We start from the raw sequence: 114091 nt of genomic DNA on the forward strand, positions 1-114091 counted from the left end.
GCACTCACGCGTCGTCACGCAAGAAAATCTAGAATATTTTGTTCGAACACCGATTTGTTCGAACTGTGAAGCGTTCGAGAACCGAGGTACTACTGTAATAGAGTTTATTCAATACATTGTAAAAATGAAAATTGTAAAGAGCAATACATTGGGGAGACTAAACAAATTCTCACAAAAATACTATCAACATTGCAGGGATAATACTAGTGGGCCGCAATCGGCAGTACATATGCACCTAAAAGCTAGCAACCACTCATTTGCCGACAATGACGTTAAAATCTTGGCGAAAGAAAATACTGTAGATAGTTTGAAAGGAGAGTAAAAGAAGCTATTTTCATAAAACAGCAAAAACCTTCACTAAATCGCTATGGTGGGGTGAGGTTCAATTAGTATCGTTCGTACAACAGACTTCTTAGGCAACATAGGCTTAGTTATGCTGATGAGGTGATAGAAGAGCAAATGGGGCAATCAGGCCAGCCGTAGACCTCATACTCAGGCAGGACAATACACAATCAGTCAGGACAATAGAAGTAATCAGTGTAGCCGCAGGGAGTAGTCCTCTGCTCCCGCCAACCTGAGAGCAGGGACCAATCATAGCAGAGTCTGGCACCGCCAGTAGGGATATATATATATAGGGCCGAAACTACCAGCAAAAGACTTTAGTTCGCTGACGAACTAACTTATCCTCTTGGATAAGAAGCGAAACGTCCAATACCTTCCAAGAAGTACAGATGACGGGTGAAGCAACCTTTTCATCGATCATTTGAATTGATAATTTCATTCCGACAAGGAACAGTTAACAACCCGGACCATCACAACACCCGCACAAATCCCACGATACGCCCAAGCATACATTTTCCAGGAGTTTCACAACTTGAAGCTGAGTGTAAATAAGCGTGCGCGTTCATGCAGGATGTTGACTGTCATTTGTTTGCCGACATTCCACTTCCAGGCTGTGAGACTGAACCCCCTGAAAAGCCACCCCCATCCACCCCCACAGGATAAAATATGCTAAATAAATTGGGTTGCGCCGCCTTGTCTTGATTGCTTAGCCACACCTCACGAGGAATCAACCCGCGCTGGTAGTCGCTGCCCTCATTGCCAAACGCTTCTCACGTCTCCGAACAGCAAGCGAGAACAATCCTGCTTAGCAGGTCACTTTGAGGATGAGGTTTCCGTCTCATTAGGCAAAAGCGTGCAACGTCCTGGACGGACTATCACAACACCCGCGCAAATCCCACGATAGGCTCAAGCATACATTTTCCAGGAGAGCGCAGAGGAAGGATGAATTTTAAGTCCCCATTTCCACGCTCCACTTGTCTTATTTATACATTTTGTCTCCTCTCCACGCCGCGAGGTCGGAGCTCATCCCAGTAGACTGGGGCCGATCACCTGTCAATCACGGTCCTAATGGAGGACTATTGCGCAATCCGACTGTATTTCATTCCTCGGCTGAGTTAACGAAAGAGCAAAGACGTTAAATCAACATCTGAAAAAACAGACAGAAGATTTGTAGAACTGGAATACTTTTTACTTGAGTGGCACATACTTGAGAAGTGCCACCATTGTCGCCATTTCAAAATCTGTTCTGCTTCCATTTTATGGCAGAAAAATTCTTAATAAAGTCAGCAAAGGTGGGATTACACTTGATCAGCTGTCTCTCTTCCATCTCCCCAGGCCATACTTCATCTCCGTGACTAGCCCTGTGTTTTTGCGCCAGTGCCTTTCATTTCCCGTTGCCACAAACACATCGTAAGATCAGCTCCAAATCTCAAAATAATTGCTGCCCAGTTATGTTAAAACTGACAAGAGCAAAATTCCCGCGGGAGTAGAAAGGAAATGCACTTTTTGACTTGAGAAGAGAAATTCCCAAGGAAACAAGGAGGCGATCCAAATGTCATTAATCATCAGCCAGGAGAACAGCTCGACTAAATTGGAAAGGCGGGTGATTTCTTCTTCTACTTTTTTTGTCCATATTTCTTCCTCTGTCTTTATTGGATGTCCATTTTCCATACCTTTGATTCTTTTGTGCTCCATATTCATGTGCATTCTTTATTTTTTCTTTTTCTTTTGCTCGCAAGTGACAACATTTGGCTAGACATCACCAGCAATGGCCATTCCATCAGTACCAACGGAAGGTCAGCATCTGTCACTGTCTGTCAAGCAACAGGGGAGTACGTGCAAACTCCACAAAGGAAGTCCGGAGTCGGGATGACACACGGAATAGACTCTGATCTGAATCAGATGCCCGCAACATTATAAGCGGGCAGAATGGGTTCGCCATGTTTGTTGGATGACGCTCAAAGCTCTAATCAATGGCGGACGATAGCACACTCGCACCCCATCAATTACCCTCCAAAGGCAAACACATATTAGTTGCGCTCAGTGATGTGCAGTCAGGGGAGGCAGGTACAGCCTCACCTGTCATCATGGAAATGTCAAATGACGAAATAAATTAAACAGTTATATTCATTTAGTGACTTTATCGTTCTTTTCCATTTAACTTCACCATTTTTGGATTTTTTTTTAATCGCCGAATTTTCACATTTACCGTTCAAATACTAAGTGGAGACGAGCGGTGAGGCAGCAGCCGGCTGTGCCTCACCACGGATTGCGCAATCACGATGCTAACTGTGCTGGCTTGCTCTGCAGTGAGACCGCTTTGCTGTCCTTCTACATATCGCTATTAAAGTGTTCAAAAGCTTTTAGTAGATGAACTAAATTTCTACAGTTTAGCTGGTGTATATAATACAGTCACTGTACGTACATTATAAACACTGTACTACAGTGTTTATTTTATTTTTATCAAAACTGGGTGCATAGGTGAGGCACACAGTTCTCCTGCCTCATGACAGGGGGCGCTGGTGATTACAGATTCTTGTTGCGACTCCTCGGCTGCAGAATAACAGAATTAGGGACAGCAAGCTACAGTAAACAGTTAGCAAGTTAAGTGCAACCATCCAGTCATTTTTTTCGTGCTGCTTGGCCTTATTTTCAGACTGGTGAATTACATATCTAAATTGAAAGCATTTTCTAAACTGGACTTTCAATCGAAGCAGGAGATAATAATTAAAGGAAGACCAACACCAGACTGTACAGCTGACAAACGGTGAGAGATGAATGTAAATCTCCTGGACAGCTTCTCAGCTTTTTGACCAAGAAGGATCTCATTGAAACTATTCCTGAAGCGACAAAGTTGCTCCAGCTCATGCTCACTCTTCCAGCTACTACAGCATCAGTGGAGCGCTCATTCTCAGCACAAAAAAAAAAAACATACAGTCTGAAGAGGGCGGCCCGGTAGTCAAGTGGTTAACACACCGGCTTCACAGTGCAGAGGTCGCCGGTTCGCGTCCCGGTCCGGCCTCCCTGTGTGGAGTTTGCATGTTCTCCCCGGACCCGCGTGGGTTTTCTCCGGGTACTCCGGTTTCCTCCCACACTCCAAAAACATGCATGGCAGGCAGACTGACTACTCCAAATTGTCCCTAGGTGTGAATGTGAGAGTGACTGTTGTACGTCTTTGTGTGCCCTGCGATTGGCTGGCAACCAATTCAGGGTGTCCCCCGCCTCGTGCCCGAAGACAGCTGAGATAGGCTCCAGCAACCCCCGCGACCCTAATGAGGAATAAGCGCTACGGAAAATGAGATGAGATGAGATACAGTCGGAACAGGACTGATGAAGGACAACTTTCTTCACTGGCAGTGATCTCCATTGAGACAGAGACTTGGACTTCATTTATAAGTAAAGGTAACACGATAATAACGTTTTTGTTTTAATTCTTTTTTTCTATGCTACAGTTTGTATACAGTATATAAAGAATGCTGACATGACATTTGAAACAAAACACGTTAACTGTTGCCAATTAAATGGTGAATAAGCTACTTAGTGGAGTTCATATGTTTGTAAATCTGACTGTGATGACGTCAGTGCCTCACCAGCCATGAACCTCACCGCACGTCACTGGTGGCGCTGGAAGATCATATGATTGAGATGCACAATATTACGTGACCAGCTACGAGCTCTGAGCATATTTACTGCATCAAATTTATTGGAGAAAGTGTGTGATTGCAGTCCAGCTTTTACTTTCAATTTCTGTTTGAAAGTTGAACTGGGGGAAAAATTGAGGGGAATATATATGATAAATCCTCGTCTCACCATCCGTGGGTGGTGTCTGTCCCCCATTTTAGCTCTGGTCCTCTACCAGAGGCCAGGAAGCTTGAGGGTTCTGCGCAGTATCCGTGCTGTTCCCAGCACTGCACTTTTCTGGACCGAGCTATCCGATGTTGTTCCCGGGATCTGTTGCAACCACTCGTCGAGTTTGGGGGTCACTGCCCCGAGTGCTCCGACCATCACAGGCATGACTGTCACCTTTACCTTCAAGGCTTTCTCCAGCTCCTCTCTGAGACCTTGGCATTTCTCTATTTTCTCATGTTCCTTCTTTCTGATGTTTCCATCACTCGGGACCGCTACATCCACGACAACGGCTTTCCTTTGCCCTTGATCTATGACCACGATATCTGGTTGGTTGGCCATTACCATCTTGTCAGTCTGTATCTGGAAGTCCCACAGGATCTTTGCTCGGACATTCTCTACTACCTTGGGAGGCGCTTCCCATTTTGACCTTGGGGTATCCAGTCCATACTCCGCACAGATGTTTCGGTTGACTATGCCAGCCACCTGGTTATGGCGCTCCATGTAGGCTTTTTTTATTGTACCTGTCGCTTTCAAGTGATAAAATGCAAAGTATAAAAATGCAAGCAGAGTTTGCACAGAACCGCAAACATTAGACACACAGTTGTCTCGTGTTCTTGTTATTTCTTTCAGGGTGGTCATTTTTAATGCTGCCCTTGCATAAAATGAAAGAAGCCCTTGTTGTCATTGACCATATTTTCACAGGCGTCACTTTCCATTTTGCGGCACATTTCCCTTGAATGCTGTGCATGCTAATTCTCTAAATGCCACGGACGGGAAAAGTGCAACGCATAAAACGTGAGGTCAGATATTTGCAAGCGATCAAGGATTGTAGCCATCACTCGCTGGCGTGTTGTCGCTTTGTTGACACGGATTGACGAAAAGCACGTCATGTGCGACGTTATAATTGTTAATTATATGCTCCGTTTAGCCCCATGAGAGTCAAGTGCGCTTTCAAATAATTTTGATGAAAACACCATTTTTATTTGACTCCGAAAAGATCAAAGTGTCACAGAATTGGAAGTTAAAATGGAACGAGATTAGTCATTATAATTTGACGCGTGTCGCTGTTCATTAATTTTTCATTCCCTTTAATTTATTTACATGTTCATGTCTCTTTGCCTCTTGATACAATTATTGCTGGTTTTGATAATGTTTTGATTATTTTCATAAGCATCAATTTGAAGCTTAGCAATGGCAGTTTAAAAAAACTTATTTCCCTCACCATTTAATGTATCTTGTCACGATAGTTCCAGTCATAAAAGAATATACCTCATAAAGTAATATTGATTTGTAAAATACAGTCACAGCGTAAGATTGGGAGAATTTCATGTGCTCAGATGAAAAAGGAACTTTTTGGTTATGGACTCATCGTGTTGGATTTAGGGGAAAAAACAATGCTCGGTTGCATCACAAGAACACCATGTCCACTGAGCGCCGTACTGGTACAATTATTGTTACATTACAAGTATCCTTTAACCCCACCCTAATGAGAACAAAAGCACACAATGTTGAAAAGCATTGATCAAAGGCAGATTCATGTAGGACATCCTGGAATTGAAAAGTGCAAGAAAAGAGCACGACAACTGATGTTCTGGCCTAGAATGAATCAAGACATCACAGATCAAGTGTCCAGGTGTACAATTTGCCTCAAATATCAAGCAAATCAACCGGCAGAACCACAACACCCACACCAAGCACCAGAAAGACCATACCAGAAGTTGGGTGCTGATCTGTTTTCGTGTCAAGGTCAAGATTATCTTTTGGTCACAGACTACTACTCCCTGTATCCAGAAATTTGCAGACTGCAAGCTACAACAGCAGAAGCAGTGATAACATGCATGAAGCCATATTTGCTCAAAACGGGATTGCAAACAAAGTGTTTTCTGATAACGGTCCACAATTCGTCAATGAGAAGTTCAGAAAATTTGCGAAGGAGTGGGACTTTAAACACATAACCTCAAGTACACATTATCCACAATCCAATGGATTGGTGGAAAATCCGCAAATTCTCAAGGAAAGTGAAACCACCTGAGAGATTGATTGAAACCATATACAGTAAAGTCTCGTTATATCGATATCGGATATATCGATAGTCCCGGTTATATCGATACTATTTCTATGCACGCACGGAGAAAATTACATGCAAACAGGGTCGGATATATCGATAGTCCCGGTTATATCGATATTTTTTCGGACTCCCTTGAATATCGATATAACGAGACTTTACTGTAACATGTTTTTCTAAGTGGTCATGTGGTGATAAGATGATGTGAATGTTTCATGTGAATCTTTCATTTATTATTGCAAAATTTGGAAATACTTTATTCACATTTAAATTTGCTAATTACTGACATAATTAAATTCAGTACGTTTGTTAAAAGTAAAGAATTCAATTAAGAAAGGGAGATGCAATGATATTAGCAAATCGTATTTGCATGTTCAACTAGTGATGCCTGACTATAGACCAAAGGAGCATGCGCGCTGCTGCAAGTCGGTCTGATGAGAGCCTACGAGAGCCACACATGTCAATTGCCTTTTCCCTCCAACCAACACAGCGTCCTAATAAAGAACCTCAACTCTCTCCAGAAGTTGTATCATTTACCGAACCCGCTTACACAAAGCAACACAGATCTCTTGGTCGAATTTACACTTTGATGCACACACCGAGTTTGAGAAGGACAGCAGAAAGGGTCTGAACAGCATGATGCTATGCTAATGAGGTCTCTGTAGCGTACCTCTCTTCACCGGGTGACCTTCCCTGCTGAACTGGACAGGAAGAAAAATGGATCAAAAAGAGAAAATTAATGAATAGCCTTGGCCAGTCATGGGGACTATTTATGTTGCAGATGGAAAAACGCTTTGCTATATATACATTTATCTATATATATATATAATGTAATCTCATTAAATTAGATTCAGATTCAAAATAAAAATGGATATAAAAATATATATGCAGTATATTTAATCTATTCTAATTTTAATCAAATTATTTTTTTCAACCTTACCAAATCACTGCATTACACAAGCCCCCGAGCCAACTTAATTAAAAACAACAACAATATTGATAATCATGCATGCTACTGGAGAAATTAGAATATAGATTTCCAATTCAATTCGGTTAAACGAACCCGATCTTAGACGCGCACGATTAATCTCACCAGCTTCGCCTTCTTTTTAAATTGCGCTGATAAATTCGACCCGGGGATGGCCTGGAAGGATTTTAAATTGAGGGCATCACCCAAAGTCTTCCTATTTAGTTGCCGACTCAATGGATTGAACTGCCGATGTCAGGTCGCCGACCAGTGCAACCTGTGCGGCGATTAATGAACACAGAGGGTCCAATTAGTCAATCAATGACGGCGTATGTGCATGTGGGCATGGTGAAGTCACCCAACAGCATGATGGAGTACGAATGTCAACTTGCTCGGCTGCTCAATAGCCCGCCTGCCTGCCTGCCTCGCGCTGGAAAGACGCGACATTGCGACGCAGGGCTGCAAGAGGACACTGCATTCATGGCTCGGAATCAAGGAGGACCATGTGGCGCGAATGTCACAGGAAAACATTCCCCCTCTTTCTATGTTTGCGCCGTGAACGTGTGTGAATACCAGTGGCGGGCCGTGAATTTCATCTTGAGGCCTTCAGTAGTGCTAGGACTTCAGCAGCTGTGATTTATGACATGTCCACTGGAGGGTACCATTCGGCAGGAAATAAATAACTAACTTTCTTAATGATGTCCCTCTTTTAAAATGGTTTTAACAGTATAACTCCTGCTCCGTTAGCCATTTTGGGTTGACAAACTGCTATTAAATCAACACAATATATTTGCTGATGCAGCTCGCTACCGATATAGTGTGCGAGGTCTGGCCAGTATGCTCTTATCACTAACGGCTTGTGATACTATGATTGACTAGTGACAAGCCAATGATGCGACTAGCCAATCGCAGTTTGCAAAAACTATGACTTTTCCAGCGCCTTCTAGCAGGCCTTGAGTTGCCAACTCGAAATCTGATTGATTAAAGCAACACTTTCATCGACATTTATTTATACGCTACAGGGCCTGCAGAACTGTTTGTGAAGGCGTCCAGGTAGATTTCTGACCCTGGCAACAAATGATGCCTGAAATGTGATTGGTTAAATGCCTAATTACGAAAACACACATCTGGAAACAGCAGAATAGGGGAAAAGTAATAAAATGAAGCTGAAAGACAATTTAGAATTATTTAAAAAGAATTCATGGACAAAATATAATTAACATCAGTCTGTGATTCAGATATTTTTTGGCCAGCAGAGAAGGCTTTGCAGGCCTTGATGGTCCGCCACTGGTGAATACACACGTGTGCACGCACCGCAAAGAGCAGGCAATGGCAGAGGCGGCCCGTTGTGGTGAGGCGATAATAGCGATGAATGGCCCTGCTGAGTACTTAATGAAGCATTAGAGACAGACAGAGGAGGGCGGAGTGGGAGGGCGGGGGGGGTGACTGCTCTGACGCCGATAGCCACTTTTCCATTTTTCATCCCCGTGAAAAAAAGGGACTGGACTGAAGATAAAAGGAAAAATCGAAACAGAGAGAGAGCGGCACGGAGAAGATGCTTATGATGAGCGCTTACCTTAAGGCGCTAGAGCGTCAGCTCAGCAAAAGCATTGGAAGGAGGCGGCACAAAGAAAAAATGTGGGATGCCATTTCTTACACTAGTTTGCCGAATACACAGCATTGGCGGTGACTATCGTTCACCAGTCGTATGATGTTGACTGCGTTTAATATTGGAGGTGATTGAAACCTGGTGAGAAAAAAGATGATCATGGCCTCTAATTAACATGACCTTGCGGCTTCTGCTTATTATTGTCGTTTCTCTTTTTGTTTCAGCCCACCGTTACGGTCACGGACGGAGCATTCACTCAGCGAGACAATCCGCAGGCGGCCTACAAATCCAATGATCTTTTTCACCCAGTCATAAAAGATGTCGAAAGAAATATAATACAGTCAGAAGAAAGTTATTTCAACAATCACTCAATTCAGCAGATTGGGGGAAACTGGGTGGCATGAGAGCCCTGAGCATCTCTTTAATTGGTTCGTGGATTATTTTTCTGATGGAAAAATAATGCCTCAACATTGGATCATTACGGGAAGAAACGTTTTTAAAATAGGCTGCTGCTGATCATTTGCATACATGTTCTTGACGTGTGAATTATAAATTAAATGACGGAACAACGTGTATGGAAAAAATATGCAATCAACTCACTCTTTCAAGAGTTTGACCTGTGTTTTATTTATGTATGTGTCTTGTGTCTATGTATTTATTCATTTGTCATTTATTTATTTAGTTGGTTATTGATTTTTTTTTTTGTTGTGTTTTTTTTTCCTTTGTATTTTTGCCGATTTGTTTATTTAATGTGTTTTTTTATGTGTTTTTATTTGTGTTATTGTGTTTTTTTAGTTATGTGTTTTTATTGATGTTTTTATTTGTGTTTTTATTGATGTATGTGTTTATTTATTTATGTTTATTTATTTAATCCATCTATCTATCCATCTTTCCATCTATCCATCCATCCATCTATTTATTTATTGAGCCGTTTTGAAGATCAAAACCGTGACACATTTTCAGAAAACATCTGAGTCGTGATTGGTCACGATCTGAGGCCCAATTTCTCCACTGCATACCTGTCAACCTGTACGTTTTTGCTGTACAAAGTACGTTTATTATGCATTTTAAGACGTGTACGACGTACAAGAAAATCTGAACGGAAAAATGCTAATTTGTCAATTATGGGTAGCATCCGGTATACACCGACTATCACGAAACGGCAAAATAAGCAAGTCAAACGAGTTCGCCAAGGTAGTCTCTATCTCTGTGTCGTTCTTTTCGTTGCAAACTAAGCAAGCCGTTTGATGCTACTATGCGCATGCGTCTTCCGCCTGGGGATTTCCCATTCCGATCACACGTGAACAAAGCGAAAGCAGAGCAGTAGGCCTACATTACAACATGGTTTTGAATTTTCTTTGGATACAATCATCAAGTCGCAATGGCCAAACCTGAATGAAAACGCCATAAGTTAAATTGAAGAGGCAAGAGCATCACAAAGAGTGGAAGCAAATGTCAGGACGATACAAAGGATTGATACACGCTTCGAAGAAAGGTGTGGAACATTGGTATTGTGTTGCTTGAAAAAAAGACGTGAAGGTTGCTGCCTCCGGTTTCGATGATTTAAAGACGCATTTTGATACAAAGAGCCACGCCAAAAACACACAAGTCTGGAAAACATATCGATCAATGGAGGTTCATTTTGCTCCTAAAAACTGTAGTAATTAAGCAACACTTGTATTTTCATCATTTATTTAGAATACGTACAGAATGATATAATGAAACACATGTACAATATAACATGTTAAACTACATAAATAAACACGTTTGGAAAGAAAAATATGGTGTAAGATTATTCTGTATTTTGAAAAGGAAAATACGACAGTTTGTAAGGGCATGGAGACGAGGAGGTTGACAGGTATGCCACTGCGAGACGTATAAAGTTATGTACAGTGGGGCCTTGGCTTACGAACTTAATTGGTTCCCTGACAGAGAGTGTAAGGCGAAGTGTATCCCAAAAATGAATTTCCCATAGGAAACCATTAAAATGAGAATAATCCGTTCCCAGGTCTACATAAAATATAATTTTCAACTAAATAAGCCTTGAAGGACAACCAACATCACTTTTTTGTTTCCTAACTGACATCAGAAAAACGTTTTATAGCATCTAAAATGGCCAAAACACACAGTATGATATTTTTAGTCAAATGCAAAACACCAATAAAAATGACTTAAAGTGTCCAAAATCTGCATAAAATTGAGCTGCCAATTTGGCATTTTCAGAAACTCCCGCCCCCAGCTCATGACGTCGCGCCATGAAGTCTTGCCTTGCTCGAGAATCAAAACAATGGCTTCAGATTCGTAAAAGATGCTTTCTTGTTACTCATCCAGTTATGAATATGATTCAAATAGTTCTGAAGGGGAAAGCATACATGTTTGCAATCGATTAAAGAATTTATCCCGGTCAAATACGCTCAGTATAAGTGATTTGAAGCGATTTTAAAAATTATGGACGGAGACGTCGGTTGTCCTTTAAAAACTACACACAACATACCTTATTCTATGTTTAATAAATGTGCTATTGTATTGTAATGAAAGAAATACAATGCACTGTATAATAAAGTCACTTTATTTACATTTGTGATGGTCGTTGATGGCTCTTAATTGACACCTGTTGCTTTCTGACTTGTAAGGTCTTACGAAACTGAGGGATCACATTATCATTCATCATGTTGATGATTCTCATAACCACAGTCTTTTCTGGGTAGACTCTGTTCAATAAAAGCCTGCACATGATTCCACTTAGCCACATTGCCTTGATGTTCTCACTTGATGCTGCAGCCATCTCCTCCTCCTTGCCCTCAGATGACAACTCCTGAATGGTTTGCTTCTGCTTGTCCTCTTGAAGGCAAATCAAAGGAACTCATTATGGTCAGCAACAAGCTCCTCGATGTCATCTGCATACACTTTGAGTCCCATGTTCTGTCCAATGGAAACAATGTCGTCCAAAACAACAGAGTCATGAGGATCAAATCCTTCAAAGTCCCTCTCAAGGATGCATACGGTCCAGCAATTCTTCCATGCTGCTTTCAAGAATTGAAGGGTAATATCATGCCAAGCCTTTTCTATCAGCTGAACACAATGCTACACATTAAAATGGTCCTTCCAATAATCCCTAAGGGATAGTTCGGTGTCAGTCACTTAGCATATCGGTACAGGGGCCGCTAAATCAGACAAACGCACACCTCGTTCGTGTTTCTCAATGATCTTCTTCTCCTCGACTGTAATTTCGTTTTGTGTCTTCTTCGGCTCAACACGAGCCTGTGGTGGGGTCTTTTTCGGTCCCATAACAGCAAAAGTATCGTTGAAGACGATCGACGTGTGCATTCAGATAAAGGGGGAGTGGAAAGGTAGGCCGGCTAGGGCCTGTTCGTGTGCTTTGGTGTTCTTCCGCCGTAGATTACTCCGCCAGCCGTGGTGGGGCTACGCTCCATGTGTATCCCGAAAAGTAGTACCTATGCCAAGGTTTAATTTTCATAAATATAACGTTCGTGAAACGAACATTTCATAAGGCAAGGTGTTCGTAAACCGAGGCCCCACTGTATATCCATCCCATCCAATCGCGATGTCATTCAGTTGACAGAAAGTGACATAATGGCCGTCCGTTGGGACCTAAAAGCACACACTTTGCACTTAACTTTGCCTTGAACAACCCCCTCCTGACCTCCTCATACCCCTTTTTCATCCTCCTCTTCCTCCTTCACGGTGATGCCGCAATGGCGTGACATGAGTAACGGCGGACCATTTCGGCCAGATCGACATGTGCTACCCAGCCATTCATCAAGCTGCCGACAGCTTTCCGATGCTTTTTTTTTTTTTTACCTCTAAACTTTGGATGCGCGCACGAATAGGGGCATAACCCTGAACCAGCCATTTTAAAGTCCTCTGCGCTAAAGCGGGGGCGCCTGTTAAGTGGATTGGGAGCTACCAGTAAGAGCGTCAGTAGCTCTCATGGGATCAAATCCTCCACATGGGGTTGTGCATTTTTTTTGTGGATAAGCCCATGAGGGCCCCCAGGGCGAAAAAGGAACCGGAGAACCTCAATGTTGACCCACAGCCTCCCTCAATTCCCAGTGCTTTGTGAATGTGCACGCTCACGATGCCACACAAGGAGATTTCACACAGCAGGTTCATTATGTTTTGTCATCGGGTGCTGAGAGACAACCGAGAGTCGCAGGTGGAAAGCTTCCTGCTGCAAACGCTTGGTTCCTAAAATATATGAAATCTACAACTCTGTTTTGTTTCTGAACAGCTTTTGTTTGCAGTGTGTTGACTCGCAATTTTATCACAACATTGTGATGTGCTTTCCAAATTCGCAATTCAAATGTGCGCTGCAGAAAATGAAAGACTGTTTGAGAAACAGTACAAAAGAAAACATTGGATTGGATTAGCCTCGGGGTGGAGACATTTACATTTTGCGTCAGCAAAGTGATGAAAGTAAGGGAAAAGGAAAGGAAGAAGTACAAAAAAAAATACAGGACGTGCTGTAAAGGCTGCCACTCTCGCGGAGCATTCTTGAAGTCAAAACAACAACAACAAAATAAGACTAAATAACAAATAATATGACACAACACAAAAGACAGAGACAGTCATTCAATCTTAAGCACTTTCTGCACCCTCTTTGTCATATGAAGCAGTTATAGATGAAAGAGGATAGGATCAAAGCATCTTTTCACCAATGGATCAGGGACATAATGGTGAAATGTGCACGTCTGCTACAAGCTAAAATGTTGAAAGCAAACACGAAGGTGTAGCATCCATTGACAAAGAGAGATTGTCTCACATCTGCTGTGTCACGTAAATCTGCTTCAATTCCAAGCCGCGACAGTTCTACAGACAGGCGCCAAAAAAGCACAATCGCCTCAGAGCTGTGCTGCGATGACTGTCAAATGGGACTAACATGCCTCCCAAATCCAAAACATTCAAGTATTGCATCACACCTCATATAGTCGACAACGGCCGGATAATTTGAGCTTCAAATTAATTTATTTGATTGCACAATATTATTTTGATTGCCATGAGAATTTTATTCATAGTAGTGCTTGCAGCAATGTCACTAGACATTAAAATACATATTTCATTATATATTTTTTAGAAATAAATACGCTGGTAAAGCACCCGCTTCATCAACCATGCAAGGTCCTTGTAGTGTGCGAGTTATTTTCCTCCATTCAGCCGAGCCAGATCCGACACTAACTATTTCTGGATCTGGTCAAATAAAAATATCTAAATATCCCTTATTTAAATTAAAAAAAAAAGAAAACACATGTAATGTGTTTAGTCGTAAAAAGGGGATCGCTCGTATGAGCAATTTTTGGCTCCGTGATGTGACGTGTAATCCGAAATTGCGCTTCCCTCCAGTGTCAAGATCTGGTTGGCGACCAACGCGGGGCGCTGTCGGCCCCGCCTGCACCTGCACAGGTGCTGGTCGTTTCCAACCAGTGACACTCAAAGCGAACCCCGGCACGACCATTCGGTGTCGGGTAATTGTTAAATGTCATTGTATGCTGTTGTATGCATTGTGTGCAGTGCATGTGTTTGTTTAATCTTGGCGGACTTTTGATCTTGGTTTTCTTTTGATACTTTGTATTTTTTCCGTTCAGAAGATTTTGACGTCATAGATTTTGTTCTTGTTGACTTTATTTTAATACAATTTTTCAAACACAACCTCCTGCCTGCTTTTTGGGATCCGCACGCGCCATCACCGCCTTGCAAAACGTGACATCCACAACACAAACGAGGGTGTTTTTCATATTGTGAGTGCAACTTAGGACCAAGCATCTTCTGAAGAACGGCGTGGCTATAATCAGGACAGCTTGTGCGCTGGTGTGGCGAGCAAGTGGGAGCTGTGACAACGTGCGTTCGTCCTTGGAGAGTGGGTGAGTGTGTTATTGTCACGTCGGGTGAATCACAAACGCCCCTCAACGAGTGTGTCAGGTAAGTTGTGATGAATGGTGCCTTTTATCTCTCATACAAAGTATGTGGGGATGGTGAGGTCTTGGCAGAATAAAAAAAAATAAAATCAAGGTGACTTTTTTTCTTGTGCATGTCAAAGGTGAGATGAGGACAAAAATCAATAGTTTGTTTGCCTGCGATACTGTAAATGGTCAACATTTCTCATTAAAAATGCTCAAGGTCAGCACGGTGTGATTCCACATCACAGAAAAGAGGCAAAAATTGGTCATTTGCAAGTGAACAAGAAAATGACACGCAGACATTTAAAGGACAACCTCCCGACAAGTTGCGTCGATAATTTGTAAAATCACTTCAAATGACTTCTACTGACTGCATTTTACAAAGATTCCACCGCATATAGCTATATTTTACGTTTTAAGACTTGCGCTGAATATTCTTGTTGTTCAGGAGATATATATATATATATATATATATATATATATATATATACACACACACGTATACACATATATATATACACACACATATACAAACACACACACACATATACACACACACACACACACACACACACACACACACACACACACACACACACACTGTTTTGGATACATATATATATATATATATATATATATACATATATATAATGAACATATTTTCAGTTTTTATTATTTTTTAATAAGGGGCAGTGAAGAGATTTTAACAACTCAAATGTCTGTGTGTCGCTTCCTTGTCATGATTTTGTTGAATACTGAATAACAAGGCGGCAACAATGCCTCTTTGGTTTTTACATGACCTACTAATGCTTCTTTTCATTTTTCCACTACACATCATCTTTCAATCCTCTCGCCCCGGATCAGATCGATGAAGGTCCACCACTTCTGTCATACAACGCAACAATTGGAATTGGAGTTGCTTATTTTTAGAGAACAAATTGGGTTGATGACAACCCCATCGCGTGTTTCGATCATCCACTAACATGCCCAGTTCTGTCCCAGATAATGAAAGTCCATCAACAAAACCTCAAAATCAACATCAAAGTAGTCGTGTCTTGACAAGAAAATAAGAATCATCAATCAAAGGCCTGGGGATACTTATAAAAACACGTCAGAAAGAACCTCAAGGTTCTGAGCACCCAAGTCGGACCGTGTTTATTTCTGGACACTCGAGTCAATCATGGCACCGGCTAGCTGGACCTGGACCTCAATCAAGAAAAAGAAAAGTCTTAAATAGCCCGACCAGTTTGTCTTCCCGGTGCAGGAGACAACAGAGGAGAAAGTATTCATCATCCGTATCGCAGCATCGGCATCGTTCCTCTTGTTCCACTTGCGCACTGACAGGGCGTCGCGTTTACATGGCCATCAAACCTTCGGGTGCGCGTGAATGGAAATTGCAGGCATCGTCATCACCTTGTTATCAGCAGGCGATAAGGAAACGGTTTCACGTCGCTTTGCATCCCCGATGACAAATTCATTCCACGTTCGTCCTGGTGAATAAATGACCTTTGGGCCGTCGGTTTATACAGTCAAACCGCAACCATAACCCGTTCCAGAAACCTGTTTGAAAACCGATTTGGTTGAAAAATTAAGTATTTCCTATTATAATCAATGTCATCAATGTTTGCTTCTTTTTTTTTTAATCGTGGATACAAACACGCCTGCTCACAATGGAAGGTGACACACAGCCTCAGCTGTCATCATGGAAATATCAAATGACAAAATAAATTGAACAGTTATATTTATTTAGTGATTTGATTTGTTCACATTTACCGTTCAAATACTAAGTGGAGACGACAACATTCCTCTTGCAGTGTTGGCTGAAAGGCTAAAAGTCGCCGACATTGCATCGTATGTCGCAGTCGACAAAGACATTGCGACATTCCCAGGCTCATCAGATGCGGATATCGCAGCGGAGGTCAAAGCCAAATATGCCACAGGAGATTCCCGTGATGATGATGATGCTGATGACGATGAAGAAGAAGCGACTGAATGCACACCTTTTGCAACTTCGACAAAAGCGTTGCAAGGGGTTGCGGACACGCGATCTTTCTTTGAATCCGTAGAAAATGCATCCGGTTTTTTAGAAACGTTAAACAAGATGGAAGTGTTCATATTAAAATATAAAAATGGGAAGCAGAAGAAGATCATATACACACATACATATATATAGCAGAAAAGAAAATAGGAGAAAATAAAGAAATATAATGAACATATTTTCAGTTTTTATTATTTTTTAATAAGGGGCAGTGAAGAGATTTTAACAACTCAAATGTCTGTGTGTCGCTTCCTTGTCATGATTTTGTTGAATACTGAATAACAAGGCGACAACAATGCCTCTTTGGTTTTTACATGACCTACTAATGTTTCTTTTCATTTTTCCACTACACATCATCTTTCAATCCTCTCGCCCCGGATCAGATCGATGAAGGTCCACCACTTCTGTCATACAACGCAACAATCGGAATTGGAGTTGCTTATTTTTAGAGAACAAATTGGGTTGATGACAACCCCATCGCGTGTTTCGATCATCCACTAACATTCTTTTTGCTTCTTTATTCGATACCTTTCACCCGCCGCATGCCCAGTTCTGTCCCAGATAATGAAAGTCCATCAACAAAACCTCAAAATCAACATCAAAGTAGTCGTGTCTTGACAAGAAAATAAGAATCATCAATCAAAGGCCTGGGGATACTTATAAAAACACGTCAGAAAGAACGTCAAGGTCCTGAGCACCCAAGTCGGACCGTGTTTATTTCTGGACACTCGAGTCAATCATGGCACCGGCTAGCTGGACCTGGACCTCAATCAAGAAAAAGAAAAGTCTTAAATAGCCCGACCAGTTTGTCTTCCCGGTGCAGGAGACAACAGAGGAGAAAGTATTCATCATCCGTATCGCAGCATCGGCATCGTTCCTCTTGTTCCACTTGCGCACTGACAGGGCGTCGCGTTTACATGGCCATCAAACCTTCGGGTGCGCGTGAATGGAAATTGCAGGCATCGTCATCACCTTGTTATCAACAGGCGATAAGGAAACGGTTTCACGTCGCTTTGCATCCCCGATGACAAATTCATTCCACGTTCGTCCTGGTGAATAAATGACCTTTGGGCCGTCGGTTTATACAGTCAAACCGCAACCATAACCCGTTCCAGAAACCTGTTTGAAAACCGATTTGGTTGAAAAATTAAGTATTTCCTATTATAATCAATGTCATCAATGTTTGCTAATCGTGGATACAAACACGCCTGCTCACAATGGAAGGTGACACACAGCCTCACCTGTCATCATGGAAATATCAAATGACAAAATAAATTGAACAGTTATATTTATTTAGTGATTTGATTTGTTCACATTTACCGTTCAAATACTAAGTGGAGACGAGTGGTGAGGCAGCAGCCGGCAGTGCCTCACCATGGATTGCGCAATGACTATGCTAACTGTGCTGGCTTGCTCTGCAGTGAGACCGCATTGCTGTCCCTCTGCATATCTTATTAAAGTGTTCAAAAGCTTTGAGTATATGAACTAAATTTCTACAGTTTAGCTGGTGTATCCAATGTACTGTCACTGTACATTATAAACACTGTACTACAGTGTTTATTTTATTTTATTTTACTTTTATCTAAACTGTGTGCATCTGTGAGGCACACAGTTCTCCTATTAAATGAAACAAACGTTTGATTTGAAAAAAAAAATCTATTCTTTTTTCTTGAAGAAGTTGTCAGTCATCTGGGCTGAGACGTTTTGAAAGTTGTACGCCCAACGTAAAAGTTGTACGACCCGGGCCACCGGACAGACGCTATTTCAAACACTGGTGTATCCTTTCATCACTTTGCTGCTGTGAAATGTAAATTTCTCCACTGTGAGACTAATAAAGGCATATCCAATCCAATCCAATCCAAAAATTATTTTCCCATAGAAAACCATTAAAATGAGAATAATCCGTTGCCATAAAACATAATTTTCTACTTTCTAATTTTCTAAGCCTTAAAACTACACAAAATATACCTTATTTTATGTATAATAAATGTGCAATGGTATTAAAATTAAAGAAATAAACTACCGTATAATAAAGTCGTTTTATTTACCTTTGTGAGGGTCGTTGATGGCTTGATGGAATGGAGTGGCCGGTTTCATCAGCATTAACCTTGAGGAATGATTGCTTGGAGGTGCTTACTCTGCGATAATTTTACCTAGTTCCTCATCATTTGTGTTCTGTTTCGTTGGGTTGATAGCTTTTTGCATCACATGTGCAGATGGCTTGTGTGGGTTATTTGTGGAGTCTAATTGATGGGATATTTTAATCTTGCAGTCTACACTCTGCCTTTGAACCATCAAAGTTGAAACGAGTCCAAATGTCACTCTTTTCTATCCATTTTCTCACTCTCTCTCTCTGTCGCCTCTCACTGCTGCGTTCTTGACCAATCACGTGGCTTTAACCGAAGAAACAAGTCGGCTGCCATTTTCTTTTATGGACAACGGCCCCAATCTCTCTGTCTGTAACCCCCCCACTCTCACTGATGTGTTCTTGACCAATCACATGCGGCTTTAAGACTGGGGGCGGGGAATAGAGGACAAAAAAGTCAGCTCCCATTTCCTTGTGAGGAGAACGGGCTCGTTCGCAAATGATACATCACTCATTGTGGCGCTTCGTGTGTATCCCGAAAAATAGTTCGTCTGCCAAGGTTAAATTTTCATAAAGTTCCTAAGCCAAAGGGTTCGTAAACCGAGGTTTGGACCCATTTTTAGTTGTAAATCGAGGCACCCAAACGTTTTGGTCAATAAACTAATTGTTCGAGAACCGAGGTTGTCAAGTTTCAGTTTGCGATCAACGGGTGGCACTGTAGGTCCCCGCTTGCAGCTGCACCTTCTTCCTCTTGAATTAATCAGTGGCAGTTAAAAGGACTCCCAGCACGACCATTCGGTGTCTTGGCCATTGCTTGTTCACCCTGTCAGGTTTGTATCGGCTTGTCATGTTTTACTGATGGTTTTGTTTGCTACTTTGGACCTTTTTGTTCTGATGACTTTGTTGTTTAAGATTTTGTTCCTGCTGACTTATTTGTTAATACAATTTGTCAAACACACCCTGCTCCTCCCTCCTGCCTCCATTTTTGTGGTCCTCCACCACCACCACCACCACCTTGAAAATCATGACAGCGTTTTGACTGTACGCTAGCATTAATTCAATCCAATAATAGACATGATTCTCTAACTGCCAATATAATGTGTGGATGGTGATACGCCTCCAACTGGCAGGGATTTTTTTTTGCCAAAAATAAAAATTATAATTTGTGATATTACCCAAAACCCTTTTTTGTCATTTGTCACCCCCACCCCATTATTTAAAAATAACGGTGAAGCCAAAAATATATCCCGGAGTATAAATAATTGGATACGAGCTCCAATTTGGAGCAATTCCCAATCAATGCAAGCATCGCGGCATTTCTCTCCATTCTTGCCGATCCATCATCAAGAGTCTTATGGGGTTGTTTGGGAGGTGATGGGGGGGGAAAGCCACAGATATTTAGCTCAGCCCTACGGTCGAGTAAATCTCAGCAGAGTTTAGGCTGCGATGACATTGTGATGGTCCCAAAATCACCCTGTGCACGCACAGTGCCATTCGTCACTGCCAAACGGAAGGCCACAAGCCATTATTTAGGGACCGCTCGCCCCTTCCGCGCCGAGCGTTCACCACCGAGCCGTGTGGACTATTCTAGTGTGTGAGGGCGAGTGTCACCGTACAGTGATTGGAGCTAATATGTCAAAATAAGGATGACGCTTTGAATTTAAAGGTGATTTTATACGACGGCGAACGTGAAGTGAGATGTAAGAGGCCCTCTTTTGTCTTGAGCTGTGAAAAAAGCGAGTGGGGCAGAAATCTGCACTTGCCGCACGTCTATTCATGATCCACTCGGCTCTGGAGTTCATCCCCACTCGATTAATTATCTTCAATAAACACGCGACACGCGAGGCAAGTGCGAGGACCTGCTGTGTGTCACCTAAAAGGTGCGGGAAGTATGTTCCCTGTAATTGACGATTGCCACAGCTTTTTGGAACCCGTTACAGGCATGGAATTAAAAATGTGCGATGGGAGCAGATGGGAGTCAAAAGTCCTCTCAAAACTAGCCGATCGTAAGACAACAACTTGCATCTTTAAATAGCGTGTCTGAAAGGCAGTTGCAAATGAGCAGACAAAGCAGTCTCGAACAAACAAAATGATAGGTCGCACAGAGATTGTGCGCCGGTAAATATTTTTGTAATGTTAGCAAAAATTATCGGCACGTGTAATTTATACAGTAATGCAATTTTGGAACTTCTGGATGAGTCTGATATGGAAATTTTCCATGGTGAAATTCTTTAAAAGTGCAGAAGCCGCTTTTAACTCAGTCGACCACCACACATGACCGCAACACTCGTTGAAAATGTGTAAAAAGACAATTTTATATGAATCAGATAACTCCTACCCTAAATGTGATTCAATCTTCATGAAGAAATTCAATTCACACTATACAGCGTATATCAATGAACCACTCACCCAAGTGTGCTACGAGTCGTCAATTATTCAAAAACGCAGGTAGTTAAAAGTACAAGAGGAAAACTTTCCCAGCATAAAGGACCACCTTTTCGCACAAAAGGAAAACTATATACCGGGTATACATGTATATATTTTTTTACGTTTATATGTATATAATTTTTTTTTACGTTAAAAGGACAACCAACACCATTTTTTTTGTTTCCTAACTGACATCAGAAAAACGTTTTATAGCATCTAAAATACCCAAAACACACAGGCTGATATTTTTAGTCAAATGCAATACACCAATAAAAATGACTTAACATGTCCAAAAACTGCCACAAAATCATATCGGAACTGGCGATTTTCAGAAAGTCCCGCCCCCAGTTCATGGCGTCACGCCAAGACGTCTTGCCTTTCTCAAGAATCAAAACAATGGGCTCACGGAGTTCAGATTCGGAGAAGGTGCTTTCTTCTTACTCATCCAGTTATGAATATGATTCAAATAGTTCTGACGAGGAAAGCATAAATGTTTGCAATCGATTAAAGAAGTCCTTCCGTATCAATTCAAGCCGTCTGGACTCCAATGTAGCGCCCAGAAAATGCACAAGATGGCGCCCAAGCTCCGTTGGAAATGGGCTGATTTGTTTTCTGGGAATTTGTGTCAACTTCTGTATGGTGTTACCGCAATTGGTAGCCTTGGTGCAACACACAACGATTCACCATCGCGTTATTTATGTGTTTTCCTTCCAATTTCACCATCAACACGGATCAACACGATGTTTTCTGACCAAACAAAGTACCTGTATCTACCCCGGTCAAGGATGACGCTTCGTACTGATGTCATAACGTTTATTGTGAAACACTTGGAACACTGTGAAAACTAAAGGCCATTAAAACGACAACATTACAATAAGTTCGACAAGACATACAGTAAATAAGCAAATTAATAAAATACCGTGTGTACCTTATTAACCAAAAGTAGATAAATTTTACATAGACTTTACACTGTCGTACTCTCTCTAGCAGTTTCTCTCGTTCTGTCTCTCAAGCAGTTACTCTCGTACATCGAAACACATGACACGGAAGCGGAAGTGATAATGACAAAAGATTATAAAGTATTGAAGTAGATTTTAAGAAAATGCACGTATAAAGGTTCGCATAGAAACATTAAACACTTTTACAGAACAAGAAGACCAAATAAATTATATTTTTGTTGTCATGGCAACCAATGACAAGATACCCGCCAGTTACAGTACCCATAATGCATTGTGTGTCGCTTTCCCGGTCACGGGCGTTCCTGACGTGACGTCACATCAGGCATCGTCATCAACTCGAAAACAAGACTTCCTGAATATTCCGCGCGAGTCTTAAAACATAAAACATATATTCACGGTAAGATCAGAGCATTGTCATCAAATGGTGAGTATAGTTTTTGCTTTTTTGAATGTTGCGGTGCCGTGTGTAATGTTGCTTGTTCTGTAGCCACAAAGGGACATATGTCTTCTTGTGCCGGTCTCAAGCCCGGATAAATACAGAGAGTTGTGTCAGGAAGGGCATCCGACGTAAAAGCATGGCCAAAACAAACATGCAGATCAAACCTCTAAAGATGGAGGACACTGATTTGCTGTGGCGACCCTTGAAGGGAAAGCCGAAAGGAAAAGAAGAAGCTATATGCGGTGGAATCTTTGTAAAATGCACTCAGTAGAAGTAATTTGAAGTCATTTTACAAAGTATGGACACAACCTGTCCGGAACTGTCAGTTGTTTTTTATGAATTGCGCGTTTGGTTTTGCACCGGACATGGGCCAAACAGAATATTCGTCGATGCGTCATCATATCGCGTCCATGAGTCATTGCCTATGTCATCATTTATCCAACAGTGTCTGCAATAAGACGAAGAAAATAATAGTACTAATAATACATGACAATAATAAGGATAATAAAAATAATGTACTGTTTGCTAGACAACTTAGTATCATATAAATTATACGTGTTTGTAGTATATAACAGAATCAGCAGGGGCTTCTATTTTACTTAAATGTACAATAGCAAAACTCTCCCAGCATAAAAAAAAAAGTGTTAACGTTTTTATGAATAGCGTGTTTGGTTTTTCACCGGACATTGGCCAAACAGATTTTTTGTCCATGCGTCTTCATAACGCGTCCACGAGTTATTCCCCACGTCTTCATTTATCCAACATTGTCGGCACCATAATAATGAGACGAAGAAAATAATAGTAATAATAATAAGACATAATAATGATACAAAAAATTACTGTTCGCTAGAGTCTAGCGAACGAGCGGCTAGACAACTTAGCATCAGATCGATTACACTTGTTTGTAGTACTATATATAACCTTCAGAATCAGCAAGGTTTTCTATCTTACTTCATTATTGTAGAATCTGTAGATGATCACCAGGCCGGCTACGAAGCTGGAGGTGTCATGCAAAAATGGACACATCCGTCATGGATCTTCTGGTGGGACGGAATTGTGCCGAAGTTCTGCGTTCAACATTGTTCAAAACTTCCGCGTGTCCATCACGTCAATCCTCAACACCTGCGAATGTTATGATCACCCCGCCCACCGTGCCGTGACGGACGTGTCGGTGGCATAATAATAATAACAATAATAATAATAATAATAATAATAATAATCATCATCATCATCATCATCATACATTTCATTTGTAATAAGAGCCTTCAGAACTCACTTTACAGTCACCGGATATTATTTTCTGCGGGTCAGCAGCGGTAGCCACACGCGCTAGCTAGCGTTAACTCAACCTGGAAGTAACAAAGTGACAATCCGGCTCAACAACTAATTGGCCCAACAACTAATCGAGACCATTTTAATTAAGCACCAGTTTCAAGCACCAGAACTCGTGCTGGACCCAATTTCGGAGATGGAAAAAGAAAGAAGTGATGTTGCGAATATCTCCATTGTGAAACCAATACAGATGATCTTATCTTGTTTTATCTCACATGAGCACTGGCCTGGAAGTAGCATTAGCATAAACCCGTTGGAATCAGGCCAACTGTGTCCACTGCATGCTAAACATCTCCACAAATAAAGACAAAGTTAAAAAAATCAATTGAGATTGAATGTCTCCCACTTACACCGAGAATGCATGACTGATTGAATCAATCAATGCCATACCAGAAAACAAAACGTCTCTGGGGTAATAAAATGAAGTCAAGTGCAATTATAATCATAAATCCGATCAAGTCTTCTTTCGCTAAACTATTACATCGGTCACACCTGTGTGCATTTAATCCGACACAAAACAGAATAACATCAATTACTGAGATGGCAGATTAAAATGGAAACACTGAAGTTTTACGATGTGTCATGAGTGGTTTCTGAGTCGCAGACAGATCTTCCCTTCAATTATATGGAGCTCTTCGATCCTCTCCATATCCCAGTTTAATTCTAAAGTGCAGACATTTAATTTTGTTCAATTCAATGCACTTGCAATGATTCAATCTATTGGAAATAATAGTTTAGGACAGCACTTGGCAGCCTGATATTTATTTTTTAACACACTGCTCCCTGTTTGGATATTAATGTCAATTTCGGACCCCAGTATTTCTTTGTTATTAAGAGGACAGGTAAAAGGTGGGTAAGAGGGGTTGAATAAGGGGTTGCACTTGCACTACCAAGGTATTTGTCATGTGCTCAACTGCTGCTTCAATTACATCAAGTAGATTTCGTAAAACATCCCTTCAGGGCTTACCTGGAGCACTCTCAACAAATAGTTTGAAATATAAACTCTATGGAGCATTTTCGACATTCTGCCATGAAATGAATAGAGGATTAAAAGGAAGCCATTGGTTGACTGACGTAGCGCCACAAGAGACAGGGGACATTGATGTTTCATTCAGCACATCAAACAGATTAGAGTGGGGTAAATTACAGCGGAGGAGAATTTCCTATTTATTCAGCTCTTTTGCAAGACAGCTTGCCGGAGCGCAAAAACCAAGAGGATTCGGTCACCTGGTAAGAGTCATGTGCAAAACAGGAATAATCCCTCAATGGCTATAAAAAAAACAGATGAGAATGATAAGGTGGCTGGCTGGAGCACACGACCTCTGACCCTGCTTCCTCCAAAAACAGATACAATCATGACAAATGCGTGGCACGCTTGTGCGCAGTTGTTTTTGTCCATCTTCGTGAGTCCAGAAGTAATTACCCACCTTTATGAAAAGTGAGCTCATCTGTCACTCAAATATCAACCCGCTACTTCCTCCTTAAACCTCATATAAATCCTGCCGGTTTGAATGTGAAACAGGAGACACCAGGGAGTCCTTCGGATGCAGTAGCACATCACAAAGTGTTTTGTTGTTCTGCCTGTATAACCAAATCCGTCTTATCAAATCTTAAATGCAACAATCCTATAATTTCATTTACGTGCGCCAACGCAGAATCCGTCTCCGGCAGAATTCCATAGCGCTATCTTGGCACATGCAGCATTTGATGTGTGTTTAACTTTGTCATTAAGTGATCAGAAAATATCAGAGTATTTGTGTTTACACCTCATGCGATGAATGGAAGATTTCTAGGGAATAATTCAGGAAGCCACTTGGAAGAGTTGGAAAAAGTGCAGCTGATCTCAATCGTCTCGAACTGACTGGTTCAGTGTGAGTGCATTTTGTGTTAAACAGCACTATCTTGTGGTAGATTGCTAGTATTACAGCGTTGAATAAAATACGGCCAATTGAAATTGCTGAAGAGGGAAGAAAAAAAGTACATCTAGCTTTAAAATGGTTAATTAATAAGTAGGTTTATATCTCTGTAACTACATATTTATGCACATATTGTGTCGTATATTTCAAAACTGTGTTCGAGAAATATTTTGTCACTTCTGCAATATACCTTATGTTTAGGATCTGGATCATTTTTGTGGTTTGGATTTAAAAAAAAGGCACACAAATACGTCAATGAATGGCAAATGATCTTCTTTAGAACTATTTCATCAGTTAAATGTTTTAACGTGAACTATTTTGTCATCTTCTTTTCCCTTGGGGTTTTTCCTTCAAAGGAGTCGCCACAGTGAATCAGTGTCCTCCGTCTTCGAAGGTTTGATTGGCATGTTTGTTTTGGCCAAGCTTTGACGTCGGATGCCCTTCCTGACACAACACTCTGTATTTATCCAGGCTTGGGAGCGGCACAAGACACTGGCTGATGTCCCGTTGCGGCTACAGAACAAGCAACTCGATGAACATTTGATGTCATACCGATGTTTTTTCCATTCCTATAGAGTCCAAGTGTTAGCATTCATATGAAAAAATATATTTTTGAAGTAGACAATGTCAAATGTCTTCATGAAATGTATTTTTAACCACTACTCACGCTTCTGAACTGGAACTGTGACATGATGGGAAAGTTCAACCTTGATTTCAAAACACTACTTCCTGGTAAACTCTGACAACGTGGTTCCGTACAGCTGAAATTGGGTTGATGATAGGAAGATTCGACTGCGCTCATAGATGCGCTTTGCATCAGTGGTTAAAAAGGGTGTGTCTTATTGTATTTATAATAATAATACATTACATTTTAAGCGCCTTCCAAAGCTCCCAAGGACACTTTACAGTCACAGACAATAAGTATTGCTAATATGACACTTTATGAGCAGCGTTTTGAAAATTATTGAGCAAATTTAAATCAATCAATGGTGGTGGGCTATGCTGTTCAGGAAGTGCTTATTCTAACCTGCTCACTGTCACCACCTTGTGGACAAACCATAGGTTGTCATTTTACACAGAACAGAAAACTCCAAAAGATTTTCTGTAACCGACTGCATCACCAAAATTGCCATCCGAATACCGACAGCCGAGCATCCCAAACTCGCCGCTTTTGAAGTGTGGTATTATATTTTAATCTCATATTGTGCGGAATACAAAGCCCTTGCATCTCACACGCCCCATCGAGAAAAAAAATGTGCACAGCATAATCTGGTGATATCTACGCAACAAAAAAAGGGGGACATCGACTGAAAGACAAAATAGTTTTCTGGGTGTGTACAAACGCAGTTCAATGTGAGCTCAGAGTTCTTCAGTGACTGTATATATTTAAAGCAAAAACATTCTGTAAAAAAAAATTCACAAATAAACCCTTGCAAGTCAAATTGTTCAACCCAAACGGCCACTGCAGTATATAAACAAAATGAAAAATCAATCCAAAATGCAAAAATCTAGAAAAAAAACACCAACAAGATTCTGCAGTATGACAACAAGCACAAAAAAATAAATCGTCAATAATTTACACGACTGTTAATTCAGTCACTCGGCTATTTTGACACTCACTTGTTACACAGCACAAAAGGAATGAAACATTTCTCCGCAATTTGCGCGTTTGGGAAACAAGTTTTATGGTTAAATTTTTTTAAAGAAAATCTAAAGCATAACTGATCACGCAATCACATTAAATTGACCTCATTATACTAGCAGCTGTCCGAGGTCCAAATAATGTATGCACCCCCCCACTATTTCCCCAAATGGCTTTTAAACATCAGGAATCTGGTGATAACCTCCTCTAAGTTGATTTCTGCCATTGCGGTGGCTTTAACGGAACCTCAGGAAATGGAATGGTGACTAATCTGACAACCCCCCCCCCCCCAAAAAAAAAAAAAGAGTAACATTACCGCCAATGAAGCCATACATTTTCAGACGCATAACTCATTGGATGTATTGAACCAACAAATCAAATGCAAACGACGGACGGGACCGCGATTCCATGAGACACTTGTAAACACACCCCGAAAACAAATACGCTAGCTAGCCAAGAAGGTGCCGTTTGAAAAGAGTGTGAGGTCCTCGGGGTCCGGCTAAGTGTGCCATTGTATCGTTTTGCCTTTTCAATCAGAAAAAAAAAAAATGGGGGAAGTGGGAATGACAGACAGGTTCAGGATGAAGACTCTCACCCCAAAGGAAAGCCGTGGCCGGCGTCTAGAATCCTCGCCGACTCGCTCTTGCAAAGGCAAGAGCGCCCGCCCTTGTCTGGCGGGGGGCCCTTTTCTCGACATTGTGATACACCCGACCGACCCCGTTGGACTATTAGACCATGTAAGAGTTCTGGTTCTTAAGCTTGTCCAGTTCTTTGCTCTGCTGCCTCAGAAACAAGATTCTGCGGTAAAGGGGCACAAACGGGACGGTCAGTCGTAACAATAGAAAAGCGCGAGTGTTTATCGACTTCCTCGGCCTCACCTTTGTTCCCTCAGCGTGGCCTGAATTTCACTGACTCTGACCAGGGAGCGGAGGTTTTTCATCTCGGTGCACAGTTCCGACATGTACAAGCTGCCCATGTTGTGGATGTCCTCACGGAGTCGGGCCGCCTGCCGCACAGGCCGTGTTTGTTGAGAGGGGGGAGAAGAACATGACAATCACTAGAGGTCTCCAAAAAACGAAACGAATAGGCGGTGCAGTGTTCCATATACGTACGTGAACATTGAAATAATAAAAGCACTACTTTCATAATCACAGTCTATGATCTTAACTCGTTCACTGCCATACAATGTGCAAAAATGTGTCCATCCTTGTCATTTTCACTCGATTTGCAGGACCCGCAGAATATTGAGTTTTAGGACTACATAAACATTCAATGCAGCGTAAGAAACCTTGGACCCTCTTCTTTCATCCGAAAAAAATAGTTAATTTTTAAGTTATATGGATCCGGATTTATCTGAGGTTGAAGTCGGGGAAGCTGTACAAAAGGCAAATGCTGCCCCCTCAAAACATTGCCAGAGGTCTGACCAGAGCTTGATCCGCACCCCCCGCAAGAAAACCCAAACAAATTTGGGAATGGCGCTACACGTCATACTTTTCAAGTTACGAATAAATTAGGGAATGGCAGTGAATGAGTTAACATTGTGTAACAATATGACACGGGCGGAGGAAAACGAGACCGTCAAAATTTTGGCAACCGGACGAGCTTTCCAGTCTGACAACATCGTTCGTCTCTCTGTTACCTGTTTTTCAATGCTCTCGGAAGGCCATCCTTGAATATGTTTGATGAGATTCTCATCAAAATGAGCTGCCAGGGAAGGGGTGAAGGACATGGGAGCCTCCGGTTGACCGCTTGCGCCGGAAGTTGTCTGGGACAAAGTTGCACCAGCTGTGTTTGATCCAGAGGAGAGAATCTCCTGGCTGTGGGTGATGTAACAACGTGCAAAAAAGATCAACTTCCACAATGTTTGCCAATGGAAGCAGAAGTATGGGATCCATTCTCCAAATGGATTGCACTCCTACCTTCTTTGCTGGAGAGTCCTGGGGTCTTCGGGATGCTTTTCCGCAGTCTGACTTGGAGGCGCGCCTCCTTGTTTAGCTAAAGATGGGTTGGCCTACGGAGACAAAATATATGACACCCGTACAGGACATGTGGAAAATATGGGGGTGGTCACAAATACATGGATTCCATATTTTTTATATATACAGTGATACCTTGGCTTATGAACTTAATTGGTTCCCAGAAAGTGTGTGTCATGCGAAAAGTGTGTATTCCAAACAATAATTTCCCATAGGAAACCATTAAAATGAGAATAATCCGTTCCCAGGTCCCCATAAAACATAATTTTACTAAATAAGCCTTAAAACTACACACAATATACCTTATTTAATGTGCAATAATCAGAATCAGAAAACCTTTATTCGTCCCACAATGGGGAAATTTGCAGTCCACAGCAGCAAATTGAAAGGGGATGGGGTGGGGGCGGGGAAGGATAGAAAACAAGATATTCTAAGCAAATGTGCTATGGTACTGTAATTAAAGAAATAAACTGTACTGTATAAAGTCGTTTTATTTACTTTTGTGATGGTCGTTGATGGCTTGATGGAATGGATAGCTTTTTGCATAAAGTGTCTCAAGGAGCTCTGGGTTGGACATCTTAGAAGTTGTGATATTGCAACAGCAACACTGATTGATGGGATATTTTAACCTTGCAGTCTACACTCTGCCATTGAACGATCAATAAAGTTGAAACAAGTTAGATTTTCACTGTTTTCTATCCATTTTCTCACCATTTCACTTTTTTATCACTTGTTTTTTTGTTTCAAGCTGTCGTCTACATACATACATACATGCATGCATGCACACACACGCGCGCGCGCGCACACACACACACACACACACACACACACGCACGCACGCACACACACACATACATATATATATATATTTTCAGTTTTTTTAACAGTTTGAAAGCATCAGTGGGGTTTCTCACCCTCGTTTGTGAAGACGCAACGCCGCTCTGGTGACCACTCAGAAGGTTTTTCTGGTTGCTTTGCGGTGTGCCGTTACGTGGTGACACGTAAGGTCGTGGCGATGAGGCGTCTGACGTAAGAGACGCAGGTGACTGACTGGAGTGTTGAGCTGAAGATGTCAGAGAAGTGCACGTCAAAAGCCAGCTTGGAAAAAAAACATTTGCAAAAGGAACACGTTTGATATTGAAATGGGAGTTCACTTTAAGTCAATGCAAAATAGGCTCAAAAGTCAATGACGACACGGCGGGGAGGTTGAGAACATTAAAGGCATAAAAAGGACAGCGGAACATCTGAAATAAATTTTGGGCAGGCACGGGCAGACGGCGAGGAACTGCACGGAGGTTGTACCTGGGTTGGCGTGCTGAGCGGCTGACAGCAAAGCCGTGATGTTGAAAGCGGGTCCCGCTGTGAGGAGTTTATGAAGCACAGACCTCAAGGACGCTTGGGTGACGGCGGCTGCCAAGACTGGAGGGGGGTGGGGGGAAGATGTCGCAAAATAAAGTACGCACAGGTGAGAGATGGACGACTAAAAAGTTTGAAAATTTGGATTGAATAAGAACCCAAGAGCGGAAAGACGAGAGGTTAAAGCCCAATTCCATTTGACCTTCTCACCCTCATTGAGCTTGGCCACGTCCATCCCGCCGTTATTCATTTGCAGCGTCGCTTGAAGTGCGGGAAGAAGCTGGCGCAGGAGGGCCGGATCCTGAAGAAGCGCCGGCGATGACGACTGGCCGCTTTGACTTAACGGCCCGCTCGACGAGGAAGAGGACGACGTGGATGTGGTCGATGTGATGGAAGATGAGTTTAAGGTCTGAGAGGAAGAGGATGCGGGGCCGGAAATGGATGCATTTGATTGGTCGCCGGAAGTGTTCTCTGTGAAGACGACATTTTTCAGATGAATCTCAATCGATAAAAAGACGGCATCCATTGATATTGATATACAGTAAAGTCTCGTTATATCGATATTCAAGGGAGTCCGAAAAAATATCGATATAACCGGGACTATCGATATATCCGACCCTGTTTGCATGTAATTTTCTCCGTGCGTGCATAGAAATTGTATCGATATAACCGGGACTATCGATATATCCGATATCGATATAACGAGACTTTACTGTATTGATATTGTTCTACCGGAAACAAATTCCTTGTGTGTTCTACATACTTGGCAATAAAGATGATTCTGATTCTGATACATCTGATGCATTTTTATTCAAGTCAAATGAAAATTTGAAGCAGGCTTCTGTCTTACTCGAAGCTTTGTCCTGCAAGGCCTCTTGTCTGTAGTCCATGTCCCTGGGGAAACTGTTGGCCGCCAACTTGGCCGGGTCTTTTTGCCGTTGCTCTCTGCCGTAAATGCAAAACAGTAGTCGTTGTGACACTCGGCAGGTTCAAGGTGCACCACAGGAACCCGAAGCCTCTCTTGTAAGGCACTAAATGAATATTTCATGGTAATGACTTGCCTCTCCAAAAGGTCTTTGGGCTTCTCCCATTGGGAGACCTCAGTGCGACAGTTGTAGTAGTACTTTTTCCCAGAAGAGCTGATGTGTTCTGTCCAGTCATCAGCTGGATCCTGGTCGTGACACAAGGACATTTATATTTCATCGTTATTATTACAGCCGAATAGGATAAGACGAAATACACATACCTGGCAACTTCTGAAACCAGAAAAGCCTAGTAATATACCGCGGTCCAGGAGCCAAAGGCCCCGGTCGGTCCCTGACAAAGTCCTGGTCAGGCGGGCAGGGGGGCTAAGCACCCCCTGAAGCCAAACCATTTTTAAAGGACAACCGACAACATTTTTTGTGTCCTAACTGACATCAGAAGAACGTTTTAGAGCATTGAAAATACCCAAAACACACATGGTGATATTTTTAGTCAAATGCAAAACACCAATAAAAATGACTTAAAGTGTCCAAAAACGACGTCAAAATGAAACCGGAAATGGCGAGTTTCAGAAGGTCCCGTCTCCTTGTTTGTGACGTCACGCCAGGACATCTTGCCTTGCTCGAGAATCAAAACATTGGCTTCAGATTCAGAGAAGATGCTTTCTTGTTACACATCCAGTTATGAATATGTTTCAAATAGTTCTGAAGAGGAAAGCATAAATGTTTGCAATCGATTAAAGTCCTTCTGTCTCACTTTGAAGCGTCTGGACTCCAATGTCGCGTCCAGAAAATGCACAAGATGGCGTCCAAGCTCTGATGGAAATGGGCTGTTTGTCTGCTGGGAATTTGTCAACTAGTATCAAATAGTAGTCTTGGTGCAACACACGATGATTCACTGTCGCGTTATTTATGTTTTTCCCTCTAATTTTACCTTCAACACGGATCAACACAAAGTCTTCAGACCGAACAAAGTACCCAAAATGTATAGTATGTCGCTTTCTCGGTCAGTGGCGTTCCAGATGTGACGTCACGTCAGGCGTCGTCTTGAAAACAAGACTTCCTGAATATTCAGCGTGAGTCTTAAAACGTAAAATATTGCTTTATGCCGTGGGATCTTTGTAAAATAAAATAGAAATATTTTATAATCAAACATTAGCCATGTTATAAGTGCTTTGATTGTTTTGCACGCTGGGTCCGAGATGACATTAATTTAATATGTGCTGTATGTCATGCATATTAGCATATTTGACAATAAAGCTGACTTTGACTTTGAAACATTTAATAATCAATCTTAGTTGTTAGTAACTTCAAATATGCACACCTAAACTACATTCCTATGGGTTGACAAAAATAGCTATCAACAAATTCCAATTACAAACTCGCGTAATTTTTACCTTTTCTTGACCAAAGTATAACTCCTGGATATGCTTGAGAGTATTCCTCATGAAACGACTGTAGTTTTCTTTTTGATTTCAAACTTTTGGTTGTTTTATCTCCGGCAGATGCCATTACAAGACAATGATAAAAACAATGCTAACTCTGAACTCTCGATTCCAGGAATGACCCGTGGCACGCACATTCGCAATTTATCTATATGAGGCTAACAGCTAGCACTCTGCCAATCACCTGTTCCAAATTTAGATATGATCCTTAGCGATCTCGTGTTTTGAATGAATGTTGGGTATTTACTATTTTGTCAATTTTTGACTTATTGTTTTTATTGGAAACCGTAATTTTCATGAACAAACCGTAACCTTTTCCTTTCCTCTGCCTTTCACAACTTTGCTGATGTGAAATGTAAATTTCTCCACTGCAAGACAAATAAAGGTACAGACAATCCAATAAAGAAAACCATACTCATTATGGCGAAACCGGAGTAATTGGCAGATATGAATACAGATGTTATGTGTTCTGGAAGAGAGCGTTTGCCAAAATACAGCGGCACCTACCGCTTAATGTTGTGTTTATGAAATAGAAGAAAAAAATTGGACATGATCTTACCCGCTCTGCGGGCTTGCTCTGAGCTGAATGTGAGTCGGCACCATGGTGGGAACTGTTGTTTTGAGAGTTCTCGTGAGGAGATTCGTTGGTGCCTGCAACAAACCCATTCGGAACGTAACAGCAAATGCAAGAAACGGGCCACCCTCAATACAGAGACCTCAGCTTACGAACACCTTATCTTACGAACTATTCGTTCTACGAACATCAATTTTATGAAAATTAAACCTTGAAATACACACTAATTTCGCGATACACACCCACTACGGCTGGCGAAGTGATCTTCGGCGGAAGCACACGACCGAACAGCACTCCAGCCGGCGCTACTTTCCACGCCATCTCTCTGAATTCACACGTCAATCGCCTCCAATGAGCTTTTTGCAGATAATTTTAGTACTATGAAAAAAAACCACCACAGGCTCGTGTTCAGCCGCAGAAGACACAAAAAATAAAATCACCGTCGAGAAGATCATTGAGAAACACGAACAAGGTGTGCGTTTGTGGCGTCACATGTGCACACCGCGGTTGTCATGTGAATCTCAGCCTAACACATCTCCCACGCTGTGTGTCAGTTCCTTGAGAGTAACATTCTCCATTTCCACCATCGACTAAATAACGCCTTTGTGTAAAGTTTACACAACACTGTAAAGCTTTTAGACGAAGGATGGTGGCAATGGTGGAAATGAAAAATGTTACTCTCAGGGAAGTGACACACAGCGTGAGAGATGTGAAATGTTACTCTCAGGGAAGTGACACACAGCGTGAGAGATGTGTCAGGCTGAGATTCACATGACAGCCGCTGTGTGCACATGTGACGCCACAAACACACACCTCGTTCGTGTTTCTCACATAGACTAAACAACGCCTTTGTGTAAAGATTACACAAAGGCGTTATTTAGTCGATGCTTTCACGTGACTAATGACGTGTTTTAGTCCGCGTCCGTGGAATCACCGGACTCGCGCCTTTTGTTGTAATAAAATCTCTGGCAGCAACTACGGGACTCGAAGTGGATGCAGATGACATCGAGGAGCTTGTTGCTGACTATAATGAGGTCCTCAACACAGAGGATTTGATTTGTGCAGGCTCTTATTGAACAGTTCCATCCAGAAAATGCTATGAGAATCATCAACATGATGAATGATAATGTGATGCCTCAGTTTCGTAAGACCTTACAAGTCAGAAAGCAACAGGTATCAATTAAGAGCCATCAACGACCATCACAAATGTAAATAAAGTGACTTTATTATACACTGCAGTGTATTTCTTTCATTACAATACAATAGCACATTTATTATACATAGAATAAGGTATGTTGTGTGTGTAGTTTTAAGGCTTATTTAGTTGAAAAGTATATTTTATGGAAACCTCGTAACGGATTAATCTCATTTTAATGGTTTCCTATGGGAATTTTTTTTTTGTGATACACACTTTTTGGCTTACACACTCTGTCTGGGAACCAATTAAGTTCGTAAGCTGAGGTCTCATTGTATAGTGAAAATGCTTTAAAAATATTTTTTTTCTGAACAAATACCCTGAGTTTGTACCAACACCCGTACCAGTGCTGATACTGTACTTCTGTATGTGAAAAAAAAATCCCAATAAAAAACAACACAAGGGTTGTTTCAAGACATTTCTGTGTTGTTGCATCCCGTTGAAAACATTGCTAACAATGCAAAGTTTCGTGTTGAGCTCTCCCTCTCAAAAGGTGCTCAAATATACATTATTGTACTCTCAAAATATAAGTACAGTAAGTATTCTCTCATAAGGAATCACGTTTTTTTGGTACCAAAATTTTCCTTATAACAGAATTTCCTTGTGGGAATTTATGATAGTGTGTGTGCTGTCTGAACGTGAAAATAAATTATGCATGAGCTGTATAAACATATGAACAAATATGTTATCAACGTACGTAACAAAACAAGTTTTGATAGCAAAATATATTGTGCATAAAAGTAAAAATACAGTAAATCCCGAAAAAAATAGAAGACAATATGAAAGACGTTTATCTCTTCATTGTTTTGTTGTTGCTTGGGTTTTCCATAATCAAGATGTTTGCTTGGTTGTCGTAAAGCTTTATTGCCAGTTCCAAATTAACTGTCCCGCTGATCAGTAAAATCAGCTGACTCCAGTGCATACCGGAGTTGTTTGGAAAGCATCTCCATAGCTTCTTTGCTGGACAGTGACTTAAAGGACAACCAACGTCACTTTGTTTGTTTCCTAACTGACATCAGAAAAACGTTTTATAGCATCTAAAATAGCCAAAACACGCAGTATGATATTTTTAGTCAAATGCAAAACACCAATAAAAATGACTTAAAGTGTCCAAAATCTGCAAAAAAATTGAGCTGCGAATTGGGCATTTTCAGAAAGTCCCGGCCCAGTTCGTGACGTCACGCCAAGACGTCTTGCATTACTGGAGAATCAAAACAATGGCTTCAGATTCGGAGAATATGCTTTCTTGTTACTCATCCAGTTATGAATATAATTCAAATAGTTCTGAAGAGGAAAGCATACATGTTTGCAATCGATTAAAGAATTTATTCCGTGCCATTTTGAGGCAACATTGGGGGGAAATGTCTCACCCAAAAAGAGGCAAAAAATGGCGACCTCCTGTGAGGAATTAATCAGCTCATTTCCACAGGCTGATAAATTCCTTCCATGGAGCTTGGACGCCCTCTTCTGGCGCATTCTGGTGCAACACAAGGTTTTCAGACCAAACAGGCATTGACGTGATGGAAGGACTGCTACAATGTGTCCTTTTTTTCCCATCAGGGGCGTTCCTTCAGTGACGTCACGTACGGACTCGTCACCAACTCAAAAACAAGACTTCCGGAATATTCAGCACAAGTCTTAAAACGTAAAATATAGCTATATGCGGTGGAATCTTTGTAAAATACGCTCAGTAGAAGTCATTTGAAGCCATTTTACAAATACTTGTCCGGAGACATCGGTTGTCCTTTAATGTCAGCACGGGGGTCGTCGTCGCTGTCAGCATCATCTTCATCATGTCATTCACTTCCGGATATTTTGTCTTTTGAGGCACTAGTAACTTACGTCTGTTTTTGTACTGTTGCATATTTTTTGTTTTTATACTTGCCTTTTGCCCACTGACTATTTCTTGAATTCTATCACTTTATATCCTTCTTCGCTTATTTTAATACACTTCACTATTTCTTCTATGTTCATAACGACTCTCTTACGTTTGCCATGATTACCAATCTTGCAAGTGACTAGACCCACCCAATACAACTTCCACACAATGCCCGATTTTGAAAGCAAGCTCATAAGGATAACCTGGCGTTTCCCACTATACTGCGCATCATCCTCTGCCCATGTAGCCGCAACTATGTCACTGGCATGAAAAATGACTGAACAGACAACTTTTTTAAAGACAATTTTGCATGGATTGTAATTCCGTGTTCCGGATATCAGAAGGGAATCTGTCCTTGCTATCATTTAGTGGTAACAAAAAATGCATACGATTTTTCGACAGATTAAGGAACTGCCGTTTGACAGAATTCCTTATGAGAGAATACTTACTGTAAACATTTTTTTTCCCTAAAAGTTAAAGATGAGCCAGTGGATGACACCCTGATACCGTCTTACCGTTTTTAGCTCGAACAGTGTGGCCGATTTTGGCCTTGCCGTGTCCTGTGGCGTCTCCGTGTTTGCTGACAGGACTTTCATCTGACCGCCGCAGCATCTTATAAGGAGGTGTGGAGTCTGATGGGCCATCGCGCACCTTGTCGTAACGGTGAAGGCTGCCGGTCTGGCTCTTTGGCTGAGATTTATGGGTCTGGAAAGAGGCAGAGGGAAAACATGTTAGTTAGGTTTTGATGTTTATTGAGTACTTCAGTGAGAACGTACACTTAATGGACACTATGCAAAAACACTCTTGCAGCATCCAAAAGAGCAATACATGTCAAACGTGTATAAGTAAATTGTCTTCGGAAGACATCATTGATGGAGGCCCGTTTGATAGGTTTTCTCTTTCAATCATACCTGATAGGACTGGGAATCCCTTCTGTCGGCGCACCTGTGTAGACATAAAAAATGTTTAAATCATAGCTGTTTCCTTTGACAGTCAATACTGATCAAGAAACGAATCATGAAAATAATAGGCGATAGCCAAATTAGATCAACTCGGGACTGTATCGGTTGTTTCGTTGTCTTTCAATTACATTCGAACGCGTGGCATTATTTTATTATTTAATGTGTTACCGAAAGCTTTGGAGTTGTTTTATTATCTCGATGGTGAGCTCGCGGTAAAGCTTCAGGAAGCAACCGTAACTCTGAACCGAGTGCAAATTGTTAGCATGTATCACTAGAAGCTAGCTAACCGCTACTACAAACACAACATAGCCAACGATTAACCGCATATCTTAAAATGGGGTGGGTCCCAAGTTTGAAGATATTTCTTCATTTACCCATCACTGACTCTTGTTGGTTTCCTTGCATACATCACCATCAAGGCCGGAGTGATGTGTGCGTGTATGTGTGTGTTAGCGATATGTGGAAGGGGGACCGTGGCCTCCGGTCAGTCTGCTCGGCTCTTAGTTCTTTTCTGAAGCTTCCTGGTTCATTTCTTTAAGACGCAAAGATTTAAAGGTCGTGCACGGACAACCAGCGCGACATAGCGGGGTGGCGTTGAGCTAAAACCACCCCTTGAGCATCATTTGGTAAACGTTAAACGAGGCTCAGTCGATGTCGCTAAGCAGAACGCAGCGGTGACGGGGGGCGGAAACGAGAACGAATTCCTCAGGAACCCAAGTTCCGTTTATTTTCTTTCAAAATAAATAAAGTGCTACGTTGCAAAAAAAAACATAAGACATCGTGGGACGGGTTAGAATTATGTGCATATTGTTACACACACATTCTGTTATCAGCGTTCATTTGTGATTATATATTTCTTGGTGATATTTCATTCTCTTTCCCATATTGATAATTACAACGATATGCTTTATGTTGTTGAATTTTATTGTATTTCCGGTGTTTGTGTCGCTGTCAGAGGACGTCATGACGAAGCCGAAAGAGAGCTTGTGCAATGATGCCTCTGTGGCGATTGACCCACGTCAGCTGATCTCCGTTCAGCAATGGCTATCATATTCAAATTCGTCGTAACCATTTTTATGATAAGTTTAAAAAATACATTTTATATGTGCGGCAGAAAACTACACAACGTCGGTAAAGTTGGTGCAACGGCAACAGCAGTAACTAGTTTATTAAAAATGAACCACGTTTTAGTCAATATCAACACACGACATTCCATCTGACTTTACTACATTTGTAATGAGTGTGTTCTTAATGCAATTAACACAATTGATATGTGGTACAATTAAATCACAATGCTTGCAATTGTCTTTGTGGTCCAGCACCCTGAAAACCACAACCATAGAAACATGTTACGGCCTGTGGATGGATGTCAATGCATGATGCATGAACCACCAAAACATTTAAATACACGACAATTTATGAGGTTGAAAGGTTGGTACATCTGCCTCGCAGTTGATTTGCCTTCTGTGTTTCTACTCAACTGTGTCTCTTCCTTGTCAGCAAAGAGGAAAATAATGGCCCCGCGTTTTTGTACTGTGCCACAGCGTAATGGAGGATTGTGATTCTTGACTTGGTCAATGTGTAAATGGTTTTGAGATAACTTCTAGATTGACACCAGATAAATAAAATTTTCCATATGCAGCTGATTGTATGCTCCAATTCACCCGTGACCATCATGTTTTTTGTAAGAAAATTGATGAGCATTTGAACCAATTAGATCACAATAAGCTTGGCCAAAACAAACATGCAAATAAAACCTAAAAAAAACTAAAGATGGAGGACACTGATTCGCGGTGGTGACACCTTGAAGGGTAAAGCCAAAACGAAAAGAAGAAAATCACAATAAAACGTAATTAGTTGGTTTACAAAACATCCCAGTCTGATACAGTTCAGATCTTTTTCTAAAAGTGTTTCTCTTTAATGCGGAGAATGAACGAATGTCGGGTGTTATATTCACCACCATAGTGGTGTATTGATTGTCTGCTGGGTTGATTTAGGTCAGCACAGACATATATTGACTGAATAAAAGTATGTTCTACAATCTGGCTAAGAACACTCCACAACCCTGTTCAAGGTTGGAAAACAGTTGATCTGAACCCTCATCCTAACTGGTAAGTGTGATTCCGCATGGCTTTGCTTAAATTTACAATAGCGTGGAGAAGGACCAGTCCAATATGACCACATGTACTATATCTAACTAGATATTGGACAATTTAAAAGTCTGCCTTTTCGAAAATAAATTTCTAAAATAATAAAAAGCTCAATTTGCAGTTGTGTATAAATTCATTGAACTGTGCATCGAATAATGAAACAGTGACATTGGTGTGAAGAATCTCTAGATGTAAAACAGCAGTTTTGAATCACTACACTGAACATAGTAAAAGTACAGTGTCAAATAAAACTCAATATTCTGCTTTGGACATTTACAGTAAGAACGTTCCAATCATGTATTAAAGGGTGTACTACATAGTATAATCAGTAGGGGGCAGTAAGGCATCACAAATTGGTTTAGTTAACCATTTTTTTTCCTATTTCATCGTTGACCCTGGAGTACATACAGTATTTAATGGAAGGATATTTAATGACTTTATCAACAATCATCCTTTCATTGATTTATTTTTGTTTTACTTTTTGGTGTGATAAAATATACATAAATAAAAAAGACGTTGGAATTGGAGCTGTTTTGAAAGGGCGATATACAGTTAATCAAGATGTGTTGTATTCTATTTTACACTTATATCATTGAGTTACAATGAATGAAACTTGGGAGTTTTTTTGTTTTTGTCACGGCAATTCTTCCATATTAACATTTTAAATGTACCGTACTTCCTTTACTCTGACCTTTGTAGTCTATTTCCAACAGCGATGTCTGGCACTGTGTCTCAAAGTGACCAAGAGGAGGATTACCGCTTCCTCCACAGCACGTTGATGGAGAAGAAGCTCCACCTGCTTTTTAAGGTCATACGCATAACCCCTCCCCCCAACACACACACACACACACACACACACACACACACACACACACACACACACACACACACACACACACACACACACACACACACACACACACACACACACACACGCACACACTGTATGACCGGATGCATAGATATTAATCTTTACTTACGTACACACAGTACTCGGCAATGCATCAGGGGACAGATGTCCGACTGACAGGATAGGTGTTCTCGTGTAATCCGCAAAATCCGACAAAACGGAGCCAGTTTCCAATTTCCAGCGTCTGGAATAGTCAATATTTCCCAAAATAAAAAGGACATTGATGAATGAATCACCACGACATTAAAATTGAACGAAGACTCGGAAAATAATACAGTAATGGGCTCTTTCACGTCGCGTTAACTTGAGTCATGAACATGTTGTAGTTTATTGCCATCTGCGGCAGTTCCAAAAGTACGTTCAATTCCATGTACTTTTAGCACAGGGAGGATATTTATTGTTCATACTTTGAACGTCTCCACAGATCCACGAGCGGCTGAGGCACTTTGCGAACAGACGACCCACTCCCATCCAAGAATGTGCAACCGGGTTGGCCTTGCATGTAAGCGACTCTTCCCAAACATCTTTTGTAGACAATCATCCTGCTTAAAAACGGGATGACTGCAGAGGCATCGGGAAAACATTTGTCACGCTTTGAATAGTTTCCTCCTCCTAACAGATCACACTACCGTCACGCAGAAGCAATGAACGGAGCGCAGTTTTTTTACACTTATATCATTGAGTTACAATGAATGAAACTTGGGAGTTTTTGTACTTTTTCCATATTAACATTTTAAATGTTTATTAGTCTCGCAGTGGAGACATTTACATTTCACAACAGCAAAGTGAAGAGAGAAAGAGGAAAGGAAAGAAAGAAGTAGAAAAACAAAATACATGAGCTGCTGGAAAGGCAGCCACTCTTGCGAAAACAACAACACAACAAAAATAAATAAATAAATAATGTCACACAACACAAAAGACAGTCATTTAATCTTAAACACTTTCTGCACCCTCTTTATTGTATGAAGCAGTTCTAGATGAAAGAGGAGATGATCAAAGCGTCCTTTTCACCAGTGGATCAGGGACGTAATGGTGAAATGTGCACATCTGCTACAAGCTAAATGTTGAAAGCAAGCACGAGGCTGTAGTATCCATTGACGAAAATAGATTCTCCTGTCCCACGTAAATCTGCTTCAATATCAAGCCGCAACAGTTCTACATACGCATCGGCGCTCTTCGCTGACGCTCCTTTCTTCTCATCTCGGGCTGCTCAAGCCATGCATCCATCCAGCCGCAGACTGTCCAATAGCACCAACCTTTGCGCTGAAAAAAGCGGGGTAGTGAAAATGCTGCAGAAAAGCACAGTCGCCCCCGAGCTGTCCAGTGATGACAGTCAAATGGCACCGACATTCCTCCCAAATAAAAAACAGTGCTGGCATAGTCGTGTTGCCGAAAAGGCGCAACCACTTAGCAGCGCCTCCTCCTTGATGAATGTGGTGGCCAAAAATGCTGAAAAACAATCTGTATCCATTCCACACAACACACAACTCAAAGTGACAAAAGAAAGCACAAAAACAACAAAAAAGCAAGGTTCGTGAGAGCATTTGCTGACGTGTGCCTCCTCGGGCACCATATTGGACTTTTTGCATAAATAAGGCTGAACAACCGAGGGCAACCTCATCAAAACGGCATCACTGAATGTGGTAAATTCGCTCGGCGAGGACAATGTGCCGGCTGCTAAAACCCTTTTGGGGACCGCAATTAATTTCACATCGAAGACAAAGTGACAGGGCCCACACGCACGGTGTTTGCCCAAAGTGGCACCCCCTCACCACCATCTGTGATCCGCATCAATCTTCTTACTTAGTCACCTATTGACGTATACGCTATTTACACATTCAACCTAAATGCCATTTTTTCCAGCATGTGTTCTCGTCAGCCTGTTTACAAAAAGCAACTCCTGCCAGTTCTCCATCTTGACCATCAATCCTTATCCTCATCTCATTCTTATTGCTCCCGATTTCATCTGACTGTGACACTCTGCCTGGCTTCAATCATCAAGATCGACTGGAATGGCCAAACCGTGCGTCTGTTTCCCCTCAGAGACGCTCCCGTTTGCTCACGGTGGAAACTAATGACCTTCATATTTGTGTCTCGAGAGCGCGCCTCGACATCTTGAAGCAGTACAAGTCATTAAAGTAACATGCTTGACAAGCGGGCGACTGCGCGCAGACACTGGCCGCCCGTCGCTCAAGGTTATCTGTCGCCACAGCTGTCGTGTAGCCTTGAAGACGCCGGCGTTTCGTTTTTATAATTCCAAAAATGGCCGACATGAGTCACCGCCGTCGTCTGAATTTCACTCAACCTTTCGGTTCCCGCCTCACCCATATTAAACCTCGACTTCAAGTGCAAGGCTCAGTACAACAATACTGTCCACCTGACATCTTTAAAGCACACGGTCTGTTTTTCTCTATTTCCAGCTATATGAAGATCTGATTCCCCATAAATGGAGAGAAGAAGTGAAAGACCTTCTCGCCCTCTTATGTCAACCTCACGTCAAGGTGCGTGTGCTCCCATTCAAAACAGAGGACTCCGGTTCTTTGTACTGTTAATTCTTGAATGTGATTTCACACCACCGACATCACCGTAGAACTACAAACAAGTATAAAAATATAGCTATTATTTACACATAAACATTTGGACTTTACATCAATGAAATAAAGTGTATGCAATGAAATTGTACAAACGACTTTGCCCGCTTTACGTCCAAAATGGAAGTTTTGATCTATGTCCTTTTTATCTTTTCCGTGCTAAACAGTACAGCGATAAAGCATGTCCATTCTCACCATCTTCTCAGTGAAAAATCAAACTTGAAGAAGCGCGTAAAGTAAAACCTGTACCGGAAGTGACAACAACCCAATGTAATGTCAAGAAAAATAAAGCACAGCCATCTGCTGGTCAACTATGGGATAGCAGTTATAAACAAATGTATCAGCAGCATTTACAGTGCGCATTTCATAGTTACCCTCGGGTGTTCAACTTCATTTATTTACATAATTAGATCTATCTGTTCGTCCATCCACCCATTTATCGAGCTAGCTATCTAGCCATCTAGCTAGGTAGCTATCTAGCTATCCAGCCAGCTAGCTATCTAGCTATTTATTTAGCTATCCCTCCATTTTCCGTACCGCTTATTCCTAATTTAGCGATTTATTTTTAATTTACTAATTGATTAACTAACCAATTAACTAATTAATTGGTTAGTTAATAGTTCATAGTTCATATTTGCGTTAATCCCCTCATCACAAGAGGGATTCGTGTGTCCATGACATGACCCTAGGAGTTAAGTAGCCCGGGGCTTTATTCCCCTGGCCAGGTTAAACATGGTAGAGCATTGTTTAATTTGGAAGCTGACTCTCAAATCCACTTTATGCAGGTATTCCCTCTCCTAAATCACCCCCACGTTGAATGAACAAGTGCAGAAGTTGACCAAAACATCATCAAGTAACCAAAAAATACCTGTTTTCTGACCCCGCGAGCTACCGTGACAGCGTAACGTAACGAGCTTCGACTCAAGCCTTGAAATGCTTTTAACACTTGGTTTCCAACACTTCCCTCTTCCGTGGGTCATGTGGAATAACAAATACGTTCAAATGGATTGCATTTTCTTTCTCCAAATGAGGGGGTTGCTGCCTTCGATCAAGCCTAACCCTCTCGGTCGTGTTTATTAGTGTTAGCTGACGTGGAGGTGGAGGGTTGCTACTCAGACTCATGTCCAGACTCACGCAATCGTCCAACGAGTAAACTGAAAACTAGCTAGTTTGTTTGAACAGTGTTAATGACCGCGCTTGTTGTTGGCTTGAAGCTCAGGTACGCTAGCATACTAGGAGAGACGCCATTGTTCAACATAGTATGATTGATATTTGGGGGGGGCATTGATTGTAGCCACAGGCACATCTCAGGTAATAGAGGCGTCTCAGCAAAGAGGCAATCGATGGATAACAAGTCCACCTACTGACAAATGTGCTTAGTCATCATTCGCGCTTTGAGACAGATATCTAAATTCTCCGTAGGGTAATGTTGAGATTCACATCGGGAATACTTCTGGTGCAACGCAACATTTTCCTGCAATGAAATATCACGTTTCACATTGCGTTGAGGCTTTTGCGATTGTCGGACAGAGTCTTCTGTACGTCCACGACGCAGTCGCTCGGAGGGATTATGAGCCGACTCTACCTCAAGTACCCGATGGCGTTATTGACGAGGAGGAAGATTCGGTGAAGATTGTAAGCCTGGTCAAAACCAAGGAGCCGCTGGTGAGTAGCTATTTACTGTTCAGTCCCTCCGCCCCAACAAATACAAATAAATAAACAAAAATAAAGTAAATAAAAAACAAATAAATAAATAAATAGTGGGGTAAATACATACATAACAATGCAATAAAAATAAATAAATAAATAAATAAATAAATAAATAAATAAATAAAAATACAGTCAACAAATGCACAGATACAATAAATAAATAAATAAATAAATAAATAAATAAATAAATAAATAACGGAACCGAAAAATAAATAAATAAATAAATAGTGGGGTAAATAAACACATACATAACAATGCAATATAAATAAATAAATAAATAAATAAATAAATAAATAAATAAATAAAAATACGGTCAACAAATGTACAAATAGATAAATAATAATGGAACCGAAAGATAAATAAATAAATAAATAGATAAGTAAATAGATAAATAACAATACAGTAAATAAATAAACAAATTAACAAATAAAATAATATAAAGGCATTTCTATGATAATTTATGGAAGACATGTAATAAAATTTCAAAGCATGATGTCCAGCCTAAAACATTCATATGTTCTTAATTTGTGCTATTTGTGCATACTCACTGCACACAAACCAGATATATATATATATATATATATATATATATATATATATATATATATATATATATATATATATATATATATATATATATATATATATATATATATATATATATTCATATTCATAGAGCCATATACTCGGATAATTGCTCTTTAAAGAGCGCCACATGTTCTGCAACAAGGCATCCGAAGGCAATGTAAAGCTCAAGCGGTCAACGTTGGCAGCTGCGATAATGTTGTGCTGTCACAAATGCGGCACAAAGTAAAAGTTGCCCAATGTCACGACATAAAGCAGAAAAGGCTTTGGGCTGAAAGTGGGGGTGGAGTTAAGGGGCTAAATGGCGACAAGGCCGCACTGAGTGAGCATAAACAAATGTTTCCCAAGCAATGTTGTGGCGCAGTAAAAATTGTTGTTTCTGTGGATCTCATCTGGTAGTCCCTCCAGTTTGAGTATTTTTGTCTGGTGGGAGCTGTTGAAATCACTCAATCGGTTTCTTCGCATTGACGTTAACTGAGATCATTCCCGCTATGCGTCTGATATGAATTAACGTTCAAGGCTGGTCTTTAATCATGACTAATTATCTTGGTCCTACCAGAATGTCTGATTTCGGTATGGTCCAAACTATTGTCACTTGTATCTGGAAAATTCCTGGATCAGGACTGGACCGAACGGGGATGAAAGTTCAAAGAACACCATTCCACCAAGGCCACAAAGTCTTAAAAATTTGTTGTTCCCCTGAAAAATGAAAAGGACACGAATTTGGTGGACTTAAATGTCGATCGAGGTCTTCGTAAAGTTCTTCTAGTGATTGTCTGCTGTGATTAACATTTACCAGATTTTGTTCCACGAGCGGGTCCAGTCGTTCATTAGCGAATGGCCGCAACGTCATCATCAAAAGTAAAGCATTTGTTTCTTATCGTACAGTCTGACTTCCCATGAAATGTTTTTGACATCTGTTAAGAGGATTAAGTGGAAGATTTCGACAAAATGCTCCCTGCGCTCATTTGAAATGTATCTCTTTAAAGTGACTTTATTTGATAATATGAAAAATATGATTGCCGTTGAGGGCAAATTTGAGAATGCGCATATTCACCTAACGACTGGGTATTTTTCTTGATTCGTCGAGTGAAGATTCAACCCAATGATGGGGAACAGACGCTTGTATAGATCTCATAAAAAAAAAAATACAAAAAAACAACTTGGAAAGAGGGTGACCTTTGTCTGACATGCTCATTTTGATTGATGCAACATGTTTGGATTTTCCACACAATGGGACTACACCCCAGTCTGGGCTGATTGTTGTCCAGTACACAAGATGCATTTTCCACTCTTGACTTTCACTGTGTATCAGAAATAATGCAGATTGGTATCACATTCTGGCACTGTTGGTGTGCCGCCTCGATTGAAAGAATATTCATTGGAATGAAGCAGCCTCCAATAAAAATGTCATGACGTTATTTTCACTATTTATTTGGTACTTATCGTATTTTCTCCCCTGTATGCCACCACCCTTGAGGGTGCGACCATTAAAAGGGATCAATCCACCGGGGCGATTGTTGTGGCGAGGGTCATGCAAGGAGGCGCTGCCCACAAAAGCGGTAAGCTACGCTTCAAGTTTATGAAAGGTTTCAGTGGTACTTGTCCCCCCCAATTCAAATCGGTTCTGTCCTGCAAGTTTGTCCTAAGTTGTTGGTTTTGAGTGTACAAATAAGTCTGCCATTCACACTGCAAAAAAATATATAAAGAAAAGTTCGATATGAAGTGAGGCTAACTGCTAGCTTAACTGGTGACCGCGCTGTTAGCAATCTCTTCTCTGTGTCATTTCGTTTGCGTTGAATGACTTAGGGGACAATTGGTGTAATCGATCAGGACAATCTTTTGGAAACATCAGACCAAGCTTTAATTTTGAGTCGTAGCATCATGAGTGATAATTCACTGCCAGACATGTGCAAAATGTGTTCACTCCAGTGCCATGGTTTTGGCCATTGTCACTTGAATTCCAGGACCCACAAAATAGTGAGTTTTAGGACTACATAAACATTCACTACAGCGTTAAAAACCTTAGACTCTCTTCTTTTATCAGAAAAAAATGAGTTAATTCCTAAATTATATGGGCCTGGAGTTATATGAGCTTAAAATGAGGGTGGCTGTCCAAAATACAATGCAATACATAAATACAGGGTTAGTTTATTTAGCGCTGCCACAACAGACTCTCTTCTTTCATCAGAAAAAATGAGTTAATTCCTAAATTATATGGGCCTGGAGTTATATGAGCTTGAAATGAGGGTGGCTGGGCAAAATACAATGCAATACATAAATACAGGGTTAGTTTATTTAGCGCTCCCACAAAAGACTCTCTTCTGTCATTGGAAAAAAAAGAGTTAATTCCTAAATTATATGGGCCTAGAGTTAAATGAGCTTGAAATGAGGGCAACTGTCCAAAATACAATGCAATACATCAATATTATATTTTATATAGCACTCCAACAACAGCTGAAGCTGGAACAAAGTGCGAACTTTGGAAAAAAGGGAAATGCTGCCCCCTTGTGGAAGGGGAAAACATTGCCAGAGGCCAGGGCTTTATCAACACCCAAGCATGAAAAAACAAAACCCGAACAAATTCGGTAATGACGCTCTACGTCATATTTTCAATTCCTGAATAAATTTATGAATGGCAGTGAATGAGTCTATTTTTTTTTCTTTCTTGACTTTCTTGAGTCTTTAGTTTTTTTTTTTCTTGTACAAATATGGTTAATCAAACAGTTGGGAGGGTTTCCACTGGACTTGAGAGCGGTTCATGAAATGTACTGTACGTTCCATTCCGTAGGCCTGATTCACGAAGGAGATGAGCTCAAAGAAGTCAACGGCGTCGCAGTGGATTGCAGGAAGCTGAAAGAAATTCTTCCGCTGATGGTTCGTTTCATATTATCTTACTGTGTTATTATTATTTTTCGTATTAAATTCATTCATTTTTATTAGATGTATAAAGTGTGACATCTGACCAACGAATAACCCACATTTAACACACTGGATAGTGTTTCTGACAAAACTATCTTGTAGTCATGTCACAAAGCAAAATGTCTCATTGGGTTTTTACAAGTTTTGTACTACACAAGACAGAGCAACAAAGTATTTCCTGTTTTGGCTACACAAACAACACGTGTCAGTAAGATTAATTTCGTGTTCGATATGGTCTTTTTTTTATGGAGGCAAGAAAAATATGAAGCATTGGGAATTTGAAGCTATGCAGCCAAGAAATGGTAAACTCAGGGTTGACGAAGAAGTTTTCATGAATTCTGAAGGTGAAGAGGTTAAGCCAAAAAATGATCTTTTTTCAATGAATTTGTATGAAATAAGCTTGACATTTCATATTTATTTAATATGTTTGAAAAACGACATATGATAAAATTAAAGTCATATCATCCGATGCAAATGATTTATTGGAGCGCACAACGGGTGTTTGTGTATTTTGGTGTGCTATGCCCGGACAGAAAAAACTCGCAGACTCATATAAGCCTTAAAATCAAATACAATCACTTTTAGGAGTCGGAACGTACATACGGCAATGATTAAAAAACAATACTACTATTAATAATAAAATAAAATAAATCATTAAATAAATAAATATTGTATTTTCTGGAACATAAGGCACACCTTCAACGAATGACATACAGTGAGACCTCAACTTACGAACTTAATTGGTTCCCAGACAGTGTGTAAGGCGAAAAGTGTGTATCTAAAACAAAAAATCCCATAGGAAACCATTAAAATGGGCGTAATCCGTTCCCGGGTTTCCATAAAATATACTTTTCAACTAAATAAGCCTTAAAACTACACACAACCTACCTTATCCTATGTATAATAAATGTGCTATTGTATTGTAATGAAAGAAATACACTGCACTGTATAATAAAGTCACTTTATTTACATTTGTGATGGTCATTGATGGCTCTTAATTGACACCTGTTGCTTTCTGACTTATAAGGTCTTACGAAACTGAGGCATCACATTATCATTCATCATGTTGATGATTCTCATAGCATTTTCTGGATGGAACTGTTCAATAAAAGCCTGCACATCAACTGCCTAATGGCCTGCTTCTGCTTGTCCTCTTGAAGGCAAATCAAATTATCTGTGTTGATGACCTCATTATGGTCAGCAACAAGCTCCTCGATGTCATCTGCATTCACTTCGAGTCCCGCAGGTGCTGGCAGAGATTTTATTACAACAAAAGTCCGATGATTCCACGGACGCGGAATAAAACGCGCCAAAAGAAGGCGGGCGGGGCGAATAAAATGGCACGCTCGCGATCGGAAACCGGAAAGCAACAAACGTACGCGATCGCGTCTAACAATCACCTCGTGCAAAGCAAACTGTTGGATTTGCCAGCACAAGACACACGATTCACTTTCGTCGTAATCATGTCACTGGTGAGGTGACGGTGACTCGTTGAAATGAAATGAAATTGAAGTGTCGTGAGCGGCGGCCCCGCCCCAGCTGTCAACTCGCACGTGACAATTTAGCGTGACTATTGACACGCTGTTCCGGTGTGTGTGAAAACACTTGCTTTGATTGGCTTACCATGACACATGACTCTACCCTTTAGCCAATCACTTCTATCGCATCTTGACAGGGGGTGCATTCAAGTGTAGCAACACAAAACGTTGGCAAGTGTTTGTCCCTGCTCATTCAGTTAGACAATGCTTTCCAAACAGCCTAGAGTCATCAGAATCAGAATCAGAATCATCTTTATTGCCAAGTATGTAGAACACACAAGGAATTTGTTTCCGGTAGAACACGCTGCACTAGTATCGTCGTCAAAAAAAAAACTGCTAAGTGGCACTATACAGTTCCATTTTGGCGACTGTTGAAAGAGTTCAAAGAGTTCAAAGAGTTAATGGCTTGGGGGAAGAAGCTGTTTAAATGTCTGCTGGATTTGGTGCGCATGGATCGGTAGCGCCTGCCTGAGGGGAGTAGCTGGAAAAGGTGGTGGGCAGGGTGCGGAGGGTCCAGTAGGATTTTCCGCGCCCTAGTTTGGATTCTTGCAGTGTGCAAGTCCTCGAGAGTGGGTAGGGCGGTGCCAATGATTTTTTTCTGCCGTCCTAACTGTCCGTTGAAATCAGATTTTGTCCATTTTTGTGGCGGCCCCGAACTAAACGGTGATGGAAGAACACAGGATGGATTCGATGACAGCCGTGTAGAAATGTTGCAGCACCTCCTGTGGCAGGCCATGATTCTTTAGCAGCCTCAGGAAGTACATTCTCAGTTGGGCCTTTTTCAGGATAGAGTTGGTGTTGACCTCCCACTTCATGTCCTGGGAGACTGTGATTCCCAGGAACTTGAAGGTCTCAACGGTTGACACCAGGCAGTTGGATAGTGTGAGGGGTAGCTGTGGTGATGGATGTTTCCTGAAGTCCACAATCATCTCAACTGTCTTGAGCGTGTTCAGCTCCAGGTTGTGACGGCTGCACCAGAGCTCCAGCTGCTCCACTTGTTGTCGGTACGCAGACTCATCGCCGTCTTTGATGAGACCGATGACCGTGGTGTCGTCTGCGAACTTTATGAATTTGATAAGATTTGATTTCATAAGAAGTCGTGCGCTATTCTCGAAACTGAACGCACCCCAAGTCTTGGATGATAAATAAGCAGAGCAGAGTAGACGTGTACGGCTGGTAGTTTCTTCAATTTATTCATAGTAACGCACCACATTTGAACTGAGGCTGAACACGAGCCTGTGGTGTTTATTTTCCGGTCCCATAATAGTAAAATTATCTGCAAAAAGCTCCTCGGAGGCGATGGACGTGTGAATTCAGAGAGAGGGGGTGTGGAAAGTAGCGCCGGCTGGAGTGCTGTTTGGTCGCGTGCTTCCGCCGAAGATCACTCTGCCAGATCCGAAGGTCGTGTGCTTTGGAGTTCCAGCCGTGGTGGATGTGTAATATGAAAATAGTGCTTATTATAAGGTTTAATTTTCATAAATTTGACGTTCGTAAGACGAAAAATTCATAATATAAGGTGTTCGTATAAGTTGAGGTCTCACTATATTTAAAAACCTTTTCCATACATAAAGTGCACCGGATTATGTGGTGCATGGTCAGCTTGCGAAACAAAATTGTTTGTTTTAGGTGTGCCTTATAGTGCAGAAAATACAGTAATTGATTATTTTCTCTCTCTCTCTCTCTCTCTCTCTCTCTCTCTCTCTCTCTCTCTCTCTCTCTCTCTCTCTCTCTCTCTCTCTCTCTCTCTCTCTCTCTCTCTCTCTCTCCAAATACTTTATATCTTTATATCTATATCTATATCTATATCTAATCTATATCTGATCTATATCTCTATCTAAATCTAAATATTTATAAATACAGGTAACATCCGATTTACGACCGGCGCGACTTACAACCACCCGCACTTACGACCATGACCGCCGGACCCTATTTTTTAAATTTTAATTGTACGGCTGGCACCGCAATGCGCTCGCAGCCTGGCAGCGCAGCAATCAACAGTGTGATGGCACCGTAGGGGGGGAGGGTGGGGAGCGTCTGCGCTCGTGCATGCGGGACCTACGCGACAAGAACGGGGGGAGCCGCTGCCTCTTTGAGACAGTTCGTTCTGCTTTGGGGCGAGGTGGCGCAGACAACCGCGGGGTCGGGCCATGCGTCGGCGCGGATAGCGGAGTAAGGCCGGGGAGGGGGCAACCGGTAGAACACCGGTGACCCACATCCACGCCCGCCCGCCCCCGTGGCGTCCGAATCAGGTCGTTTGCAAGTCATTTACACAGAGTCTCGATTCATCATTTTGAATGGTTTTCAACTTACGACCATTTTGACTGACGATCGTTTGGATGGAACGGAACTTGGTCGTAACTCGGATGTTACTTGTGTATATAACAAAATAACAAAGCGAGTGGGTGTACTTTATTTCCAAACTTTCAAACTTTTAACACCTTTCTTTTAACATATCACTCATGGTGTGCAGGCACGCTCTCGGGGTGATGTGACATTCACAATTGTTCCTGCCTTCTCAGAGCAAGAAGTGTTGCCCACTAAGAAGGTACAAAAAATGACATCTTCCCTTTTGTGGTCTTCCTTTGACATGAGCCTCGTATTGTGGTTGTATTTCTTTTTTATGCGCATAACCGCCCATCTGGTTACAGTAAAAGGAGATTACGAAAAGTGTCATGTCATGTGTTTGCTGCCGCCGCATCATAACAGCTTCGACCAGAAGACCACCAGTGCATTTGTGCAAGCGATTTCGACAGTTTGTGGAAACTCTCAAATGATCGCAACGGAGCAAGACAAATAATTGTCGGTGCCGATGGTCATTTTTCAGTGCCATGCTAATTTATGCGTTAGATGATGACACCGTGATCATTATACAAGGCGGGAAAGAAATATGTTTTTTTTTATAAATTTACTTTTCCCAGCTGTTTGTGAGAACTCTCTTTGACTACAACCCGAGTGAGGATCCAGCCGTGCCATGCAAGGACGCAGCCATCGCTTTTAAAAGAGGCGATGTCCTCCAGATTGTCACCATGGAGGATGACACCTGGTGGCAAGCGTGCCATGTTACCGATAGTAACACGCGAGCGGGGCTTATTCCCTCCCAGCAGCTCCAGGAGAGGTGATGTTTTTCATCTTTTGCTCATTCCTGCGACCCTTTTGCGAGGCCGGCATTTAAACCCACACTGATTGCAATGAACAATCTTCAGGAGAGTAGCGCTACAGCGACCTCAAACCTTGTTCCGACGACAACAAGTCAAGACAGAAGGTGATCGCCCAACATTTTCTTTCCACATCACCAGTAAAACGAGCAAAACACATTGAAATTCCGGCCCAGAAGCTCAATGCAAACACTCAGAGTTTTGTGTTCAAATCAGGAAAAAAACCCACCTGTTTTCATTGTACTCACCATTGTGTTTTCCTCCACAGGTGCTGCAGAAGAGGGCAAAGGTACTTGCAGTTTTCATGTGTATTGACTCACACCAACAATTGGGAATCTAAAATACAACAGAACCTCAAAATAAATACATAAATAAAAAAATAAATAAATAATGGGTGAATGAATGCACAAAAATAATAAAGAAGAAAATAAATAACAAATAAGTAAATAGCTAAAAGAATGAATGAATACATGAATAAACAAACAAATGAATGACTGAATAAAATAAATACGTAAAGAAATAAATGAATAGCTCTTATGAATAGCTCTAATTAATTAATTAATTAATCAATTAATTAAAGCTGTTTTCATAGGTAGGTTGCGTTGCAGCATAGGAAGTAGACGATTCAGATGGACTTTCTACCACCAAATGGATTATTTTGCCAGGCACATCTCTAATAATACTAATAATTCATTTAGCTATCTACTTGTACTTTGTTAATTAATTAATTAATCAATTAATTAATTAATAAACAAAGTACAAGTAGATAGCTAAATGAACGAATTAATAAATAAATATTAGGTGAATAAATTGGTTAATAAATGAACAAAATAAATAATAAAAAAGTAAATAAACAATAAATACACAGCAAAATTAATTAATTAGTTAATTAATAAACAAATATTGGGTGAATAATAAATAGATGAATGAATAAAATGAATAATAAATGATTAAATGAATAATAAACAAAGTACAGGTATATAGCTAAATGAAAGAATGAATGACTCAACAATCAAACAAAAGAACGAACGCACGCACGCACATACACACGCACATACACACGCACATACATACACATAAATAAATAAATAAATAAATAAAGAGTGTGATGCCGCTCAACTTCTTTCAAAAACTCAGGAAAGATCTTTAAAAAAAATTATAGACAACAGTAAGGTGTTTGAAGACTACCTCTCTCACCTCTTGATGTTTTCTAGCAGGGGTGTCCGAAGTCGATCTTCAAGGGCCGCCGTCCTGCCTGTTTTCCAGGTCCCCCAGCTGCAACGCACCTGATTCAAATCATCAGGAATGTTCTGATGCTGCTTTAGAGCTGGCTGATGAGCTGATCATTTGAATCAGGTGTGTGGACAGTGACACCCCCCACCAGGTTAAGCCTGTTTTATAGGCATTGTTGGGGCTAAAAAAGTACATGTACATCTTATGCTCGACTGTTCGTTATGAAAAGAAGAAAATTGAGGGATTTGTATTCGTGACCGGCATCGATCCAGCCAGTGTAATTCTGTCAGGAGGTCAGTTCAACCAGGTGTTGGTAATTTTGCAGAGGCGTACAGGGGGAGCTGTTGTGGGAGTAGTCGCGGCGAACTTTCTAAATCTTGGCCAATCAAAGGAGGACTTCTCATTCCTTTTAAATGTGGCGCCATGTTTACAACTCGACATGGCGCATCTTTACTTTGATGTGGTTTAAGGAAGTAAACGATTCAGATGGACTACCACCAAATGGTTTATTTTTATTATTATACATCTATTATTATACATCTCTAATAATACTAATAATACTCCCTCCGCTATGCCAGATCGCCCAGTTTGGGGAAGAGCAATGTGCCCAGCTCAAGTGTGAAAAAGGATATGCCGTTTGGTTTCACGTTTAGTTCATAAAACATTTAGCTTTTGCTCCAAATTGTCCAGAAAAAATCGGCGTTTGGGGTTCCGCTGTACATGTCCAATTTGAGATCACAGTATTTGACTTTCTTTGGGATTTAATTTAGAAAACAAGTCATTTCGCAAATCTCCCTCAACATGTGGATGATTCTGTGGAAATGTTTCAACCACTTTGTAACAGTAATCTCATTCTTAATGTTCCGAAATTATGGCTATCGTTCCTCAATCCAGTCATCATTCAAATTTCCAAAGCAAAATAGTTGTAGACTTGACTAGACATGTGCTAATACTTTTCAGTATAACATTTCAGAGGTTGATGTTCGTGATTTCTCCCCCCACACCCCTTCTCTCACTCTAGTTTTTCCAATTGAGGACGATGTTGACTATGGAGCTATAACTGGAATACACATCGGTAAGATGTTTGACTTGTTCCACATAAATCCCGATAATATTGGAAAGAAGACTTGCGCAACAGAACACAATACAAGTTGGGGCAATTAGACATGACAAGTCACAAGTACGGGCACCAAGAAAAACAGATATATGAGGCTGCTTCATCTGATTAAGCATTTTATGGCTTTAACGGTTGCAGGGCAAGAACTAGAAAAGCAAAGAATGTGGTTGAAGCCCACCATTTTCCCCTCGTCTGTCTCCGGCTCATAAATTGCAGATGATGTTTGTGCTGATTGCCATGCGTGCACGTGAGCGGAGAAGTCGATATAGATGAGCGACTGGAACCATTCCTGACTGTAAAATATGTCATCAGGCCAATATCGTTGTCTGGGATTCCATGATAACAATTCATCCGCATCTGAATTGTATTGTATTCCCTTTAGCATAGCTCCATCTAATAATGCAACGCACCATACATACAAAAACAGCTTTAAAGTCGCTCATCTATCTGAATTGTATTGTATTCCCCGTAGCATAGAGCCATCGAATAATGCGACGTACCAACATACAAAAACAGCTTTAAAATAGGCCATCTATCAGAATTGTATTGTATTCCCCTTAGCAAAGCTCCATCTAATAAGGCAACGCACCCTACCTATGAAAACAGCTTTAAAGTAGGCCATCTTGAATTCGAGTTCCACGTAACCAAAGGCTCGTCACGGTGTAAAGAGAGGAAACAGACAGATATGCTTACAAAGTCAAATTACACCCCATGTCTGAGTGAGCTCGGCATCACCGCTGCGCAGTACTTAACGTCACGAAAGGGAGCGTGCGGACAAAAACAGGCCAGACCGCAGGCGCATGGCAGACGCTGGCTGTCATGCTGCATACAAATCACCACGGGCACACTTTTCTACTTTTATTCTGGGGGGCTTGAGTCCCCCCTCTTGTCAAATATTCACTCTTTTTTGCCGTTAAAGTTCCTTGACGGAAAATGCCAATTGGCAACAGATTTTGGGCGGGAATGGTTTAGAAGGCATTGTCCGTGACATCTTTTAAAGGGGTCTTTGGGTGACATTTGTTTAAAAGTTGGAGCCGCTTCAAACATTCATCACTTAGCTCGGCCCGTAATGATTGGCCAAATAAAAGCGTTGGCTATTGTGCAACGATGGATTTGAAATCAAACAAGCAGTGTGATTAATGACTCGATGTAATCTTTCATTTAAAGGGAATTACCGCCGTCATACAACAGACTACCTCCATTTCCAAGGCCTCCCCCGTTCACTTGGAATCGCCTCCAATTGTGAAAGAATGGAAATTAAATACAGACTGAGGGGTGCGCGAATGTGGAGCGTTTTCATTTTGCGCTCACGTGGTAGTCTACATTCGCTTAGGCCGGTCATGTCCAAAGTCCGGCCCGGGGGCCAAATGCGGCCCGTGATCAAAATGGCACAAATAAATTCTTTAATCGATTGCAAACATGTATGCTTTCCTCTTCAGAACTATTTGAATCATATTCATAACTGGATGTGTAACAAGAAAGCATATTCTCAGAATCTGAAGCCATTGTTTTCATTCTTCAGCAAGGCAAGACGTCTTGGTGACACACAAACAAGGGAGCGGGACCTTCTGAAAATGACCAATTCGCAGCTCAATTTTTTGCAGATTTTGGACACTAAGTCATTTTTATTGGTGTTTTGCATTTGACTAAAAATATCATACTGCGTTTTTTGGGTATTTTAGATGCTATAAAACGTTTTTCTGATGTCAGTTAAAAAACAAAAAAGTGACGTCGGTTGTCCTTTAAATTGCAGGACCCACAGAATAGGCAATAAGTGTAATTGTGAGCACAAAAGGTTGGTCGCTGTGTACCCTGCGATTGGTTCAAGGTGTCCCTGGTCTACTCCCCCAAGACGGCCGGGATAGGCTTTTGAACACGACCCTCTTGAGGATAATCGACCAGAAAATGGACGGATGCATCGATAGTACTGATGAGCTGAATTACAAAGCTTCAGGCCTCTCTCTGTCTTGCTCTCTCTTTCTCAGCTGGTTTAAGAAAGAGTTTCCGGCTAGGTAAGAAGAGCAACTGGGTCAAAGAAGCAGCACGTTCCAAAAGGTGGAGCTCAGGAGTTTACGAGTCTATTTCTCCGCTGACCTACATGGAGGTCATCCCTTACAATCCAGATCCAGAAGAAAAACACAATTTGGTTGTCTTGGTTGGTAAGTACGACTGGTCTATGCTGGTCTATGCATTCCCGTCAGGAATGTTTTGTTTTTCAATTTGTATCGAATTAGCCGTGCGTTCAACTGTGCTCCATTTGGGGTTCCTACCCTCCGCCTCCCTCGCAGTTATCGAAACTGAGATTGATTAAGATTTATGTTGCTACTTATGGATGCAAGAGTGATCCTTTCCCATCAGAACTGTATAAACACCGTCAGAAAAACGTCATGTCGGAATACTTTGTATTATTTTAAGTTCTCTGCCAATCCTTGCGAGGCCTGCTTTATGTACTTTTGTTCCCTTGAGGGTTTTCATGCAACGTTACGGCCCAACTGTAGGCCACCGCTCGGTAAACACGGCGCCCTACGCCGAGCACGAAGCGACTTCGGGGGGTAGCTGAAAGAATCGAGACAGGAAGCCAGAAATACAAGCAATGAACAGAAAGAGGCCAAAGAATTGATTAGGAAGAAAAAAAATCCCTCCAAAATGTCAGCCAAGTGCTCCAACTCACTGGAAAACCGAAAAGCAGCTTGGATTTGAATCTCTTTTAATTGGGTTGGAATTTATCCGCACTCTGGACTGGGTTTCGCTGTCTACAGCAAGGGCCACGGGTCATCGTTTAAAAAAAAAAAAAAAAAGCTTTTGGCATTGAAAGTTATAGACGGGAAAACCCTGAAGCAGGAAGCAGCCCGAGAATCTTATCCCAGGTTGAAAAGCTGTCACAACGGATAAAACAATCGTCCATTCTGCCCGCCATCGGATGAGGAAAACGACGACTGGTCTTAAATGTCACATCCGTTAAGCGAAAAGGTCAGTTGACAGTATCCACCTCTCCTGATTGGGGCTCGTTTCTGGTTCCGCAGAACCGCTGAGAAAGCCATTAAGCGACGTGAAGGCGGAGAGTCATGAAAACGTTAGCTTTTGTCATGCACTGAATCCGTTCGACGCTAGGATGGAAAAGGAAGCTATTTCAGGAATCTCGATTTTTCAGATTCACTCCGGAGAGTCTGATGCAATCTCGGACGGCCCAAAACAATGGAGAGGAAAATCCCAGATGTTACTGCGCGTGTGTGAGTGTGTGTATTTACGCCTGCCGCCCGTGTTTATCCTGTCCATCCTACACAGTAACAGACATCGATACGGTGTAACTTTGCAGATGTTACAAACGTGATGGATTTTCCAGAGGGTATACGGGGCATTAATCGTGGCACAGGATGGATCCAACCCCTCCCAAAAAATACGTTGGAGAATGGTTCTCCAACTAAAAACAGCATGAAATGAGAGCTGTGTCTGTCTTGAGTGTTCTGCTCACTTTCTCTTTTCTTCTGATGGCAAACGCAGATGCGCCACTATGAGCACCAAACTGAAGCGATGCCGGATTTATTGTTAAAGAAACCGTCAGTGCTTACTGGCACGGCGAGTAATTTTTGCTACTGCTGGCGAGGCAGAATGAAGTCTTTTTATTTCTCGATTTATTTATTTGAACTCATTCACCGACATTTCTGGATTTATTCGGGAATTAAAAATATGACGTAGAGCAGCATTCCTTGTTTTTTCTTGCAAGAGGTGCCGATAGAGTGTTGGTCAGACCTCTGGCAATGTTTTTCCCACCTCTCGAAGGGGCAGCATTTGCTATTTGTACAGCCCGCCCCCATTTCAAGCTCCATAACTCCAGACCCATATAATTTAAAGATTAACGATTAAAGATTTTTTTCTGATGAAAGAAGAGAGTGTCAGATTTCTTACGCTGCATTGAAAGTTTGTGTAGTCCTAAAACTCAATATTCTGTGGATCCTAGAATTTGAGTGAAAATGACAAAAAACCTGGCACTGGAGTAGACACATTCGCACATCGTCTGGCAGTGAATGAGTTAATGTAAATTCAAGTAAAACAATGCTACCGTTTTCGATAACATCACATTGTTGGCACCGCCCTACCCACTCTCAAGGACTTGCAGACTGCAAGAATAAAAACAAGGGCGCGGAAAATCCTACTGGACCCTCCACACCCTGTCCACCACGTTTTCCAGCGACTCACCTCAGGCAGGCTATTGATCCATGCCCACCGAATCCAGCAGACATTTTAACAGCTTCTTCCCCCAAGCCATTAACTTTCTAAACAGTAAACCAAATAGAACTGTATAGTGTCTCTTTGCAATCTTTTAATGATGATACTAGTGCAGCGTGTTCTACCGGAGACAAATTCCTTGTGTGTTCTACATACAGTGATACCTCAGCTTCCCAGAAAGTGTGTATAAGACAAAAAGTGTGTCTTCCAAACATTATTTTCTCATAGGAAACCATTAAAAATGAGAATAATCCGTTTCTAGGTCCCCATAAAACATAATTTTCGACTAAATGAGCCTTAAAACTACATAAAATATATATTTTATTTTATATATAATAAATATGCTATTGTATTGTAATTAAAGAAATAAACTGCACAGTATAATAAAGTCATGTTATTTACGTTTGTGATGGTCATTGATGTAGTTGCCTCTTGAGGATATCCGAGTTAAGTTGCCATGCTTTCTCGGGATGATATCCTCACACACTGTCCCCTACTAGCTGCTTTTCGTTAATCCAAATCAACAGTTTTTCAACCTCTTCCATTGCCTGAGACCATTGTTTAGACAACACAGAAACACCCTTGGGCACACGTAGCAATGGGCGACTTAGCGTACTGGTACTGGGACGCTAAATCACACCAGCGCACACCTCGTTTGTGTTTTTCGATGACCTCCTTCTTCCTCGACCGTAATTTTCTTTTGTTTCTTCTTTGGCTTAACACTAGCCTGTGGTGGCATCTTTTTCAGTCCTTAAAAAGCAAAAGTACTCCACTCGATAGCAAACCATGTATGCCAAGATTATATTCTCGCAAATTTAATGTTCGTAAGGGGAAAAGTTTGTTAGCTAAAGCGTTCGTAAACTGAGGTATCACTGTACTTGGCAATAAAGAGGATTCTCATTCTGATTCTGATCACAGCAGTTATATGCGAAATGCTTGTTCCGTCTTTATGAGATTGATTGGCAAAGCGATTCAGGGTGGCCTTGACCTGTCGCCGGTAGCTGGGATAGGCTACAGCTCACCTGCGACCATGATGCGGATGAGTGATGTCAAAAGAAAACGAAGATCAGAGGATATCGATATTCAAGGGAGTCCGAAAAAATATCGATATAACCGGGACTATCGATATATCCGACCCTGTTTGCATGTAATTTTCTCCTTACATTCATAGAAATAGTATCGTAATAAGCAGTACTATCGATATATCCAATATCGATATAACGAGACTTTACTGTATTTTAATTACAATACAGCACATATATGCTTTGTTTTTCTACTTCTTCCTTTCCTTTCCTCTTCCTTCCATGACTGCTGCTGTGAAATCTAAATTTCTCCACTGTAAGACTAATAAAGGCTAATCCAATCCAAAATCAAAAATCTGATCATCTACCAACCACCACAAAACAGCCTAGCACAGATTTCTGCTCTTTTGTGTTTAGGACCAAGCGGCGTTGGCGTTCATGAACTGAAGAGGAGGATCCTACTCTCCGATCCTGACCTCTACGGTACAAGCGTACCATGTAAGGCCAAAGAAAATCGACCCCCCCCTTTTTGAGCCCACTTTTTATATGATTCGGGCTGTTGTCCTCCGCTTGCCAACATCTTCCCATCCAGACACCACACGTGAGAAGAGAAGCCAAGAAACCGAAGGGATGGATTATCATTTTGTGTCCGTCCACAAATTCGAAGAGGACATTCTCAACCGCAGGTACATGAAATTGCAGACTGACATGTGTGTTGGTCATTCTACTATCCATCTGTGTTTTTGATTTTTGAGAGGAAAGCCCCTTCCCGCCCCCCACTCCCACCCCTCACTCTTCCGACGTTTATGTGTTTCTCTGCCCCCGGTTAACGTCTGTCTTTAGGTTTATAGACTACGGGACGTACAGAGGTCATTACTACGGAACAAGTCTGAACTCGGTTTCCCGGGTGATGGCTGAGGGCAAAGTGTGCCTATTGGATGTACATCCCTGTGTAAGTGTCGGATAACGGCTAGCGTAATGTGCATACCCCAACGAAAGAGCAAATCGTGGTGAAGAAAAAAATAAATAATGTTGGGATCCCAGATTCTCTCTGGAGAATCATTCCTTTTTATGATGTTTAACGTTGCGATAAAAAGTGTATTTTATTGTGATGGACGGGACATCCCGATAGGTTTCAGAATGTCTGGAAAATGTCGTCTTTTGACCCTGATGTATTACCCGAGAACTGAATTAAACTTTAGTGGCAAAGGCTGGAAAATGTTGCTTACGCATAGATTTTTTTTTCAATTGGTCCGTGGTAAATTTCGTCAATTGGGCCGTGGTAAATTTCGTAGTCACTTAAAGGACAGCCGACGTCTCCGGACAAGTTGTGTCCATAATTTGTAAAATGGCTTCAAATGACTTCTACTCAGCGTATTTTACAAAGATTCCACCACATATCGCTATATTTTACGTTTTAAGAATTGCGCTGAATATTCCGGAAGTCTTGTTTTTGACTTAGTGACGAGTCCGTGCGTGACATCACTGAAGGAACGCCCCTGACCGAAAAAAAGGGCACATTGTAGCAGTCCTTCCATCACGTCAATGCATTTTGCTGTGCTTGTTTGGTCTGAAAACATCATGTTGCACCAAAAAGAGCCAGAAGAGGGCGACCAAGCTCCATATAAGGAATTTATCAGCCTGTGGAAACGGGCTGATTAATTCCTCACTGGAGTCACCATTTTCTGCCTCTTTTTTGGTGATCCATTTCCCCCCAATGTTGCCTCAAAATGGTGCAGAATAAATTCTTTAATCGATTGCAAACATGCTTTCCTCTTCAGAGAACTATTTGAATCATATTCATAACTGGATGTGTAACAAGAAAGCATATTCTCCGAATCTGAAGCCATTGTTTTGATTCTCCAGCAATGCAAGACATCTTGGCGTGACATCACGAACTGGGGGCGGGACTTTCTGAAAATGCCCAATTCGCCGCTCAATTTTTATTGGTGTTTTGCATTTGACTAAAAATATCATACTGCGTGTTTTGGGTATTTTAGATGCTATAAAACGTTTTTCTGATGTCAGTTAGGAAACAAAAAAGTGACGTCGGTTGTCCTTTAAACGTTGTTCCTTGGTATCAACATTGGCAATAGTTATATTTTTTGCCACGAGCAGGAAAAAAATAGATAAAAAATAAATTCAGAATAAATACAATAAAAATAACAAACAATAATATAAAAAAAAAAAAATAAAAATGGCAAAGGCTGGAAAATGTCATTGTTGCTCACGCATAGATCCTTTTTTTTCATTTGGTATACGGTAAATTTCATAAAGTACATATTTATTATAAAATGACTATTTTGAGATGCTACAAGATGTTGAAATAAAGGTCCTCAACTCACTTCAACACTGAATAAAACCAATAAAAAATTTTAAATGGCAAACGCTGAAGACGTTATTCATGCATAGATTTTTTTTTCAATTGAGACGCGGTAAATTTCTTAAAGTAGTTCATAATAAAAAAAAAAATAATAATAATAATAATAATAATAATAATAATAACAATACATTTCATTTATAAGCGCCTTTCACAACTCTCAAGGACACTTTACAGTTATTATAAAAAGACTACCTGTATTTTGAGATGCTACAAGATGTTGAAATAAAATTCCTCAACTAACTTCAACAATTCCTTGGTATCAACATTGGCAATAGTTATATTGCTTTTGGCATGAGCACACAGATACATAAACAGAAAAATAAATAAAATAAAAAAATAAAATAAAATAAAAAGAAATAAAAAATACAATAACAAATAAAATTAAATGTGACAAAAAATCAAATCAAATAAAAAAAATAGTAAAATACAATAAGTAAAAATACAATTAAAAAAATTTAAATAACAAATAAAACAAAATTCAATAAAAAATAGAAATAAATATAAAAGAAATAAAATAAGACAAAATACAAAAAAGTAAAATAAAAAAAAAGGACTGACGAAAATGTGGTGATGTCCTCCATGACGTTTGTGTTTTGAAAAATTTCATGAAGTATACTATGGACGTACACTGTAAAGTCACATGATTTTCAGCACTGCAATTGATCACATAATTATTTTAGAGTTGTTTTCTCTGCCTCATTTCTTGTATTTTTTTTTTTCCGCCAACAAGGACAATAAGTTTTCCAATGTTTTCCCCCCCGACCCCACCCCACCAGAAACTGAAGCGGGTCTACACACTGGAATACAAACCCTACGTGGTTTTTGTGAAACCCCCGCGCATGGAGGAGTTGCGGCTCACCAGGAGGAGAGCGAAATTCATCTGTGACGAAGACGACTCGAATCAAGTCAGGATGTTCTCGGTAAGAAAAATAGTTAAGATGTCGCCTACGCAGTCAGGTATGCTTCTAGGGACATCTGAGGTCACAAAACCTGGACGGTCATAAGACTCTTTGGTATTAAGTCTGAGTTTTTTTGTCTTTTTTTAAAAAAAAACACTCACATCAAGTCAGTGACGTGCAGTGAGGTTCACGGCTGGTGAGGCACTGACGTCATCACAGTCAGATTTACAAACATTAACTCTACAGAGTAGTTGATTCACCATTTGATTGGCAACAGTTAACGTGATTTGTTTAAAATGTCATGTCAGCATTCTTTATATAAACTGTAGCATGGAAAAAAAGAATTAAAAAAATGTGATTATCTTGTTACCTTTACTCATAAATGAAGTCCATGTGCCGCTCCTTCTGAAAAAAAAGGCATCAATAACTTTCAGTTATTGATGCAACAGTTTTAAAAGTCTCTCTATTTCTTTCAATTTAGATATGTAAATTCTGAAAACAAGGCCAAGCAACACGAAAAAATGACTGGATGGTTGCACTTAACTTGCTGTTTACTGTAGCTTGTTCTCACTAATGCTATTATTCTTCAGCCAAGGAGGCGCAAGAAGAATCTGTAATCACCAGCGCCCCCTGTCATAAGGCAGAAGAAATGTGTGCCTCACCTATGCACACAGTTTTGATGAAAATAAAATAAAATAAACACTGTACTACAGTGTTTATAATGTAAAGTGACTCTACATTATATACACCAGCTCAACGGTAGAAATTTAGTTCTTATACTAAAAGCGCTTGAACACTTTAATAGCAATAAGCAGAGGGACGACAATGCGGTCTCACTGCAGAGCAAGCCAGCACAGTGAGCATAGTCATTGCGCAATCCATGGTGAGGCTCAGCCGGCTGCTGCCTCACCGCTCGTCTCTACTTAGTATTTGAACGGTAAATGTGAAAATTCAGTGATTTTGAAAAAAAAAAATCCCAAAACAGTGAAGTTAAATGAAAAAGAACTTTAAAATGCAAATCACTAAGTAAATATAACTGTTTAATTTATTTTTTCATTTGATATTTCCATGATGACAGGTGAGGCACGGCCTCACCTGCCTCCCCTGACTGCACGTCACTGCATCAAGTACACTTGCAGGTGCTCAGTAATTTTAGCAAAAGTGTTTTCATTTTATAAAAGTGTCAAGCACGTTGGGCGAGATCTGACCCGGTCAGGAGCCGACTGCGATATGTTCTTGACTTTCTTTCAAACATTGTCAGACATTGTGAAAAGAATACAGACGCTCCCCACCTTACGAACGAGATACATTCCGAGCGGTCGTTTGTAAGGTGAATTTGTTTGTAAGTTGATTCGGTGCTATATTTTGTATGTTTAAGTCCAACACTGAACAGGGAAGTATAAAACACAGACGCTCCAACAGTCGGAAAATAAATTGACTCTACTGTAGTACGACGATATATATCCTTGGGTTTCAGTAAGCCATTACTGAAGCTGCTAATTACGTGCCAGCAGCCATTATCTGTTGTTATGCACCGCGTCCTCCTGGAGCATCAACTGGGAGGAGGAATTTCCTCCCCGCCGACATACTCGACACAGCCAATCTTAAGCGAGCTCGGCCGGAAAAAGGCGCGCAATACAAAATCTAACTTACAGCAGTGTCTGAAACTCATGACAAAAAGTTAGCGGACACCAGGGCAGACAACTCTGAAAAGTTGTACGCCCTGGGCCTCCGGGCAGACGTTATTTCAAACACTGCTTACGGCATCTCTGCCCGAACATTTTTCAACATACTGTACCCGCAAAAATGTTCGTCTGTACCGTTATTCGTAAATTGAATGTTCGTAAGTTGGGGAGGGTCTGTAAATCTACACTGGAGTGCACTGTGGTTATGCGATTTCAAAAACAACTTGCTGGAGGATATTTGGTCAACCTTGAGGCCAAGCCACAACGTATGTTTTTTAAAATCATTATTCCATCGCTGTCACTCACTCTATGCATCTGTAAGTTGTCTTAGCGATAACCAAATCGATTATCCTGCCAGACAAAATAAACCGTTGAGTCTTTTCTTTCCACAGGAGGAAGATTTCGAAGATATGATTGACTCAGCCGAAACCACGGAAGCCCAGCACGGTCACATGTTTGACAAGGTGATCGTGAACGGAGACGTCGCTGTGGCCTTCAGAGAGTTGAAGGCAGACCTCCAGCGGCTTCGCGAAGCTACCGTCCGTTGGATTCCAGCAGAGTGGCTTTGCTTCTCGCCGACAAAGGCGAGGAGGAGTTGCGGACTTTTGGCTGGCTGGATTTGATCTGGGGAGGGAAAGGTCTTTCTAAAATGAAGACTTAAAGGAGGGGCGGAGATGGGGTGAAGAAAGTCAAGCCTGAATGAAAAAAGTTGGTTAAGACTAAAAAAGAAAAAGGGTGTCCATATAGCACAAAACCGTAATCCATCAGAACGAAGGTGAACTCGCAATCATCAGACGTTTGCCAAACGTCCTGTAATATCTCTCAAGATAGAACGACGCTGTCCAGAAAGTTGTTTTTTTGTCAATCTATACAAAGGCCGACCCCATGCTTTAATCTACACATCGACGTTAGCCAAAAAGCTGTTTTTTTCCAGCCCCCTCTAATGTTTCACATTCTCCTCAAATCGTCTCAGTACTATTTGCGTCATTTTGACAGTCAAAGAACGGCCGAGGAAAGCATGACGGTGTTTTTGTAGAGAGACAACCATTTGGTTGGGCTTCTTATTAGAGAACAGCCATTCAAAAGTTTGGAAAAGAGAAGATTAACCTTTTTTTAAAAAATACATAAATAAATGAGTAAGCACGTAAGTAAATAAATAAATAACCAGGCAAACAAAATAAATAAATAAGCAGGTAAATAAACAGATAAATAAAAGAATGAACAAATAAATACGTACATACAAACAGGTGAACAAATGCATTAAGGAACAAACTAACACATTAATATAATAAATAAATAAATAAATAAATAAATAAATTAAAAAAACAAATGAAAAAATAAAGACATAAAAGCAAGTAAAGCAACAAATGAATACACAAATGAATAAAAAAGTGAATGAATAAATAAATAAATAAATACATAGATTTCCCCCAGGTTCATCCAGAAAATGTTGCAGATCAACCTCTTCATTGTGTATGACAATTTTATCAACCCTTAAAGGACAACCGACATCACTTTTTTGTTTCCTGACCTCAGAAAAACGTTTTATCGCATCTAAAATACCCAAAACACGCAGTATGATATTTTTGTCAAATGCAAAACACCAATAAAAATGACTTAAAGTGTCCAAAAACTACTTCAAATTGAACCCGGAAGTGGCCAGTTTCAGAAGGTCCCGCCCCCTTGTTCGTGTGTCACCCCAAGACGTCTTGCCTTCCTGGAGAAACAAAACAATGGCTTCAGATTCGGAGAATATACTTTCTTGTTACTCATCCAGTTATTAATATGATTCAAATAGTTCTGAAGAGGAAAGCATACATGTTTGCAATCGATTAAAGAATTTATTCCGTGTCATTTTGAGGCAATAGGGGCGGGGGGAAATGTCGCACCCAAAACAGGCAGATGATGGCGACAAAGCTCCGTGTGTAATAATAATTCATGGGCTCAAAATGTTTGTCACAACACACAAGGATTCACCATCGCGTTATTTATGTGTTTTCCTTCTAATTTCGCCATCAACACGGATCAACACGAAGTTTTCAGACCAAACAAAGTACCGCAAAATGCATTGACGTGATGAAAGGACAACTACAATGTGTCCTATCTCGGTCAGGGGCGTTCCTTCAGTGATGTGACGTGAGGACTCGTCACCAATTCAACAACAAGACTTCCGGAATATTCAGCCTTAGTCTTAAAACGTAAAATATAGCTATATGCGGTGGAATCTTTGTAAAATACGCTCAGAAGAAGTCATTTGAAGCCATTTTACAAAATATGGACACAACTTGTCCGGAGACGTCGGTTGTCCTTCATTGGTCATAAATTCATTGGTATTCATGAATTTATTCGGGAATTGAAAAATTATGTGGAGCGCCATTCCTGAATTTGTTCGAATTTTGGCTTTTCTGGCGGAGGTTGCTGATAAAGCACTGGTCAGACCTCTGGCAATGTTCTTTCCCTTCGACGAGGGGGTGGCATTTGACCTTTTGTACAGTCGCCCCCATTTCAAGATCATATTATCCAGAGCCATATAATTTAGGAGAGCCATATGATTTAGAGAGTCTATGGTTTCTTCTGCTGCATTGAATGTTGATGTAGTCCTAAAACCCAATATTCTGTGGGTCTTGGAATTCAAGTGACAATGACAAAAATGCTGGCACTGCAGAGGACACATATTTGCACATTGTCTGGCAGTGAATGAGTTAAAAATATGTTTTGTCAAAGGTGAAGGTGATTTATTTTTGTGTCTCCAGCGTCTCAAGCGCGGCTCTAACACAAACTGTTCCAAATAAAACTGTCTCCTGTCTTTCCTCCAAGTTTTTTTTTTCTCATATTAAATTCAAAAATCACATACAATCAAGTACGGTCGGATTGATAGAAGCATAACGTGCTCACGTGCGGTAAACTGTCCGTGTTTCTGCTTGTGGTAGCGTTTTTTTTTTTTTTTTTCATATTTCAAATAATGTACGCCGTGCTACAACTTTTATACAGGAATTATAATTAACATTGACCACTATCATATACAGGAAATAAAGCGGTCACGTTGTCATCAAATGGTGAGTATTGTCATGATCCGGTTGGCGACCAACGGGGGGCGCTGTCGGCCCCGCCTGCACCTGCACAGGTGCTGGTCGTCCCGATCAGATTGGCGACCAGCGGGTAGCGACGTCAGCCCTGCCGGCAGCCTCGCAGGTGCTGGTCGTTATAATCAATGACACTTAAAAGGACACCTGGCACGATCATCCGGTGCCGATTCATTGTTTGTTTGCTGCGTGGTTGCAGCATGCATCGTGTACGTGTTTGTTTTAACCTTGGCGGGCTTTTACTTTTGGTCTTCTTTTGCTACTTTGTATTTTTTCCATTCAGATCATTTTGATGTTTTACATTTTGTTCCTGCTGACTTTATTTTAATACAATTTGTCAAACAAGCTCCTGCTCCCTCCTGCCTGCTTTTTGGGATCCGAACCCGCCATCACCACCTCGCAAAACCGTGACAGAATGAATCGGCCAACGATCGGATCCCGCAGGTACATCGGACCCGTCTCATTTCCACCCTGTGCCTGGCAATGCTACGTCCACGTTAGCGCAAGCCTCGTCGAGTTTGAATTGCGTCACTCGACGAGCCGCAACGTCCACGTAAACGTCCGGCCGAGACCTACTTCCAGGTGGCCGTCCAGGGTGACACTGGGTGACTGGCATTGCACGCCCATGTCCAGCCACGCTGTCGTCGTGCATGACGAATTGAGTCTCATCCACGACGAGCCGTGCAACGTCCGCGTCAACGTCAGTCCGAGACCCCACTCACCGCTGGATCCCGGAGCGGCTCTGGACTGGTCTCGTTCCCCCGGAGCCGGGCAGTTCACGCCCACGTCGGCGTCCGACCGAGACCTGGTCCCATACGGCCGTACGGGGTGCCATTCTGCGCCTGGCAGTTCGACGTCCACGCAGAGCCATGCGCCGTCGCGTGAACGTGCGAGAGGGATCGCACTCACGCCCACGACGATCCGTGCCGCGTCTTCGTCCACCCCAGGCCGAGTCCCGTTCCCATCAGGCCGCCGCCCGTCGTATGCTGGAGAGGCAGCGGTTGCCCTCTCCACCGACCGTTCCCTGGCGAGTGGACCTTTTGGGAGACTGTTGGGACTTCTGGAAGCAGCCCCTTGAAGGGGGGGTACTGTCATGATCTGGTTGGCGACCAACGGGGGGCGCTGTCGGCCCCGCCTGCACAGGTGCTGGTTGTCCCGATCAGATTGGCGACCAGCGGGTAGCGACGTCAGCCCTGCCGGCAGCCTCGCAGGTGCTGGTCGTTATAATCAATGACACTTAAAAGGACACCTGGCACGATCATCCGGTGCCGATTCATTGTTTGTTTGCTGCTTGGTTGCGGCATGCATCGTGTACGTGTTTGTTTAACCTTGGCGGACTTTTACACTTGGTTTTCTTTTGCTACTTTGTATTTTTTCCATTCAGATCATTTTGATGTTTTACATTTTGTTCCTGCTGACTTTATTTTAATACAATTTGTCAAACAACCTCCTGCTCCCTCCTGCCTGCTTTTTGGGATCCGAACCTGCCATCACCACCTCGCAAACCGCGACAAGTATAGTTTTGCTTTTTTTAATTGTTGCTGTTCCAATGACCATTTCGTGTTTGAGAGCCTTTTACTGAACAAATTGCTTGTTCTGTAACCACAAGGGGACATATGTCTTATTGTGCCGGTCCCAAGCCTGAATAAATACAGAGAGGTGTATCGGGAAGGGCATCCGAGGTAAACGCTTGGCCAAAACAAACATGCGAATCAAACCTATGAAGATGGAAGACACTGATTCGCTGTGGTGACCCCTTGAAGGGAAAAGCCGAAAGGAAAAGAAGAGGAGAGGATAATCATTTATAAGGGCAGCTTTTAAACAGGGATGGAATTTACTTTGCCTCGCCGAAAGCAACTGGGATCAGCTTTATCTCACCGCCGTTCAGCAAAAACGGATGGAAGACAACGTCTTGAAATTTGTCAAGAAGCGTACGGGGTTGCAACGACTTTTTAAGGTTCCAAATGTGATGGCACGGAACCTCCAAACGGAGTGAAATACAGCGCGTGCGACATTTCCAGCGAGAACGGAATGAGAGAGAACACCATCTTTCTTCTCAATAACAAGTTCAGGCACAATAAATCGGAAAAATGTGTTCTTCCCCAGTTGTCCTCGGTTGGAATTTATCAATGTGTCACAATACGATGATGTCACGCATATTACACCACTCGCCCCTCCTCACCATCTTGCCTGCAGACCACGTGGGGGCTAACATAAGTCAGGCTGAAACGATATGCCACGATTCATGGAAAGAGCTTGGCGTTCCTAAAAAAAATAATAAAAAAATGGTGCGGACTGCAGACAGTGCAAAAGATCCTCCGCCACCGTTTCAAACAACATTTGCGCACAAAATAAGCATCACTTGCCAATGATTGGATAAGCAAAGCCCGATGTGATTTTTTTTCCCCACAACGGCGGTGTTGACATTACAACTGTCCCAATTTGTCCTGAAATCCGACATTCTCTACCGAGCACGAGGCAGCGCTCGCTTGGCGGTTTTGCCGCTTATTAAGGAAACTTGTAATTCCAGCTCCTCGAATCCCCTCTTGGTAAAACATGCAGTGTTATTTGCTGACACGATTGTTGGTCAAACCGCAAAGCTGCGCGAGGCTCGTATACCTCATGAAGAAAATATGAGATGACGGCGGACGGCTCGACGGCAGGAGAAAAAAAAAATCAAAAACATCAAATAAGCACCATTTTGCCACGCAATACTTTGCATATCTTGGGGTTGCTCCCGCCGCTTGTCGAGGGTTCCCTCAAGAGTCGCGATTGGACGGTGGGAGGACCAAAGGGGGCAGGAGTGAAACAGGTTATTTGAATACTCCAAAAGTCCCTCTTGACAAAACCAGACTACATCTACTGACTTTTCAAACAGTTTCCGCTCTCCTGGCGTAGCGACTTCATCTTCAGACGAAAAAAAGGGGACTATTTTTTTTTAATATTATTTTTGGGTTATTTTGACTTCAAGTCTGTCCAGGATGGGAGCCGATTGCATTTATTTATTTGTGTAAATCAATAAAAAGCTGCCGATGCACCTGTTGACTTGGGACGGATCAACTGGCTTGAGAACGAACGCAGGTGCGACAAGATGGCATCTCACACGCTTCCTCATTTGGAGGAGGAACAGCGGAGTCGACTGAGCTGTGTGGTTCACGCCAGTTTAGCAAGCGGACAGAATGCAGAACTGCTTCAATATAAGGAGACAGCGACTCATGACGACTCGTCAATCAAGTACAGGAGATACGGGTATGCTCCTTTGCTTTTTTTTGGAGGGAATCGAAATTTCAGTTTTGTGTTGCTTTTTTTCTTGTTACAACAACATTTTGATCAGTTTTTCACAGCCGTAGAACCAACACATATATCATATTTTCCACACTACAAGGCGCACCTAAAAGCCTTTAATGTTTTCAAAAGATGACCAAGCGCCTTATAATCCAGTGCATTGTATCTACGAAAAAAAGTTTTAAAATATGTCACTCATTGAAAGTGCACCTTATAGGCCGTAAAATATGGTATTGTACTTCGAAACCAAGATGCGCCACCATATTCATGCCCTCGCCCCTAAGCACATTAACTCATTCACTGCTATTCCCAAATTTATTCATTCAAATTTATTTGATAATATGATGTAGAGCGCCACATCCAAATTAGCTCAGGTTTTGTTTTTTCTTGCTTGGGTGCCAATATAGCGCTGGCCAGACCTCTTGCAAAATTTTTCCCTTCCACATGGGGCAGCATTTCCCTTTTTTCCCCAAGTTAGCATTTTGTTCAAGCTTCTGCTATTGCTAAAGCGCTATATAAATCAATATGTATGTATTTCACGGTATTTTGGCCAGCCGCCTTCATTTCAAGCTCAGATAACTCCAGACCCATATCAATTAGGAATGAACTCTTTTTTTTCTGATGAAAAGGAGTCTAATGTTTCTTACGCTGAATTGAATGTTTATGTCGTCCTAAAATCAATATTCTGTGGGTCCCGGAATTCTACTGATAATGACAAAAACCCTGGCACTGGAGTAGACACATTTTTGCACATCGTCTGGCAGTGAATGAGTGAAAAACACCTTCACTGACAAAGATTCACTATTTGTCATAAATTCTTCTTTTTTTTTCACTTCTACGGCTGCTGCATCACATACGCTTGATTGGAATCATTGATTTCAATCATGGAATTGTCCTGAAATTATTATTTTTTATTTATTTCTATATTTAATTTATTTATTTTTGTATCTTCGACTGTCTATTTCAGGGGTGTCAATGCCATTTTTTGCCACGGGCCACAATGTAGTTAAAGTTTCCTCTCAGGGGGTGTTATAAATTTAGGGGAAGCCATAAGAATGTTTAATCCCCTCCACATATTACATCTACAGCGCAAAACAAATTAATGAATACCGTATTTTCCAGTGTATAAGGCGCACCTCCAATAAATGGTGTATTTTCAAACTTTTTCCATATACAGTAAAGTCTCGTTATATCGATATCGGATATATCGATAGTCCCGGTTATATCGATACTATTTCTATGCACGCATGGAGAAAATTACATGCAAACAGGGTCGGATATATCGATAGTCCCGGTTATATCGATATTTTTTCGGACTCCCTTGAATATCGATATAACGAGACTTTACTGTATAAGGTGCAGCTTCAACGAATGGCAAACGTTTTCCAAATATAATCTATAAATATATTTTAAATATATTTAAAAAATTCCAAATATAATGCATACCATATTATAAGGTGCTATAGTAGAGGCTGAGGTTACATCTACTACTGCTTCTATGGGGGGAAATTGAGTGGGTGGCTGCTGACAGGAGTTGTGAGACCTGTTGTGGCTCAATACTACTTCACAAATAAGGCGCACCTGCATATAAGGTGCAGGGTCATCTTGTGATGAAAATCAAGGCTTTTGGGTGCTCCTTATATACCGGAAAATACGGCAATTAGTTTTAAAATCTGAAGTCAAGAATAATGACTGTTCTTGTGGTCTACATGGGACAATTTGAGATTATGGTCCGGACTTTAGCTAGCATCGTGGAATTTCACAAGTTTGATTTGTTTTTGCGGGCCGAATAAAATGATATGGTGGGCCACATTTGGCCCCCAGGCCTTGACTTTGACACCTGTGGTCTATTTTTATTATGTTGCGCACGACTACAGTTTGGGCTTCTGAAATCCCCCAGATCTCGCTTGGGCGGGGTCAAAGTTCGCCACAAGAGACAGGTGCTGCAGGACATGGCCCGGCCGCTCAAACATTGGCTGTACAAACATCGGGACAACCCGTACCCCACCAAGACTGAGAAGGTTCTGTTAGCGCTGGGCTCCCATATGACTCTGGTACAGGTGAGACAACGCACGTCAACGTCCGTTCGGATCTTCACTTTTATCATCGTCAAAACTCCGTCTAGGTGTCAAACTGGTTCGCAAATGCCCGGCGGAGGCTGAAGAACACGGTTCGGCAGCCGGACCTGAGCTGGGCCTTGAGGATCAAACTGTACAACAAATACATCCAGGGAAACGCAGAGAGACTGAGCGTATGCAGTGACGACACCGATTCGGAGGGTGAGGGCAACTGTAAGCCTCGTCAAGTGTATTTCTGGAGCGTTCGAAAGCTACCAAATCGCTGTTTGTGGACATAAAATTCGTACTACAAAAAAAATGTTGCAGCTTGGAATTGAAGCGGATTTACATGGGACAGGAGATGTGGGGCCATTTCTTTTCATCGTTGGATGCTACAGCTTCATCTTTGCTTTCAACATTTAGCTTGTAGCAGACGTGCACATTCCACCATGACGTCTTTGATCCACTGATGAAAAGAAGGCTTTTGTCCTCTTCTCTTTCATCTGGAACTGCTTCATACAACAAAGAGGGTGCAGAAAGTGCTTCTAATTGAATGATTGTGTCCTTTGTGTAGTGTCACATTGTTTTGTTTTTTTGTTTTGTTTGTTTTCAAGATGGCGCCGCGTGAGTGGCTCCTTTAAAGCAGCTCTTGTATTTTGGTTTTGCTGCTGTGAAATGTAAATGTCTCCATTGGATTGAATTGGATTACCCTTTATCAGTCTCGCTGTGGGGACATTTACATTTCACAGAAGCAACGTTATGGAAGGAAGCGGAAAGGAAAGAAAGAAGTACAAAAACAAAATACAGGTGTAAAGGCAGCTGAAAAATGAATCAAAGCACATCTAATCTAATTAATAAAGCCTCAAGACACCGGACAGATGCGCAGGAGCTCGGAGAGATCAGGTGGGGCCAAGCTAATTAAATAACAGAACAAATAACAGGACTGGAAAATATATCGGAAGCAGTAACATTATGGAGCAACTAGAGATGCTAAATGGAGGATTGGCCGAGTCCAAAGTAAAGTGCATTACAGTCATTCGGTCGGGATTTGACCACAAAGTGGCCTTGAGAAAAGAAAGCCTTGACTTTAGCTCGATACCGAAAAAAGAAGACGCAAAAACGAACGCCGAGCGCCACCACCAGGTTTCAAACAGTGAATTCTGGCAATTGGATAATGCCAGATACCGCTTGGTGTTACTAATGATTTACGTATGTACCCTAACAATGTCTATTTGTTTCTTTTTTGGGGCCACGCACATGGCCGCAGATGACGACTGTCCGTTACAAACGGCAATATGCTCGTCAGACACGGGCAGGTCGGCGTCCCACGTCCGCGCCATCAAGAACCAGGCCGGCGTACTCGGCATGTCGGACCAGGCCAACAGCGACGACGGCGCTTCGCCTCCGCCAAAGTACAAGAGCAGCTTGCTGAATCGTTACTTGAACGACACCCTGCGGCACATGATGGCAAACAAGGCGGATGGCGTCGCGCTAAAAAGGAGGAGCCACTCCGAGTCGTACAGTTCAAACGAATGCGACCGAGACGCCGTTTCACCGGCGTCGTCTTCCGATACGGAGACCAACTTCATCTACCAAATGGGTAAGAGACTCCCAACGGGGCGCTCGTCAATCAAACTTTATCCACGCTGAAGGATTGCCACAGTATCCACAAAATGGACCGTTTTGGGTCGAACAATCAGGACATTTCAATTAAAATCGCATCATGAGCGGGTCCCCAATTATAGAAACGCTGATTATTCCAGTACAGAGATCCCTCGCTACTTCGCAATTAACTTATCGCGGTTTCTGTCACGATTTGCAAGGTGGTGATGCCGGTTGATCCCAAAAAAGCAGGCAGGAGGGAGGAGCAGGGTGTATTTGACAAATTGCATTTAAAAAAGTTAGCAGGAACAAAATCTCAAACAACGAAGTCATCAGAACAAAAAGGTCCAAAGTAGCAAACAAAACCATGACTAAAACCTGACAGGGTGAAACAAGCAATGACCCGACACTCAATGGTTGTGCCGGGATCCTTTTAACTGCCATGGATTAAAACAACCAACACCTGTGCAGCGACAGGCGGGGCCGACAGTGCCACCCGTTGGTCGCCAACCGAAACGTGACAGTTTCAGTGCAATTTTTCAGAAGAAAAAAACGGTCAGAATAAGAAAAATGGCGAATGATCGAGAGGTTTTGTGCATGGCTGCAGCTTGATTGGTTCCCAGCGCTAACGTCACCCAATGACAGCACAATATCTCATGGTTTGCTTGCATCATCTAGAGCAGGTCAGGTTCAATATTTATTGAACAACACCCCCCGTCCATAAAAAAATAATACGTGATTAGAAATGTAAATCAAATATATCATACAAAGCAGACATGTTGATTATTAAATTTATTAATGTTTGCAGATTGCTATAGCACGAGTCCAACTTGGCTTAGTCTGAACGATCAATCAAGGGATAAAAAAAAATCTGGCATTACCGTGGGCCAGCTGTGATGTGAATTATAAATATGACTAAATATGACTGGCTCAGGGGTAAAAGGAAAAAAAACAACAATATTTTAAATATAATTTCCATTATAATTACATCCTGCTGCTTTTTACGACAACACAGCTACTTAGATCACCTTTTCCCCCTTTTTAACTCATTTGCTGCCATTCCCGAATTTATTCGGGAATTGAAAATATGACGGAGAGCGCCATTCGCGAGTTAGTTCGGGTTTTGGTTTTTCTTGCAGGGGGGTGCCGATAAAGCACTGGCCAGACCCCTGGCAGTGTTTTTTTCCTCCGACGAGGGGTCAACATTTGACTTTTGTACAGCCTCCCCCATTTCGAGCTCAGATAACTCCAGACCCATATAACTTAGGAATTAAGTCTTTTTTTCTGATGAAATAAGAAAGTCTAAGGTTTCTTACACGGCATTGAATTTTTATATAGTCCTAAAACTCAATATTCAGTGGGTCCTGCAATTTGAGTGAAAATAACAAAACCCCTGGCACTGGAGTGGACACATTTTTGCACATCGGCTGGCAGTGAATGAGTTAATAAACGTTATGGCGCATAAATCCCCGATTTTAAATTTGGAATGAGTCTACTCGCACAGGGCAAGTCTCATTTCCATACGGGACAATGCGCCATTTGTTCCGCTACAGCTTCTTGCCACGGTGGAAATGTCCACTTGGGCCTGAAGGACGATTACAGAATGTCTGAGATTGGATTTTTCCCAGAGTGAGAAATGAAAACAAAAATCTGGCAAAATCTCAAGGAATTGAGCTGTTTGACAAACGGAGGCACACCAACGTCTCTCGGCTTTGAAAGAACGAGATAGGGTTTATTGTACGTTAGGTTCAGTCCAATTTGGAGTTTTCTGCTTGGCCGCCTGTTTCTGTCCGTCGCACTTCCCTACTTGCTCTCATGAACAAAAGTTACGATTCTAGACTTGGGGGGAAACCACAATTCATTGCTTACAACGCTGCGTTAAGTTGCGTTTTTATGACTCTCATCTTCCCCGAAAACAAATAAATCTTTCCAGTCGCACGAGTGCTTTTTAAGGTTACGGTCTGTGAAAACACTTCATCTTGGGGGAACCTTGAGTTCAACCTCAGACTGACGTTTCAGACTGATAATGCAAAATGTAAAGGGAATGTCATAAAAAGGTAGACGCGGGCCATACGGTAAAATGCAAAAAACACGCACGATGCACCTTCACAATTGGGATTGTCGTCACGTTGATGGAAATTCATCCAAAAGTTTTACTTCTATCTGTTTACGATGAAAATGTTGCTGTGCTACGATAGAATAAAATTGTTGGGGAAACACTTTCTTAAAAGTGCAAACGAGATAGAATTTCAAGAGCATTTTTTTACAAACGATTCCTGTTCGCGTCACTACCAGAAATTACAAAATAAATAAAAAAAATTAGCAACAAAATACATAAATGAAATAACTACTTAATAAATAAACAATACAACAAAAAAAATAAACAAAAACATAAAATACATAAAACGTAAATAAATGAATACATAAATAGGTAAATAAAGAAATAAACATGCACACTCACAATTTAAATATATAATTAATTGTTCCTCTTTTATCCATTGATTTAGACATTTGCGGCTAACTAAAGACGCGACACTATCATAAATTAAAAAATAAAGAAACAAGCAAATGAATAACTAAATGAAATAACTATCGTAATAAATAAATGAATAAATAAATGAGTGCATACAAAAATAAATAAATAAACATGCACATACACAATTTAAATAATTACAAGGACATTTGAGACTAAAAGACGTGACACTACCATAAATTAAAAAATAAACAAGCAAATAAATAAATAAAATTAACTGATAAATAAACATCAACAATAAACAAAAATAAATAAATAAATGAGCATGCATATACAAACTTAAACAAAGAATTAATTATTTCTTTTTTTATTCATATAGCTTTAAATATGAGACTAACAAAAGATGCTATTCAAATATTACAGTAAACAAGAGGCTGGTTGTCTTCATCCACAAAAACAGGGGAAAAAAGGGCCACCCCGTTCCTTGACAACACGAGGAACAGATTACATATTTTACCACTTGTGTTTTCAGCAAATAAAAAAAGGAAGAAAAAAAAGAAGAAAAGAAAAAAAAAGACGACAGGTTAAGTTATTTTCCAACACAATCCAAAGCCAAGCTAGCAAGCTCGTGGTCACATGGGGTCATTATCAACTTTGCACTGGCTCGGGGGCAAAGCGCAAAAAGTGCTCCCTCCCCTTAAACATGTCAGTTAGCACGCTTCAAATCGTATTTCCTTTGGACTATTCTGCATTTTCTTGAACTCATTACCCACCGCGAAAGCCGCGGTTGAAATGTCGGTGAACACTTTTAATGTATCCCTGCTGGTTGTGTTATGACTTTTTTTTGCAACGGAACTCAAGTGGAAAAGTCAGCCTGCCAGATTCATGACAGGCCCGAACGCTATTAAAACACGGGCGCTAGCGGACCCCGAGAAGACCAAAACGGCCACAAAAAACACATGATGGACTTTTAAAGTAATGTCACGACTCGACCCACAAGGTCACTTCAAACATATCTGTCAAGATTTCACAGGCTGGAAACGTCACATTTCCATAATATACCAAAGTGTGTTTATATTCCAGTAAGAGACGTGGGGCTTTCTCTTGTGGTCAATACCCCCTACCCTCTGAAAAGTCCGGGGGGGGGGCATCGACATGACCGGGATTGTGTTTTAAAACACACAGAGCAATGAAAAACCTGCTCGGACGAATGCACGGCAGCATAGCTGGCTGAATGAGCGAGACCAGTTGTCAGCCAATCGCAAACTTAAATATGATTTTTTTCTAATTATTATTATTTAACAAGCAAGTTTTTCTTAACAAAAATTGTGAGAGGAGCGCACACCAAAATCACACGGCTAAGTTTGAAATATGTTGTCAAAGGACTTTGAAAGTGTTTTGCATCAAGTAGCTCAAGAGGCTCTCCTTGACAGAAAGATGAGTAATTATAAAATACAAGCGTTTAATTTACAGTAAGAATGAAATGAAAAATCATATTTTTTTGTGGAGTGGGGATTCATTTCAATTACTCTGTCAAAAAACAGCCTGGCCAAACTCAAAAGTTGTGAAGTCGATTCGCGGCATTTCCGGACCCCAAAAAATAATAATAATAATAATAATTAAAATATTTAAAATAAGAATAATAACATTATTTATTATTATTATTATTATTATTATTATTATTATTATTTGTATTATTATCATTTATATGAGGATTATGATGATTATTATTAATACTACTAATAGTAGTAGTAGTAGTAAAAGTAGTAGTACTGGTCATGGTAGAATAGTACTGTAACATTATCACAATAATAATTACTATAATAATAATAATACATTTTATTTCAAGCGCCTTTCAAAACACCCAAGGACACTGTACAATAAAAACAATAAAACAAAGCACATAACAATAAACCCATAAGTAAAATGATACATAATAAAATAGCAGATAGAACTAGACATTGAAAGCAATTTTAAACAAGTGGGTTTTGAGGTGAGCCTTGAAAATAGGGAGGGAGTCAATATTGCGGATGTTGGGTGGAAGTGAATTCCAGAGTTTGGGAGCAGAGCGGCTGAAAGCTCTGCATCCCATCGTGGTGAGACGGGCAGAGGGCACATAGAGGTGAAGGGAGGATGAGGATCTGAGGGACCGAGAGGGAACAGAGATTTGAAGCAGGTCAGAAAGATAGGGAGGGGCAAGGTTATGGATGGCTTTGAATGTAAACAGAAGTATTTTGAATTTGATACGATGTTTAACAGGTAGCCAGTGGAGTTGCTGGAGGACAGGGGTGATGTGGTGAAAGGAGGGGGTTCTAGTGACGATCCGGGCTGAAGAATTTTGGACGAGTTGGAGTTTGTGGAGAAATTTCTGATTGATACCGAAGAGAAGTGCGTTGCAATAATCGATGCAACGCAATCGATGCAATAATCGATAAAATACAAATACAGTAAAGTCTCGTTATATCGATATCGGATATATCGATAGTCCCGGTTATATCGATACTATTTCTATGCACGCACGGAGAAAATTACATGCAAACAGGGTTGGATATATCGATAGTCCCGGTTATATCGATATTTTTTCGGACTCCCTTGAATATCGATATAACGAGACTTTACTGTAAAACCTTTACAGAATTTACATGGACACCAAATTATGAATTGATAATAGGCCATCGAAATGACCGAATACTGATGGCAACAAATTTTTGAACGGCAAATCGTGACTTCTTCACCCACCACCGAAGAATTGAAAAAACATTCCAACACGTGGGACATGCCCATCATAAAATCCAGCAGAGATTTGATGAAGCCATGTGATTCCACAACAGCTACAAATAGTTTTAAAATCACAACATTCAAATAACAGCGTGTCGCGTGAATAATCGAATTTAGGTCGCTCAATAGTCAATGTGTGACTCTCGTATAGGACAAAAACAATATCCTTATCTCTTGAAATTGATTTTAGTAAATACCCACTAGTCATTTTGAGATGGGGGGGTTGTCGGTTTACGACTGTCGAGTTCTGTTCATCCGGTTGCAGCCCAACACACAATAACGTCCTCCTACACCCACAATGCAATGACTGGTAATAATATGTATTATGATGATAACAATAATTACTATTACATTCATAAATAAATTAATCAAATGAATAGATACACAAATAAATAAAACAAATACAAAAATAAATCAATACATAAATACATAAATAAATGAATAAATAAATAAAAAAGAGATAGCTAGCTCGCTAGCTAGACAGCAAGCAAGCCAGCTAGCTAACTAGCTAGTCAGACAGACAGACATCTAGATTGATAGCTAGATAGCTAAGTAGATATATATGTTCATGAGTATAATTATTAGTAGTATTTTTAGTATAATTACTAAAATACATATTGATTTATATAAGGCTTTAACAACGGCTAAAGCTGATGTTAGAATTATTATTGATGATATTATTATTATTATTATTATTATTGTTCTTGTTAGTATTATTATTGTTGTTGTTGCTGTTTATATTTCATATTAGCTATCTAGCTAGCTTGATATCTATTAGCTATATAGCTATCTACTTAGCTATTTGAGTCAGGAAACATAATACAGTGTCAGCTATCTAGCCAGCTAGCTATCTATTCCGGGTTGAGTGAACACTGGCGCGTGTGGCTGCCGCTGCTCAGCCACAGAAAAAATTGTGACCTGTGACTGTAAAGTGACCTTGAGAGTTTTGAAAGACACTTATAAATGAAATGTATTATTATTATTATTATTAGATAGGAATCGCAAGGCCTTTCATTCCACGAGCTGCAAGTTCACCCTTGCAGTCAATTTAAAACTGGCAAAGGGTAAAAACCAATGTTTTCTCGCTTTATAAAATAAGAGGTTTAGAAATTGTTTCTTGGAAAAGGATGTTGTGGGCAAAGGAGGAAAAAAATATTCGGTAGCAAGGGGGAAAAAAGAAGAAGAAAAAAAGCAATGCGAAAATGATTTAGTCAATTGTTACTTTTGGTTCCCGGCCAGTGAAGAGAATCTGGATGGAATTGTTTGGGCTGTGAGCACTTTAATCTTTCAATCTAGATATGATCAGATTTTTTAAACTTGATTTAGACACATGGGGGAATCAGTCAGTTCTATACTCAAAATAATATTATTCGTTAGTGCAATCAGATCGAAAATCTGATTTATGTCATAATAAGGGAGTATGACTTGGAAAATAACTTAACTTGAGCTCTATAGAAATGAACCAAAAGAGTCAATATCCAAAATGTCTGCTTCCAATGACAAACATTTATTTGGGCAACTGTTTGCTTCTATCTTGCAGAAACATTGGACTATGCATCATCAAAATCCAACAGGTCAATTATTCACAGCTCTTTTCTCCTTGCATCATTTGCAGAATTGTCAATCAAAGCGGGTTTTGTTTCATTGTGGCTAACTTTATGTGTTTATTTATTTTTATCTCCTGGATGCAGATCCAGCGGTCAACCTCAGGAAAGACGTCAACAAGGTCAAAACAGCCAAGATTGGCGCAAGCTCAACGCCGCCGTGGCCTTGACCAATCTGGCCCATGGGCAGAACTGTCAGAACAGCGCGGCATCGCTCGGCAATGCGTCCATCGCAAAGACCAACATCCCTTGCCGGATGCCCATCGCGGTACCCACTTCGACCCTAAGGCAGAGCTGCGCTTCCGAACGCTCCGCCCTCACCAGCCGCATCATCCGGAAATCGTCCCACATTTCCGAAGTGCAGACTATCAAAGTGGGCGTGGCTAACGGCGTGTAGGAATTTCTCTTATTTTGTTGAAACTGTTTGCGTGAGTGCGTGTGTGTGTACATATACTGTTTTATTCTAGGATGTGTGTGTGTGTGTGTGTGTGTGTGTGTGTGTGTGTGTGTGTGTGTGTGTGTGTGTGTGTGTGTGCGTGTGTGCGTGTGCGTGCGTGTGTGTGTGTGTGTGTGTGTGTGTGTGTGTGTGTGTGTGTGTGTGTGTGTGTGTGTGTGTGCCACCACCATTTTTTTTATTCCATGTATTTCTATTGTGTAAATTAACATACTGGAGACCGGATCATCATCCCACGCGCTTAGCTTGACAGCAGCTTTTCAATAAAGTGAATATGAAATGTCTTCATCACTTGTGATTGAGAAGAACATCCCAAAGTGTTCTGGCTGTTTTTAACATTACATAACACACTAATCAATTTCACTTCTATCATGTCAGAGGAAAAATATACCCCAAGAAAAAAAACAAGGTCATTTTCCACATTTTGGAATGCGATATACAGAAAGGTTATTTATATTGGCCTTAAAACTTTGTTATTGAGGTTTTTAAGGGACAATAAATACCAAAACAAGCGCACACACACAAAAAAACACCAACTTTTCTATTCCTAATTATTGTGCCAAAAACAGAAAATTAAGACAAAATCGAGAAAAAAAAAAATCGACCTGGCGAAGTAATTTTAAGAGATTACTGAAAAGCTTCGGTATAACATGCTTGATTGGCTGTCACTGGCTGCTCATGATCACATGACATTGTATGTCCAATCAGTGCTGTAGGGAATTTAGGTCGCTCAATAGTCAACGTGTGACGCTCGTATTGGACAAAAAAAATATCCTTATCTCTTGAAATTGATTTTAGTAAATACCCACCTATCCCCCACTAGTCATTTTGGGATGGGGGGGTTGTCGGTTTACGACTGTAGAGTTCTGTTCATCCGGTTGCAGCCCAACACAGAATAACGTAAGATTTCTGATTCTGAATAAAGTTTTTAACACTTTAACAAAATGTCAGAATGTATTATTTCAAATAACTTTGTGATAGTACTCACCGTTAACATGAATGGTATTCCGTTCCTCGTGATTGGTAAATATCCAGCCAAACGATCGGGTCTATAGGCAAAGTTACTGCTAGCTAGCCTGCACACGGCTCATAAGCTTCCACACTTGCTATCTGCAATTTACTTCTCGCAGAAGTATATTGATGCTAACGTTAACATGGGGCTTGTTAAAATGTCACTGACATTCGACTGTTTCATCCATCGATGGTATTGTTTCATTGCAAATTAGAATCAGAACCCTTTCTCTCCTCAAAGGCGAATGCTCCGGTGCATTCAAACTGAAGTGTAGTCGTCGGGCTGATTTAAAGGGCCGTTTACCTGTTTCAACATGACAGCCAGTATCATCCAATCAAAATTGGGCTTTCCGCCAACCTAGGTCAGTGTCATCCAATCAAAATTGCACTTTCCGCCAACTGCAGCCCCAACAGGAAATGAACGGCGAAAAAACGAGAATGTGTATTTAGTTTTATCGGCGAGCCATATGCAATCATCAAAAGGGCCATATATGGCTCGCGAGCCATAAGTTCCCGACACCTGGTCTATATGAAGTAATATTGAGTCACAACAGGTCTGGCTCCTGTCAGCAGCCACCGACTCCATTTCTCCCTGTTGAAGAAGTGGCACGTAACCCCAGCCTCTACTGTAGCGCCTTATAATGTGGTGTGTCTTATATTTGGAAAACCTTTGTATATTTCTAGATTATATTTGGAAACCGTTTTTCATTCATTGAAGGTGGACCTTACAGTGCGGTGTGCCTCATAGTATGGAAAATACGGTACACTTCTTTGGCCCGCACGATAATAAGACATTGTCAAAACAAAATGTTGATATCAGACATGGCTTTTTACTGTGTGCAAAAACAGCAAATACTGTATTTTCCATGTATTAGGCGCAACGGAGTATTAGGCGCACCCCCAATGGTGTATTTTTAAACGTTTTCCACATATAAGGCGCACCGGGCTATAAGGCGCACCTCCAATGAATGAACGTTTTCCAAATATAATGCATAAATACAGGGGTGTCAAAGTCATTTTTTGCCGCGGGCCACATTGTAGTTATGGTTTCCTCTCGAGGGCCGTTATGAATTTGGGGAACCCATTAGAATGTGTAAATCCCTTCAAATATTACATATAGAGCACACAGCAAATTAATGAATAACTCGTTTTCAAATCTGAAGTCAAGAATAATGACTTTTATTGTGGTTGACATCCAAAAATATGAAATTTTGGCTCAGATTTTAGCAATCATCATGGAATTTAACAAGTTTGATTTGCTTTCGCGGGCCGAAAAAAATGATGTGGCGGGCCGGATTTGGCCCGCGGGCCTTGACTTTGACACCTGTGCATAAATATATCAAAGTTTTCCAAATACGTATAAGGCACACCACATTATAATGCACTACAGTCGAGGCCGGGATTACGCATTCGTTTTTCTATGGGGGGAAATAGAGTAGATGGCTGCTGACAGTAGTTAGGAGGCCTGTCTTGGTTCAATATTACTTCACATGTAAAGCGCAACTGCTTCTAAGGTGTAGAGTGATCTTTTGAAGGAACTCAAGGCTTTTGGGTGCGCCTTATACACCAGAAAATACAGTGCGTGTTTTGACAAAAAAAGGCAATTTTCCCCTCAAAATTCAAAAATTGTCAAATGCCACACCGCAAATACGCGGCGGTACACCATATACTTCTGGTGAAAAGAAATATGCAGACAACACCTCCCGCCAAGTTGTGACATTTGCCACAAATGAGAGAATCATCCTCCTCCTACACCCGCAATGCAATGACTGGTATTGATAGACCACCGCATGCCACAAAGTCCGATGGCAATCCAGGAGGAAAAAAATATGGTATACTGGTATACTGTGTGTGTCTTGAGTGGAGAATGGGAGCATCCTGTTCCATGTGAGCACATCCTGACACCAAAACATAAGCTTGTAATCATACGTCAACTGCTGTGTGGTTATTGGACTAAGGATCATTAGCATCATCTTTCCACTCACGACCTACTTTTTTTTTAAACTACGAATATTTGCGGACTCGCATATTTTCATCAATTCATCAAGCGGATCGTCGGTGGAAAGTCATCCCGCTTTCTCTCTGCCACCTGCTTTTCATTAGGTCGGGGCCTCAAAAATCTGATGGAAAGTACGTGACAGCTACATGACAACTAAATAAGAGTGTTGAAGGATTGCACCCCGGGTGTCATTTATTTTCTTTTTTGAAACAGTACAGTTTGAACAAGACTGAAAACACAAGAGAGAGTGTCATCCATTGTTAAGGCAGGATTTGTTGTGACATTCCACATTGTGAAATATTTGATTGGAAACATTCGTAGGAAAGGGATGAAGATAAATCGCCGAGGGAGCGTGAAAACAAGTTGACAAATAGCGACAGCACGAAGAAAAATTACGGACGCCGCGGAGCAGAAAAAGTCATGGGGAATGATTGATGAAAGAATCAGCCTTGAAGACTAAATATGGACCCCGTTTTTAATGCCGCTACATGGAGAGGATGGTTAGGATGGTCCATGTCACCTCAACGTTGCTTCGACGCATCTGCTTCATTCTCACGTTCACCGTTGGGAAAGTGACATGGCACGCACGGTCCACCCTGGTTTACATTTCATTCAAACTCTACAACGGGGCCAAAAGGCGTATTTCTATCTAATGCATTCAACTCAACAGAAAGAAGTGTCATGTGCAAAAGTGTCCACTGCCTCTCTCGCTTGCCAACTCATGTTTTTTTTTTTTAAATCACGTTAATCCCGTTTCTTGATTTTAGTCATGTCAATCGATCTTTTGTTTTTTTTCCTGTTTGTTTGTTTTTTTTTCCACTCACGGTACGGAACAGTATCCTCCGCATGCCCTGCCGCCGCCTTGCTCTTGATTCCCTAAGTGCAGCGTCTGGCTCTGGCTTTCGCTCTCCCAGAGCCCCGGAGTTTGGAGGATCTTCTCGACAAGCTCCTCAAAGGCACACTGGACGCCGTCTTTGGTCTTTGCACTTGCCTCTGAACAAAAAGGAAGGAGGTTACCATAAAAATAAAGCAACAAATACACAAATAAGTATAAATAAACAGATGAATAAATACAGAAATGAATAAATACAGAAATAAATGAATGAATAAATAAATAAATACAGAAATGAATACATAAATGAAAACATGCATAAACGAATGAATGAATACAATCTCGAAATTTATAAAAATGATATTTGTACAACAAAAATAAACAAAAAAAAGAAGTGGCTGGGGAGAGGGAAGTCTGGGCTTCCCTACTGAAACTGCTGCCCACACGGCCCGACCTCAAATAAGCGGCAGACAATGGATGGATGGATAAAATCCACAGGGGCTTTATTAACATTTTTTAATTCCTTGAATATATCGGTTTTTAATGATAATGAAGTTTAAGGAACATGAGTAATGATTATAAAAAGACAAAAAAAAGAGAGACATGCAATGGGCTTACGGTGGATCAAATGGCCGACATATTTTTGCCTGGTTGGCCCCAAAGCAACTCATTAATGTCGCGGCACGAAAATGGAAACTCCAAAGCACAGTTAACCTAATTTCCCAAAGCGGACAAGAGGTAGAAATTCAGGAAAGCGTGCAGACATGTATTTAAAGCAACAATATTTAAAGCCTGTCTAGATGATCATCACGATGCAAATGATCTGGACGGGGATGGAGGGATGCATCCAAATCGGGCCAGAAGCACAAATCAAAAGCATGACTTGCTGAGTGACGCGATCTGAGTGATTATGTGCAAAATGATATTCATATTTATTTAGATTGAAATCACGATTGATATGCAGACGATTCCATTTGGTTCCAAAATGGACACTTACCAATAAAAAGCATTGTGTGCTTCCTTGCAAACTTCAAGCCTTCATTTCTATCCACTTCGTGGTCATCCTAGAAACCCAAACACAAGGAATCCGCATCATGCAACGTTTTTTTAGAACTGTAAACAGTGAAATAAAATGTCACGGAACTTTATTTTGTCAAGAAGTTGCACAAAATATAATTCATATCATTGTATTTTGTGTACTTTTTGAGCAAAAAAAAAATTCTAATTTGATTCAAAACATTTTTATTCATTGTAGCTTTCATATCCGTAAAAACAAATGTCAGATGCGTAAGCAAATTTGCTTGGCACTCACCATATCAATCTTGTTGCCTACAAGCATTTTTACGATATCGTTGCGAGTCGTGTAGGTTTCCAGTTCGTTCAGCCAGTTTTCCAGCTTAGTGAAGGTGTCGCGTTTTGTAACATCATATACTGTCAACGCAAAAGAAATAATGAATAGAAACAGACAGAGTTATGCAATTCATGACATTCAATCTGCATTTTTACTGTGCTTTCTTATATTACAAGTCATATATAATCATATGATAGTTTTTTTTATGGGCTGCAAAAAGATCTCTATAATGTATATACATGGGGGTGGGGGGACAGAATTTGTGGCGCACAGATTTCTGGAGTGTGATTGAAAAAAAAAAAAGCACTAACCGAGTATGACTCCCTGGGCGCCACGATAATAGCTGGGTGTTAGCGTACGAAACCTTTCTTGACCAGCTGTGTCCTATATGAAGAGATTTTTATTAATGGCAGACATATTGGAAATATTGAAGAAAAAAAATGAATAGTTGAATACACGGGCGTTTGTGAAGCGCCACTGTTTGAATATTGTAGAATTTCTTCAACAGGCCGTTTAAGGACGTTTCCGGTAAGGGGTAATTAAGAATTTCAGTGGAAATTGAAACTTTTCCCAATATATTACAATCCTCTCAATTATAATGTGTGTGACGGTCACCATTTTTAATTTACTTCTGTATTCACACAGGCACGAATCTTTGAGTAAGTGAAATCAAACACAAAATAGTTTCTTTTACTTTGTTTTCTGTTCAGCAGTTTTGTGCCAACTATTATATATTCTATCTATATTGTATCACGGAAGGAATTGTGGGACCCCAGAAGCCCTGATTATTAAATCCATCATTTAAGGTTCCCATCCGTGTTCTAAAGTAGATACATTGACGTCTAAAGAAAGCCTTATCTAGAATATTCTAGCTTACTTGCCGAAGCAGTGACACAAGTCTTGCAGCATTAATTCGAGTACTGTTTGTACAATGTCGCAGCCCAGTGGAGAGATATTGTACTGCGTCATGTTTTTCATGAGCCTAAAGAGTTCGATGGTTCTCTTTATTTGTAAGTCGGTTCGTTGTCAGATCTCCCAGGCAGGTGATGTGCAGAGCTTGATTGCGGCGTGGAGTCGAGCAAGTCGTGCTGTGAGACTACGTGCGATGCTGAGCAGATCTCTGCGAGCTGTGTCTCTTTGAGGCTGTGAGTCCGAGATGAGTCTGAGATGATTCTGCCCCGTGGTTCGCCCCATTTCTCTGTCCCGCGACAGCTCCTTTTATACCATTTTCAAGCGTGTGATATGCGTCAGGGTGAGACGCACATCAAGGAGATCAAGGAATTGAAAGACATGCAAGGGTTGAAAGGCGCACTTCAAAATCATAAACACGTGTGACGCCACAAGCCCATAGTTAAATGAAATGATGTCATCAAAATCGATCTTTCTTACCCATATAGCAAGTTTTGCTTTATTTCCGTCGATGGCTAGTGTCTTCACTTTAAAATCCACACCTTATTCAGTGCACAAAAAAGGGAAAAAGGGGTTTTAGACAATTCTGAAAATGTTAGAAACTTTGAAAACGTGCACGTAAACACTACCTATTGTCGCTGACTGCTCCGGATCAAATGTGTCTTCTGTGAATCTCAGGAGAAGGCTGTAAGCAAAGACATGCAGGTAATATACGATGAACGAAAACTTTGAAACGTTTTGTGTTACAGTGAGCTTTCCAACTGGGTGGCTATAGACAACAAGGGGCATCAGCCAAAATAAACAAGCAGCAAAAGGTACGCATAACACGTATTTTGATAATATTACACTACTGACAACACCAATGACAATGTTGAATGACCTTGAAAAACATAATAGCGTTACGTGGCGGTCAAAACGGGCAAAACGGTGCTAAGAAACAAATAATACTTAATAGTGCTAAGCTATCAATCTATTTTAGGGTAAAAACAACCTGGATTTCCCCACTCCACTTTCGCCGATTATCAACAGTTTCAGAGTCGTCAGTACGTCGTCATCCATGTTTCGATGTAACGCGAGTTACCGAGGTAATTTAAGACACTTAAAAAACAAAATGTACAGTACAGTTTAGTTCGTGTTTAGTAATTCCCGTGCGCAGTTGTTGACTGCGTGCACAACTTCCGCCCAACGTTTACGTCTGACGTCACGGATAAACGATTACATGAAACTGTCACGTTCCTAAAATACTGTCTAAAATATTGGCATGTCAAAACTGAACACAAGCTACTCCCTAAATAGAATTAAAAATATATACTCTGAAATGTAATAAATTCCAATGCTAAAATGACTCACATTTTTACTACACGAAATTTGCCAATAATCCCTGTGCCCAGATGGGACTGCGTGCACAACTTCCGCCCAACGTTTACGTCTGACGTCACGGATAAACGATTACATGACACTGTCACGTTCCTTAAATACTGTCAAAGCTGAAGACAAGTTCCTCCAGAATTTAAAAAGTATACTCTGTAATGTAATAAATTAAAAAAGTAAAATTCTCCACATATTTTTTATTAGACGAGATTTGCCAATCACATACATAATAGAGAGGAGAGAGGGGAGGGGGGAGAGAAAGACAGATCTATTTATTGACCATCCTATTTGATCCCACGCTTAGATACATGGAAAAAGGCCCAAAAAAAAAAACAAATGTCCGCAACACATAAAAGGGGAAAAAATAAGACGAATGAAACCTAAATTGACATATTAACTCAGTTTTCACCCAAGATGAATCAATGTAAAATGATAAAACTGGGCAACAAAAAGTTGGGATAATAACAAGTTGCTAATTTTCTTTTGCCATGCAGAATGAGTTATTGGTTACATGATAGTTTTGTTCGCAATGTACAAACAGCAAAAATGTGCATTTTTCCCCCATGTACCAATAACTATTTTACAAACCTAAGCACAGTTGCAGTTTCTTACCATTCACACGCAGTTGATGTCACATCCGGACATGCAACATGTATAGGTATGTTTCATTTGTGCCGCTGAATAATTCGCAATTCTCCAATTTACAAAATCATCACAGCCAGCTGCCTCCTTATGCGTGTGATGAGTATTTACAATTGTGTAACAACTGTGTGTTCCGTGCAATATTCACAAAATATATTTACGATTCGGCCAGCATGATGAGTCAGTGTAACAAGGAGGTTGAAGCACATCTAGCAGATAATTCATGATATTAATGCCCAGGTTTCAACTTTCCCACACTGAAGCAATTGAGTAAATTAGCATTTAAGCACTAACGTTTTTCAAGACAGATTAGCAACCTTTTTGGACCAGCCTTGAGTCCTGAGAAAATCCCAAACCAACGCCCCACCCCACTTTGCTGTATATCCCTGGATGGTTTCATCTGGTCTCCAGGGTCTTTCCTTCCAAGACCAGCTGAATCTCTTTGGCATCCAGCGTCTCATACAATAGCAGCGCATCAGCAAGGTTCTTGTGTTCTTTGGCATGAGACTTCAAGAGGGCTTTAGCTCGCTCGTAAGACTCCTGATCGAAAAAAAGAGTGTATCAATTTAAAAAAAGTAGAATTTTCTGGTCCTGTTTTTATCAGCTGGCTTTAAGTGTAGCGCATACCCGCAACAAAATTCTGACTTCATGCTCTACAGCTGCTTGGGTCTCAGGACTTTGTTGCGTCATGTTGGTATAGGTCATCACACCTAACTGTAATAGGAAGATGAGAAGAAATGAAAAAAATATCACAAATGAATAAAATAGTCCGAACGTTAGGTGGTGTTTCTTTCAAATCGGCTCACCCTTTCACACATCCCGAATCTTGTCACCATCATCTTAGCAATCTTGGTGGCACTATCAAAGTCGCTTGATGCTCCTACAGAAGAAGAAAAAAACACCAAATGAGGAAGGACTTTCTTGATTTCGACTTCATCATCTGTGTGACTCGTCAATTTCAATGTGGCAACTTCTAACCTGTTGTGATGTACTCGTGCCCAAATATGATCTCCTCGGCGACTCGCCCTCCCATACTGACATCCATCTGAGCAAGCAACTGAGAGCGTGTCTCACTCCAGCGATCGTTCTCTGGCAGCATTGATACCTAACAAAATGAAGGTGGGGAATTTGGCTTTTTTTGTGAGTATGTGGTGTTTGAAGCATATAGCACAAATGTTTGAGTGACTCACATGTCCCAAACTGGGGCCCCTCGGCATAATCGTGGCTTTGTTAATAGGCATGGCGTCTTTGGTGTAGTACGCCACGATTGCATGTCCGGATTCATGGTATGCTGTGATGATCTTGTTCTTCTTGTCGATTTCAGCACTTCTTCTCTCGGGACCTTAAAAGATGTGATTATTATTTTTTTTATCAATTAACTCATTCACTGCCACCATGTGCAAAAAATGTGTCCACTGCGGTGCCAGGGTTTTGATTTTCACTCAAATTTCAGGACCCACAGAATATTGAGTTTTAGAATTACATAAATATTCAATGCAGCGTAAGAAACCTTAGGCTCTCTTCTTTCAACAGGAAAAAGAATTAATTCCCAAGTTATATGGGTCTGGAGTTATCTAAGTTTGAAATGGGGTGGTTGTACAAAAGGCAAATGCTGCCCCCTCATGGAAGGGAAAAAACATTGCCAGAGGTCTGACCAGCGCTTTATCGGCATCCCCCCCGCAATAAAAACCAAATCCCGTACAAATTGGGGAATGTCGCTCCAGGTTTTTCAATTCACAAATAAATTTGGGAATGGCAGTGAATGAAGATGGCGGCGCGTGAACACGCAGCGGCTCCCCTCTCCCGGCAAATTGGCGTTTTCATGTTTATGTTTGTTAAGTAATTATAAATACCTTGCATGCTGGGTTCGAGAGGACAGTAATTTCATCTGTGCTGTATGTCATGCATATTAGCATATTTGACAATAAAGCTGACTTTGACTTTGAATGAGTTAATTGGAAGTTATAAGATCATAAAAGATGCACAAGATTTCAGACACATGGACTTCAAGATGGCGCCATGAGAGTGGCTGCCTTTCCAGCAGATCCTGTATTTTGGTTTTTCTACTTCTTCCTTATCTTTCCTTTCTTCGTCGTTTCATAACTTTGCTCTTGCGAAATGTAAATTTCTCCACTGCGAGACTAATAAAGACTAATCCAATCCATGATGGCTCCACTGAGACCTAACTAACATTGTGTAATTTACTGGTGGACAATACACATACATTTGACAAGGAGCAGGATACAGAGAAAAAGTTGTCCGTAATGCATAGTCCACATTTTCAAGGGGGCGACAAGAAACAAAACCACGTTTTGTCAATCCCAATGCCGATGGCCTACAAAAAAGCAGGTACGCTGCACATTTGTGAACACCGCCTCCATTACCTCCCGTAGAAGTAGTCCACGGTGCATGTTGAGATATAAAACAGCGTTTCATTTCGGTAATTTCTTAAAATTACTTCGCCATGGCAATTTTTCTTCTTGATTTCGCCATAATTTTCTGTTTTTAGTACAATGATTAGAAATGGAAATGTGTTTTTTTGCTTGTTTTTGTATTTTGTGTCTAAAAAAAATCATTAATTTCTGAATATTTTATGGCCAAAATATTCCTCAAAAACCCTTGAAGAACATGAAGGTTTTAAAGAGGGAATATTGGTAATCTCTGAAAATTATATTATCGTCTTGTGATGCGGCCCGGCAGTCGAGTAGTGAGCACGCCGGCCTCACAGTGCAGAGGTCGCCGGTTCGCGTCCCGCTCCGGCCTCCCTGTGTGGAGTTTGCATGTTCTCCCCGGACCCGTATGGGTTTTCCCCGGGTCCTCCGGTTTCCTCCCACATTCAAAAACATGCATGGCAGGCAGATTGAACACTCCAAATTGTCCCTAAGTGTGAGTGTGAGAGTGACTGTTGTATGTCTTTGTGTGCCCTGTGATTGGCTGGCAACCAATTCAGGGTGTCCCCCGCCTCGTGCCCGAAGATGGCTGGGATAGGCTCCAGCACCACCCGCGACCCTAATGAGGACTAAGCGCTACAGAAAATGGATGGATGGATGGATGGATTGTATTGTGATCAACTCTTATAAAACCCTGGAATATTTTAGAGCTCATAGAAATGCAGAAAATACCACTCATGATAGTATCATGCAATTTCTATTGTGATGTTTGACATAAAAAAAGGATATTTACGGCAGAATCTTGTTTTAAAATATGTTATTCAATGAAAGTGCGCCGTTATTCAATGAAAATGCGCCGGTGCGCCTATAGTGCGGAAAATACGGTAGATTAATTTAATAGCAGTGGCTGGAATATTACGGTTTCACCATTTCAGGATTAACGTTGGGATAACTGGACTCACCCATGAGAATTTTATCCTTGGCAAATTCCAGCTCCTTCATGGTGACCAGGTCTTTCCCATCGACTGCCGCTTTCAGGGCAGCCTGGTTGACCAGATTTTCCAAATCAGCGCCAGAGAATCCCACGGTGCCCCGCGCGATAATCTTGGCCTCAATGGCTGCAAGAGAATGCTAGCGATTCATCTACCCGAGCGTTCCAAAAATTGCACCCGCATACGGCAAGATGAGAATTTTATGTTCACGCCACACCTGGATCCACTTTAATTTTCCTGAGGTACCAGTTGAGAATCTCCGTTCGTCCTTTCACGTCTGGTTTGGGGACGGTCACCTGCATGTCAAATCGGCCCGGGCGGATGAGGGCGCTAAAGGAAAACATCAACAGCTTACTTATGGTTCCTTACCGCGGGACATTTGATATATTTATGCGTCAACATACTTATCTAAAGCCTCCGGGAAGTTGGTGGCTCCAATTATGATGACTCCTTCATTTGGTTTGAATCTTTAACATTAGAGCGATTTAATGAAAATGATTAGTCAAGTAATCATTGTGACGGTGAATACGATTTACATGCTTTTGCATATTCTGGCTACTTATTTCTGTCCAAAATTTAAATACTGTATTTTTCGGTGTATAAGGCGCACCCAAAAGCCTACTTTTTCTTCAAAAGATGACCCAGCACCTTATATGCAGGTGCACCTTATATGTGAAGTAATATTGAGCCACAACAGGTCTCACAACTCCTGTCAGCAGCCACCCACTCATTTCCCCCCCGTAGATGTAGTAGATGTTACCTCAGCCTCTACTGTAGTGCCTTATAATGTAGTGTGCTTTATACAGTGATAACTTGGCTTACAAACTTAATTGGTTCCCAGACAGAGTGTGTAAGGCGAAGTGTGTATCCCAAAAATAAATTTCCCATAGGAAACCATTAAAATGAGAGTAATCCGTTCCCAAGTCTTATAAAACAAAATTTTCTACTTTCTAATTTTCTAAGCCTTAAAACTACACAAAATATACCTTATTTTATGTATAATAAATGTGCTATGGTATTATAATTAAAGAAATAAACTATACTATATAATAAAGTGATTTTATTTCCCTTCATGATGGTCGTTGATGGCTTGATGGAATGGAGTGGCCGGTTTCATCAGCATTAAACACTTGATGAGGAACGTAGCCTTCTTTTTTCAACATCTTGAAGAATGATCCCTTGTAGGTGCTTTCTCTGCGATCATTTTACCTAGTTCCTCAATTGTGTTCTGTTTAGCTGGGTGATTGCTTTTTGCATCAAGTGTACAGATAGCGTGTGCGGGTTAATTGTGGAGCCTGATTGATGGGAATTTTAACCTTGCAGTCTACACTCTGCCTTTGAACTATGAAAGTTGAAACGAGTCCATATGTCACTGTTTTCTATCCATTTTGTCACTCTCTCTGTCGTCTGCCTTGTCTCTGTAATGTTTAAACCACCTCCCCTCACTGCTGCGTTCTTGACCAATCATGTGGCTTTAACTGAAGACTGGGGGCGGGGAATAGAGGACAAAAAAATGTTGGATGCCATTTTCTTATAGTTCGTAAGCCAAGGGGTTCGTACACCGAGGTATCACTGTATTTGGAAAACTTTGGAAATATTATATTTGGATTTTTTTTCATTCATGCAAACTGCGCCTTATATATGGAAAAGGTTTGAAAATATACCATTCAATGTGGGTACACCTTATACTGTGGTTCGCACCGGAAATTACGGTACACGAAAATGTAGTCAGAATTCCACAGTAGGTATGTGCCGTGAGAAAAAAATACAGCTCTAAAATGTCTTTTTTTATATTTGGGCAAATTAAAAACAATATTTTCTTCGATACCGAATGCAATCTACTATCTTTGTAAACAAAATATGAAATATTTGGGTCAGTAAGGCAAATAAGTGAGGATCAACATCCCCAAGCAACTTTGTGGTTGACTTTTAAAATGTAATTGTTTCATTTTCATGAAGATATGTGCATGATATATTCGAGCAATTACCCATCCATCTCAGCAAGCAGTTGATTGATTGTCTGCCTGGAATAAGGATGCATGGGAGACTCAATCCTTTTTCCACCAACACTGTCCAGTTCGTCTATAAAGATCACGCAAGGAGCGTTCGCTTTTGCCTCCCCTGGACAAGAAGAAGAAGAATCGCAACATTAATTGTTTTCCCCCCAAGCGATTCAAAGTGAAAATTACACTATGTATTTTTTAAAAAGTCATACTGAAAAGATTCCTGATGCGGCTTGCTCCCACGCCAACAAACATCTCATCAAACTCTGAACCGGAGGCATAGTAGAACGGGACATCTGCTTCCCCTGCCACCGCTCTGGCGAGTAAAGTCTTTCCGGTTCCCGGTGGGCCAACCAGAAGAACTCCTAAATAGTGACGTTGGAAAAAAAAAATGGAGAAAGAAAAATAAGGGATCCCTTTGCACTTGATTCAATGATTCCCGACATGATTTTATTGGACCGTTGATTTGATTGAGCTGACCTTTTGGGAGTTTACCCCCGAGAGTTGTGAATTTCTGAGGGTTCTTCAGAAACTCAACCACTTCCTGCAGTTCATTTTTGGCTTCTTCAACTCCTTTGACGTGCTCAAATGTCACATTTTTCATCTGGACGGGATCCACTGAGGAGTCCAGGCCTGTTGTGGTTCGGAACCGCACTGTGAAAAATGGGAAGTTCGAAATCACTCTGCGCGACAAGTCAACATTTGTGACAGTCATATTGAAAAATGATTACTTATATATTTTTTATAGTACCTGATATAAAGGGGATCTTTGAGATGCCATAGAGCCCGACAAGAAGCAACACCAACAAGATGAGCCGATTCCGTCTCAGGGAGTCTAAAGCGTTGAATGCATAAAAACATTGGATTTGCACAGATATTCTGCGACACCAGCACATGTATGTATGTATGTATGAATATGTATTTATGGAAGAAATCGAACGCAGCGTTTGTCATTCTTCATGGAAAGAACTATGCTTGTCCACTAAGGGGAATGTACTGTATTTGCCGGTGTATAAGGCGCACCGGACTATCAGGCGCACCTTCAATGAATGAAAAAAAAAATCCAAATATAATATGTAAAGAAAAAAAGGTTTTACAGTGGAGGTTACGCACTACTTCCTCTATGGAGGCAAAATTGAATCGATGGCTGCTGACAGTAGTTGCGAGACCTGTTGTGGCTCAATGTTACTTCACATACAGTGGGACATTGGCTTACGAACTTAATTGGTTCCCAGACAGAGTGTGTAAGGCGAAAAGTATGTATCCCGAAAATTAATTTCCCATAGGAAACCATTAAAATGAGAATAAGCCGTTCCCAGGTCCCCATAAAACATAATGTTCGACTTTCTAATTTTCTAAGCCTTAAAACTACACAAATATACCCTATTTTATGTATAATAAATGTGCTATAGTATTATGATTACAGAAATAAACTGTGCGGTACAATAAAGTCATTTTATTTACCTTTGTGATGGTCGTTAATGGCTTGAGTGTCCGGTTTCCTCAGCATTAAACACTTGATGAGGAACATAGGCTTCTTTCACCATCTTGAGGAATGATCCCTTGTATGTGCTTTCTCTGTGATAATTGTATCTAGTTCTTCATCAATTGTGATCTGTTTAGCTGGGTTGATAGCTTTTTGCTTCAAGTGTACAGGTGACTTGCGCGGGTTATTTGTGGAGCCTGAGTGTGAGAGTGTGAGAGAATAGTGAGAAAATGGATAGAAAACAGTTAAAATATCCCATATATTTTAACTGTTTACCTTCCATTTTCTCACTATTCCATTTTTCTCACTATTATCACACTTTTGTTTTTTGTTTCAAGCTCTGTCATCTCACTCTCTCTCTGTCTGCCTGTCTCTTTAATGTTCAACACCCCCCACTGCTGGGTTCTTGACCAATCACGTGGCTTTAACCGAATACGCCCTTTTGTTTTTTGGAGAACGGCCTCACTCTCTGTCTGTAACCCCATCCCCCACTGCTGCGTTCTTGGCCAATCACGTGGCTTTAACCGAAGACTGGGGGCAGGGAATAGAGGACAAAAACGGTGGCCACCATTTCCTTGTTTGGAGAACGGGCTCGTTCGCGAACGACACATCACTCATTGTGGCAACTACGTGTGTATCCCGAAAAAAGTTTGTATGCCAAGGTCAAATTTTCATAAATTTAATGTTCGTAAACTGAAAAGTTCGTAAGCCAAGGGATTCGTAAACCGAGGTCTCACTGTATAAGGTGCAGCTAAATATAAGGCAAAGGGTCATCTTTTGAAGAAAATCAAGGCTTTTGGTTGCGCCTTATACACCGGTAAATACGATAATTCATCTATTTGGACTTACCTTGTGTCCGTTGCGTCAGTGTTTGGGCTTTCAGGAAACCCTCCGCGAAGCCCCTTTTAAAGGCATCCTGCTGTCCATCAGGTATATGCCCACTCTTGGTTATACTGTCAAGACTTTCTATATCGACCCCCTTGTCTCGTGTCAGGAAGCCCTATTGGAATTAGATATTTGAATGTATTTATTGACACCCATGGTCGATACCATTCATTAAAAAACAGTTTCAAGTAGCATTTTACCTTCATGAAAGATGGAGGGAATCCCTCAGGTTCCACGGGACGTTCAATAGCTGACTGCAGTCTTTTGGTTTTGCTCCTTAATGTTTTAAAACCTCTGTGCTGGATCCACACTTTGAGGATACAAAATAAATAGTTTGGGTTAACTCATTTGCTGCCACTGGCAGCGACAGATGTCAAAGATTCACGATGTGACCTCAAGTGTGTCACCTGAACTGTGCTGCAGCTCTTTGCAGAAAGACTGAAGAGGATACGGACTGGAATAAAGTGGAGCTGACATTCGCTGAGAAGAAAAACCTGCCAACAAGGATAGGTAGTAGTTAGCAAAAGACATTTTACGGTCACTTGAACTTATGGAAATTGGGGAAGGCTGTAAATGTCTGTCCATTTGGTACAAGAGACACAGTATCAGATAGATTTATAGCCTCTTCTTTAATCAGATAATTACACAATATTGTGACCAAGAAGAACGAAATGAACGGCAGTAGGTCTCGTCAGACCAAAACTCACCATGTTTGTTTTGGAAGAAAGAGTGCGTGGAAAGGTGAGACATTCTCCAGATTGTCTGACTGCCCACTATTGGGGTTGGTGCTTCCTCTGATTTCAAACATGGAAACACCCTCGTCGCCAACTCTTTCAGCTGCTGCGTTCCCAGGTCAAACAGGCCAAGGTCCCGCAGGTTCCACGGAGGCTGTACGCATAACTTTCATGATCAATGTCATCTTTGTCAATATTGCAGAGAGTATCCCAAAACATATCATTGGGCATTATTACCTCAGGGTAATGTAGTTCTGCCTGACAGGCATGCTCATTGGGTAGTCTTGATTTGCTTAAGGTGCTGCTGCTGCTTACAACTGAGCTCTTCAAAGCGTGAAGAACGTTGAGGAGGTGACTCAAGGGAACAGTCACCTGCCATTTCAAGAAAACAAGATGGGTGTTTGTCCATTAAAAGGGAAATCATAAATTATCTTTCCAATAATATGTTTTCTGCCCCCATATTAAATTGAACTTGGCATTCTGATTAATATTGGCTTTGTAGAATATTAAGACAGCAAAATCCCCTACACCCATCGCATGTCGAGGCCATTTTGTCACTTCCTGTTGACTGAAAATGTATATCAAAGTGGCTAAAGGCCATACTGATCGCACTATAAAGCCTACTACCAGTTTATCTCCACTGGTAACTTGGGTAGTTGACTAAGATGCCTAGTTGTCCTCCAAGTGTACAGAAACATATAACAATAAGAAATAATAATAATAATACATTTCATGAAAAAGCGCCTTTCATATCCCCGATGTCACGCAGTACTGTGTTGCCAAAAACACCACTAGTAAGAAACATTCGCTTCCCCCTCACTCCATCGTGCAAAAATCACAAAAGTTACGTAAATCACCGCATTTTACGGGCAATATTCTGATAATGTATATTAGGTTTTTAAAAATAGAACAACATTAAAAGCTTCTACATAATAAATGCACCAGGATGAGTGAGACAGCTATAGCTGAGGTTAGCTAGCTAACAGGTTCAACTTGTAAAGGTTAGAAACAAATAAACACTCTGCTATAAATAGCGTGGCAAACATCCAACGTGTTATTACCTGTGGTTGAACAACCGTTGACAAAGAAAGCATATTAAGTCAAAAGGGACCGTGAAAGCATCGAAATAATTTGTTTTCACACGTATTTGTCCGCGGCTGTCACGTTCAACTTTTTGCAAGAGCGAAAGCTAGCGTGAAATCCGGATGTGACGTCAGGGTGATGTACATCGTTTTGTATCCGGCAGCAACGCCCACAGTGTCTACCCCCACTTCATCTCAGATTTATTCTGGATCAAATTCGAAATCCAGTAGTTTGACAAAAAAACTACAGCAAATTGAAATGTTCCATGTTAGCATGAAGGTCACATCTGTATCAGGATGGTCTGGTTAGATAGCTGCAGTGCTCTAGTTTTACCGGGTATTTATCTGGTTGATGGACAAAGAGGATTCTTTCCTTTAGGCTAGACTGTAAAGCATGGGCAAACTTTACGGCCTAAAGGAAACATACGGCCCGTTAGGCTCATTTCAATCCGGACCGCCGAACTTGCGGGCATTTATAGTACAACCGACATAACTAAAACTGTTTCCTAACTGACACCGAACAACGTTTTATAGCATCTGAAAAGTACCGAAACCACGCAGTATTCCCATTTTGAGTCAAAGTGCAGACCAATCCCATAATAATAAACATTATACATTTAATTTACAAGCGCCTTTCTGAACACTCAAGGACACTTTACAACAAAGAATGCACACAAAACAGTACAATCATGCATAAAACAATAAATAATAAAACAGCTTAATAAATTACGGCATGAAAGCAAGTTTAAACAGGTGGCTGTTCAGGTGAGATTTGAAAGTAGGAAGGGAGTAATGTTGCGGATGTTGGGTGGAAGTGAGTTCCAGAGTTTAGGAGCGGAGAGGCTGAAAGCTCTGCAATCGTTTGCAGGCAGAGGGCGTGTAGAGGTGGACGGAGCCATCTAAGGGCCCGAGAAGGAACGGAGATTTCAATTAAGGTCAGACACGTACAAGGTTACAGTCACGGCTTTAAATGTAAACATAAGTACAGTAAAGTCTCGTTATATCGATAGCGTCACATATGTTGTTAGCTTCTTTTGAATCTTTCTTCTAGTTTGAGGTTCTGTGCATCTATTTTGGAAAATGACATGCAATTGCACGACTTTGTAACGCTTGCGAAAGTCCGGAAGAAAGAAGCAGGCTTCTGATTGGCTGCCGAGCCGAGTATGCAAATTTCAACTGCAGGTAGTCTATGTTTGTGTGCTCGGCGACGGTACACGTGTTTTGTTAGCGCGTGAAGGCGAGAGCGTCAGTGAGGAGTTTGTTGAGCGCGCGGTCAGGACAAACCATCTATGATTTGGCGGAATTTAACACAAGTAGGTATTATTGAGCTTGAATATTTCGTTGTGTAATAATATGTTTTGAATGTTGAAAGTGATTCCATTTTTCAATAAATGTTGATTTCTTTGCCCCTTCGATGGAAACTTAAAAACAGACGCAATCTTGATAAATCACAGTGCATATGTTATTTTAATCTATTTCCATTTCCTCCTCCAAGTATCTGCGAAATAGTTTGTAAATGCCATATCTTGCATATTCCTTGAGAAAAATTTATTAACTGATCAGGGATATTTTTCACATTTGAAAGACAGTTAATAAATTGGGTTGTAGTGTTTTTACTGTGCTATGAGGTTTGTACATACTACATTTAAAGGACAACCGGCACCATTTTTTGTTTTTGTTTCCCACTGACATCAGAAAAACGTTTTATAGCATCTAAAATACCCAAATCAGGCAGGCTGATATTTTTAGTTAAATGAAAAACACCAATAAAAATGACTTCAAAATGAATCCGGAAATGGCCAGTTTCAGAAGGTTGCTCGAGAATCAAAACAATGGCTTCAGATTCGGAGAAGATGTTTTCTTGTTCTTGTTCTTCTGAAGAGGAAAGCATAAATGTTTGCAATTGATTCTAGGAGTCCTCCCATATCAATTCGAGCCGTCAATGACAGCAATGTAGCACCCAGAAAAAGCAGAAGATTGCGCCCAAGCTCCGTTGGAAATGGGCTGATTTGTCAGCTGGGAATTTGTGTCAGCGAATATCAAATAGTTGTCTTGGTGCAACACACAACGATTCACCATGGCGTTATTTATGTGTTTTCCTTCTAATTTCGCCATCAACACGGATTAACACGAAGTTTTCAGACTAAACAAAGTACCCAAAATGCATTGTATGTCGCTTTCTCGGTCAGGGCGGTCCAAACGTGACGTCACATGGGGATCGTCATCAACTCGAAAACAAGACTTCATATATTCAGCGCAAGTCTTAAAACGTAAACTATAGCTATATGCTGTGGAATCTTTGTAAAATACGCTCAGTCGAAGTCATTTGAAGTGATTTTATAAATTATGGACATAACTTGTTCGGAGTATTTCCGGCCCAAACACTCCCTCCAAATGCTCCTGGCCCGGCCCCTCTGTCAAATTTTAGAACCCAATGCGGCCCGCGAGTCAAAAAGTTTGCCCACCCCTGGGCTAGACTGTAAAGGTGGCCCACCTTTACAGTCTAAAGGAAAGATGTGATTGACTACATTCATTTCATTTGGACTTGTAATGACGGGCATTTAAAGGACAACCGACATTGTGGTGTGATTGTTGACAAGATCAGTGGCGCTGGGCGATGACGTCAGCAGGAGGCGCCAAGGACCAGCAGGGGGAGTGACTGGGAAGAAGCACAGCATTGGAGGCTAAATAAAGAGTTACCCACGTTAACGCACAGCTGGACTCACGTGTGCCTTATTTGACAACACGACATGGTGTCAGAAGTCCTGTAGTTGACGTGGTGTGCGCGAAGAGGATATTTTGGAAACGCGGCGGAGAGAAAAAGGCAACATGAGCGACGTAGAGGATGGAACATCGGCACGGGCTAATGGAGCCATGGCGCGAGGTGCACAGCAGGCTGCGGGACCAGTCGTCACCGCGGGGCCGTGCGCCACGTTCAACATCCAGCCGCCAGAACCCTTTGACTTCTCAAAACCGCAGGAGTGGGAAAAATGGATCAGGAGATTTGAAAGATTTCGCCTGGCAAGTAACCTTAAAGCGAGTTCTGAAGAAAATCAAGTAAACACACTTATTTACTGCATGGGTGACGAGGCTGATGATATTTTACGCGGGTTGAATCTGACGGAGGTTCAACGGTGCACGTATCAAGAAGTGCGGAGGGGACTCCAAGACTTCTTCGTTGTGAAGAAAAATGTCATCTTTGAGCGTGCAATATTCAACATGCGCTATCAAAAGGAAGGGGAGAGTGTGGATTCGTTTGTCACTGCACTGTATGCCCTGGCAGAGCATTGTAGCTATGGGACGCTACGCAATGAACTGATCAGAGACAGAATTGTAGTCGGACTACGGGACAAGGGATTGTCCGAACGATTGCAGTTGGATGCGGATCTGACCCTTGAAAAAGCCATAAGAATAGCACGGCAAAGTGAGGAGGTGAAGAGGCAACAGCCTTATCTGCGGGGGGACACCAACTCAGAGGCAAGTGGCGCCGAATCTGTTGACAGAGTGTTCAAAAGCAAATTAAAGACGGCTAAAAACTCACCCAACTATGCCAATAGCCAGACAAACAAGCCCCACAGTACTCACTTTAGGAAGGAAAGGGGGGCACAGTCAGTGTGCCAGAAATGCGGCAGCTCTCCTTCTCATCCAAAATTTGATTGTCCGGCCCATGAGGTGAAATGTCATGCTTGCGGGCGGAAGGGACATTTTCAGCGCGTATGTAAATTCAAATCGACGCATGAAATTACAGGAGATGAGGAAGACGAGGGGGAGGAAGCAGTTCTCCTTGGCAGTGTTGTGACAGACCGTGATCCGTGGATGGTCAAGATCGACATAAATCAGCGCAGTGTGATGTTTAAAATCGATACTGGCGCCGACGTCACTGTTCTGCCATACAAAGCATTCAAGGTCACGTATCAAAACAATCTCCCTAAACTCAAAAAGGCAACAAAACGACTCCTGGGACCAGGGAGCAGCCCTCTTGAGGTTGTGGGCGTCGCCAAGCTGCCGCTGAGAAAAGGTGAGAAGGAGGTGATGGAGGATGTTTACATCAGTCGTCATGTGCATACTGCCTTGCTGGGGAGATCTGTGAGCTGCAGGCTGGGGCTCGTCGCACGCCTAGGCAGCGTCACTATGCAGTCATTAAAAGACAACTACCCAAAAATATGCACTGGACTCGGAAAGATGCGGCAGCCGTACAACATCAAACTGAAACCAGGGTCTGAACCTTTCTCTTTAAAAACACCAAGGAGGATTCCATTGCCATTAATGGACAAAGTCAAGAAAGAGCTATCCCGCATGGAACGACTCGGAGTAATAAAAAGAATCGAGCAGCCAACAGACTGGTGCGCTGGCATCGTGGTAGTGCCCAAGAAATCAGGTGCTGTACGAATCTGTGTCGACCTCACCAAACTCAACGAGTCAGTCTGCAGAGAAAAGTATATCCTGCCATCAGTGGAGGAAACACTCGGCATGCTGGCTGGAGCCAGGGTTTTTAGTAAGCTGGATGCAAAAATGGGGTTCTGGCAAATACCCCTAACACCTAATTCCGCAAAGCTTACAACTTTCATCACGCCATTTGGACGCTATTATTTCAAGAGGCTACCTTTTGGGATAGCCTCCGCCCCTGAACACTTTCAAAACAGAATGGTAACAGAGGTTACAGAAGGGCTGGACGGTGTTGTTTGCCTCATGGATGATGTGCTCATATGGGGCAGGACGCAGGAGGAGCACGATGCCCGCCTGCATGCTACCTTGGAGAAAATCCAGGAGGCAGGCATCACTCTCAATGTGGAAAAATGTGAACTGTCAAAGTCAGAGGTGACATTTCTAGGCCATGTGATCTCAGACAGCGGCATCAGGCCAGACCCAGCTAAAACTGAGGCAGTAAGGATGATGCCGGAACCAACAAATCTAACAGAGTTGAGAAGTTTTCTCGGAATGATGAACCAACTGGGGAGGTTTGTGCCGGGGTTGGCAGATCGAGACAAGCCTCTCCGAGACCTCCTGTCCAAACGGAACTGCTGGGTGTGGGGCGTCGACCAGGCACGAGCCTTTCAAGATTTAAAAGACGCGCTGACGTCCACACCGGTGCTGGCCATGTTTGATCCCAACAGAGAAAGTAAAGTCTCTGCAGATGCGTCGTCGTACGGGTTGGGCGGAGTTCTTCTCCAAAAGTGGGAGGAAGAATGGAGACCAATAGCTTACGTGTCACGCTCGCTCACATCTACGGAGCAGAGATATGCTCAAGTGGAGAAGGAGGCTCTGGGGCTGACCTGGGCCTGCGAGAGGTTTCGTAACTTTCTCATCGGGAAGCATTTCTTGATGGAGACGGACCACAAACCTCTCCTGAGTCTCCTGGGGTCCCAAGCCCTGGATACATTACCTCCACGGATACAACGCTTCAGAATGCGACTCATGCGCTACTCTTACTCCATCTCTCACGTCCCAGGAAAAAGCCTGTTGACAGCTGACACACTGTCTCGAGCTCCAGTGGAGAAGGAGGCGACACCAGATGACAAAGAATTGCTCGAAGATACGAACATCTACATCGACATGGTGATGGAGAACCTCCCGGCAACCACCAATTACCTCGAAAGGCTGAGAGAGCAGCTGCAGAGGGACAGCGTGTGTGCACGTGTGATGCAGTTGTGCAAAGAAGGCTGGCCTGAACAAGGCCCCAATGAACCGGCACTCAGGCTGTACAGAGCAGAGCAGGCATTCCTCACAGTCCACGACGGAATCCTACTGAAGGGACAGAGAATTGTCATACCTTCAACCATGAGAAATGATGTTCTCGTTAAACTGCATGAAGGTCACCAGGGCGTGGTAAAGTGTAGAGAACGAGCGCGGCGGGCGGTGTGGTGGCCTGGGCTAAGCCAACAGCTGAACGAGTTGGTTCTCAACTGCCGAACATGCTGCAAGGAGAGACTGAACCACAGAGAGCCAATGATTCCATCACCGTACCCAGGAAGACCATGGGAAAAGCTAGGAGCAGATTTGTTCATGCTCGGAAACAAGACCTACTTGCTGGTTGTAGACTACATGTCAAGGTATGTGGAAATAGCTCTGTTGGCCTCCACAAAATCGAACGAGGTAATCCGCCACCTCAAATCAATATATGCACGCCATGGGATCCCGGACCTTTTGGTTTCGGATGGAGGGCCTCAGTTCTCCGGAACAGTCTTCACAGAGTTTGCGGAGTCGTATGGGTTCCGCCACATTACAAGTAGCCCACGATACCCTCAAGGCAATGCCGAGGCAGAACGTGCAGTTCAAACGATCAAAAGCCTCTTGAAAAAAGCAGATGACCCCTATCTGGCCTTGCTTGCGTACAGGGCTACCCCTCTTGAAAACGGGTACAGCCCCGCTCAGCTTCTAATGGGGAGGAGACTCCGCACGAGGGTTCCCATCCTTCCTGTCCTGCTTAACCCAGCCATCCCCGACCGAGAAGCCATCATCCAGAAGGAAGATGAGAAGAGGACAAAAGATGCACAACGCTACAACACGCGACATCGTGCACAGAACCTCGTCAGACTCAACCCGGGACAGTGTGTGTGGATTAAGGACCAAGGAGCGGAAGGAGCCATCATCGAAAGACATGCTTCCCCACGATCATATCTGGTAGAGGGACCTCACGGGACCATCAGACGAAACCGGCGTCATCTCATCCCAATGAGGTCCTCGCCTGAGCAGAGTGGCTGTGATGCAGCGGAGCAGTCTTCGGGAAGCAATCCAGAAAGTCCATCAGCGGGACCACTACAGCACAATCTTCCAGAACCACCACCCACTCCTACTACCAAGACCAGGTTTGGGAGAGTCGTGGTGAAACCAACCAGGTTGGACTTGTGATTTTCTTTTTTTTCACCCATTTTCCCCCTACTTTCAGGCTCTCCTTGCAGGGTTGTTCGTTAAAAAAAAAAAAAAAAAAAAAAAAAAAAAAAAAACGGGGGTGGGTGTATTCCGAATATTGAGATGTACTTGTACATGCTGTTCTGTTTGTACATACAATGTTCAGCCCATTACAGAGCATAGAGGAGGATCAGTTATGATGGACCATCAAGTTATTGTTCTCAAATGGATTGTCTCAAATATGTTTGTTTTTCCTATGCGATCCCTTGTCACAGTCTGAGGGACGAGCAGACCTTTCAACCACGAGGCAGAATAATCCTCAAGGTCTGTTGAATCATTGGTAGTCTATCCAATGATTCTAGAAAGGGGAGATGTGGTGTGATTGTTGACAAGATCAGTGGCGCTGGGCGATGACGTCAGCAGGAGGCGCCAAGGACCAGCAGGGGGAGTGACTGGGAAGAAGCACAGCATTGGAGGCTAAATAAAGAGTTACCCACGTTAACGCACAGCTGGACTCACGTGTGCCTTATTTGACAACACGACAGACATCACTTTTTTGTTTCCTAACTGACATCAGAAAAACGTTTTATAGCAACTAAAATACCGAAACCACGCAGTATGATATTTTTAGTCAAATGCAAAACACCAATAATAATAATAATAATACATTTAATTTACAAGCGCCTTTCTGAACACTCAAGGACACTTTACAACAAAGACAACACACAAAACAGTAAAATCATGCATAAAACAATAAATAATAAAACAGCATAATAAATTATCTTTCCAATAATATGTTTTCTGCCCCCACATTAAATTGAACTTGGCATTCTGATTAATATTGGCTTTGTAGAATATTAAGACAGCAAAATCCACTACACCCATCGCATGTCGAGGCCATTTTGTCACTTCCTGTTGACTGAAAATGTATATCAAAGTGGCTAAAGGCCATACTGATCGCACTATAAAGCCTACTACCAGTTTATCTCCACTGGTAACTTGGGTAGTTGACTAAGATGCCTAGTTGTCCTCCAAGTGTACAGAAACATATAACAATAAGAAATAATAATAATAATACATTTCATGAAAAAGCGCCTTTCATATCCCCGATGTCACGCAGTACTGTGTTGCCAAAAACACTAGTAAGAAACATTCGCTTCCCCCTCACTCCATCGTGCAAAAATCACAAAAGTTACGTAAATCACCGCATTTTACGGGCAATATTCTGATAATGTATATTAGGTTTTTAAAAATAGAACAACATTAAAAGCTTCTACATAATAAATGCACCAGGATGAGTGAGACAGCTATAGCTGAGGTTAGCTAGCTAACAGGTTCAACTTGTAAAGGTTAGAAACAAATAAACACTCTGCTATAAATAGCGTGGCAAACATCCAACGTGTTATTACCTGTGGTTGAACAACCGTTGACAAAGAAAGCATATTAAGTCAAAAGGGACCGTGAAAGCATCGAAATAATTTGTTTTCACACGTATTTGTCCGCGGCTGTCACGTTCAACTTTTTGCAAGAGCGAAAGCTAGCGTGAAATCCGGATGTGACGTCAGGGTGATGTACATTGTTTTGTATCCGGCAGCAACGCCCACAGTGTCTACCCCCACTTCATCTCAGATTTATTCTGGATCAAATTCGAAATCCAGTAGTTTGACAAAAAAACTACAGCAAATTGAAATGTTCCATGTTAGCATGAAGGTCACATCTGTATCAGGATGGTCTGGTTAGATAGCTGGAGTGCTCTAGTTTTACCGGGTATTTATCTGGTTGATGGACAAAGAGGATTCTTTCCTTTAGGCTAGACCAGGCATGGGCAAACTACGGCCCGCGGGCCACATACGGCCCGTTAGGCTTTTCAATCCGGCCCGCCGAACTTGCCCAAATTATAGTACAAACAGTGTCTAAAACTCATGACAAAATGCTAGCGAACAACAGGGCAGATAACTGAAAAGTTGCCTGCCCCATTTTTCCCAACTTGAAGCAAAGTGAGACCAATCCCATTAAGAAACATTATCACAAAGTATAAAGGTTTTTTTTAAATCAAGAATGCACCAACTACAAATGCTACCTTGCTTAATTTACGGCAAATGCGCATGGCTGTAAATTTTGCTACAGTAGTCGATTGTCATTGTGGTGCACAATGCAACGTTTGCATTGATTCCTACGAGCCACTAAGCCCCTTTCATAAGTCTCACGTACACTTTACAGTCACGGTTTAATGTAAATTTACGTTTTGTAGCGTCACATATGTTGTTAGCTTCTTTTGAATCTTTCTTCTAGTTTGAGGTTCTGTGCATCTATTTTGGAAAATGACATGCAATTGCACGACTTTGTAACGCTTGCGAAAGTCCGGAAGAAAGAAGCAGGCTTCTGATTGGCTGCCGAGCCGAGTATGCAAATTTCAACTGCAGGTAGTCTATGTTTGTGTGCTCGGCGACGGTACACGTGTTTTGTTAGCGCGTGAAGGCGAGAGCGTCAGTGAGGAGTTTGTTGAGCGCGCGGTCAGGACAAACCATCTATGATTTGGCGGAATTTAACACAAGTAGGTATTATTGAGCTTGAATATTTCGTTGTGTAATAATATGTTTTGAATGTTGAAAGTGATTCCATTTTTCAATAAATGTTGATTTCTTTGCCCCTTCGATGGAAACTTAAAAACAGACGCAATCTTGATAAATCACAGTGCATATGTTATTTTAATCTATTTCCATTTCCTCCTCCAAGTATCTGCGAAATAGTTTGTAAATGCCATATCTTGCATATTCCTTGAGAAAAATTTATTAACTGATCAGGGATATTTTTCACATTTGAAAGACAGTTAATAAATTGGGTTGTAGTGTTTTTACTGTGCTATGAGGTTTGTACATACTACATTTAAAGGACAACCGGCACCATTTTTTGTTTTTGTTTCCCACTGACATCAGAAAAACGTTTTATAGCATCTAAAATACCCAAATCAGGCAGGCTGATATTTTTAGTTAAATGAAAAACACCAATAAAAATGACTTCAAAATGAATCCGGAAATGGCCAGTTTCAGAAGGTTGCTCGAGAATCAAAACAATGGCTTCAGATTCGGAGAAGATGTTTTCTTGTTCTTGTTCTTCTGAAGAGGAAAGCATAAATGTTTGCAATTGATTCTAGGAGTCCTCCCATATCAATTCGAGCCGTCAATGACAGCAATGTAGCACCCAGAAAAAGCAGAAGATTGCGCCCAAGCTCCGTTGGAAATGGGCTGATTTGTCAGCTGGGAATTTGTGTCAGCGAATATCAAATAGTTGTCTTGGTGCAACACACAACGATTCACCATGGCGTTATTTATGTGTTTTCCTTCTAATTTCGCCATCAACACGGATTAACACGAAGTTTTCAGACTAAACAAAGTACCCAAAATGCATTGTATGTCGCTTTCTCGGTCAGGGCGGTCCAAACGTGACGTCACATGGGGATCGTCATCAACTCGAAAACAAGACTTCATATATTCAGCGCAAGTCTTAAAACGTAAACTATAGCTATATGCTGTGGAATCTTTGTAAAATACGCTCAGTCGAAGTCATTTGAAGTGATTTTATAAATTATGGACATAACTTGTTCGGAGTATTTCCGGCCCAAACACTCCCTCCAAATGCTCCTGGCCCGGCCCCTCTGTCAAATTTTAGAACCCAATGCGGCCCGCGAGTCAAAAAGTTTGCCCACCCCTGGGCTAGACTGTAAAGGTGGCCCACCTTTACAGTCTAAAGGAAAGATGTGATTGACTACATTCATTTCATTTGGACTTGTAATGACGGGCATTTAAAGGACAACCGACATTGTGGTGTGATTGTTGACAAGATCAGTGGCGCTGGGCGATGACGTCAGCAGGAGGCGCCAAGGACCAGCAGGGGGAGTGACTGGGAAGAAGCACAGCATTGGAGGCTAAATAAAGAGTTACCCACGTTAACGCACAGCTGGACTCACGTGTGCCTTATTTGACAACACGACATGGTGTCAGAAGTCCTGTAGTTGACGTGGTGTGCGCGAAGAGGATATTTTGGAAACGCGGCGGAGAGAAAAAGGCAACATGAGCGACGTAGAGGATGGAACATCGGCACGGGCTAATGGAGCCATGGCGCGAGGTGCACAGCAGGCTGCGGGACCAGTCGTCACCGCGGGGCCGTGCGCCACGTTCAACATCCAGCCGCCAGAACCCTTTGACTTCTCAAAACCGCAGGAGTGGGAAAAATGGATCAGGAGATTTGAAAGATTTCGCCTGGCAAGTAACCTTAAAGCGAGTTCTGAAGAAAATCAAGTAAACACACTTATTTACTGCATGGGTGACGAGGCTGATGATATTTTACGCGGGTTGAATCTGACGGAGGTTCAACGGTGCACGTATCAAGAAGTGCGGAGGGGACTCCAAGACTTCTTCGTTGTGAAGAAAAATGTCATCTTTGAGCGTGCAATATTCAACATGCGCTATCAAAAGGAAGGGGAGAGTGTGGATTCGTTTGTCACTGCACTGTATGCCCTGGCAGAGCATTGTAGCTATGGGACGCTACGCAATGAACTGATCAGAGACAGAATTGTAGTCGGACTACGGGACAAGGGATTGTCCGAACGATTGCAGTTGGATGCGGATCTGACCCTTGAAAAAGCCATAAGAATAGCACGGCAAAGTGAGGAGGTGAAGAGGCAACAGCCTTATCTGCGGGGGGACACCAACTCAGAGGCAAGTGGCGCCGAATCTGTTGACAGAGTGTTCAAAAGCAAATTAAAGACGGCTAAAAACTCACCCAACTATGCCAATAGCCAGACAAACAAGCCCCACAGTACTCACTTTAGGAAGGAAAGGGGGGCACAGTCAGTGTGCCAGAAATGCGGCAGCTCTCCTTCTCATCCAAAATTTGATTGTCCGGCCCATGAGGTGAAATGTCATGCTTGCGGGCGGAAGGGACATTTTCAGCGCGTATGTAAATTCAAATCGACGCATGAAATTACAGGAGATGAGGAAGACGAGGGGGAGGAAGCAGTTCTCCTTGGCAGTGTTGTGACAGACCGTGATCCGTGGATGGTCAAGATCGACATAAATCAGCGCAGTGTGATGTTTAAAATCGATACTGGCGCCGACGTCACTGTTCTGCCATACAAAGCATTCAAGGTCACGTATCAAAACAATCTCCCTAAACTCAAAAAGGCAACAAAACGACTCCTGGGACCAGGGAGCAGCCCTCTTGAGGTTGTGGGCGTCGCCAAGCTGCCGCTGAGAAAAGGTGAGAAGGAGGTGATGGAGGATGTTTACATCAGTCGTCATGTGCATACTGCCTTGCTGGGGAGATCTGTGAGCTGCAGGCTGGGGCTCGTCGCACGCCTAGGCAGCGTCACTATGCAGTCATTAAAAGACAACTACCCAAAAATATGCACTGGACTCGGAAAGATGCGGCAGCCGTACAACATCAAACTGAAACCAGGGTCTGAACCTTTCTCTTTAAAAACACCAAGGAGGATTCCATTGCCATTAATGGACAAAGTCAAGAAAGAGCTATCCCGCATGGAACGACTCGGAGTAATAAAAAGAATCGAGCAGCCAACAGACTGGTGCGCTGGCATCGTGGTAGTGCCCAAGAAATCAGGTGCTGTACGAATCTGTGTCGACCTCACCAAACTCAACGAGTCAGTCTGCAGAGAAAAGTATATCCTGCCATCAGTGGAGGAAACACTCGGCATGCTGGCTGGAGCCAGGGTTTTTAGTAAGCTGGATGCAAAAATGGGGTTCTGGCAAATACCCCTAACACCTAATTCCGCAAAGCTTACAACTTTCATCACGCCATTTGGACGCTATTATTTCAAGAGGCTACCTTTTGGGATAGCCTCCGCCCCTGAACACTTTCAAAACAGAATGGTAACAGAGGTTACAGAAGGGCTGGACGGTGTTGTTTGCCTCATGGATGATGTGCTCATATGGGGCAGGACGCAGGAGGAGCACGATGCCCGCCTGCATGCTACCTTGGAGAAAATCCAGGAGGCAGGCATCACTCTCAATGTGGAAAAATGTGAACTGTCAAAGTCAGAGGTGACATTTCTAGGCCATGTGATCTCAGACAGCGGCATCAGGCCAGACCCAGCTAAAACTGAGGCAGTAAGGATGAT

The 114091-nt window shown here is 41.5% G+C and overlaps 5 protein-coding genes across 8 annotated transcripts; 2 read left to right on the forward strand and 3 right to left on the reverse strand.

Annotated features, from left to right (window-relative positions):
- Positions 1-27121: 27121 nt before the first annotated feature.
- On the reverse strand, positions 27122-38638 carry LOC148891559 (WW domain-containing adapter protein with coiled-coil-like). Its single transcript, XM_089008601.1, has 13 exons — positions 38331-38638; positions 37906-37939; positions 37510-37699; positions 33906-33997; positions 31980-32089; positions 31769-31863; positions 31129-31389; positions 30865-30981; positions 30477-30625; positions 29506-29597; positions 29226-29403; positions 28465-28592; positions 27122-28384 (listed from the first exon to the last, which is right to left on the reverse strand). Exons 1-13 carry the CDS (start codon positions 38369-38371, stop codon positions 28315-28317), a joined length of 1557 nt encoding a protein of 518 aa, XP_088864727.1. The 5' UTR covers positions 38372-38638; the 3' UTR covers positions 27122-28314.
- A 1376-nt stretch (positions 38639-40014) lies between these two features.
- On the forward strand, positions 40015-68954 carry LOC148891560 (MAGUK p55 subfamily member 7-like). The gene is made up of 18 exons (XM_089008007.1): positions 40015-40067; positions 40820-40914; positions 41441-41518; positions 43437-43517; positions 45138-45272; positions 47383-47464; positions 48694-48779; positions 52833-52907; positions 53281-53477; positions 53566-53624; positions 53786-53806; positions 55772-55825; positions 57853-58026; positions 61534-61614; positions 61709-61802; positions 61960-62068; positions 64276-64419; positions 66476-68954. Exons 2-18 carry the CDS (start codon positions 40822-40824, stop codon positions 66704-66706), a joined length of 1794 nt encoding a protein of 597 aa, XP_088864133.1. The 5' UTR covers positions 40015-40067; positions 40820-40821; the 3' UTR covers positions 66707-68954.
- A 2962-nt stretch (positions 68955-71916) lies between these two features.
- Positions 71917-83504, forward strand: LOC148891561 (homeobox protein Mohawk-like). 2 transcript variants are annotated; one of them, XM_089008454.1, is made up of 6 exons: positions 71917-72415; positions 74352-74511; positions 74577-74730; positions 75776-76108; positions 82902-82935; positions 83053-83504. In XM_089008454.1, exons 1-6 carry the CDS (start codon positions 72258-72260, stop codon positions 83360-83362), a joined length of 1149 nt encoding a protein of 382 aa, XP_088864580.1. In that variant the 5' UTR covers positions 71917-72257; the 3' UTR covers positions 83363-83504. The 2 variants fall into 2 exon arrangements, with proteins under 2 accessions (XP_088864580.1, XP_088864579.1); XM_089008453.1 differs by having other exon boundaries at positions 82902-83504.
- A 3084-nt stretch (positions 83505-86588) lies between these two features.
- On the reverse strand, positions 86589-90697 carry LOC148891562 (ras-related protein Rab-18-like). Its single transcript, XM_089008455.1, has 7 exons — positions 90513-90697; positions 90151-90206; positions 90002-90063; positions 88924-88996; positions 88574-88692; positions 88259-88325; positions 86589-87422 (listed from the first exon to the last, which is right to left on the reverse strand). The coding sequence occupies exons 1-7, from the start codon at positions 90578-90580 to the stop codon at positions 87250-87252; spliced, it is 618 nt and encodes a 205-aa protein (XP_088864581.1). The 5' UTR covers positions 90581-90697; the 3' UTR covers positions 86589-87249.
- A 372-nt stretch (positions 90698-91069) lies between these two features.
- Positions 91070-101219, reverse strand: yme1l1b (YME1-like 1b). Of its 3 annotated transcripts, none has more exons than XM_089008797.1 (18): positions 101086-101219; positions 100262-100396; positions 99998-100178; positions 99698-99784; positions 99491-99600; positions 99255-99405; positions 97671-97754; positions 97400-97573; positions 97132-97284; positions 96905-97037; positions 95321-95383; positions 95134-95246; positions 94887-95042; positions 92725-92876; positions 92513-92639; positions 92341-92414; positions 92162-92248; positions 91070-92074 (listed from the first exon to the last, which is right to left on the reverse strand). In XM_089008797.1, exons 1-18 carry the CDS (start codon positions 101116-101118, stop codon positions 91931-91933), a joined length of 2157 nt encoding a protein of 718 aa, XP_088864923.1. In that variant the 5' UTR covers positions 101119-101219; the 3' UTR covers positions 91070-91930. The 3 variants fall into 3 exon arrangements, with proteins under 3 accessions (XP_088864923.1, XP_088864924.1, XP_088864922.1); XM_089008798.1 differs by having other exon boundaries at positions 97400-97552; positions 99998-100190; XM_089008796.1 differs by having other exon boundaries at positions 99998-100190.
- Between the last annotated feature and the right edge of the window lie 12872 nt (positions 101220-114091).

This window comes from Hippocampus bargibanti, linkage group LG11, assembly GCF_051943395.1.
Source record: "Hippocampus bargibanti isolate YZ-2025 linkage group LG11, ASM5194339v1, whole genome shotgun sequence".
In the NCBI taxonomy this organism is placed as follows: Eukaryota; Metazoa; Chordata; class Actinopteri; order Syngnathiformes; family Syngnathidae; genus Hippocampus; species Hippocampus bargibanti.

Bases quoted from the DNA above. Each gene is read 5' to 3' on its own strand.
- LOC148891562 (XM_089008455.1), bottom strand. From the start codon at position 90,580: ATGGATGACGACGTACTGACGACTCTGAAACTGTTGATAATCGGCGAA. The intron at 88,997-90,001 runs GTAAGAAAGATC...CTCTTCATATAG, and splicing joins AAGCAAAACTTGCTATATGG to GACACAGCTGGTCAAGAAAG. The intron at 88,693-88,923 runs GTTAGTGCTTTT...TTGCGTTGACAG, and splicing joins CGCCCAGGGAGTCATACTCG to TATATGATGTTACAAAACGC.
- yme1l1b (XM_089008796.1), bottom strand. From the start codon at position 101,118: ATGCTTTCTTTGTCAACGGTTGTTCAACCACAG. The intron at 100,397-101,085 runs GTAATAACACGT...TTGAAATGGCAG, and splicing joins CAACGGTTGTTCAACCACAG to GTGACTGTTCCCTTGAGTCA. The intron at 97,755-99,254 runs GTAAGTCCAAAT...TCAACGCTTTAG, and splicing joins ACTGACGCAACGGACACAAG to ACTCCCTGAGACGGAATCGG.
- LOC148891561 (XM_089008453.1), top strand. From the start codon at position 72,258: ATGGCATCTCACACGCTTCCTCATTTGGAGGAGGAACAGCGGAGTCGA. The intron at 74,512-74,576 runs GTGAGACAACGC...AACTCCGTCTAG, and splicing joins CCCATATGACTCTGGTACAG to GTGTCAAACTGGTTCGCAAA. The intron at 74,731-75,775 runs GTGAGGGCAACT...ACATGGCCGCAG, and splicing joins TGACGACACCGATTCGGAGG to ATGACGACTGTCCGTTACAA.
- LOC148891560 (XM_089008007.1), top strand. From the start codon at position 40,822: ATGTCTGGCACTGTGTCTCAAAGTGACCAAGAGGAGGATTACCGCTTC. The intron at 53,807-55,771 runs GTACTTGCAGTT...CTCTCACTCTAG, and splicing joins TGCTGCAGAAGAGGGCAAAG to TTTTTCCAATTGAGGACGAT. The intron at 55,826-57,852 runs GTAAGATGTTTG...TCTCTTTCTCAG, and splicing joins TATAACTGGAATACACATCG to CTGGTTTAAGAAAGAGTTTC.
- LOC148891559 (XM_089008601.1), bottom strand. From the start codon at position 38,371: ATGGTGATGTATGCAAGGAAACCAACAAGAGTCAGTGATGG. The intron at 31,390-31,768 runs GTAAGACAGAAG...TCGTCTTCACAG, and splicing joins CTTGCAGGACAAAGCTTCGA to AGAACACTTCCGGCGACCAA. The intron at 30,626-30,864 runs GTACAACCTCCG...TGACATCTTCAG, and splicing joins CGCTCAGCACGCCAACCCAG to CTCAACACTCCAGTCAGTCA.